At 44.6% G+C, this 144179-nt stretch overlaps 1 long non-coding RNA gene and 1 pseudogene across 1 annotated transcript; both read right to left on the minus strand.

The window, feature by feature from the left end:
• Positions 1-10691: 10691 nt before the first annotated feature.
• Positions 10692-119017, minus strand: LOC144767625 (uncharacterized). The gene is made up of 3 exons (XR_013598285.1): positions 118928-119017; positions 66942-67030; positions 10692-10828 (listed from the first exon to the last, which is right to left on the minus strand). It is a non-coding gene; the product is annotated as an uncharacterized LOC144767625 (long non-coding RNA).
• LOC144771178 (5.8S ribosomal RNA) lies at positions 112943-113098 on the minus strand (annotated as a pseudogene).
• Positions 119018-144179: the final 25162 nt, after the last annotated feature.

The raw sequence follows: 144179 nt of genomic DNA on the forward strand, positions 1-144179 counted from the left end.
ACTCCACTTCAAGTGCAATCTGACAATGCTTCACATTTTAAAGGAAGATTGGTACGAGAATATTGTGCTGAAAACAATATCGACTGGGTATTTCATATACCCTATTACCCACAAGCATCCGGTCTGATTGAGCGAATGAACGGTCTACTGAAAGACCAGTTACGTAAATTGTCAGACGGTACCTTAAAGAATTGGAGAGATCATTTATCTGATGCTTTACTGATCCTAAACAATCGTCCATATTTGTATTCAAATTCTCCTTTAATGCGTTTATTCCCTCCTGCAGCTGATGTTAAACCTAATACTATTAAGAATATAGTGTCCTATTGGGAAATCACACCCGGAGCTTTTGCTCCATGTAGAGCTACCCCTGGATCTGCAGGCTTAGATCTGCATTCTTTAACAAATACTGTACTGAAAATTAATACGATTACTGTAATTGAAACAGGAATTGGTGTCCAAATACCTACTGAACATTTCGGCTTGATTGCCCCAAGATCTGGTTTAGCTTTAAAAGGTATCCAGGTGCTTGGCGGAGTATTTGACAGTGACTACCAAGGAGAAATTAAAGTGATCCTGTTAAACAGTGGCGATTCTGAAGTTACAGTTAACGAAAATGATAGAATTGCCCAATTGGTCATTATGCCTGTATTCAGTGGTGCGATTCAAAAAGGTGCAGCTCCAACTCTGTTAACAATGCGTGGTGCAGGTGGCTTTGGCTCCACCAATAATCCTGGAGCTAGAGTTTGGGTACAGTCGCCAAATAATCCCCCTGAACAAGCCAAAATTATTGCAACAGGATCTGATATTACAGTACTAGTGATGAGGCCAGGGCAAGAAGGCTGGGATGTAGTCCCAGCTAACAAATGTTATTTGCGAGAATAAATGATACTTGTTTTTTTTTAATTGCAGATCATTACATGGATTGCTGCTGCCGGATGTGTCGTCGTTGGACTCCCGTGGGTCTGCTGCGACGAGAGTCAAGAAAGTGTCCGGGACCGTATTGACCATGTGGACAGAAGACGTCGCTCCGTTGCAGCATGGGATGTTAATACTAACTTTTGGGTCAGCTTGGCCCATACCATTATTAATTCATCTCACTTTTGCTTAACTCCTACGTAGTCCATTAATGACCTCCTTACCACATGCCTTGTGGCAGTTCCTATATCCATGGCTTCCCTTCGACATTTCTTTAATGTTTCTGGAGTTCATTCCGAATTCATTTATCCGGATTTCACACCCTACAGTTATTGTGCTTCATGTACTGTCCTGATTGATCCAGAACCCCCACGAACTTTTAAAATTCTAACATTTAATATTACTGAGAGGGATATGTGCTACAGATTTACCTGTGACCCTAGATTGATAGGTAAATGTGCTCAATTAAGATTGGAACATGCGACATCGCTTTCTCCCCATGAGACAATTCTGTGTCGAACTAGAACTGCAAACTCTTGCGTTTCCCTTGACAACGAAATGAACTGTAAACGCATAGTAGTAACTGCAAGTCATTATTATCATGTATCATTACCGACTGGATGGCTCTTTTCCTGTGGCAATGTATCCTGGTCCTATATACCAGCAAATATTTCCGGAGGCCCCTGTGCCCTAACAAGGTTGAGTCTTTTGTTATTCTCCCCTGATGGTGCAATTTCATCCCGCGTGACACGAGATGTCATGTTGTCAAGTGATTGTGATTCATCAACTCCATCTTTATTCTAAATCTGAATACCTTAGTTTAGCTATTTCTATTGTATGTGTTCCTGCTTTAGCTGTGCACAATGCTAAAACTATAGGTAAACTTGCTTGCTGGATGGTGAAATCCCTTAATAGTACTTCTACAATTTTAACTGACCTGTTATTAGATAATCAAGGAGAACGCCGTGCCATTTTATAGAATAGAGCCGCTATTGATTACTTATTGCTAAAACATGATCATGGCTGTTCAGATTTTGAGGGTATGTGACCATTCCCAATCCATTAGATCCCATCTTGATAAGTTACATGAACTGACCCAAGAAGTGAGGGAACATCTGGACGGTGGGTGGTTTGACTGGCTTTTTAGCTGGTTACCTGATTTGCATTCTTTACGCCAAATTTTAGGTGGAATTGTTTCAATAATTTGCATCTTGATTGCCATCTGTTGCTGTATTCAATGTATACCATCATTTTTCCATTTATTCCGACCACATGTAATGGCTAGATCTTTTAGTATTGTTTCATATTATTCATCTAACGACATACATGCAGCTTGAAAATACAAAACGATCCCCTTAATTTAGTTGTTCTACTAATCCTTCAATGCTAGTACATATAGTCAGGAGTGGAGTGTAAGGCCCGAGTAATTTCTAGCCTTTCCCTAGACCAAAAGTGACTATAATCTACTATCATTTCAGTCTTAGCTACCTTTTCGTTTATTAATAAGGCTTAGCTATGCGCTTTGACAGGGTTTAGTGCCTTTTTACCGTTAGTTAGGCCGGTAGGCCCAAAACCAGAGAGCAGCCATTTTGGATGGCTGTCGCATTCATTTTAGATAGCTGCCTCGTCTGTGCGAGGTGCTTCCAGAGTAAGAATAATATTTAGATCTAACCTGTTATTCGCTAGCGGGAAAACCGGCCGGGACCGGCCCTTATCAGAGGAATGTATTTTGTTCACTGGTGGAAGACGCAACACGCAGATGGACACTGCCGACGGCGTGAGAAGCCGGAGACTGGTACAGGAATTTGGTGGGAGTCGGCCTACGGTTGGAAATTTCCATAGCGAGTGACAGAGAGATATTAGCAAAGAGCAAGGCGTAGACAGTGAGAGAGCAATGTGCAGAGAAGACCGACGAAGTTGGTCCGAGAGCTGGTGATTAATTGCTAGCTTTTACTGAAGAGGAGAATCCTGTAATGCCAACATGCAGGAGTGGTAGAAACAGAGCGAGTCCAGAAGAGGGTTCGAGTTTTGGAACCAAGGCAGCGTAGACGAGGCGTAGCGGTGCAGACGTGTATTCATGAGCCATAGTGGGAGAGCAGAGTCCTGAGCGAGTGAAGACCCAAGACAGGGAGAGAGAGAGAGGGACCAGCCCCGCTGCTGAGATGGAAAGACGCACGTTTAAGGTGAGGCGTTCTAAGCTAGTGTAGGTGACTAATAATTAATAATCCATCTTTCCTCCTTTATTAGGTTGTAGATGATGGCTAATTGCAACTATAATTATCTTGCTAATGATGTGTCCAATTGTATAAATAAATGATGTTATATCCGATCTATATGTTTGAGTGTTGTTTCCAAGACAGGACTAACCTTTCTTTTTAACCAGATACTGGCAGGTTAGCAGGTGAGTAGACCCTTCTAGCAGGTAACTGAGAAATGAGAGATTGTGTAGCCTATGGCTGGAAGGAACTCCCAAATGTTCTAATGAGATAGCTCTTCTAAATTGAGACTAGTAAATATCATCGGTGCACCTTAGGCATACCGCCAACCCCTATAGGATACGCCATTGGGGAATAACAGGTTCACCAGTGGGAAGTGTAGATGCTATTGATACCAAGAGTTAGGGAACCGTCTGGCGACGTTAAACCAAAAGTCTGGCGACTCTAAATAGAAAGTCTGGCGACGTTAAATCAAAAGTCTGGCGACTCTAAATCGAAAGTCTGGCGACGTTAAATCAAAAGTCTGGCGACTCTAAATCGAAATAAGCTGCCCTCCGATGCAAGAGGGGGTAGGTTGGTCCAGGTCAGCTTGCCGTGGGGCTATAAAGTAAGAATCATAGGATATAAAACATGGAATTCCCTAGATGTTAGCTATATCTCTAATTGTATAGGCTTGTATATAAGCCTCTTTTCACCTTCTCAGGTGAGTCTTCTAAATATCTTGTGAATAGCGGCCTGAGAAGAGTGTGTTTGTGTGACGACCGGGTTAGCCGCGGCTGGTGGCTGCCTATCCTAAAAATCCGGTTGTTACACTGGGTTTGGGGGATGACCTAAACCAGATGACACTTCCTCCATCCTTGGTGAAAAGGCCATACCAGGTCCTCCTGATGATGGCTACAGCTGTCAAGTGTGAGGGACTCACCTCCTGGATCCATGGCTCCCACACCAAGAAAGGTTCAGAACAGTCACAGGAGTCTCAGACACTGGTCTGGCGACCTACAGCAGCATCAGCAAGACAGCGTTACAATCTTTGCTCTACTATAAGTGCCTAGAGTAAAGGCATTACCGTTTGCCTTCTTCCTGAAGAGCTGCTCATGCTGCACACCATCGGAAGTGAAAATGTGCAAGCGGGCCCTGTTCAGTGCTGGAATCAAACTTGAACTGACTACTTTACTGGTCACTGTGGGCCTGCTCGTGTTGAATAAATCCCGAGGCTCTAAGTGCCTGAGGGCTCAATTGTTGTACTATGGTGACCCACTCTGCCCACAGCAGTGCTGAAAGAACATCTGTCTTCTTTCGGCTTTCCAGAAGTACTGAAGTGGCTCTGAAGTGCTGGTAACCTTTCGAGCCAGACAACAAGGTCCCATTGAATAAATTCAACAGAACTGAAGTTTTTCTTCCCTGAATCCTTTGTTTCTTGCCTGCAAACCACATGTACCAATGCTTGGGGCAATGTTGTGTGGGAGGAAAGAACCAGGCCCGATGTTGTCCAAGTGGATGAATTAGAAAGTGAGAAAAAGACAGCGTGGAGAGAATATAAGGACGCATAGAAGGACAATACATTTATTCAAATGGTAAAAATATATGCAGAAACAGCAAATGTGTCAGGATGCTATGTCTGCAGCCACCCGCCAACACATTCACAAGAGGTAATAAGCTATACAGGAATCCCAGTAGGGTGCCATGTGCTGAGGGAGATTTTACAAACACAGTATAATATGTCTGCAAAATCAAAGGCTGGCCAATTGCAGGGTGGGCTACCATGCACAAATATGAGAGTGAAACAAAGAGATCTGTCATTAAACCCATCCGCGCTAAGCGTTTTCCCGCTGTGCGCTAAAGATTTGCAAATCCCGCGTTACATGACGAGCTCAGCTCGTCATGAGCGTACGACAGGCGTACCTCATGACGAGCTGAGCTCGTCATGAGCGTGGAAGGGGTTAATAAACCATTTTTAAGGACCCACCCGGCAAGGTATAAGTCAGGGAAAAGATCCAGAAGCTTGGCAATCTGCAGCGGATAAGAAAGCAGAAGACATAGGGTTACCACACCTGAAAATGCTCAACCTATTGACTGCACCATGGTGTATACGGTTTGGAAAGGAGCATGGCTCAGATGATACAGACAAGGAGAAGAAGGCCTGCCTTGTGTTGAAAATGATCACCATGGAAGTACCACTGCAATGTGGAGATTTTTCCGAGGGAGGAAACCCTAGCATATTATTAGGTAAAAGCAAGTGCCAGCGCTATGCCAATTTTGACAGACTTAAGAATAGTTCTCTACATCTACCACTAGGATTAGTAGCAACCAAGGATCTATATTTCATATCCGGAAAATCTGCATATTTCTGGCTACTTGCCGGGTGGTATTGTAGTGGTTATCCTTCATTGGTATTGCCTCGAATGATGTGTGTAACCAATATGCCCCGAATGTGTCACCCAGCAAGTCGATGGGCACGTAACAAAAGAACAGTTATCTGGATAGATTGGACCGTCACAGGTTTAAGTATTGTGTCTCTACATCTAGGGATAGTGTACGCCAAATATAGAGTAGGCCATTTAGTGGGCCTGTTTGAGAGACTGACATACACAACTGCAGCAGCCATTGGGAACATATCAGAAGAACTCACTACCATAAGGGCAGTAGTGATACAAAACCATATTTCATTAGATATCCTCCTGGCCAAGGAAGGTGTGGTATGCCAGGTAATAACCAAACATGCTGCTCATATATCCCAGATAATAGGGACAATATTAACAAGGGTATTAGAAAGAGCTGAAAGATTGAGAAAGAGGCTGAAGAAATTCATAGCAGCATGAACATATTGGAAACAACACTAGCCTAGTTTCACAATTGGGGTGCTTGGCTATAGGAAGCGTTGATAATAGGGATAGTTGCATTATTACATTGGGTGTGTTCACTCATGTGTGTCCAACCTGTATGAGTATGCTCCTCACCTGTTGCTGCAACAATACACCATCTCCACATCCAAACATCCCTGAAGCACCATGAGCGACTTCCTAGGTCTCACGAGCCCCCACGGGATTTTCTAGCTATCTGTGAGCTCCTGCAAGATTTTGCTGCTTCTAGTGTGGCTTTAGGCCGTGCCAGCGACTTCCGGTTCTTCTTTTGTGATGTGCGCGATCGACCTGTCTGGAGCAGATTCTCTCCTTGAGAAGTAGCTAAACCTCCTCAAAAAGACAACTTGAAGGTACAAAACTTCTCAAATGGAAATTTTCAATGTTCAATTAATTCACTATGCTGCCTATTCTGCGAAAGGGCCTTCCATCCAATAGGCACAGTAATAGTCACGGGTACATGAAACAACTGTTTCTGAGGTGTCGGTTGAATTGGTCATGGATGGCATTGGCTTGAATTATAACATGTATTTTGGGGGTATTTCACATTGTTTGAAAACAGTGTATAGGTGGGGTAATATATTTGATGCCTTTGGAGGATATGTGTTGTTTTCAAAACTTTTAGCCCAGTTGTTTAGTTTTTGGCATTGGCAAATTAACAATGTTTTCTCCTGTGTTACCATGCCTCCGTTGTCTGCCAAGTCTGTGAGTGTGCGTGCCATAAGACACTATTTGTCTTTGTTCCCCATGCCATGTGGCCAGAGGCCTATTTTGTATAGTCAGTGTCCATAGGCCTGTATGTGTTTTTAAATTTCCTTGTCTCCTGCTTGTTTGGCTGATGGTCATTTTGTGCAGATAGTCAGTGTGCTTTTGCCATAGGCCTGCATGTCTCCTTTGTTGTGGCCATGCCCCTTTGCTTGCTGTTTTACCAGGTGGTGAGTGGCAATTTTGTGTAGCCAGGCAGTGTGCATTTGCCAAATGGCCTGCATATGTTTTTTTTGTGGCTATGCCTCCTGCTTGTTGTTTGTCCATGTGGATGATGGCCATTTTGTGTGTTATGCTTGAAGCCTAGTAGTTTAATGCTCACGTACTGTACAGTAGGAACAGTGTGTTATATATTATTATATACTTTTTTTGGCATTTTTCATCTGCACCACTCCATGCCACCCACACCCCAGTGGTTTACAATTCTCATGGTAGTTTCCTTAACCTAGTGCATCAGCAATTATATTTTTTTAATTTGAATGTTTGTGATACTTTTTCAGAAACATTTTTGTATTTAATGTCAATTTTTTCAAATTTTTAAATTTCTTGTTCATTTTTGTAACTGATTTTTTTCAAATATTTATCTTTTTTCTCTTTTTTAAAGTTTTATTTAAAAACATGTTTCTTCTACTTTCTTAAGTTTTTTTTCTTCAAGAGAGGGGTTATAACTCACAGTACTGCCAGACAGAAGCCCTATGCACGACGTGATGTGTGACCACGCAACACGGACATCTCTTCAGCTTGTGAAGTTAATTACCATTGACAACTGACAGCTTCAAGGGGGCACAAAGAAAAGTGCTGCCAAGAAAGTGGCCAGTAGGAAGGAAAAGAAGCTGATTTCCACCACTGGTGTGCCAACCAGAACCTTTTCAAGCAAACTTGGGGCCTTATTATGACTTTAGTGGTGTGGGAGCGGGGCCATCACGTTTCCGCCCTGCACCCACACCACCAAAGCCAAAACAGACCACACTCTAGATCTCGAGTTTTTAAGTCGCAGGTGGGCAGTTCTTTGGCGTACTGGTGGCAGTGGGAATGCCAAAGCATGTTTCTGCACAGACCGAAATTAACATGGTTGGTACATACAGGCAGGGGGGCACATTGTGTGCCCCCTTGGGTAAACAGCCCTTACAACAAATCCTTCACTGCACATGCAATTACAACGTCCCTGTTACAATGACCGCGTTGTAACAACACTTATATTGATAAGGGGGAGTGGAAACGTGAGAACGAGTGGAGTTTGAACAAGGAGGAAATTGGAAGGTTTTTCATCACAGCAGGTACGGGAGGAATTATGTTGGTTTTTGTAATGGATTGTTAAGACCGGGTGAAGAATAGGGAACGCTGAGGTTAGATAGAATGAAAAGTGAGGAAGGGTAATGGGAAGGAGGGTATTTACATACTTGGGTGAAGAGATTGGCACAGAAGAAGAACGGTTTGAGATTAATACACCGCTAAAGATATTTTTTGAATGTCGGGTAGATAAATGAAGAATAATGCACACTTTACACTGTTTTACCTGAACGCCGACTGTGTGGATTAACTTAATGAATTATGTGAGTTTCTGTTTAAAATAGCAAATGGATAATTGTTGGTTTTTATCATTGTTTATAGTGACCCCTGACGAAGGGTGCTTTGACGCCCGAAATGCATTGGGATTTTGACAAATAAAGCTGTTTGTGATGAACCCTGCATCATTCGTATTTTGCATGAGGTCTGGATGGGCACTGTTTAAATATTAGAAGTTTAAAAAAAGGCATACCATTCCGGTTGTGGATTCGTGTTTAAGAAAAGAAGAACATGATAGCTTAAAGTGGAGAACACGGCTTAAATGGATTACATGGATGAACATGGAAAATATAAATACGCCTAAGGTTGGTATATTGCAGTGCGTTTGGAGGGGGCAAGATGGTGTCCCCAATTTCTCAGTTTCTGTTTATTTCAGTGGCATTTGGGCATGCCACTATACTATTCAGCATGCATCAAGGAGTACCGGGATTGCTTTTGAAAAAATTGGAGTAACAAGGTGTGCATCCCCACCCCCTCGAATGCGTTATAAGAAGGCATATTTGCCCCCTTGCGTGCATCCTATGGCACAGATGCAGAGGGCCCCTTTAGTGTCTGCACTGCCACACTTTTCATGGTGGTCGCACCGCCATGAAAAGTGGGGCGCTGAGAAAACTTCCAATATGCTTGGCGGTGCAACAGCGGAACCACTATCATATTAGGGCCTTCAGACCACTGCGTCAAAACCAGGGATCGTGGATCCCTGGAGGCAGCAATAGGCCATTGGCAGTCCAACCACCACAGTCCAAATGTGATGGGTGGACCATCAGTCTGGTAGCTCCTTGGACTACTACCAAGGGCTCAGCAGTCTATTGGCCCACCAAACTATAGCCTTTGTACCTCCCGCACCAGCCTCTGGGGAGCAAGCTGGGAGCAGTATTCTTGCATCAATGGCGCCCCCCAACCTAGGCCCAAGCCCCTGTCTGGCACAGAGGCAACCACTCTAATTACGGCAAAACCAACAAGCAGTGATGTTGAATTGGACTGATCTTTTTCGCAAAGTAGTACCCAATCGTTGGCTGAAACTTAGCTAAGTGGACAACAACAACCAACAATAGTCGTTCTTCCTAAGTAGGAGCAATTCAGGGGGTTGAGCTTCATGCTCAGAGAGTAGAAGAAGCCCCTCTCTGCAAAGATCCATTGTCTTCCAAATCTCCAGCAAGAAAAAGGATGGGTAGGAGTATGCCACCATCTTCTTCTCCAAGCCCCCACTCTGATGATCAAGACTCCACTGGGATGATGCCTCAGTCTGCTTGAAGAGGCCAGTGAAAAGGAAGGTTCCTATAAGCCTTAGAGTCAGGAATGATGAAGAGGAGGATGACGATGACCTTGTCATCATTGATTTTAGCCCAGCCCCAGTGGAGACCAACAGTACCACAGATCAACCTGCTCAGAGTGATGTGGCACAGATACCACCACCCAAATTTGAAAAGCACCGGCCGTGGCCTAGAGCCATAAACACCTCAGTAGAAGTAGGCAAATGCCCACCTACCTCCACTGCTTCCAAAATTGGCAGAGGTACTAGTGTGAGAAAGTTGACCACCCCAGGTATTGACTTCTTTACAGTTCGCATTAAGGAGCTGAACCATGCTATAAGCTTCCATTTGTGGGGCAAATGATTGTCGGAGTAAGCTTGGTATAAACTATGGTACTGGAGGTCAAAAAACTAATTTGAGAAAACACAACACAATCCACTGGGAGGAGCACCTTAGTGGCCAAAAAACTGCATGTAATGTTGGTGAAGGGGGTGAGAGCGAAGAATCCGATCACTGTAAATGTAAATGTAAATGTACAGGAATTTATATAGCGCAAATCACCGAGCGGTTTCTAAGCGCTTGCTTAGGGAACCCGTCCTGGTATTCCCCTGTGAGATAACCCCGGCAGGGTATCCGCAAGGTGAAAGCCAGGCATCCCACCGCGAGGGGCCGTTGTGGAGATTAAGCAAGCTATTGCCCAGAGTCGCAGAGCGTGAACCCATGAATCGAGTAGGCACCGGAGCGAGAATTGTCGAGTCCATGGACATTTTAGGACTCAAGACCCCGCCGAGCCGGGAATTGAACCCTGGTCCCGGGCTGACCTCTGCTTCCAGGTCTGCCTCCTCTAACCAGTGAGCCACACTTCTCCACTGTGGAAGGTGAAAGTGAAAAAGAGGGTAACATTTTTGTGTGCAAATTGTGATTCTCCTATTAACATGGCCAGAGAATCTGGATTTCATTAAAGACACAGAGGCTAACATTATGCATTATCCTTTTAATTCAGTCACAAGCAGCCACACTACATCATAAATAAAACAATTCTAAAATGGAATGAACATAAGCTATGAAAGGCATGTGCAACAAATTGACTGCCTCTTTTAAATTCTGAAGAATAAGCAGAGTTCCAAAAAGGTTACCAGGTTGTGGATAAAGAAGATCATGAGAATAAATCCATAACGAAAAACACTGAAGTTGTTCTTGAGTGAAGAGTCCCAAAGGGTCGGAAATGGAGGAGTCCATTTAGGCGAATTATCTGAAAGGAATGGAGAAAAAAGGTAAAAATAATGAAACAGTATCAAATAAAATAACAGAACATAGTAGAATAAATAACAATCAGATTGATAAAATCACAATCAATACTATGCAAAGAATAGACCATCCAAGGGAGGGAAGGGAGGGATAAAGTTAGCCTCCGTGTCTTTAATGAAATCCATATTCTCTGGTCATGTTAATGGGAGAATCCCAATTTCAATTCTAGACAGGAGGCTACATTATGCATGTTGGTAGCCGTGAAGGACAACATCAGACATGTGCTCAATAGGTTTGCAATAATGTTGAGCAAATGTGGAAGCGTTGGACCAATCTGCAGCTTTGAGGATATCGTCCAATTTAGCGCCAGACCAGAAGGACTTACTGGCAATAGGGCCTCTAATAGTGTGTGCTTGGAATTTAGATGAAGCGATACAAAAGGGGATGATGGACGGAGCGTTCGAACAAATCAAACACTCACCCCCAGTCAACTGATCTGGGTTTAATCCATCACCATTCCTTAGTTCACTCAGCCACCCCAGTTCAGACATGGCTATATGCAAATCAGTCTGACCCTGTGCCTCGTGGGAACAGTCAAGCCCGAACTGCCAAGCCATGTCTTCCCTGGACCGGAAACAAGCATCCTGGGACCGGTTTCCGATTCATAATCCTCATCAGCCAGGCTATCTTGAATCCAGTGGCCAAGTGAACAAGGGACTCACGTCTGAGCATACCCTGCCACACTTAGGGCGAACAAAGCGATACAAAAGGGGATGATGGACTGAGCATTTGAACAAATCAAACACTCACCCCCAGTCAATTGATCTGGGTTTAATCCATCACCATTCCTTAGTTCACTCAGCCACCCCAGTTCAGACATGGCTATATGCAAATCAGTCTGCCCCTATGCCTCGTGGGAACAGTCCAGCCCGAAATGCCAAGCCATGTCTTCCCTGGACCGGAAACAAGCATCCTGGGACCGGTTTCCGATTCATAATCCTCATCAGCCAGGCTATCTTGAATCCAGTGGCCAAGTGAACAAGGGACTCACGTCTGAGCATACCCTGCCACACTTAGGGCGAACAAAGCGATACAAAAGGGGATGATGGACGGAGCGTTTGAACAAATCAAACACTCACCCCCAGTCAACTGATCTGGGTTTAATCCATCACCATTCCTTAGTTCACTCAGCCACCCCAGTTCAGACATGGCTATATGCAAATCAGTCTGACCCTGTGCCTCGTGGGAACAGTCCAGCCCGAACTGCCAAGCCATGTCTTGTGACAGTGATGGATTAAACCCAGATCAGTTGTCTGGGGGTGAGTGTTTGTATTGTCAACGCTCCGTCCATCATCCCCTTTGGTTTTTCTTTGTTCGCCCTAAGTTGGCAGGGTATGCTCAGACGTGAGTCCCTTGCTCACTTTGCCACTGGATTGAAGCAAGCCCGGCTGAAGACGACTGTAATGCCAGAAACCGGTCCTGGAAAGCTTGATTCCGGTCCAGGGAAGACATGGCTTGGCAGTTCGGGCTGGACTGTTCCCATGAGGCACAGGGTCAGACTGATTTGCATATGGCCATGTCTGAACTGGGGTGGCGGAGTGAGCTAAAGAACAGTGATGGATTAAACCCAGATCAGTTGACTGGGGGTGAGTGTTTGTATTGTCAACGCTCCGTCCATCATCCCCTTTGGTTTTTCTTTGTTCGCCCTAATTTGGCAGGGTATGCTCAGACGTGAGTCCCTTGCTCATTTTGCCACTGGATTGAAGCAAGCCCGGCTGAAGACAGCTGTAATGCCAGAAACCGGTACTGGGAAGCTTGATTCCGGTCCAGGGAAGACATGGCTTGGCAGATCGGGCTGAACTGTTCCCATGAGGCACAGGGTCAGACTGATTTGCATATGGCCATGTCTGAACTGGGGTGGAGGAGTGAGCTAAAGAACAGTGATGGATTAAACCCAGATCAGTTGACTGGGGGTGAGTGTTTGTATTGTCAACGCTCCGTCCATCATCCCCTTTGGTTTTTCTTTGTTCGCCCTAATTTGGCAGGGTATGCTCAGACGTGAGTCCCTTGCTCATTTTGCCACTGGATTGAAGCAAGCCCGGCTGAAGACAGCTGTAATGCCAGAAACCGGTACTGGGAAGCTTGATTCCGGTCCAGGGAAGACATGGCTTGGCAGATCGGGCTGAACTGTTCCCACGAGGCACAGGGTCAGACTGATTTGCATATGGCCATGTCTGAACTGGGGTGGCGGAGTGAGCTAAAGAACGGTGATGGATTAAACCCAGATCAGTTGACTGGGGGTGAGTGTTTGTATTGTCAACGCTCCGTCCATCATCCCCTTTGTTTTTTCTTTGTTCGCCTTAAGTTGGCAGGGTATGCTCAGACGTGAGTCCCTTGCTCACTTTGCCACTGGATTGAAGCAAGCCCGGCTGAAGACGGCTGTAATGCCAGAAACCGGTCCTGGGAAGCTTGATTCCGGTCCATGGAAGACATGGCTTGGCAGTTCGGGCTGGACTGTTCCCATGAGGCACAGGGTCAGACTGATTTGCATATGGCCATGTCTGAACTGGGGTGGCGGAGTGAGCTAAAGAACGGTGATGGATTAAACCCAGATCAGTTGACTGGGGGTGAGTGTTTGTATTGTCAACGCTCCGTCCATCATCCCCTTTGGTTTTTCTTTGTTCGCCCTAAGTTGGCAGGGTATGCTCAGACGTGAGTCCCTTGCTCACTTTGCCACTGGATTGAAGCAAGCCCGGCTGAAGACGGCTGTAATGCCAGAAACCGGTCCTGGGAAGCTTGATTCCGGTCCAGGGAAGACATGGCTTGGCAGTTCGGGCTGGACTGTTCCCATGAGGCACAGGGTCAGACTGATTTGCATATGGCCATGTCTGAACTGGGGTGGCGGAGTGAGCTAAAGAACGGTGATGGATTAAACCCAGATCAGTTGACTGGGGGTGAGTGTTTGTATTCTCAACGCTCTGTCCATCATCCCCTTTGGTTTTTCTTTGTTCGCCCTAAGTTGGCTGGGTATGCTCAGACGTGAGTCCCTTGCTCACTTTGCCACGGGATTGAAGCAAGCCCGGCTGAAGACGGCTGTAATGCCAGAAACCGGTCCTGGGAAGCTTGATTCCGGTCCAGGGAAGACATGCCTTGGCAGTTCGGGCTGGACTGTTCCCATGAGGCACAGGGTCAGACTGATTTGCATATGGCCATGTCTGAACTGGGGTGGCGGAGTGAGCTAAAGAACGGTGATGGATTAAACCCAGATCAGTTGACTGGGGGTGAGTGTTTGTATTGTCAACGCTCCGTCCATCATCCCCTTTGGTTTTTCTTTGTTCGCCCTAAGTTGTCAGGGTATGCTCAGACATGAGTCCCTTGCTCACTTTGCCACTGGATTGAAGCAAGCCCGGCTGAAGACGGCTGTAATGCCAGAAACCGGTCCTGGGAAGCTTGATTCCGGTCCAGAGAGGACATGGCTTGGCAGTTCGGGCTGGACTGTTTACATGAGGCACAGGGTCAGACTGATTTGCATATGGCCATGTCTGAACTGGGGTGGCGGAGTGAGCTAAAGAACGGTGATGGATTAAACCCAGATCAGTTGACTGGGGGTGAGTGTTTGTATTGTCAACGCTCCGTCCATCATCCCCTTTGGTTTTTCTTTGGAATTTAGATAAGTCAATACCAGCTAGGTTCATAGCACACTTAACCCATCTTGCAATAGAAGAAGAAGAGATGGGCTTGAAAGGTTTAACAAAAGAGAAAAACAGTTGATTAGCACCAGGAGGGTGAAGGTCTTTCATTCTATTATCGTATTCCAAAACAAAGAGCTTTTTACACATATCAAAGCGAGGATAGAAAATAAAATCCGACATGGTCTTGGTTCTTATAACAATTTCAAATTTAAGACATTTGATATCAGAAACTCTATGGCAAGAAAAAAGGCATAAGGGAGATGCTGATTTAATAGAAAGACATTTCCTATTAGGAAAGGAGTTATCAGGCCAGGAAATAAAAAGATCAAGAATAGTTTTAACATCCCACATGGACTGGTATTTAGGCCTAAGTGGTCTCTTTAGTCTAATGCTTTTCATGACTCTACAAATAATAGAGTTTGTACCTACTGTCTTACCGTTAACAAGGGAGTGACCGGCAGAGATAGCTGATCTATAGCAATTAATAGATCTTTAAGAAAGGCCATTTTCAAATTGTTCAACGAGAAAATTAACTATATGTACGACAGAAGCCTCCACGGGATCCAAATTCCTCTCTACACACCAACAAAACCATTTTCTCCAAATGTTGTTGAATCTATAATGTGTTCCTGGAGCCCATGATTCTCCGAGGAGAGTTGCAGCTGATGACGAAAGGCCAGACAATACATTGGATCTCCTGACACTTTCTAAACAAAAAGGTTCACATTCCCGGAAAGAATTAGATGGTGATCTTACCCGTCTGCGTTTGTAACCAGACATTGGACCGCAGGAATTAGGAAAGGGATATGGGAGGAGCTACGTTACCAACCAAGATGGCCGCGTGAGTTCCCGGCTCCACCGACCTCCGTCTCCTGCCAGTAGATCCTGTCATATATCCTGACTTTGCGCCCTGCCTTCTTGTGTCTGAACGGGCCTGGATCGAAATGGTGCAATCCTGAGATTTCTGCCATTCCGGTGGAAAATGATACGGCGTGTGGCACTTTGCGGCCTACACCAGCTTGACAGCTGGGGTCTCGAGTACTGGCCCAGCCGGGCTGAAGTTGAACAACATCGGCCGTGGTTGTGTGACAGGGTCCGGTCAGCTGAGGTGGCAATTTTTCTTTTGACCCACTACGGACGGCGATTGATGTGCTTGGTATACATTTAAAGAGGGGTAACTACACATAATTGCAGCAGCGGACCGGGGTTCCTGGCCCGATGGCCCGGTTTTGGGAGCGGCCGGTGCTCGCCGGGTGGGGTTCTCCGCCTGCGGTAGCTGCATCCGGACTATCATTGTCGCCAACGGAGTGTACCCCTCTGCAATTTCCCGTTCCACATCCACTTGTTTTACCCTCCGAGGGACCGGGCTCTCCGGAGCCGACATTATGATTGAGACCGAATAAAGTGTTGTGGAAGGAACCGGTAGTGTCCCGTCACTACTGAACTGTGTTGGCGGCCATAGGGTCATTCCATGAGTGTATTGATGCACACCTACGCACAATGATGACTGGCTTGATTGGAATTGAGCGGACCGGACCGGACCCAGTTCCACTGCAGGAAGCGGAACTACTCGAGATGCCCTTGGTGGCCACTTCGACGGGGGATCCAGACCCTGTGCTGTGGGAGGAGACGGAGCCTTTGAACGGTGATGTGTGTGAACGGAGAGAGCACGAAGTGGTGACTGGATCGTGTGACCTACGACTACTGCTGATTATGGATGTACTACCTGCTGTTCCCCTTCCGGAACCCAACGCTGGGAACTGTTGTCGGCCTGGTCCTGCGTTACTCCCCTATGTGTCTATGCCGCTAAGATGGCGGCCGCACCAACGCTGTGCATCCGTGAGAGTTAGGGGAGTCTCGGACCCTGGTGGAGTTATTGGCATTTTCCACCCTGTGTTACATCCTGGTTTTGACTCAGTTCCTATCTTTTTATGTTTTGACTATCCTGCTGAAGCGGCTATTCGTCCGGAAGGGGTTCGAGTGTCTGCTCGAAGGGGACAAGGTTGAGATTGAGAGACGGAGTTTCGCATCGAGTCTCGCTGGGCACGGGGTTTGCGATGGTACTATCTATGGAAGGCTGGGCGGTATTTGAAGTTTCCCCTTTTAAGCTACGAATTTACAGCTTACTGCATTTTTTATTTACTTCAGGGGATTCTTGGTTCGGGCGGGGGGAGGGGGGCCGGGATATGATAGACGATGCCCTCCTCTGCTTCTTCCTTCTTTTAGGGCTTAGTTAGCTGGGGCGACAGGCACGCTGCTAGTGGGTTGGGCTGTAGCCAACTGCAGGGGTGCAGGGTGGGGGGATGGGGGGGTTTTCTTTTGTCTTTATTTTGTTTCTGCTCTGCTTTCCTTTCTTTCTTCTACGGGATATGGGTGGATTATCCTGAGCTGCTCTGTTTCTCATATTCGGGTGTAAAGGGTTCTGGTTATAATCATCCTGATTTTGCGGGTGGACGGGCCCTGAAGGTTTCAGCCTAGCCGGGTTTTGGATTGTTATGTCCTTACTCCTGTTACGTATTTGCTAGTGTTGACATCTCAGTCATCGTTTAATTGATATGTACCCCTTTAGTCTATTTGCCTGTTCACCTCCGCAATGTACTTCGTTGTATGGTACCCGATATATGTACTCACTCTCTTGTTTTTCTTCAAATAATAAAAATATATATAAAAAAAAAAGAAAGGGATTTTGGCAGGCCAGTTCCACAGTTGTTGGGAACCAGGCTTGGGAAGGCCAAAATGGAGTTATCAGAACCAGGGAGCATTGGTCTTGTCTGACCTTCTGAAGAACTCTCTGGATCATTGCGAAGGGGGGAAAGGCATAACCCCAAGGTCTAACTAGAATTAGAGAAAGGCGTTTACTGCAAGAGAGCCCGGATCTAGCATCCAACTGAAGTATTTCTCTAACTGGTAGGTTAATCTTCTCGCAAAAAGATCCACATCTACGGGACCCAAAGGAAATTTAGGGTGTTGAAAAAAGAAGGATTGAGTTTCCAATCGCTGAAATCTAAAAGGAACCTCGAGTTCCAATCTGGGGAGGCAAAACATCCAAAGTTTCTTGGCTAAGTTGGAGAGGTCTGCTGATTTTATTCCGCCAAGGCGATTGATGTAAGAGACGGCAGAGTTGTTGTCCATCTTCAGGATAACAGATCTCCCTTGAAGAGAGTGTCTGTAGCTCATTAGAGCATAAAGGCCTGCTGTGAGTTCTAAATAGTTTATATGATGCAAGGTATCTGAGATAGACCACACTCCACCAGTGATCTGGTTGAGAAAGCGAGCACCCCAACCATGAAGGCACACATCTGATTCCAGAACAAACTCTGGAGTAGAGCCAAAGATAGCTTTCCCATTCCAGGTGTCCAAATTCTCCAGCCACCAGGATAGTTACGACCTTGCTCCGTGATCCAATGTTAGAAGATCTCTGTACCAAAGGCCAGATCTGAGAGCTTTCCATTTTATCCTCTGAAGAGCTCGGTAATTGAGAGGACCAGGGGAGATGGCTTGAATGGAGGAAGAGAGGAGGCATAAGACTTCTCTGAGGGGCAGGGAATCTTGTTTTAAGACAAATCTTATTTCCTTCTGAATCTTCACAATCTTCGTCCGGGGAAGTAAGAGAAGACACTTTGAGGTATCTATGGTAAAACCGAGGAATTCCGGGGATCTAGATGTGGTAAGGATAGATTTTTACCTATTTAGAATAAAGCCTAGGCTCCCTATGACTCCATTAACATTTTCAGATCTGACAAGATCTGCGAAGGGTGTTGAGACATAATGAGAATATCGTCGCTATATATGATTAAGCAAATACCTCTTACTCTCAGAAGAGAGGCGATAGTTCTCATAATCTTGGTGAAGCACCAAAGGGCAGAGCAAAGTCCAAAAGGAAGGGCCTGAAATTGAAAAAGACGATTGTTCCAAGTGAACTGAAGAAAGAGTTGATGTTCCTTCGCCATCGGAATGGTGAAGTAGGCATCTTTGAGATCCAGTTTGACCAACTAGTCTCCTTCTAGAAGGTCTCTCAGGAGATGGATTCCCTCCATTTTGAAATGTCTGTAGACCAAGTATTTGTTTAATTCTCGTAGATTTATGACTGGTCTCCATCCTTTTTCCTTTTTTTGAACAAGAAAGAGTGTGCTTACAAACCTTTTTAAACTCCAAGGGACTTCTAAGATTGCACCTTTCTGGAGCATGGAGGAAATCTCTTCTTCTACAATTTTTTGTTGATCTCCCGAAAGAGATAAAGCTTTCGAAAGGGACGTTTGTGTTGGAATATTGATAAAATCTATCTTGAAACCACAAATGGTTTCAAAAACCCAAGGGTCTTGTGTTATTGTTTCCCATATGTGGTAAAAGAACTGTAGTCTTCCCCCTACCTTTGGAGGGGAAGAAGAATAAGGGAGAGGAGTACTTACTTTGAGTATTGGTGTTGGTGTAGTTTGAAAATCTGCGGGATCTGGGTCCTCTATAGCGTGAGCCTCTTCCACTTTGTGAGTAAAATTGCTTGGATGTGCAGAATCCTCTTCCAGAACCTCTATATCTTGAAAAGGGCCTTTGATTTCCCCGGCCGGAAGAAAGGCCCATTCTTCCGGCCCGTCCAAAAAGGTTTGGGTTGAAAACTCGCTTCATATTAGATTGGGCTTTATCAAGGGCAGTGAAGGTAGAAACATATTTGCCAATACATTTTATCATGTCTTCTCCAAAAAGCAGGCCTTCGAAAAGCAGAACACTTGAGGTGCTAACACCTCCCAATGCATTTGAGGTGCTATGACCTCCCATAGCGCTCCTCAAAGGCTCAGAATGATTTGATTTTTTTAGCTCTTTTCTCATGTGAAATATTATGGGTAGATTGCCCTGATCAAGGGAAAGGGGTCTTTTAGAGGACATAACCTCTTTGAGTGTATCCATCATAACAGACCTCATTTCTTTCTGAATACATTTTTTAAAAGATTCCATACCGATATTGGGGGAGCTTTGAGCAGCATCATCAGAATCAAAATCTGACATGATTGCTCTGAAAATATGATCATTAGTGATAACAGGCAGAAAATATGATAGTGGTGAAGGGCTGAAAATATGCTAATTAGGCTGGTCAAGATAGCAATTAAACTCTGCCAGGAAGGTTAATTATCAGAAAGCAAATGCTCAAGGGCTAGATATAATGTAAATAATTTTGTATTTTCTCCCCCCTTTATTTCTTTTTAGGCACTTGCGTAAGTATTATAATAAGGAGATCAGTAAAAGTACATGAGATCGGTAAAGGAACAGCATTAATCAGCGCGGAGCAACTGACAAAAGTGCTCGAGCAGCTGGTGCTGTGTTGGATTAGAGAAATGTCACTTGGAAATGCGAGCGCGTGGCATCGTCGTTGCCAAGGGGCATTCCTCTGCTCTGCAGTAAGGGGTGACGGAGTCAGACGCTCAAAGAGTGAGCGATATGGACATAAAATCAAATTAGGGCATCCTCGCCCAAAATATGAGGACGAACAGAAAGCGACTGCAGGGCGCTTTGAAATCCCACTGCAGAGCGCTTTGAAATCCCAACAAGGCAATAACGATTGGAAGATGGAGATGCCTGAGCCAAAATTGGAAATCAGATGGAGGGAGGGGGGGAGGGGAGGTGAAAGAATCCCAGTTAATAAGAAAGTGAGTAAAGGTAATAGATAATGAGAACACTCGATAAGAAGCCAAGTAACAAGGCAACAGGGCATTGCCACAAGAAAGACAAAGATATAAAACATCACATCTCGCCCAAAATAACAATGAATATAAGAGAGGCAAGGAGAACGTATCTGCTTGTGAGCCACATTTAAAAGAGGCAGTCTGTTTGTTGCACATGCCTTTCATAGCTTATGTTCATTCCATTTTAGAATTGTTTTATTTATGATGTAGTGAGGCCGCTTGTGACTGCATTACAAGGATAATGCATAACGTAGCCTCCGGTCTTGTAATGAAATCAGCTCTGTCCTTAGCAGTGCAGTAGTATCACATGAAAATGTCATGCAAAGAGGGAATGCAACTGTGAAATGCATGATCACTGAGCTGGACCAATGGGGTCTCGTGAAATGCCTGACAGAGATGCTGTTTCCATTTGATGTTTTCTCAAGGGAAGTCAGCATGAGGACAGTACCATGGGCCAAGCTATCCCGATGTTGCATATGCTACAGGAACAGCAAAAGGAGGTGTCTGAAATGTACGCAGTAGTGGATGAAAAAGAAGATGCGCATGAGTTGTTGGAGAGCTTAATCCTTAGTTTATCTGTTAATACATGGGTACAAAGAGACTGATTACAATATAGCGGGTCGGAATTGAAACCAGCTAGTCATTCCATCTGGCTTCCAACTGGCTCAATGGAGCCCGTCGGCCAGCTGGAACCGGCCCTTAATCCATATGGATGGCGTTTTACACCGTCTGGATTGTGATACACAGTTTCCATGACTTGCCGACATGGAAAGCCTGTTGGAAAGCGTATTTTGGGGTCCCTAGCAAGGCCCCATTTTCCTTGTGGGCTCCAGGTGGGAGCCGAAGGGGCACCACTGGTGCCCCCCTGTTAATATCTGCACCTTGTGGCAGGCACCTTGAGGTGCCTTCCACGAGGTGCATGGATTAACACAATCTCTCATTTCTCTATGGGAGCTTCTCTTATGGGCGGTTTACAGCTGTAACACATGCTCCCATAGGGAAATGTGGGAATACGACGGCACCATGTGTGGTAGCATCATAATTAGACACTCAGGACCACAGAGCAGAGGTTGGTCGGTCCTCTTTCCGCCACGATGTTGGTCAGAGGAAATTCTGACCTACATCATAATAAGCCCCAGTGTGTTATCCAAACATTACAAATGTGCCACAATTTTTGATTCACGGTTCTAACAATTACTGGCCACTTTCATGCCTTTCTCAGAAGAGGATGTTTCAAACTAAAAGACGTGGATTGCGGAGCAAGACAATGACCTATAAAAAGCATGGCTGAGAATTAGAGTCCCACTCCAGGGCACAAGTTCTGTGGTGCAGACTTTAACTTCAGAGCCTGAAGGCAGTGCTGTTGGCTCACAGCGCCCAAAACCAACAACAAGAACACCAGCAACAATAGGAACAGGAGCATTAGCCCCAAACTCTGTAATTAATTGGTTTCTAAAGGCAGGGCTTAGCTCCCGTGCAGCGGCGAAGGCAACATAGGTCGATCAAGGTGGAGCACCAATGCTATTGAGAGTATGGCCCAGGCCTATATGGATGACCCAACAGAGGTTTATCTGGATCAAAACACATTTGTGTATTTGTAAGGGAAGCGGAGCCAATGGCCAGTGCTCAGCATGCTGGCAAAAAAGTATCTGAATTGCCCTGTAGCCAATGTGTCTGCTGAGTGTGTGTTCAGTGCAGCTGGTACAGTTGTCACAGTTAGAAGGACCAGTCTATCGCCCCAAAATGTGGAGAGATTAAAATATCGAAATCAAAATATTGTCCTTCCGAAATATCGTGTGCAAAATATCATGACATGGATATAACATCTGCAAGAATATCTATTTTAAGGTAAGTAATATAAATTAAAAAAATATATACATTATTAATATTTACAAAATAAAGTGTTAATAATATTTTTTTTTAGTTTTTGTTATATATTTTAGTATATTTTTAAATGTATATGATGTAAATTTGTTGTATCTTTATTCTTTATGCTTTTTAATATATATGATAGTATAAAATTGTTAGTTATTGAAATGTATTTAGTAAAATGTGATTTTTAGTAGCATAACAGGATGTGCGAGTGTGAAGTAATGTATTTATAGTGAATTAATAATTTTTTTCAATTCATATTAATTATTTAATGTATAATTATGTTAATTGTGCTATTAATTTAAATTTTAGGTGAGGGTTGTGGGGTCTATAGGGTACAGGGTGGGCGGTAAATTAATTATAATTAATAATTAGTCTTTAATTAATATTAATTGTTTAATTGGTAATTAATTATGTTAATTGTGCAATTTGTTACATTTTAGGTGTGGGTTGCGGGTTTTGTAGAGTTATAGGGTGTGAAGTAAATTAATTTTAATTAAGTGATAATGCATTTTTAATTGATATTAATTATTAAATGGATACATAATTATGTTAATTATATACTTAATTTTTTGTCAACGGTAAATTTTATACTCGTGTTGTGCGTTTTGTAGGAGTATATTGTGGAAAGTAAGGGCCAGATGTCCGACCCTATTTTGCATGTGCCAAAGGGTTTTCTACCAGTTTGCTCATGCAAAATACAAAAGGGCCATGTACTAACCCTATTTAGTAAGTCGCAATTTATTTGTGACTTGCTGAATAGGATTAGCGACTCGCTATTAGGAAGGGGCGATCCGAGGGCGTCCCTTGCTAATTGCGAGTCTGAGCCCTATGTTGCAGGTTACCACCCTTCTCGGAAGAGTGGTAAAGCACTCGCAAAAGGAAAGGGGTCCCCAGGGGGACCCCTACCCCTTTGTGAATACAGGGGAAAATACTCTTTAGGGACAGGCAGTGGTCCCAGGAACAAACTTGTTTCATTTTTCTTTTTTTAAATGGATTATGTTTTCCTTTAAGGACAACAGGCTCCACTAAAAAAAATAGCTGCTTCATTTAAAAGCAGTCCCAGACATGGAGGTCTGCTGAGACTAGAAGGCCACTATACCTGGGAGGGCCACCCATTCCCAATAGGGGTCGCAAATTGCGAGTGCCTCATTAATATTCATGAGGCATGCAATTTGCGACCCCATTGAGAATAGTCAATAGTGTATCAGACACAGTTGTACTTAGCATTTTTAGCAAATTGCGAATCACAGTTAAGGGCAATTTGCGAGTCGCAAAATGCCATGGTCGTACATCTGGCCCTAAATTAATTATAATTTAGTAATAAATAATTTTTAAATAACAATATTTGGTGAAACCGTTTGGGAACGGGACTGCAAGGACCAGCAGTCTGTGCGGCTCTCCATTTGCCGCACCTGGGGCCTCTTCCCGCCCCTCATCTCCTCCTATTTAGCCACACTCATACCCGTGAATCGCGGGACGTGCGCGGGCGAAGCCCGGGCCAAGTGCGGGCCCGGTGTAGCCCGTCCGAGCCTGAGAGAGACTGGACTGGGCTGGGCTTACCCTCTTTAGTTTCCTGTGTAAGTAACTACAGGTAAGTTCATATATAATATGCCTGTACGTGGGGGAAAGAGCAAAAGTGCTATAGGGGGACCCCTTTTAACTGGTACCTTAGACAACTATATTACAAGGGCAAACTCAGTAATGGATCAAGGTATCACGCTGCTGGAACGTCGGGTGTCACAAGACCCGGCCATGGCGAAAATGTCGTCCATGGGCCACTTTGCGAATGCTCGAACTCCTGATAATTCTACAAGAAGTAATTCCATCGAAATACAAGCACTTGTACATAGTTCACCCACCTTGCAAGAACAGTCCCACAATCAGTCTGTGATCGATTTAAGTCTATCTCAAACAGTAGAGGATAATGTAGAAGTAACCGGGGGCAACAATATAGAGAAATTAAATATGATGCAACTACGTGAGAGAAAAGAGGGGGCAAAACCAAAGAGAAAAAGGGCTAATACTGCCGTAGGGGGGGGGGAATCAAAACTAACGAAATGTCTGAGTAACACTGATATATCCCAAAAGCACAAAGAGGCTGGTGAGAGGATTGTTCCTCTACTATCGGATATGCAGGGGGATAATTTAGCTCCTGGTGTGAAGGTAGATACTGTGGTAACAGGTGAGGAAGATGAAGACCTCCTATTAGAGAAATTTAGGGTGCTGCTTAAATCCTCTCTTAGCCCCTGGAAATCAGACTTTCACAGATTGAAAAAAAACTGTCGCACTTGGAATCTAACACTAGAGGATGGATAGATATAATGAAAACAAATAAGGCACAATCATGTTCAACAATAAAAACTACTAAACCGGCAGTACAAGAAACTAACAACTCACTGGCTACCATCCAAACATCGAACCTAAATCATTCACACTCAGCAGCGAGGAATTCCCAGGATGAACCATCTAACACTGATAAACACACAGAGGGAGGTGATAATGCTTTGAATAATCCAGCTAGTGCACCGAGAGGGGATTTGACACTGGGAGTTCTGCCAAGAAGGCACACTATAAATTTACCCCCAGAAGCCAGCCCATATACGGTTGTTCTAACGGGAGTCCCAGAATTAAGGACCCCCACGGAGGAATCATTTGTGATCTTGAAGAACAAAGTCGTTCACTGGCTAAATATAAATCGACCATTTCCCCCCATATGACTAGTAAAATATTGATGGTCCGCAGAACGGCGTGGGTGGGGCCTAGTACAAAATTAATTCCAGGTGACTGCGTGTTAGTCAGTTTCAACGATCCATGCACGGTTAAGTATATTTGTAGCTGGAGTAACCATATTACACACTCATCCATAGAACCCCGACATCTCTCATTTTTCTACCCATCAACTGTTCCACCCGGTCATGACAGCAACTGGGCGCGGGTTACGCATTTTACCCGGGGTAAGATGACAAACCAGGGGTATGAGCAAACAAACAACTGGATAGGTGCCCCTGTAGAAAATAGGTGTAGTTGCCTAGAAATGGTGGACTGACGTCAGAGGCCAAAAATGAAATTTGCTATGAGTAAACAGATTAATGTAAAAGAATGTTTCCAAATCCCATTAAATACAATAGCTCTAACAAAGAAGGACGAAGTGACGGGTTATTCCGGGGAGGATTTATTAGATTTAGATGGAGCTGTAGTTGCAAGGGACAGTAGAAATTCAAGTATTGCTAATTGTATAATGGGGAAATTGAATAATTTGCCGGCTATCCCAATAGCCACTGCCCAGGAACAAGGGAGACAAGAACATCACATGGGAAGGGAGTCATACCCAGTAACAACACACCCAGTAACAACTTCTTTAGGCATTAGCATGGTGGCATCAAATAACATGAGGGCCACTAATAAAATCATGGGTAATAAAGACTCAATTACATTTTTAACACGGAATATAGCAGGGTTATCAAATAAACTAAAGGAACCAGCTTTTTTTCCCTATATAGAACAAATCCCAATTATCTGTTTACAAGAATGTTGGGAGAGGGATGAAACTCAAATTCATATAAATGGTTTCCGAATGTTTTTAACACCTGCTAAATTATCAAAGAGGGGCAGGAATTCTGGGGGATTATGTACATACATATCTAATACTGCAAATATCATGGTCAAAAAGTGTCTTGTAGGATCAGATTATTATCAAATTCTGACGCTATCAACGGGGGGAAATCAAGTTGTTGTCTTGATTAACCTGTATAACAATATTCAGAGGGTTGATTTAAATAAGATACTAGATGAACTTGTCCAAAGTTTACAGCAGTTAGTGGGAAACACCCAGGGGAATGGCTGTGTCATCCTACTGGGTGACTTAAACTGCCACTTATGTACTAATAGCCATTTAGGCATTTGCGGGCTGCTAAATCTAAAAGGTGACCCCTGCACCCATTTTGAGAACACAAATGTTGGGAGCCCTTTTAATTCTTTGATATAGATCTAGGATTTGCAAATTAACTGTGCTACCCACAGACCCCCTTCTTACCTACTTTGTTTGGAAGGGGATGTAGTTCGGTGATTGATTTTGCCCTGGTTTCTAACAGTCACTCTTGCTATGTCCTCAGTTGTTCTACAGGAGATATCGCACTAAGCGATCATTTTCCTATTTGTCTTTCCATAGCTCTTATCCCAAAAAATAATAAGTACAGTGAGCTAGCTGGGAATCTTTATAATTACGGGCTAACATTAGCAAAACTGAATGGTTATAGTTTAAAATGGAATAGAGTAGACACCACAGCGTTTATGGCAACTCTGCTAAAGGAACAATACAATGATTTTATGATCTGCCTTTCAGAAAGTACTGATTGTGCTTCGATAGTTGCAGCTTTTCAGAAGATCTCTAGCGAAATCCACAAAGCATTAACTAGGACACCCAAGAAGGGCTTGAAAAAAGAGGGGGAAGGGTGGTTTGATTCAGCGTGCAGTAAAGCGCACAGAAGTTTAAAAGCGACCCTTAAGAAAGAGCAACAAAATTCTATTGAAATTAGACAGGCCACAGCTATCTATTATTCCGCAATCAAAAAACGGAAAAGTGAACTGAAGAAGGAAGCATGGCGAGTATTACATCAAGCATGCATCCTGAGGGATAATGTGGGCTTTTGCAAGGCGGTTAACGCCCCCTTCTTTGTAGAAAGAAAAATAGACTCTATGGAGATAGCTATAGACGAAGTAACATGGGTAGACTACTTTAACGAGCTATATAAAAAAGATGAGAGGTTGGTTCCTATATATATAATGATAGTACGGGGATGGAACTTGTTTCCAGTAGATATTGAATTTACTCTATCTGAAATTGAACTAGCCATAGCAGAAAGTGCAGCAGGCAAAGCGGCAGGCCCGATGGGGTGCCCGTAGATGTTTATAAATTTAATACTAACTTATGGGCACCTCTCTTAACCAATGTGCTTAATAGTAGTAATAGAATAGGTTTTATTAGCACCTGGCAAGAGGCGGTCGTGGTCCCAATATTTAAAAAGGGGGATCATAACGACCCAAGGTGCTATAGACCAATCTCCTTGCTAGATGCCCTAATGAAAGTGGCAGGACGAGCCATATTGAATAGACTCCAATTATGGCCAGATGAAACAGGCGTTCTATCTAGATTTCAATTCGGCTTTAAGTCGGGTTTAGGCACCGTGGAGCAAGGATTAAATCTGGCGATTATAGTAGGGAAATATTTGGTGGCAAAAAAAGGTAACTTATTTTTAACATTTGTCGACCTTAGCTCGGCATTTGATTGCCTGAGTCATGATATTTTATGGGAAACGTTGTCACAACTTGGCATTGAATTTTATTAAAGAATTATATCAGGGGGCCGGGGCCAAAGTGCGTTTTGGTAGCAAGGGTGAATGCACACCTGTCTTCCCTATAAGGAAAGGAGTCCGACAGGGCTGCATTCTTGCGCCCCTTTTATTTAACCTTTACATAAATAGTGTGGCTAATCACTTACAAAAGGTTCAAACGGATTTTCCTCAAATTAAAGGTAGCCCAGCCCCTATTTTATTATATGCCGATGACGCTGTAATTATGTCTAGAACTCAGTTGGGCCTACAGAATGCACTCACCACTTTTTCAGACTACATGGGAGCCAGAGGACTGAAAATTAATATTGGTAAAACTTTTAATATGTGCTGTTCATTAAAGAAAAACGTGTACTGCAACACTTTTTTAGAGAAGTCAAAGATAGAAACAACGGTAAATTTCTCCTATTTGGGGATCATTTTTAATAAAAAGGGAACATGGACGTCGGCAGCTGATGTGAGGAAACTGGCTTTCTCTTGCGCCATCGGAGCCGTTAGAAAATTTGCAAATAAACTGGGGGGACGTCCGGTACACATTTTGGTAGACATCTACAAGTCGAAATGTCTGTCTACCGTAATATTTGGTGCGGGGATATGGGGTATTGTCGATACTAGAGATATTCAACTCTGTGAAAACTCCTTTCTTCGTTTTCTATTAGCACTTCCAACTTGACCATCAACCTACGTGTGTCACAGAGAACTAGGTTTGCCCTATGTGTCTGACCTTATTAACGTAAGCCCAGTGCTATTATGGCACAAGGTTTGGACATCTGAAAAAACTGGACTTAATAGGGAGATCATACAGGACTGTTGTGTGCTTCAGGGGGCGCATAACATTAGGTGGTTCTCCTATGTGAAGGCATTTTTATTTGAAATCGGACACCCTGAATATTTCGATTCCCCTAACACCTTAACCTCTATTACTAGATGAAAGTTGAAAGAAATGTGTCTTGAACTGCTAGAAACAAAGCTATGGCAGATAGAGGGAAAAAAGGGGTCTGTAATACAAAATCAACTAATCGTGCAGGGATACGTTCTACAACAAAATTTAATTCTTATACAGAGCAGCTTCTCTAGGATGCTCCTAACACGTTTCAGAGGGGACAGTTTTTTTAGACTGGTAACCTCCTCAGAAACAAATATATGGTTCGAAGATTTGCCCCCATGCCCCTGTGACGCGGTTTCACAACAGTCTACAATTCACTGTGTTTTGTTTTGTAAATTTTACTCATTTGCCAGGAAGAAATATTTAATGTTCCTACTGAAGAAATGGGGATTGAGACAGTACAGACACGCTTATTTGAAACTTCAGATGTTGGAAGATGAATTGACTATGCACCTAATGTCAAATTTTTTGAAAAATGTGATCAAGTGTAGAAAATCAATGAATTGGCACCTTAATAGATTAGTATTGTGTACTATCCTGTATTAATTAGATTTGTAATTTATTATAATGTAATTTTATTGTGTATTGTGCTCGCTTTTATGATTTTAACACTGAAATCGAATAAAGCTAACTTTGAATCTTTGAAAATAACAATATTTAGTTAATTTATAAATATTTATGTTAATAGTGGTAAAAGTTAAGTTTTTGGTGTGGGTTGTGAGTTTTGTAGGCGTATAGTGTGGGAAGTAATTAAATGAGAATCATTTGATGAATATTTTTTTCCTAATAAAAAATGTTTATATAATAGTATTTCTTGAAACAAAAAATAATGATGTAAATTGAGCTATATTAACGGGCCTATTGCGATGTCAGGCGGTCATTAGACCGACTGACACCTGGTCAGCGGTCCTGACTGACTAATTAGGATGTGACCAAACACTGCTCAGTTGCATTCCAATATTTTACAATGGGAGCATGTATTTTGGCCACAAAACAGCCGGAATTCATGCTCCCATTGTAAAATAGGAGGTGCAGTTCATCCTTGCACCCCGTGGCAGGCACCTCAAGGCGCCTACCACGGGGTGCAGGTATCAAAGGGGACGCACCATAGGAGCCCCCTCAGCTTCCAATAAGAGGCCATGCACCCAAGGGTGTCCTGTTGGGGGGCCCTCAAAATTGAGTTACAACAACTTTTCTGTGTCGGAAAGGCTGGCACGGAAAGACTAACGAAACCAAACATCGTAATCCCTAAGGTGGAAAGAGCTGCCCTAGCAAATACTGGCCATGTTCCGACAGGCAGACGGGTTCTCTGAGCCCATCGGAAGCCAGTCAGAATGATTTTTTGGATTCCTTTCTGACTGCCTCCATCATAATGAGGCAGTCGGAACGGAATCAGACTGTCATATTACTGTGCGGGCGGGAAAGGCTCCGACCAAAGGTTTTCTGACCACATCGTAATTGGCCCCTAAATGTTTTTGGGGTATATGCTATAGTTTTTGTATGTGTAAAGGGTGTATAAAAAGTTTATTATATTAAATGATAAATAAAATGTATTAATACAAATTATAGAAATGAAAAAAATGATGCTGAATATGTACGTAAAATATTTTCTCTATTTGGTGGGAGTTGTTGACGTTGTAGGAGTAAGTGGTGGGAAGTTAATTTAATATGATTTCGTTATTACATAATTGTTAATAATAAATGTTTAATGGATATTTAATATGCAAATGTTTAAAATAATCTTATTTTAATTTATATGTTTGGTGTGAGTTGTTTGACCAGTAATGGTGGGGTGGTAATTAACTATTTTATTTTAGGAATATATTTGTATTAATATTTTAACATATTTGTATTATGTTACGTATGTAAGTAATAATATTTCAAATACAATTTTCAGATATGTGTTGTGTACTTTGTTAAAGTATAGGGTAGAATGAAACTTAAGTTCTAACAACTGTAACAAACAATCACAGACAAGTGGCCGCATGTATCGGCTGATCAAACTTGCAACTTTCTTGATCATCATCATAATATGTAGCGTAGCGATTGCATAATGTGATGATCACCAGAAGTCAGTCTCCAATTACCTACAACAACAGGTCCCCCACCCAACCACCACATAGTTTCAAATTTGAGCCAGCCAGCACACACAATCAGCAGCAATGCATTACCTAAATAAAGTAATCAACGCATCTCACACCTGTCCACTTTTTTTATTTATTTAGAAAGTTTTATATAGCGCTGGCAGGAGCGCTTTACAACATGTACACAGACAGTAAAAAAACAGACAGACAGACAGAAACAAACAAGCAGCCATACATAAGACAGATAACTGAGTTCAGAGTTACTGCTAAAAACAGCTATGACATATTGTCCTGAGAGCTAGGAGGAGAAACTTCAGTTTTCTCTTAAAGGTCATGAAGGACGGGTTGGTTCTGAGATCTTCTGGTTGGGAGTACCAGATTTTGAGGGCATTGCTGAGAAGGAGCGAGCCAGGGCTTTTTGTTTATGTCTCTTTAGGGGTATGAGAAGTAGGTTGTTGGTGCATCTCAGGTTTCTTTCCTGGCCTGCCTTGGTGAGTTTGGCTGCTAGGTAGACTGGTTTACAAGTGTGAAGGACTTTGTGGGTTAGACAGGCAGTTTTGAAGTGGCAGCCAGCTTCAATTGGGAGCAACTTGAGATTATTCAGGGAGGGGAAGATGTGATTGTGCCTTTAGGTTCTGGTGACCATCAGTGCTGCTGCATTTAGAGTTGTTCTCAGGAGGGCTAAGTGGGATTTTGATGTGCCTGTGAGGGTAGGGTTCCCGTAGTCCAGTCTGGACAGAACCAAGGCTTGCATTGCCGTTTTGAGATCATTAGGAGGAAGGAAGGAAGAGGCCTACTCAACTCCACAAAGGTGAGTAGGCTTCTTAGAGTCATCACCATGTTGGTTTCCGTGAAGTAGATATTTATTCCTTCTTCTTGCAGTTGTTGAAGTACGCACACCCGAGTCCTTCCATCATTCTCCTGACTCCAAGTAACAAATATGTCCAACTCCATACTGACTACATTCCTGACTCAACTGAGAGGGACCTGTAGTGTAATGCTGTTCATGAACATCAAAGGAAACATTGTGTCATTTTTGTGTATACACTAGATGTGTGTTTGTTTGCTAAAGGGAGTGGTTGGGTCTTTGAGGAGGGTGAACCAGAAAACAAAGCAGGGTGGACCCAGTAAACAAATCTTGCTAAGTGTCAAAAGGAAAGGAAAAAATCAGTTTCAGGAAAAAAAAAATATCAGATCACCCATTAGGCTGTAGTGTGTTTATATAGGGACCTATATCGATACTCCTATTTCTGACCCTTGTCCGGTTAATAATCACTAATATCCATACAAAGGCACAGAAACCCGCTTTCAGATTAAGTCATAGCGCATGCTATCAAATTAAGCAAGCACTATTCCTCCAGCCCCCTAGAAAGCACACCGAGTTCTCAAAACAAACCAAACCACCAGCAGACCTGGGAAATCCCCCGCAGCTATTGTTTTGATTTCGTTCAAGAACTCCTGTAAAGAATGTAAGAACGACCAGTTCTTATGACATCCTTACTGACGTTTTATGTCCATCCTTAAGTCAAACTCGGCACCTTTCAGGTATAAATATACAGACGCTGCCCTAAGCAAAGACACAGTGGTGATGAGCTTGGAGCAGCGCTACTTGCCGGAGAGCCCATCTGATGCAGGAAGCCCACGGACGCTGCCCCTCCCTTTTGACGCGCTGAGAGAGACGCTGTCTTTTCTCCTGCCGAGAAATCCAGCCTCCGGCGTTTCCGGCTTGCCCTCGCGGGTAACTGGGATACCAAGTCCTGAGAGAGAGATACCAGCCCTCCTGCCTTCTAAATCCCAGGTACTGAACTGACTAACCCCTTACAGAGAATTCTTGAGTCAGACTCTTGGCAAAGCAAACTTAACTTAAACTGCTACTTATTTACTCCCTCCCACGTATTAGGCTTAGGTCAGGTACACCGGGGTAGGCGTAGTTAGAAGCACCAGTTGAGTACGATTAGTCAATGTATATATGTATGTATAACTTTTATCCATTTTAAAGTATCATATGGCTAAGAAACCATATCAATGCTTTTACAGTATTATTTTATAATCCTGCTTTTACTGTATGCACTTTACTTAACTATAAGTATTGCAATCATAGCGATTCATTTCTCTTGTATGAGAAAAGAGACTGATCAATAAATAACACCTTTTTTATTGAACACGCCCGTCTCTTCCTTTTCTCTACAATCTGGTGAAACTAAGTATGCACGTACTGACTGAGTAAAATAATTGTCTTTTGTTTTCACACAACTCTAGAGATATACTCTTGATTAGGGAGAGCAAAGTTGTCATGTTCTATGGTTGTCAGAAACTAAATCCCTTCTTGTCTATCCAGGGAGGTTAAACTCCTCCTTGCCTATTCGAGAAAGTTTCTAGTAAACTCTGAGCTAGCTGGCACACAAAACTTTAAGTCTAATATCGTCAGTAGAAGACCTAGTTAACCTCTGTCCTACGTCTATACTATTGAAGATATTATTCCAATGCGCAGAGCCTATTGGGATAATAGGAACTACACTAGATGGCGCCCAACGGTTTGGATAGGCGATAAATCTAACGCAAGGCATTAGAGTAACTCAGTCGTGCTTTTTCACACAGACCCTTTTCTCCCATAAATACTCCAAAGACGTCTTGAGTGGGTCAAAGGTTAAATCCGCCAAACTTAGTAGGAGGAGACTCCTATGTATAGTTTTCGGTTTTTTCAACGTTGAAGGATACACTGTTCCAAAATATTGTGCACCTAATCTTTGTTTCCTTGGAAACCTGATCTGCAACAAAAACCCTTCTGTCAGAGAAAAAAAAAAAATGTCAGAAACTGAAGAAGAGAGGGAGACAGCTAGAATAGCAGCTCGTCTCATAGAGGATGACAATAGTCTCCTGCAGACTGACCCGGACGCAATACTCATCCCGGTCAGCATAAGAAAAACTATAACACTTAAACTTATAGAGAATGGACTAACACCAAGAGGTGGTACAGTTATATTCGTAATTGAGGCACATGAATATCGGCAGACAGAGGTATTCTATTCATGGATAAACTTTCCAGCAGCAAACGCTGTAACAAAGGAATTCCACTATTACAAGATAGAGGAACCTCCGGATGAGTACACTCCTTTCAAGGAGGTGGAAATACCACTAAAATACCAAGAGCACCTGCTCTGGTTTAAAGGCGCCCTAAAACATAATAATCACATCACCAGGCTCGGTCCACTAGGTAGACCAGGAGCAACGTGGCCGGTTCTAGCCGGATACACACCACATCCAGACATTGAAAAAATGTCAATACCAGAAATTTTAGCACAGCTAAAACAACTGATTAAAATACACAGACAATTAGTCCAATATGTAATGCGGACTTCAACAGTCCAAACAGCTATTAAAATTCCACAGCTGACCCCTCATCAGGGGAACACAAATAAAATCACACCACAGAACATACAGTTCTGTCTAGGTAAAGTACCCATTAAAAGGGAACAAATTCCATTCTGGTTAGCACAAAAAATCACTCAAATAGAGGCGGTATTTCCAGATACCACCCCTGTTGAGAAACACAGAATTCTGACTATCTGTCTTCCAATGGGGATCGCACCACATGTGGAAGACTGTGACACTTGGGCACAGTTTTTGCTTCCATTTATACAAAAACACATGGTGTTCCGTCCATAGCGGTAATACCAGAGGTGCTAAAACAGATTCAAAGTGAATACGGTCCAGAACCTGCTTTAACTCTGGGTATGAAATTACTGAAAGACTTCAAGCAGGTCTCGGCAATATTACTAGCCAACATAAAGGGGGAAGCAGCAACTGTGGTGATCCGCCAAAGGTTGGAAGAAACAGATATAGCAGACCAACCATTTGAACTTGCCAGAATCGTAGAAAAATCCTATGAAGAACTAGGAAGAGATAGTTTGGGTGGGAAACCAGTGAAACCCCAACTAACTGAAAATCCTGAAAAGGTATTTATTAAAAATAATCTAAACACTCCAAAAAAGAGCTGGGATGGAAATAAACAATCCACTCCCAAAGAAAAAAGATTCCAGTCCAGAGGAAGGTCTCCTCGGCGGAGAGAAAGATCTCCGAACCAAGGACACAAGTCTCCCCAGAAGGAGCCCTCTGAGAAAAAATACAACCTTAGAAATAGGGATAATTTGAAGAAACCTGATAGATATCAAGATATTGATACACGTCCCTCTCGATCTTTTCAGACTTCCTCGCAGAAATCGGAAAGAAGAGGACGGTCAGAACACAGGGAAGAGCACGTCAAGTCCAAAGACAAAGAACCTGCTCATCAAAGTAAAAAATGACAATTTCCAAAGAAGAAGGTAGCCAGTATTAAAATAATCAAACATGCCGAGGATACTGAGGACACAACTGAAAAACGGAGAGTGGGCTCAGACAATGCTAGACAGCGCAGCAGAAGTGAGCATAGCTCGCAAGATCCTGATGAATCATCTGGAGACAGTGGACACGAATGAATATATTCAAGTGGAAACTGCAGATACCAGAGTTACTAAACCTCATAAAATATATGAAATAACATTACGTATAGAGGGAGATAAGACTAGGAAAATAAGGGGTCTATTTTGGGATAATCTCTCCAAAGGTTATGACATCCTTCTAGCTGAAAAAGACTGGCCACCAGAGTTTGTCAGGGAGTGCCCTCATGGCGAAGAAATGATTATGCCTGCCTTCTCAAATCATATTCCAATTCATAAAAAATATACACTTCCAAGAAAGTGGGCAGTAGCCCAGGCTCCTGCACTATATAAAATCATGTGGGATGGGATGAGGACTCTCCTCCTCACAAAATCCAGTTAAAATCACAACCTACTGCACAGAGGCAGTACCCAATTAAGCAAGAAGCTAAAAAACGGGTAAAAGAGATCCTAGATCAACTTGAATACCAGGGGGTGATTGAAACTTGCACCTCACAAATGAACAATCCTTTGTTTCCTGTCTCCAAACCAGATGATTCATATCGTCTAGTTTTGGACTACAGACACCTAAACTCATGTTGCAAGACCTTTGCAGTACAAAACTCACACAGTGCAGCACTAATGAATAGCATAGTGCGCAAAAAATTCAAAACAACATTAGACATCTCTAATGGATTCTTTTGTCAAAATATAGCACCAGAAAGCAGATATTTGACCGCGTTCTCAATAAACGGCTCGCAGGAAAATTTCTGTCGTTTGCCACAGGGGTTCAAGAACAGCCCAGGATTATTCTCAGCGAGAGTAACAGAGTTACTACAAATATATGATGATGAGGCATTATCTTATGTCGATGACATCTATCTAACAGATGATGACTTGGATACTCACTTGAAATGAGTGAACACCATAATACTTGGGGTCGCAGCAGAAGGTTACAAATTCAACTTCAAGAAGTCAAGAATTGCCCATCTAACTGTCCTGTTTTTAGGATATGAATTATCAAGTGAAGGCAAAAGCCTGGCTGACAATTTCTTAGAGAAATGTGCTGTAATCCAAGCACCAAGAACGCTGAAAAACTTACAATCAATTCTAGGTTTCCTGAATTTCGGAAGAACTTACATTATAAATTACGCAGAGAGGGTTAAACCTCTCTATGACCTAATGAAACCAGATTTTAAAAGAATCAATTGGACTCAAAAACACACAGAAATTTTGAGATCTTTACAAACGGACATGTTAGTTAAAACAAAACTACAAACACGCGATAACACACGCAACCTTGTGATTCGAGTCATCCCAGGAAGATGCGGATTCACATACCTAACCTCTAATGAGGGAGAAACTGTACCAATAGCATACAAATCCCATTTGTACACAGAAGCTGAAAAAACATTCAGTATGAAGGAAAACATTGTACATGCGGTCCAAACAGCTATAGCAAAGGAAAGAGCCCAGGCCCAAGGCAGAAGGATTACTGTTATAACAGCAGAATCAGATTTTGAGGCATTAACAAGCCCATGTAATTTACCTACTATGGCATTAAATCCAAAATGGATACAATGGGAAAATTCCCTTGCTACAGACAAAATAAAATACTACTTTGGCCCGAATATGAAAAAATTTAAAAATCTAGAATATGAAAGAGAATATCCTCTGCCAATTGACATTCTTCCCATACGACAGTACGCCTGTGTAATATATACAGACGGACATGCTCAACCCTCAGTTTGGGGAAAGCAAGCATATAACGCCACATGCGAGATTGTAAAAGACGTGTGGCGCAGAGGTAAATTGAGACCTCTATTTACGAAAACACACTCAGTGGAAAATAATTCAGAACAACAAACTGAACTAATAGCGTTAAAAATGGCGCTAGATAATGCCGATCGCGAATTCCCGACACTAATAGTGTGCGATTGGTATTACTGCGTCAAGTCATACAATAACGATTTACAGAAATGGGTTAAAAACGGTTACAAAGATGACACAGGTGCCACAATCAAGCAAAAATCGCTTTGGGAACAATTAGTTCTTTTACAGAAAGAACTACCAAAGACTCACGTGATACACTCACTGAGTCATCAGCGTGATGGCCTTCACGTTGCAGGGAATTCATTGGCTGAGACAGCCACAGCGGAAGCAACTAAATCGGTTTCCGTAGCTACAAAAAAGCATTCAGGAAAATACATTGACGGGGAAACAATGCTGGCGGTGAAAACGTCATCAAAAGGCTACTACTCAGCGCTACCCATCAACTATCCACTCAATTATACATACATAATCGATGCAAACTCCGTTCCTTTTGCTGAAATCCCTGGAGTGGGGGATAGAGTAATTCCAAACACGAACAGGAGAGTCTTGTTAATATCAGACGCACATATGGGTGAGGGTCTTAGACACCTTAAGCTTAAGGATTACCTGGAAGAATATCAATCAATATACTGGAATGAGCCTGGAACATCACATATTTGTAAAAAACTGTCCAGACTGCAACAGAGATCGCAGTGGCGACCGAGACGGTATATTACCATGGCGTTTCGCTCCAGATTGGATTAAACAATAAAACCCATTATGAATAATGCGTCATATTAACATATAGAGACTATTTTTCACTTATAATGTAGACCCCAGCTCTCGGCTGACGTCTGACCTGTTATATAAAGATTTGCGAGTCTAAAATGGCATCTACGCATGGAGCATGTTACATTCTGACCAATGTCCTGCCTTTAGCTCTCGAGCTAGTAGGGGGGGCATAGCCAGCATGGGCATTGCATTGTGGGACTCTTACCACTTCCTTCCTGAGGGAAACGGGAGGGTGTAAAGAAAAAACCAAGGCATAGAGCAATCTATAATGGCAAAGGCATTAGGTTCGGGAGCGGGGTGGGTCAAACATTTAATAAGTGTCCAACGTAGTCTTAATAATCTGCCAAGAAATTCTCTGAGAGGTCTCAGTCCGTACGAATTATTGTTTGGGACTAGAATGTTAATCCAGGACCTCGATAGTCAAACTTCAGTGGTGAAAGAAAAATGCTTTGATATCAAAGATCGTTTGGCTATTTTACAGGACTTACATGAAAAATGAAAAGACCTGAGCAACATAAAATTGAAACAACAGCCAACAACCACTGAAAAGAAACCATCTGTCCCAGCAAGGCCTGTCTGGATTCCAAAAATCGGGGATCTGGTCAGAGAGAAGATCGAGGTAAAGAAGGAATTTGGGCCTTCTTACAGAAAAGCAGTACCTGTCTTGTCTGTCAACGGGACAAGATCAGTAGTATTACCGCCCCTTGCTGGTAAAAAGGAGAACCGAGTTGTATCCATCGACCTGGTTAAACCACAATCATGTGGCCGATAACAAGTAGTAGGCCAAGTGGACTCCCAAGAAGTAGCAGAACACCAAAGTTTGCTAGAAACACAGAGGTTCAAACTGAGAGACTAATCACCTTTGATAAACCTACAGTGAATCAACAAGGACTATGCAACAAAGCCATGGAACTAAAACCTCTTGAAACCCAAATCAAATTCTTACATCAAGAAACACCAATCTACAAAGATGTAACCACTGACTATGCTAATGAAATAAAGCAAATTAAAAAAGCAAAAATGAATCCAGAATCAATTGAAACAATTGAAAGAACAGCATCAGGCTACTTCATCAACTTCGATGATTTTTCTGAGGATCCAAGTGAACCTGGGGAACAGCCAACAACAAAAACTTTTAAAGACAAAGCAAAGGAACTTTTTCATCAACTAAAAGAAAACTATCTGATGTCTCCATGGATTGAAATTTGGGTGGCACTAGGTGTATTCATCCTCATACTTTGGCTCATCATGGTACTATGCTTGGGACATTTTATTGAGGGAAAATATGTTACAATGGACACAGCAAGTCAGAACATCAACTTGGTCCTAAAACCACACAAGTCTTCACACATCGAGAAAAGAGAACTTTCTTCAGTAAACTTCACAGCCAATCCTATACCCGGTGGGGTAGCATGGGACAAAACTGATTACGAAATCTATGGTCCGGTCGAGCTCCTGAAGTATCCTCATCAATTCAAGATTTCATTGAGTGACTTTGTAAAACCAAGCACATTCGCTGATGATTGGGACTTTGAAAGTATTAATGATATGATGTCAGATCTAGTGATGTCAGCTAAATTTACAGAACATGATTATTTACAGGGTTCATCTAATTATGACCAGATGTATTGTTACAACCACTATGGTCACCATTATCTGCATAAATCTGCTCAACCTAGAAATGTTTTTAATTATAACCAATGGGAACATTGTGGTACTCCGCCAAAAGGCAGTTCAAAAACATTTTATGAAAAATTATCTTATTTCTCAGGGTTCAACACAAGTGATGCAGAAACATTTTATTTCAAATTGTTAAATAGGACAGGAATGAAAACCATGCTTACAAACACAAAATTAATCTATTCAGAGACATTTTTTGAAAAAATTAAATCATTCGGTTTTGATTTCTGGAACAATAATATTGAAACAAAAACGATCTGGGGTACTAAAGATTGGCAAGTGCAAGGTATAAAATCATTATTTAGAGCCTGCATGATCCCAGAACAAATTATATTCTTGAATGATACAATTCAACAGACAACCTGTCTTGGCCTTGCCAAAATTAAAGACTTGAACAAACCGTCTATTCCAAAACCAACACCTGACAGTAATAGCACTACAGATGTTGAGATAGACGTATCCCATATTTTAAACCAAAACAGAACGAATCCTGATTGGAAAAATGGTTGATCTGGCCCACAGACACAAATAACTGTCAAGATAGATTCCTGAACAAATTACAGGGGTTCACATTGACCAGGCCAGACCCTAGATACTCCCAGAGACAACATCCAGGAATTGTAACTACTTACAGTGTAGGGAAACTCTGCCTCGAATGGCTACATACATCCACACTGGTTGAAATTAAGCAACACTTGACTTACTTAAAGAAGGTGCTGACTTGCGTGATTTCATTATGGGACCACACAAACAGCGTCAAAAACGTTTCATAGCGGCCTCTATATATGCAGCTTACAACGAAGCTTGGAAAGAAACTCAAATTGAGACAGCAGAGAGAATACGGGAAATTGACCGTGTTCATTTGGAAAAATCACTTTCTGTTGTAGACAATGGGTTAATGACTCTGTCTTCCAGAATATATTCACTGGACAGTATTGTATCATCTGCAATCGATATAATAGAGCAAGACTTACTGATGTTGCAACACGGTCAGTCCCAATTATGTTCTATTGTACAGCTTGGCTGGACGTTACAAAATCTGCGTTCAGGCTACGTGCCTTGGCGTTTAATCAACACAACGTCATTATTCAGTATCTTTAACCTTACTGATACACAAATCAGCTTGGCACAAAAGGGTGCTGATTATACAATTCTGAGCATTGAAAAACTTGAGAGATTGCCATTGACAATGTCAGAACGACCTGTCATTGAATGGATAATACACGGAATCATAACTATTCCAATAACGACTTTCCAGTTTTGATACTGCCAAAAATATATACAGGCAGGCCAGTATGAAAGGTTGGGTAAAGGATACATTAAGTCAACATGGAACTTACCTTATACACACATATGTTACAGTAATAAAGGACAGAGTGTATTTCTTAGTGGTAATAATTGTCAAAAATCACTAAGTGGTATACTTCTGTGTCAGGGTATAAGTTTACTTGGGGCCTGTGAGGGGACTTCAAATAACCTTTCATGTCACCAGCTCGGCACACCTGCAACGCAAATAGAACCATTCTTTAGAAGACTTTCTAACGGGAGTTACATTCTAATTGTGGATCACAGATGTTGTGGCTTGCTGCCAGGAAAACCTTATCTCGTAAGCGTGAGCTCCATGGTCACTTGTTGTGAGAGAGTATTGTTTCCGAATGACACTCCAGACAGGGAGGGAAAAATCTGGCCCAGTTTGAATATCTCTTCTATTCAAATTGATACTTTAAGCAGAATGAAGACTGTGCTCCTACAGACGCCAACTCATTTGACGTCATCAAAAGAAACGTATGATCTCCAAGTTGCAAGGACAACGGGTGAGATACATGCATTGTTATCAACAAATTGCCCCCTACACTTCGCAGAAATGCTAAATGAAATCTTAACAATTTCTGATACAAGTGGTATCGCAAGTGTATTTAAGACCGATTTTTCGGGACTGTTGACACCATTCAAAGCAGTCCTGGGTATTTTTCCTAATTTCGTCCATTCCATCTTTGGCGGACTTCCACTCCTGTTAGGACTAGTAGCAGGCATTTTATTTTTGCTACTCTTGCTTCGTTATGGCAAGCCATGTCACAGACAAGACTCCAGCAACAATGGAAGAAACGATCCTAGCTATACGCTACCGGGACCGCATAACTAAAGTCCTTGGATTAGCCCGGCTACGAGATCTGAATATGACCTGGTTTCTTTCGTTCAGACCCATATGGCAGAATTGTGTTATGCCTGTATTGAGGTGCATGCTATGCGGCGAAGAATGCGTGTTGGACACCTGTCTTACACTGCAATCAGAGGTACCATTGGATGCAGATACTTTGTTGGGTCCAGTAAAGGCTCATGCATTGTGCTGTCCCCAGCGGCTACCTATCCTGATGACGGCATTCGTGGAGACTTCACCACTAGGATTGAAGGGTAGTGAAGTACAAGATGAAAGCAGCATCAACCAGGTACGACCATCTGTAAGCAATTCTGATCAAACCATCACTGAAAGCGAACATGCTCATGACTGCATGATAGCGACATTTTCCAACTTGGTCGAACTTTCACCAGAAGCGGTAGACTGTTTTTTCGAGAGTCTGTCTGAAATGATTTTTTCACCAGAACAGAGAGAGTGACTTTAAACGAAATTGCACACAGCGTTCCCTGAACTCTGAATTTGGCCTTCAGCTTTGTGAAAACAAAGCGACTGTGAACTATTTTTTCTCTTCTCCCCTGACAAACTGGAACTTTTTCAAATCCAAAAATATTTCCCTTTTTGCACTTATCTTCTGCTTAAAGTAAAACTATTCTTAGAGAACAGAGCTTCTATTTTTAGGAACTCTAGAAACATTACATTACCTCAAGCTCTAGCTTATTTACAAGTGATTGTATTTATATGTGATGAAGTGGTCTCGCACTTTTTCTTCTGTATTAAGAGCCATTTCATGTGTAATTTTCGCAAATCATTCATGCTGATATAAAATGTGCATCTCTTTTTTGAATGATTATACTGCTTGAATGCATACAGTATCTATACTCATTTCGTGTATTTCGCATAAGCCATTTTTCAAATGCAAAAAAAAAAATGTATTTTGGGGTGGTTCGGTATACACATGCACTGTTAGTTATGTTTACTACTGCTTAGGTTAGTAAATATGTACATAAATGCGTGGAGTGGGTGTAGTGTGTTTATATAGGGACCTATATCGATACTCCTATTTCTGACCCTTGTCCGGTTAATAAATCACTAATATCTATACAAAGGCACAGAAACCCGCTTTCTGATTAAGTCATAGCGCATGCTATCACATTAAGCAAGCACTATTCCTCCAGCCCCCTAGAAAGCACACCGAGTTCTCAAAACAAACCAAACCACCAGCAGACCTGGGAAATCCCCCGCAGCTATTGTTTTGATTTCGTTCGAGAACTCCTGTAAAGAATGTAAGAACGACCAGTTCTTATGACACCCTTACTGACGTTTTATGTCCATCCTTACGTCAAACTCTGCACCTTTCAGGTATAAATATACCGACGCTGCCCTAAGCAAAGACACGGTGGTGATGAGCTTGGAGCAGCGCTACTTGCCGGAGAGCCCAGCTGATGCAGGAAGCCCACGGACGCTGCCCCTCCCTTTTGACGCGCTGAGAGAGACGCTGTCTTTTCTCCTGCCGAGAAATCCAGCCTCCGGCGTTTCCGGCTTGCCCTCGCGGGTAACTGGGATACCGAGTCCTGAGAGAGAAATACCAGCCCTCCTGCCTTCTAAATCCCAGGTACTGAACTGACTAACCCCTTACAGAGAATGCTTGAGTCAGACCCTTGTAAAGCAAACTTAACTTAAACTGCTACTGAGAGAGCGCCATTTATAAGTGAAAATTGTAGGGGTGTACCATATGTACAAGTAGCCAGCACCCGTATATATAAAGGACTTTAATCATGTTGTAACGCAATGAAGAATAAGAGAATTAGTTGGATTGCAAGTATACCCTGCTGCTTAAACAGCGACGCTGTTGAAATGAAACCTTTTCTGATGCAATGTGTGTTTAAACAAACATAATCGAGCCTTTTTAAAGATGTTTTATCTGAAATGTAACGGTCTTCACATATATATTTGATGATTCGCTTAAAGTAGAAAATGCATTTGCTGTTTAAGGTTGGAGGCCTAGTGAACTAAGAAGAAGTGCTAATGTAAAGCGTTGGGCCTATAATTCGAGCAGAGGCCTAGTTCATAGAATTGGTGCAGGCCTGGTTGGAAATTGTCTTGCTTAACATTTAACTATAGAAATGTTTTATAAAAGAAGCTTTTAGAAGATGTTGCAACATTTGTAGACTGTGACCTATTTGCGTGTATTCCTTTGCAGGCGCCTCATCAAGCAGATAGTAGAGTAGAAGGGCCCATTGTGTATGAGCGTTAGGATGCTAGACTCAGACATGGAGGAGTAGACCAGGAATTCAACGAAGCAACTTGAAAGGATGAAAAGCCTGGGACCCAAGGACGTTTGAACGGACAAGGATGGACCAGCGCCATGCTGGAAATTTCCAGAACCCAACACCTCCTGGAGGGGCGTACCTGAAGCCGTGCCATCCACATTGTGGGGTTTGGTATTAGGGACAGTACCCCGAGGGTGGAGGCAGAGCAGACGAGCTGAGGAGCTAGAGAGAGCGGTCGTTTGGGCAAAGAGCGTAGTTGCAAGTTGAGAACTATATTCTTCAAGAGAATGTGGGCGAACTTCTTTTGGAAGTCACCACGGCTGACACCTTTTGGTTAGGTTGGGCTATTGTTGAGTAGGGATGTCACCTAGCATAGTGTAGGGTCAGACTGATCTGAATTTATGTCTATTATCCTGATGAGTACCAGAACTCAAGTAATAGCAATCCTGTTTAGTCTGATGATCCTGGAATTGATTCTAGTCCTATTCATTAGCCGCTTAAGACTTTTCCGCAGGATTATGTTTGTATTAGTACCGGTTTATCTTCTGAACCTCTTGCTGAGGTGCCTGTATCTCCAGCTATTTTTGGTTATGTAATAAACCTTTTAAATTCAGTTTTTAGTCAGTGGTTCTTTGGGGAAGCCATTGGGTATTTGGATAAAAGTAATTGTTTAGTTGTGACTAGGTTGCCTAATACACTCTATGACAAGAAAAAAGGTCCAGTCGACCTGCGACGGGATTCTGGAGAATGGTAAGCAGACTCTGGAGGTAAAATCCCGCCTTTCCAGTTGGTAGCAGAGTAGGATGGTTTATCTCCTGGAGTAAGGGTAATCTAGAAGTAGGTTGAGATTTCCCCGAGGCCCATAGAGAAGAAGATGGAGAGCGTCCAGAGAATCGCGGACGGAGGATGCCGTTCCATGGAAACTGACGGAGAGTAACAGTGCGGCAGAAAGCAGTAGGTCGGAGGAGAGTGAGTATGAAAAGGGTCATGCATTGTTAGATTGCGGTGTTATGTTGTGTCGTTGTGTTGAAATGTCTTGCGGAGTTGAATGCCTGTAGTGTGAAAGGAGATCAGGTTGTGAGCGCGCGTAACCGGTAAAAATCTTAAGCTCACGGGGAGCTTAAGTGGTTCGGGTGTATCGAACACCCAAAGTAATTGTCGACCATTATGAAAGGGGGTCATGAGGTACCATTGATCGCCCGAAGGACTGAGATAGGGGGAACGAGTGTGTGAGTGCGTGGGTAACGGACGCTGGTCGGAAGTTACCGTGAGCTTGTAACCTATCAGAGTGGCGATTGTCCGGTCGTTCGCGGACAGACATTTGCCAGTTGATGACAATTACAGTTAGACTGTGGCCGTACAGTCAGGGAAGTGGTTGCTTGGTCGGAAGTAATCATTTCCAGTGTATGATTGGGACGCATGCGAGACCACGAGAAGAACGGAGAGAGGAGGGGAACTGCTGCGAAACGGAGGCGAGTGACGTCAGAAGGAGCCACGCTGGGATAGGGCGGTCGGTGTGAAGCCGCGCTGGGATAGGGCGGTTAGCGTGAAGCCGCGCTGAGATTGGTGGATTGTCATCAGGAAGTAAACGAGTGTTGTAAACAAGGAAACGTTGTGGGTTTCATCATGAAATGTTTTAAAGTGTTGCGAAAATGTTTCAAAGGAGAAAACAGGATAGAACCTCGGGGTGGGGAGGAAGCTCCACCCGAGGATACTCCAGCTTATTACATGGCAACGAATGTTGGGTTGCATACCATATTGTGGCTTGATAATTGGTGTAAGATGACAGACGGAAACGAGGAATTGACCTTTCCTAAATATGGGATGTTTAGATTAGAAGTGTTACACCAGTTGAAGGCGATTATGGCTGCATTGCGACCTTTGCCCAGACCAACACAGTTTGAAGCGCTAAATGCATGGATCAGGGCAGCCCACGACAGGAACAGAGATAGGAGACAAGAAAGAGTGAAACGATCGGTAAGGGCGGTCCAGGAAGCGAGATGGGATGCCATGGAAAAGAGATGGAGGGTACAGACCATTGTAGGGGATAGGTTGTATCCGCTGCTGGAAAGTGCAGGGGATGGGCAGAAACTGCCAGATGCCCTTACAGTACCTGTTACCATAGGTCCCATAGTATCAGTGTATAACCCAGAACAGACACAAGCTGAGAGTCCACCACGGAAGGGGAGCGAGAGGAGTGCCTGCGAAGACAGAACTAATGTGGCGGATGGGTGGAAGACATTACCCAGACCGGTAGAACAGAGCACCCCTTTGGTGGCATCAGCAGACTCCTCGGAAGAGAGAGGGGGTTGGAGGGGATCGATGGATCTGAGAGGACCAAGGCCGAGGTCGATGAGGGAATTAAGGCCAGATTTGAGAACTTGGGAGACGATAATAGACACTCAGAGTGACAGATCGAAAAATGTGTTTGGGTCTGGGAACGAAGAGAATAGGATGGGTTCTCACTGTGCAGCCAGCGAAAGCAGGCAGGAATGGGAACATGAAGGAGTGGGAAGCAGGGGGGCGTCTAATCACTCCTCCGGAGACAGGTGACAGGATTGGGACTGCGAGGGTTGCGAAGGTAGAAGGGTTCCTCCTAACACACCTGAAGAGAACAGAAGAGAGAGTCAGGACGGTGGCGGGAGGGACTCTAAGGACACTTCTAACCAAGGCACCTTGAGAGCGGCAATAAAGGCAAGAAGGTTAGATGTGCTGAGACTAAAATCAGAAGTAGAGGAGATAGTGGAAGGTACACTGCCACTAGAAAGGATTGAACTTTACAAACCAGATGAGCTGTTGTTTGTGGCAAAGGATGTCACTCGAAAGGCTAGGACAGCTCATGAGAAACTCTCTGAATTGGCGAACAAGTATATGGTAGACTTGACAAAAACTAAAGCCCTACAGGGGGGCCACAGGTTACAGTACTCAGATCAAGACCTAGAAGAGAAGAGGGTGATCGGATTAAAAACCCACATTAGGGAGCTGATTATGGGAATCCGAACATGGTCCCAGTTGGAGAAATGGGAGGAAAGGTGGTCAAGGAAAAAGACTGTTAGGCGGAGTGTTATTGAGACATCCCCGGGAGGAGGGTTGATGCACGCCGAAGCGTACCCCTTGCGGGAGGTGGCTCATGGGGGATATGTACATGTACCCTGGAGCAGGGGAGATCTGGCTGCCTTTACGAACACATTTCCAAAGTTGGGAGAGAGTCCAGTGGAATGGTACAAGCAGGTAGAGAGGTTCGTTAAAATCTCTAAGGTGCTGTGGGTTGATTTGAACACTCTGTTTGATATTGTGGTTCCAAGTGATTTGTGGATAGCATGCAAGGTTAGTGTTGAATGGCCCACGGCAGAACCAGAACGTGACTCTGCCACGAATGGACCGTCACCTAGGGTGATGGCAAAGTATGAGCAGGCGATCACGTGGCTGAAGACTAAAGTACTACCACAAGATATTGATTGGGTGAAGATAGATCGAACCAGACAGGAACCAAAAGAGACAGTGCATGAATACTATGAGAGGCTATTGCTGATTCTCAAGCAGTACAGCGGATTAGATGTGATGGATCCGAAGGATATGGGACAGTTTGTATCCAAGTTTGTGTTGGGATTGAGGCCTGATATCTGCCTCATGATACATCAGCATTTGATCTGTTGGCAAAACAAGCCCCTAGATGAGATTCTGAGGTATGCGAGGTACTGCAGTGATGAAATAGACTCAAAGACAAAGAAGCTTAAGGATAAACTGATGTTAGTCCAGATGCAAGCAGGAGGACAGGGTCAGTCAGGAAATGGCACCTTGGGGAGGAAGTCAGGGGGACAGAAGAGGGACAACGAGGAAGATCCGAGACCTAGGATAGATATAGCGACCCTGAAAAAGACGACCAAGTGCCATCAGTGTCATGAGGTCGGGCATTGGAGACGCGAGTGCCCCCATAATCCTGACAATCAGGTACGGGAGGAGGAAGTCCAAGCCCTTCCGGTACGGAAGGTGGCAGTGACCAAGTTGCAGGGGACGAAAGGGGGGACTTCAGCCCCTAGGGCTCCGGTTCCCCAACCACCGAAGATTTCAACAGGGAACAAGGTTTACCAGCAGATGCCCTTCATAGTTGAGGGGGACGAGCACTATTACTTTGATCCAGTGTCAGGACGGTGCCTGAATGGGGAGGAGGACTGTACCCTTGGAGCAGTACTGGAGATAGATCAGAGGGGACCCTTTGTAGAGGCTGATGTAGACGGACACCCCACCACCTTCTTGGTTGATACTGGTGCTTCCAGGTCTACTGTGCGGTCCGCAGTAGTCCCCAATTTGCCCCTTTCAGGACAAACTATTCAAGTGGTAGGAGTAGCGAACAGAAGAATGACAAACCCCCTGACTGAGCCAGTTCCGGTAAAGATCGGAAGTTTCAGAGATAGACACCAGTTTGTAGTGTGCGATTCCAGTCCCGTATGCTTGCTAGGAAGAGACCTTTTGTGTAAACTCAATTACACCATTTACTGTACCCCCAAGGGAGTAGAATTGCAGACTAATGATGACGATGCTGATTTTAAGGTTGCAAACACGCATGAGTGCATTGAATTGTACCCTGCTATAACTGTGGATGAGCTCCCATGGGATTTGAGAGATTCAGTCTAACAGGAGGTGTGGGACTTTACGGGGGAAGAGATCGGACTGATCAAGGGGGTAGAGCCTGTCAGAATCCAAGTTAGACCAAATGCTGAATTCCCGAGAACACCCCAGTACAAGTTGACCCCGGAAACAATTGCAGGTATAAAACCCGTGATTGAGTCCATGATCAGACAGGGAATTCTGAAGGAGGTTATGGGCAGTCCCTGTAACTCTCCGATAATGGGGCTACAGAAGCCAAGTGGCAAGTTCAGGATAGTGCAGGATCTGCGAAAAATTAACAACATAGTTGTTCCATGTTGTCCAGTGGTACCGAATCCATCAGTAATACTGTTTCAGATACCGTTCCAAGCCGAATGCTTTTCTGTGATTGATTTGTGTCAAGCTTTCTTTTCTATCCCACTGCACGAGGAAAGCCAATATCTTTTTGCGTTCAAAATAGCGAGTCGCGTTTTAACATGGTGCCGTATCCCCCAAGAGTATACAGAGAGCCCATCGATCTTTAATCAGTTGCTGAAAAGGAATCTCGAGAGTCTGGTACTGCCGCAGAACTCTGTTCTCGTGCAGTACATAGACGACCTCCTTGTTGCGTCAGACACCGAAGATGCTTGTAGAATTGACACCACTGCCTTGCTGAACCATTTGGGAGAGAATGGACACAAGGTGTCCCCCAGCAAGTTACAGTACTGCCTGCAAGAAGTTCAGTATCTGGGTCACAGAATAGAGCAGGGAAAGAGGAAAGTGTCGCCTGACAGGATTGAAACAATCATGAGAATGACTGTGCCCTCGACCCAAAGAGAGGTTAGGATGTTCCTGGGCATGGTTAGCTACTGCCGACAATGGATTGCTAACTTTTCCCTGAAGGCGAAACCATTGTAGAAGCTGACGCACAAGGACGTGAGTGATCCGGTACCATGGGACCCAGACTGTATGATGGCTTTTCTTGAGTTGAGAGAGGACTTGTGTCGTGCTCCGGCTCTGGAAATGCCCGATTACAACAAACCATTTGCATTGTTCTGCTGTGAGAGAGAGGGATGTGCTTTGGCAGTTTTAGTGCAGGATCATGGAGGAGTCCGTAGACCAGTTGCTTACTTTTCGGCTACTTTAGACCCAGTAGCCGCAGCGTTGCCCGGATGTCTCAAATCTGTTGCTGCAACAGGTGTCAGCATTGAGAGATGTGAAAGTATTGTGATGGGATATCCACTGACAGTGCATGTACCTCATTCTGTGGAATTGTTGATGACCAGGACCAAGACGCAGCACTTGACCAACAATAGGCTCACACGCTACGAGCAGGTTATACTTGCTGCGGAGAATGTGACTCTAAGGAGGTGCTCTGTCTTGAATCCTGCTACCTTGTTGCCATTACCAAATGATATAGAAGATGATTGGGAAGACCATGATTGTCTTGATGTAACTGAACTATGCACCAAACCTAGGCCGGATATTGTTGATGTGCCATTGACAGACCCCGATGAAATTTTCTTTGTGGATGGCTCATGCATAAGAGACAATACTGGTCAGTTGAGAGCAGCATTTGCTGTCTGTACTATTTTTGAAATAATTGAAGCAGCCTGCCTGGAAGGAATACACTCCGCGCAGGTGGCTGAGATAATTGTGTTGACGCGTGCCTGTTTGGCAGCCAACGGGATTCGGATCACCATCTTCACTGACAGCCAATACGGATTTGGGGTGGTTCATGACTTCGGCCAGTTGTGGTCTCAGAGGGGTTACATGACGTCATCGGGCTCCCCAATCAGGAATGGCGAGTTCGTCAGGTTATTGCTGGAGGCTTTGCAAGGTCCTGCAGCAATAGCAGTGGTAAAATGTACAGCTCATACCAGAGGCACAGATTTCGTATCAATGGGGAATCATTATGCTGATGAAGTTGCACGTTATTGTGCGGAGCAGGGATACTCCTTTACAGAACAATACATTGAGGGACCAAGGGAAAGAACTGAGCTAAGCATGATGCTTGAGGTGGCAGATACATGGGAAGAGTTGAGAGACATGCAAGGACAGACGTCAGATTATGAGAAAAAGGTGTGGGAATCGGTTGGTTGTGTCAAGGGTGATTTGGACATGTGGGTTTCGGCTGATGGAAGAGCTATGTTGCCGAATGAGCTGGTGAGTGCGATGGCCCGACAGATACATGGTCCTGTGCATCTGGGAAGAGATGCGATGTTGTGTGTGTTCAGGCAGACATGGTACAATCCCAAGTTTAGACAGGCTGCGGAAGCAGTATGTCAGAGATGTGTGATGTGCCAACAGATAAACGTTGGGAAAAGAACACCAGTTACACTGAGTCACATTGGAAGGTCCGGTGGACCTTTTTACAGGATGCAAATAGATTTCATTGAAATGCCAAGGTGTAATAGCCTCAGTTATGTCTTGGTGATTGTGTGTGTGCTCTCTAGATGGGTTGAGGCATATCCCACTCGTAGGTGCGATACACTCACGGTAGCCAAACTATTGTTGAGGGAATTGGTGCCACGATTCGGGGTTCCGACCTCTTTGGAATCGGACAGAGTAAAACACTTTAATAGCGAAGTTGTGAAGATGCTCTGCTCTGCCCTGAACATTGATCAAAGACTGCGTTGTAGCTACCGTCCAGAGGCTTCTGGCATAGTAGAGCAGATAAACGGAACCCTAAAAGCCCGAATGGCAAAAGTGTGCTCATCCACGTCCCTGAAATGGCCCGATGCACTGCCGTTGGTACTAATGAGTATGCGTAGTACCCCAGATAGGAGGACAGGGCTCTCGTCACATGAAATTCTGATGGGGAGGGCTATGAGACTGCCATCTATTCCTACAACTGCTTTGCTGAATATCACAGATGACCTGATTCTTGATTACTGCAGGGGACTATCTGATGTCATCCGTTCTGTGTCCCTTCAGGTGCAGGCTGCTGAAGTTCCGGCTGCTAGCGACCTTTGTCACGACCTATGCCCGGGTGACTGGGTCCTAGTAAGAAAACACGTGAGGAAGAGCTTCCTGGATGTACGTTGGAGAGGACCTTTCCAAGTGATTCTAATCACCACTACTGCCTTGAAGTGTGGCGGATTGCCAAATTGGGTCCATGCTTCTCACACCCGACGAGTTCCAGCACCCGCAGAAGGAACAGCTCCTCTCGTAGATGAAAACTATAACGAAGAAGAGGATCCGAGAGAGGGGACAAGTCAAGCTGTGGGGGTGCCAGTGGAAGTTGGGGACTCCCCTGATCAGGCTGTACATGACCACGACGACAGTGACACTGAATCCGCCCCAGAATAAGGAAGTGGCGGAGAAGGCGATCAGAGCGCAGAAGAGGCTGACAGTGGGGACGAACAGGGTAGCAAACAGGAGGCCGACGAGCAAGAGGTATAGAGGCTCATTGGCCCGAGAGATGGAGGCGAATGAATGTGAGATTGGCTTCCGAAAGAGAATTTGCCCCTGTGTCCGAAGAATCTGATCTGGAAGGGGGAGAACAAGGAGCTGAGCAGAGGGGTCCGAGAAGATCAAGGAGGGTGCGAGTACCTTGCCAAAGATACGCCACTCCAGAGTGGACCTACCCTTTCACAAATGCCAGGGGTACTGAGGTCCGGGAGGGTGAGGTCAGTGGTGGTGACCAGCACAATCCCCTATGTTAAGCTGGAAGTGATGCTGTTGGTACCTGGACTTGAAATCGAAGGCGTACTGACACTCACAATTCCAAATCCCCCTCTCCTGAGCAAGATACGTGATTTACTCCTGGATAGACTGATATTTCCCACCTTTGTTCCGGACATGCCAGCCTATGATGAAGTTGTGCTCCGCATGGAACTTTTAGATTATGTGTTGCAGGCAATCGGATCAAGTATAATCATAGACTAATAAGAACTTTGAACCTTAAAGTTGCTTGAACTTTGAATTTGCTTTTAAAGACTTTTCAAGACTGTTGTAAATAGCTGTTGAACTTAACCTAGAGCCAAGTGGAAGAAGAACAAATTTAGGGACTTTCCACAGAGGACGGAGAAGGGTTAGGGCTGTCTGTTGATTGAAGCAAAAGAAGAACTGAAACGGGACTTCAGGCTACCAGACGTAGTTCGAGAGACTCGAATAACAGAGAAAGAGACTTTGGGTGCTTTCCGAGAACGAACTACTTTGTGCTGAGACCATGGCGCCTGGAAACCCGAATCGTAGAGCCAAGTGCATAGTAGGCACCCTTTCAGCAGGAGTGATCCTCCTTATAGTCATAGTTGTTTCAGTTTCCTATTTTGCACAACACGAACAAGTAGAGAAGGCTGAGGGGATACAGGCACCTGACGCCCCTAGTCAGAAGGAGGAAAGAGAAAGAAGAGAAAAGGCCTTGCTGGCTGCAGAGAGTCGTAGGTTGCATACCGATCTGTCTAAAGGAAATTTTGGGCAGAACGCATATGCAAAGCTGCTGTTTGAATACATTGATGCGATGGATGCGAAGGACTGTTACGTGTGTATGCAATTGCCAGCTTCAGTGGATGAGGGTATTAGATACCATCACCTTCCATTGACCTATGGAATTTCATGTAGTTTGCTGATTAGCATGTTATATGGACGGAATCATTTTGAATATTATTTTTCCAATTGTGATGCTGTGTTACCAGAAGTCCCTAATTACAAGCACTTGAATAAGTGGGACTATTATAAATAAGAAGACAGACTGGGATATTTCTTCATCCCCACACAAGAGCTAGACACCCCGTATGCACACCGACACAATTTGACTTGTTCATTGTCAGAGGTAGAAAAGAAGTTCATTGAGCAGGTGGAAGATAGGTACACGAAGCAAAAACAGTTGCGAGATTCAGGACAAGGAAAGGTAGATTGGACAGGAGAAGAAAAGAAGCACAAATCAAGAGGGAGTTATGGTCCAATAGCTCTAGATGAAGTACAGAAGGGGAAGTTGTGCCTTCATAGACCACAGACGTACTATGAGAATGTGTATGTGGGTCATACCACGTGCGAACACACTTTCACATTAGAGTACTACACAAAGGATTTCTTGAAGAGCGTGGTGCAGGTGATCCCTACTGTATATTTTGTCTGTGGAAAGAATGCGTATGTGAGATTGCCAGAGAAGTGGTATGGAACGTGTTACCTAGCAATTATCTTTCCCAAAATTTACCATACTGAGGATTTTGCTCTCTTGGAGGGAGGGTCCCAGAGGAGGGTAAAGCGAGGGGAGTGCTGGAGCGATAATTGGAGATGTGTTTGGAGCAGCGATACCTATGTTAGGGGTCATTTTGAATGACATCAAGATAAGGTGGTTAGCAACTGTGGTGGATGAACTGTCAATGAATACAGCCAAGTCATTAGTGTTAGTTGAGGGTGAGATGTTGTCGATAAGGACAATGGTCTTACAGAACCGTCTTGCCCTAGACGTCATTATAGCAAAAGAGGGCGGAGTCTGTAAACGTTTGAAGATTCAGGAATGTTGCACTTATATACCAGACAACTCTAAGGATCTGGAGACATATATAAGCAACATTACCGCAATCCTTTATGAGATTGAGGACTTGACCCAAGAGAATGCCTGGGAGACAGTGGGCAAGGGATTTGGAAAGGTTGGAAACTGGTTTGCCAACCTAGGGAAGGGTTTCCTTGGATTTGTACTGAAACCCCTCATTATAGCAGTGGCATGTGTGATTGCCTTATGGGGTTTAGTGAGGATGTACAAGTGGTATAAGTCGAATAAGTTGGCGAGATCAATGAGAGCGCAAGAGATGAGAATGGAAAGGCTGCAAGACAATCAATATTGCAGCTTGAGAGCATTGGAGATGCTCAAGAGAGGGAAGATGGCCACAAGCTCTGTTTAGTTTAGTTCTTACCCTGAGGATGATGTGAGGGTGGTGATGACACGGGTCATCAAAGGGGGAACTGAGAGAGCGCCATTTATAAGTGAAAATTGTAGGGGTGCACCATATGTACAAGTAGCCAGCACCCGTATATATAAAGGACTTTAATCATGTTGTAACGCAATGAAGAATAAGAGAATTAGTTGGATTGCAAGTATACCCTGCTGCTTAAACAGCGACGCTGTTGAAATGAAACCTTTTCTGATGCAATGTGTGTTTAAACAAACATAATCGAGCCTTTAGAGTTGTTTTATCTGAAATGTAACGGTCTTCACAGATATATTTGATGATTCGCTTAAAGTAGAAAATGCATTTGCTGTTTAAGGTTGGAGGCCTAGTGAACTAAGAAGAAGTGCTAATGTAAAGCGTTGGGCCTATAATTCGAGCAGAGGCCTAGTTCATAGAATTGGTGCAGGCCTGGTTGGAAATTGTCTTGCTTAACATTTAACTATAGAAATGTTTTATCAAAGAAGCTTTTAGAAGATGTTGCAACATTTGTAGACTGTGAGCTATTTGCGTGTATTCCTTTGCAGGCGCCTCATCAAGCAGATAGTAGAGTAGAAGGGCCCAGTGTATGAGCGTTAGGATGCTAGACTCAGACATGGAGGAGAAGACCAGGAATTCAACGAAGCAACTTGAAAGGATGAAAAGCCTGGGACCCAAGGACGTTTGAACGGACAAGGATGGACCAGCGCCATGCTGGAAATTTCCAGAACCCAACACCTCCTGGAAGGGCGTACCTGAAGGCGTGCCATCCACATTGTGGGGTTTGGTATTAGGGACAGTACCCCGAGGGTGGAGGCAGAGCAGACGAGCTGAGGAGCTAGAGAGAGCGGTCGTTTGGGCAAAGAGCGTAGTTACAAGTTGAGAACTATAGTCTTCAAGAGAATGTGGGCGAACTTCTTTTGGAAGTCACCACGGCTGACACCTTTTGGTTAGGTTGGGCTATTGTTGAGTAGGGATGTCACCTAGCATAGTGTAGGGTCAGACTGATCTGAATTTATGTTTATTATCCTGATGAGTACCAGAACTCAAGTAATAGCAATCCTGTTTAGTCTGATGATCCTGGAATTGATTCTAGTCCTATTCATTAGCCGCTTAAGACTTTTCCGTAGGATTACGTTTGTATTAGTACCGGTTTATCTTCTGAACCTCTTGCTGAGGTGCCTGTATCTCCAGCTATTTTTGGTTATGTAATAAACCTTTTAAATTCAGTTTTTAGTCAGTGGTTCTTTGGGGAAGCAATTGGGTATTTGGATAAAAGTAATTGTTTAGTTGTGACTAGGTTGCCTAATACACTCTATGACAGGTAAAAAGGTCCAGCCGACCTGCGACGGGATTCTGGAAAATGGTAAGCAGACTGTAGAGGTAAAATCCCGCCTTTCCACTACTTATTTACTCCCTCCCACATATTAGGCTTAGGTCAGGTACACCGAGGTAGGCGTAGTTAGAAGCACCAGTTGAGTACGATTAGTCAATGTATATATGTATGTATTAGTTTTATCCATTTTAAAGTATCATATGGCTAAGAAACCATAACAATGCTTTTACGCTATTATTTTATAATCCTGCTTTTACTGTATGCACTTTATTTAACTATAAGTATTGCAATCATAGCGATTCATTTCTCTTGTATGAGAAAAGAGACTGATCAATAAATAACACCTTTTTTATTGAACACGCCCGTCTCTTCCTTTTCTCCACAATCTGGTGAAACTAAGTATGCACGTACTGACTGAGTAAAATATTTGTCTTTTGTTTTCACACGACTCTAGAGATATACTCTTGATTAGGGAGAGCAAAGTTGTCATGTTCTATGGTTGTCAGAAACTAAATCCCTTCTTGTCTATCCAGGGAGGTTAAACTCCTCCTTGCCTATTCGAGAAAGTTTCTAGTGAACTCTGAGCTAGCTGGCAGTGGCACACAAAACTTTAAGTCTAATATCGTCAGTAGAAGACCTAGTTAACCTCTGTCCTACATCTATACTATTGAAGATATTATTCCAATACGCAGAGCCTATTGGGATAATAGGAACTACACTACAAGGCTACCAACATTGTAAATCATCACAAACACAATCAAGCTTAATAATTATTGTTAACACCCACTCTCACTGTCTGCCATAAACTGGAATTGTAGGCCTACCTTTGTTTGTCCTCCAACACGGTTTCAATGGAAGAGGAAATGCCATAAAAAAAGTGGCAGAAAGGAAACTTGTAATATGCTTGGAGGGACTGTGGCAGTCCCGCCCAGCAAATTGCTGCTTCTTCACTGCCGCGCCAATGCCAAGGAATGGCGGGTCTCTAACGGCATCTGCGCTGCAATGGCAGACAAGCACCCTACTCGTAATGGGGCAGTCGGAGCGCTGGTGCGGCGGTGGCTGGACGGGCACTGCTGCACCTCCGCAATTCTGGCAGTCCTCAGACCACCAGGCTCATAGTCAGGGCCTTGGTGGTGTGGATGTTGTGAAAGCAACACCAACCCAGTGCAGGATCATCAGTTTTACTTCTATTAATAAAACAATAGCCCACACTGGCTCCATTTACCCACCCATGCATAAAAAATGATCGATATTTTAGATGTAGAAGAACATAATTTATCATCATCATTAACATTCATACATTGTGTTTTGCGTTACGTAAACGCTTAACCATGACAACTCCAGACTTTGAGTCCTCTTCATGATTCAAGTGTAACTTTTGTTTTTATTAAAATACTACCTCATCATTGCACTGTATAATTTAGTATTGCTTTTTATATTTTCACTATCAGGTATTGTTTGTTGTGTAGTCTGGTCAAAATTCTTTGTAAAGCTATGATATATTAATGTATAACCCACTAACTCAGTTTTTATTTCAATTTATTTAGCTGCAATGAATAATCCTTCCAGTTAAAATCCTACAGTTGGAGTTCACCTAGGTGGGAGTGGGACCTCACTTCTGATTCCTTCACGGTTAGTGCACTAGCCTGCTACTACTACCCCCACCATGGCACCTTGGGAAACCTCATTTATTCTGTAAGAGAACTATGGAGCATTTTTCTACTAGGTTTCAGGCAATATAGACCATGGCAACCTCCCCTTTGCGGGTAATATAGTTGCAGACTGCAGAGACAAGTAGAGTAGTAAACAAGAGTACCACATACCTAATTGTTAAGCACCATGGGATAATTTTAAAAACAGGTTGCGCTCCAACTAAAAGGCGGTACAAAAGGGGGTGGTGATGGACGGAGCATCTGAACCAATCAAACACTCAGACCCAGTCAAAAGATCTGGATTTGATCCATCACCGTTCTTTAGCCCACTCTGCCACCCCAGTTCAGACATGGCTATAGGCAAATCAGTCTGACCCTGTGCCTCATGGGAACAGTCCAGCCCGAACTGCCAAGCCATGCCTTCCCTGGACCGGAAACAAGCTTCCGAGGACCGGTTTCTGGCATTACAGCCGTCTTCAGCCCGGCTTGCTTGAATCCAGTGGCAAAGTGAGCAAGGGACTCACGTCTGAGCATACCCTGCCACACTTATGGCGGCCAAAGCGGTACAAAAGGGGGTGGTGATGGACGGAGCATCTGAACCAATCAAACACTCACACCCAGTCAAAAGATCTGGGTTTGATCCATCACCGTTCTTTAGCCCACTCTGCCACCCCAGTTCAGACATGGCTATATGCAAATCAGTCTGACCCGGTGCCTCATGGGAACAGTCCAGCCCTAACTGCCAAGCCATGCCTTCCCTGGACCGGAACCAAGCTTCCGAGGACCGGTTTCTGGCATTACAGCCGTCTCCAGCCCGGCTTGCTTGAATCCAGTGGCAAAGTGAGCAAGGGACTCACGTCTGAGCATACCCTGCCACACTTATGGCGGCCAAAGCGGTACAAAAGGGGGTGGTGATGGACGGAGCATCTGAACCAATCAAACACTCACACCCAGTCAAAAGATCTGGGTTTGATCCATCACCGTTCTTTAGCGCACTCTGCCACCCCAGTTCAGACATGGCTATATGCAAATCAGTCTGACCCTGTGCCTCATGGGAACAGTCCAGCCCGAACTGCCAAGCCATGCCTTCCCTGGACCAGAAACAAACTTCCGAGAACCGGTTTCTGGCATTACAACCGTCTTCAGCCTGGCTTGCTTGAATCCAGTGGCAAAGTGAGCAAGGGACTCACGTCTGAGCATACCCTGCCACACTTATGGCGGCCAAAGCGGTACAAAAGGGGGTGGTGATGGACGGAGCATCTGAACCAATCAAACACTCGCACCCAGTCAAAAGATCTGGGTTTGATCCATCACCGTTCTTTAGCCCACTCTGCCACCCCAGTTCAGACATGGCTATATGCAAATCAGTCTGACCTTATGCCTCATGGGAACAGTTCAGCCCGAACTGCCAAGCCATGCCTTCCCTGGACCGGAAACAAGCTTCCGAGGACCGGTTTCTGGCATTACAGCCGTCTTCAGCCCGGCTTGCTTGAATCCAGTGGCAAAGTGAGCAAGGGACTCACGTCTGAGCATACCCTGCCACACTTATGGCGGCCAAAGCGGTACAAAAGGGGGTGGTGATGGACGGAGCATCTGAACCAATCAAACACTCGCACCCAGTCAAAAGATCTGGGTTTGATCCATCACCGTTCTTTAGCCCACTCTGCCACCCCAGTTCAGACATGGCTATAAGCAAATCAGTCTGACCTTATGCCTCATGGGAACAGTTCAGCCCGAACTGCCAAGCCATGCCTTCCCTGGACCGGAAACAAGCTTCCGAGGACCGGTTTCTGGCATAACAGCCGTCTTCAGCCCGGCTTGCTTGAATCCAGTGGCAAAGTGAGCAAGGGACTCACGTCTGAGCATACCCTGCCACACTTATGGCGGCCAAAGCGGTACAAAAGGGGGTGGTGATGGACGGAGCATCTGAACCAATCAAACACTCACACCCAGTCAAAAGATCTGGGTTTGATCCATCACCGTTCTTTAGCCCACTCTGCCACCCCAGTTCAGACATGGCTATATTCAAATCAGTCTGACCCTGTGCCTCATGGGAACAGTCCAGCCAGAACTGCCAAGCCATGCCTTCCCTGGATCGGAAACAAGCTTCCAAGGAAACTAAAAGGCAGCACTGAAAAGTATAACTCCCCAAAAAAGGATTTGCGGCATAAATAACATCACATAAATATTTATTACCCAAACAAAACTCCCCCTTCAACCCACACAACTGGCCCACCCCTCTCCCCAAATAAAGCTTTCGTCCCCAACCATTGTCCCAGCCAAATATATATCATTGTCCAATAAAGAAAATCCAAACTATTCCAATCCCAACTCCAAAGTTCCCACCCTTCACCCACAACAAATCCTACCAACCAAAACAAAAGATAAAAAAGAGGCAGCTGAGCACTACACCAGGCAGGCAAGGCTCCATGAGCTCTTTTAGGTGCCTGTTTATCTGGCTCTGCCAGGCTTCTGCGGGAAGAGATACATCAACAACAAAAAAAAGACCCCTGTAACTAAAAAAGTATTTGTGTGACAGCTCACAGAATGCAATTTGCTAAAACCATTAAGCGTCATTGGCCTACGCTGAATACTATGAAGATATTTGCAGACCTGACAATTGTTCATATAGAAAAAGACTGAATATCAAAGATCACCAAGTATACTCTGATGCTAACAGTCCCAAACAAGGGTTCACCATTGCAAAACTGTGGTCATTACCACTCATTAAAGGCCATTTCAAATGTGGAAGGTGAATAGCTTGCCAATACACCACTGTCACAACTCGCTCCCTGAATTCTCGTGTCCACGACAAGGGGGCTGAATTGTGGGGCTATCCACTGTTCTAAAAAGCTTACAGACCCCCCCCCCTCTTCATGCATACACAGACTTCCGGTCATTTGGATGTTACTTGCAAATTGCTATCCATTCCCAATCTATGCCGGGTTTTGTGGAAGCCAGCCTGCTCATACCTGAAACTCCATTACCTAGAATTCCCCGCTCACTGCTTCATCTCCACACCTGCAGGCCAAGGATGGGTAGAGGAATTCAGCTCACCTGTGGCTGGCTGCTGCTAGCCTGCTCACACCTGATGCATGTGATTACTGTGAGCTCTTAAGCCCCAGCGTCCTTCAGGCCAAGGTCGGTCATTGTAGCTGTATACCGGTGAGACCGATCCTTGTTTCCAGTGTTTCCTGAGCCTTTGATATCCTTGTTTCCAGTGTTTCCTAAGATTTAGTTATTCTGTGTTCCTGAGCTCCTGCTGTTTTCCTTATTCCTGAATTAGCACTGCCTTCAGTGCTGCCTTGACTTCTTTGTTCCTATTTGAGCTGCAGCTATTTCTTATTCCTGATGTGCAGTGCTCTCTTGACTAGCACTGCCTGCAGTGCTGCCTTTGCTTTTGAGCTTTTGCTAAATTCTTGTTCTTGCTCCAGCACTGCCTGCAGTGCTACTTTGTTTTCTTGACTCCTGATCCAGCACTATTCGAGTGTACTCTTGTAGCCTCCCCAAATGTATATCCTTTTCCAGTCCCTACTGTTCTTCCCATTTCCTTTGTTCCAGTTCCTAGCTTTCTGTCTTCCTGTTCTACTGTCTTGCTTCTAGTTTCCTTGCATGTTTGTTACTTGCGTCTGCCTATTGTGTCCTTGTTTTCCTTCCTTTCCTTCCTTTCCTATTAAGCGCTCCTCCTTGCTAGCTCCTTGTCTATTTTGTTTGTGTTTTGTTCTACCCCCTTGCTGTTACTGCCTTGCGTGTTCCTGTTTGATTGTCAGCATCCATGGGCACATCTGATAACTTAGGTGGTGTTTCTTGTTCACTTTGAGTATTGTCTTGGAGTTACATTTAGAACATCACCGTAGGTATCAGTTCCACAGACCGTGCCTTTGCATACATATCCTATCTGTGGGTATTTGCAGTCAAGATCTGTAACAGCAATTGTGGGTGAGGAACTTACTGAGCTTCAGTCTTACCGTGTGGAGTTCCTGAGTGCTTGACCCCACACTCCCCTTTATTGTTAATGTTGTTTCATATATATGTTTTGTATATTCCTCCTGGGTGTAGTTATTCTGAATGCCTCATTAGTGCCTGTCCTTTCTGAGTCTTAGCCATCTTGTTCCTTCGTGCAGGCTTTTCCTTTGGATCTCCTTTCTCCTCTGACTTCCTGTATGATCCTGGGCAGCGCAGTATTCTTCTTTCGATGTACGTTTTCTACCTACTTCCCAGTCTTTGACCAAGTCACTGACTGTGTCCCAGACAGTCCTGGACAGTCCCTGACAACCACAAACACCAAGGAATTCGTACATGGAGGGATAAAATGACTCTACACAACCACAGAAATTGCTCCACCTCACATGTAATTTATTTCGTTTGGTGTCCTTGCAAATTAATATACATAGGCCAGACATCACAACCAGTGATGCTAATATACTGGACGACTCTCAGAATGGGTTTCGTGCGGGCCACAGTACCGAGACTGCCCTCTTGGTTGTGGTAGAGCACATTAGGAATATGCTGGATCTGGGTCAGACGGCGGCACTGATCCTACTGGATCTCAGTGCCGCCTTCGATACGGTTTCCCACCAGATCCTTCTGCAGCGTCTTGAGGAGGCTGGAGTTGGAGAGTTAGCACTCGAGTGGTTTCGATCTTTTCTCGCAGACCGAACCTTCAAAGTTTCCACACCTCCTTTTGTCTCTGCTCCCCGCTCCATTCCTCAGGGTGTCCCTCAGGGATCGGCCCTTAGCCCTACCTTATTTAATTTGTATGTCCAGCCGCTGGCGGAGGTTGCCCATAGTTTTGGTCTCACCATGGTGTCATACGCCGATGACACGCAGCTGGCGGTGGCACTTAATGGTGACTCCAACATGGACGCTCCCACCTTTCAGTCCGCTCTCAAGGCTGTGGCGGGATGGATGGCGAACAATCGACTCCAGCTTAATGCCTCAAAGACCGAGGTCATTATTTTTGGTAGGGATAGTGGGCTCTGGGGTGATCAATGGTGGCCATCTGAACTGGGCCATGTTCCCACCCCGGTGGCCGAAGTTAGAAACCTCGGGGTCTGGCTTGATGACAAACTCTCTTTCACATCCCACACTAAATGTGTAGCTGGCACTTGTTTTGGTGCTCTGAAGTGCCTTCGACCCATCTTCAAGTTTTTTGATGCGGACACTAGACAGATCATTGTCCAAGCGCTGGTTCTTACCAGATTGGACTATGCTAGCTCTTTGCTCTTGGGCGTGAATCAGGCAGAACTTGCTCGCCTTCAGAGGGTGCAAAATGCGGGGGCCAGGATGCTGGTCGGCCTTCCGAAGTTTGTTTCCGCCCGCCGAACGATTCAAGATCTTCATTGGCTGCCGGTGGGGCAAAGAATTAAATTTAAAGCTCTTTGTTTAGCTTTTAAAATTCTTAAGTTAGCCTCCCCCCTATCCTTTTGAAGACAATCCTGCACTATGTCCCTTCTAGAGCCCTTCGATCTTCAGGGCTTCATCTTGCTATTGTGCCACGCTTTAAGAGAGCTAGAATGGGTGGACGTTCCTTTTCAGTGTTGGCAGCAACTCTCTGGAACTCTCTGCCTGCTCCTCTTCGCTCCATCTCTGAGCTGCTTCCTTTTAGGAAGGCACTAAAAACCCACCTATTTTCCACAGTCTAGTTCCAGTTCCTTCGGGTCGTTTTTTGCTGTGTTGTGTTTTACCATCTCCTACAGGGCCGGGACGCCACTTGGCTGCGGCATCTGTGCGCTATATAAAATAAAATAACATAACATAACTTAACAGTGAAGACACATATAGGCCAGCACAGACGTAGAATCCGATGCCTCGTAGACAATGCACCCCTGGTTGAACATTACAAAGAAAAACTCTATTCAGCCGATGAACTGCGTTGGCAAATCATTGAAAAAGCTAAAATTCCTCCCAGGGGTGGGGATTATATCAGTGATCCTGCAGACTCTAGAATACACATGGATTGATAAATGTAATTTAATCCGTTTAGGGCTTAATAGCCTGGAGGAATGGTGCAAATTCATCAGTGTGAACTGATTACACAGTAACATACATGAGACAACTATCAGTAGCCTGTCCCCTCAGGCGCAGCTGTCAAACTGTAGCTTCATTGTCCATACATGACCACGCTATAGGATCAATGTGACCATGGTTCTTTGTATCCCTCTGTTAACTTTTTCATCTGTCCTGTTATATTTCAATGTGCATTTTGTATAATTAAATTATACAATGGAGTTTAATTAATGCTCAAAAGAGTCACTGCAACAATTCAACCAGTGTTGAGAAAGCCAATATTTACAAATGCAAACCTGTATACACAGCGTAATTATGGTTGCTTGAATTGTACCACTAAACAACAAATCATCAGCATACGCTCTCCATTGGGCAGTTGTGCCAATAGATCATTATCAGCTCTCCTGTATCTCAATCATTTTGATGTAAATTTGTGAAACAAATCTTAAAGAAATGCGTACGAATAGTTGGGTTGATGGATCCAAGTATATATTTGCCCGCTTATATGGTACAATGCGTATATTATATATTCAGAAATTACCTATAATACAAAGGAATTAATCAATCAATCAAAACATTTATAGAGCACCCTACTCACCCGTGAGGGTCTCAAGGCGTTGGGGGGGGGGGGGGGTGAAGCAGCTTCTGATCGAACAGCCAGGTCTTAAGAAGTCGCCTGAAGGTCAGCAGGTCCTGGGTCGCAGTTGGATGGGGAGGGTGTTCCATGTCTTGGCGGCGAGGTGGGAGAATGATCTTCCGTCCAGTGGTTGTTTGTCGGATGCGTGGGATGGTGGAGAGGGTTCGGTCAGCGGAGCGGAGCTGGCAGTTCGGGGTGTAAGATGTTAGTCGTTCGTTGAGGTATGCTGGTCTGGTGCTGTTGAGTGCTTTGTGGGCGTGGGTGAGGCGCTTGAAGATGATCCTCTTGTTGGCTGGGAGCCAGTTCAGGTTTCTCAGGTTGGCGGTGATGTGGCTGTGGTGAGGGATTCCGAGGATGAGTTGTGTGGATGCATTTTGAATGCGTTGGAGTCTTTTCCGGAGCTTGGCCGTGGTTCCCCCATAGATGGCATTGCTGTAGTCCAGACTGCTGCTGACGAGGGCTTGGGTGACGGTCCTTCTGGTTTTGGTGGCGATCCATCTGTAGATCTTGCGGAGCCCACGTTGACTTGCTGGGTCATGGAGAGCGTTGAGTCCAGGATGAACCCCAGGTTGCATGCGTGGTTGGTGGGTGTCGGGCATCTCTCAGTGTGGCCAGCCACCCGGAGTCGTCCCATGCTGAAGGGGTGGAGCCGATGATGAGACCTCCATCTTGCCCGAGTTCAGTCTCAGATGGTTGGTCCACTCTGCAACGGCCTTCATTCCCTTGTGGAGGTTGGATTTGGCGGTGGCCGGGTCCGTGGTGAGGGAGAGGATCAGCTGGGTGTCGTCAGCGTACGAGATGATGTTGAGGTGGTGTGCTTGGAAGATGTTGGGATGTGGGGCCATGTAGATGAAAGTGATGGCAGGTGAAAGTGATGGCTTCAGATCTGAAAGGGAGGAGACTGACTCTCTGGTTTCTGCCGGTGTGGAAGGAGGTGAACCAGTTCAGGGTTTTATCGTGGATCCCTGTGTCGTGGAGTAGGGTGTGATGGCAGAAGGTGTTGAAGGTGGCCGAGAGGTCCAGGAGGATGAGGGCCACGGTTTCGCCATTGTCAAGCATGGTCCTGATGTCGTTGCTGGCGGCGAGGAGGGCCGTTTCAGTGCTGTGATTGCTGTGGGAGTCAGATTGGGAGGGATCCAGTATGTTGTTCTCCTCCAGGATGTGTGTTAGTTGTCTGTTAGTGTCATTCTCAATGACTTTCGCTGGGAACGGGAGCATGGAGATGGGTCAGAAGTTCTTGAGGTCCTTTGGGTCCACCTTAGGTTTCATGAGAAAGGCATTGATCTCTGCGTGTTTCCAGCTCTCCGGGAAGGTAGCTGTCTTGAAGGAGCTGTTGATGATCTTTTGGAGTTGGGGTGCAATGATGGAGCTTGTTTTGTTAAAGATGGGGTGGGGGCAGGGGTCGAAGGGAGAGCCGGAGTGGATGGTGTTCATAATTTTGATGGTGTCTTCATTGTTGACGTGGTTCCAGGAGAACTGTCTGGACAGTTTCCCTACAGAAGTACTGCCTTAGTGTATAATTCCAGACCAGACCGTTGACGTGGTTCCAGGAGAGCAGGAGGTTGGAGTGTTTGGTGGGTGTTGGGTCGGGGGTGTCGGCATCTGTCGTCAGTGTATGGGTGTCGAAGCTGTTATGGATGTCTGCGATCATGCTATGGAAGAAGGTGGCCAGGGAGTCACAGAGTTCTTGTGATGGCGGGATGTCATTCATGCTGAAGCTGGGGGTGGCGAGTTCTTTCACAATGCTGAAGAGCTCTTTGCTGTTGTATGCGTTGTTGTCGATGCGTTCCTTTAAGGAGGTCCTTTGGGCGGACCGACTGAGTTTGTGTTGCTTGCGTCTGGCGTTCTTGAGGGCTGCGTGATTGTCTGGTCTGTGTTGAACCAGACAGTTGTGATGTCAGAGGGCTCGGATGGAGGGTCTTGGACGAGGGTGGTGAGGAGCTGGTCTCCCAAAATCTCCAAATTTTTATGGGAGGGGTTTACAGCCGCAGCACAAGCTCCCATGGAGAAATGGGAGCATGCAACCACACCAAGTGTGTTCGCGTTGTCACACTGGGGTCCGGACCGCCAACCTGAGGTCGGTCAGTCCCAAATCCACGATGACGAGGAGGGTCGGAGGCAACTCTGACCAACATCATAATCAGGGCCTTTGTGTGGAAAAATAAAAATAAATTACCTCTCATTAATTAGAAAGGCATTATGCACTATGGAGTACACGTATTATCTCTCTCATTGTGCTAATTTAATAGAGGTATGCTAGCTCAGCTGGTGCCCTACGTGTACTTGTTAGTTGTACTTACCTAGTGTCTGCAGTCTGCAGCTGGAGCATCTGTAATAGAAAAGTATCTTATTCCAATGTCTATGCTCTTCTCCAAAATGCCTTTTTAATGTTACCCGACTACAAGGCAGATGAATATTATGAATGATACAAGTCACGTATAAACTAAATCAATCATGCTGACATCCTGTCTGCCGTAAGCAGACAGTGAGAATAGTGATGTGCAGCGGTACAGGGAAAGGATTAAGGAACAGGATATAGCTTTGGCACGTTTGTCACAGACTATGCCATCCACTAAAGTCAAGCCATTATACATTTATCACTGCATTAGTCTTCTACTATAGTTAATCTTTATCCTTGGCTTTGATACAAACCATTTAAGCTGTACATTCTCTCATCTAGTCTTTCACCATAGAAAACCATCCATCCATATATATCCAATCCATCAATCCAAACATGGCTCCCAACTAACCTTTCACCAATATCCATTTACCCACCCATGTATCCTTTCACGCATTCACCCATCCTGCTTTGCCTTAACCCACCTGAGCATACCTTTCACCTCCCCAGCTAGTAATCATTTTACTCATACCCTTTCACCCACCCAGACAGGCATTCTTTCAACTATCTACACTTTCATCTGTCCTTCACTCACCCATCCACCCTTGCAACCATTAACCCCTTCGACGCTCATGACGAGCTGGGCTCGTCATGAGGTAGCCTCCTCGCACGCTCATGATGAGCCCAGCTCGTCATGTAAAGTGCGATTTTAAAAACCTGAGCACAGGAGCGGAATTTCGCTAGCGCGCATGCGGTTAACCACTTATATGCATCCTTTCACCCAGGCATCCTTCAACTCATATAACATACATCCTTTCTCCTTCCATCGTTCTTTCCCTTTCCCATCAACCAATCATTGTTAAAGTTAATTTATGAACCATTGTCTGCGGAGTTGCAGATAGTAGAGGCCATAACTACTCAACTCTTGCTGTATCTGCTAGAGTGTGTTGTTCACAAGTCCACGCCTGTGCAGTGAGTATATTGCTAATTGTCAATAAGTAAGCAATGTGAATTACCACTGCTTATCCCATCTGCTGCTTGGACTCCCCCTTCGTGGACTGCTGCTGCATTCCCTCCGCTGGTGCTCTCACTGCTGGTTCCAACACTGTGTGGGTAGAGGAAACATTACACATTTTAGATGCCAGATATGCCTCCTCTAGTATTTCTGTTTAAAGCAAAATACAACCACAAAACATCACTATAGTTTGATTACAGTATTTTCTATCAAAATATCACATTCTGCATTTTGTTGGTTTGCAGATTTTGAGAAGCCAGGTAGTCATGCCAACCAAAATCACTTTGTAATAGAGGGGCAGAGCCATCATGAATACGAGTTATTGAAGAGCAATGAAGGGGTGCAATAATTGGTCAATGAAAGACATATGGTCTAGGTTGGCAAATGCAATGAGGATGTCTTCCTCTTCCAACCATGCTGCACTGTCATCACCTGCTGGTATACTATGATAATAATGTATACACAACTTTAAATCCCATAGTTGGACAGTACCAAGAGGTTAGTACCACCCTATCTATGGGGCGGACTATGGGCCACCATCATGCACAGAGATTGAGGGTTACATTAAAGGGGCAAGATATTCCAGCTCAATGGGCCCAGATGACGTACCAGTAGCTATAATGAAACAGGATTGTGAAGAATGGGCAAAATTATTGCACCCGTTATTTACCCATTGGTTTACCTACGGTGATATTCCACTATCCTGGAAGGGAAGTATACTGATCCAGCTATATAAAAAGGGTCCAAAAAATTTCCCGGCCAGTTTTAGACAGATTTTGCTCCTGGGTGCAACGGGTAAACTGTTTGCACAGAATATTCTCACTTATCTCCAAGAGTGGGCATTTGGAAATAATGATATCCCTTTGTAACAAACAAGATTCCGTAAGAATAGTGACAGACTGGATAATATCTCCATTTTGTAAACGTTAACTGGAAAATATCCAGTAAGTCGGGGTATGCCAATATATTCTGCTTTTATAGATTTCTCCACAGCATTTGATAGGGTAGATCGGGGGAAGCTGTGGAGGAAATTGGTCACCATGGGGATACCAGAGAATCTGTTAAGATTAATAATTGCTCTCCATCCTGCTACCTGGGCTCAAGTATTAGTAGGGGGAACACAAGGCCTCTCGAAGAAAATTGTAACCAACAATGGATTGAAGCAGGGGTGCCTGCTGGCCCCTTTACTCTTTTCCATCTATATTAATGATTTGCTAAGAAGAATGGGGCTTAGTAAAGGGGATCCCCTAAATTAGGAAACTTATAATTGAGTTGTCTGCTATATGCAGATGATGCCATAATAATGGATTTAACCCCAGTAGACAGAGATCTGACTAAGGCATGCTCAGTGCAGAATGTTGTGCATGTTTATTTTAAATCCTATGTTGCCCTACAAATGTACACACATGTAAGATGATGATGGCTGTGTGCATACAATTTACCTGAGATAAAGGTGAATAAAACACAGTAGCAAATAAGTCATGAAGTGCATTGTCTCATCATTACTGGCTTAAAAAAAGTTCTGTTATTTTGTCATGTCTCTGTCTGCCATCTGCTGCCCTTGCACCATCTGCTGCTCTGCAGGGTTGACTTGGTTCATCCTCTTCATCAGACTCTGTCAGCTCCAATGATATGCCATTGGTTGTTGCAAGGTTGTGCCACATGGAACAAGTGGCCAAAGTTTTGCAACATTTCTTCTGCCTATATTGCAGTGCCCCTCCACTTTTATGTAGACAGTTATACCTACTCTTCAGTATGCTGAAGGTCCGCTCTATCACATTGCGTGTCGACTTATGTGCAGTGTTGTATTTCCTTTCACTTTGAGTTTCAAAATTCAGGTATGGGATGAGTATGAAGGAGCACACAGCATATGCGTTGTCACCTACACTGTAAAAGGCAATAGGTAAGTTACTGTACTGTTTCACTATATCCAGAGAGTCTACCAGACTGTGTTTCATGCATTTACCTACCAGGTCTCCTTTGCCAAATTCCCCCTTAGGAGAAGTGTGTATATGGAACTGTGTCTGAATATGAATGAACTGGGCGTACAGCCAGGGAATTTTGCCACAATGTCAGTTATGTGTGAGACATTACATATGACTTGGATGCTCATTGAATGAAAGGATTTCCTGTTCCTGAGTGCGTACTCATTACCTGAGGGGGGACAAATGGCACGATGTGTACCATCAATGTTCTCAAGTTCTCGATTTTTGCGATTCGCACCGTTTACGAATGCAAAATGGTTTCATACATCTGGTCCTTTGTAAATTAAAGAGCTGATTTGGCCTAACCCTCAAAAGTTTATGATTACCTGCAAGAAGGGTATTAAAAGGCAGGTCTGAGAGTGTCAGGCCAGAAAACTGCTTCAGATAGAGCATTTGAAATGTCTTTATTTTTTGCACACATACAACATTAAACATGTTGAAACTACATTATACTATCCCAAGGCAATCACTTGGTTGAACATTTTAACAGGAATCTGAAGAAAAGTATACAATTAGCCAATACTATTAAGATGCTTTTTATTACGGTGACACGTGCAAGAGTGTATCTATCCCCTATTCTTACTATTGAAGAGAAGAAAACCTACTTCTTTCCTTTGTCTGTGGTGGCTCAAAACAAAGTATGGTGATGTCAACCACTTCTTTGCTGAGGTTGAACATGAGAAAGACATGTCTATTGTCAGGGCTATGGAGAGCATTTCAAAGGGTAAATATGATTTGTAGTATCATGCTGTCAAAGATCTATGTGGATGATCTGGTCATAATATGATTAACGTAGGTGAGTTGAGAAAGGAATACGTTGTTTCTATAAACCCATAAGGGCGGACAAGATCAATAAAACAGTGTAAATACCCAAGATGGCAGATGTTTAAGGAGATTGTCTAAGTGTACATGTAATGATCAAGGCAATATTTTCCAACAAGGTGCCAAGGATAATGTTTCTGGTAGTGAGAATGAGGGTAATGAGTCATTCTGTTGTGTTCCTTATGAGCTCCAGGGTGACATTCTGTGTTACCAATACAAGCTAGATTCTGACTCATGTTTCAAGATGCCTATACCAGTGGCCACTTGTAACTAGAGAGGAATATGTGGCAGATAGAGTAAAGAATATCCCAAGATCTAACATTCCGTTGATTCAAATTTTGTTTTATTCTTTTGCCACTTATCAGGAAAAGAAATATGTATTAAGGGAAAGGTGTTGTATTTTATCACATATGCTTTAACCCATGTTCCTTGTTTACCATTATCCCCCCCGATTTGCTGTGAATGATCTATAGAAAAATGTTGGGGCATTAGATGTGAGGGGTGACAGAATTGAGACATATAATAATGCAGGCTTATCCCCAAATGTTTTGGACCCGATTCACAAAGGTAAAGTGAGATGAAAGTCTAACTTTACAACTTTCGGTATTCACAAAGAACATTTACTACTCGTAAATGCCCTTCGTGAATACAGAAAGTCATAAAGTTAGACTTTCGTCTCACTTCAACCTTTGTTAATTGTAAATGCTCTTTGTGAATACTGAAAGTCATAAACTTAGAATTTTATCTCACTTTACCTTTGTGAATCGGGCCCTTTGCCTTTTGCCTCCTATTTTTCTGGCCCTCTTTTTCTTGGCTTTAGGACTCCGGGCACTTTATCAATGCTAATCAGTGCTAACGTTCATATGCTCTCTGTCTAAATTGTGATCCTGGTTGATTATCAATGATTGGCATATTTGATTTATCGGTAAGGCCCTAGTAAACTGCATGTGCCCAGGGCCAGTAAATCAAATGCTATTAGTGGGCCTGCGGCTCTGGTTCAGCCACTTACAGGAGTAGCCCTGTAAACTTCTCAGGTCTGCCATTGTAGTGTCTGTGAGTGCAGTTTTAAACATCCATGTCGACCTGGTAAATACACCCACTTGCTAGACTATAACCTTCCCTTTTACTACATTTAAGGCACCCATAAGGTAGGCCCACGATACCCCCATGGGTGGGGTGCATTTTATGTGAAAGGTATGACTTGTACTGGTGTGTTTTACATGTACTGATAGTAAAATACTACCAATTTCGTTTTTCAATTGGGAACAGCTAGAGATGGAGGGGCTTATTTACAAGCTCCTTGCGCTGCCAGTGCATCAACTTTTGTGACGTACCGGCGAATCATTTTGCTGCCCCTTATTTACAAGGATAGGAAAAACCACCCTGTCAGGCATTTCCTGTCCATGTAAATACAGCCCCTTTACACGCAGCACTTTCCTTGAAAGGGGCATACCATGGGTGTTGCTGTGGGTGTTCCTACGCAACACCCATGGAACCTGACACATTTCCAAATTTACGAGAAATCCCAAGCTGGAAATGAGTCTGAATGTTACGCCTACCCAGGGTAGGAGCAACAAGGAAAAATGTATTAATTTCTTCTCGTTTTTTCCCCTCTTTCTATACTTGAAGCATCTGCAGCACACATAGAATGGGGAAATCATCTCTTATGATTGTTTATGTGCAGGCTTCCTGCACATAAATAATCATCCCTGTGACACAGGCACCTTTGCACCATGATGCATGGGTGCCTGCGTCGGCACATGGCAGCTAAGTGTGCACCAGGTCAGGGTAGAGCAAAGGGATCCGTCATTTCCTTGTAGATATGATTACTCTCTGTGCTTTGAAAGTGGTGCCACTTGGTGCAGCCAAAGGGCTTGCGGTGCCCCGTTGCTGCATTTTATTTCATAAATGAGCCGCTTGGAGTTAGGGCGCTCTGAGTTCAGAATTTTAAAAACATATCTTTTAGTGGAGGTGTTTTTTTAAATTGTGTGTTTGAAAATGCCATTTAAAAAGTGGACATCTTTTTGTTTAACCATCTTGTGCCTCTGCCTGCCTGTTGGATCAACGTCTGGTTTAAATTGGCAGTGACCTGATTGTGCATTCACTCGAGACAGGCACACAAAGAGAGTTGAGGTGTGCCATGCAGATCCTGATGGCTCTGCCTGACCTCTCACAGTGCTGTCTCCACCCCCCTTAGAGTGTGTTCAGATGTAAGACCAGGTAGGTTCAAGAACTTGTGCACTACAAATACAATCCTTTGTAGAATGCCTACTTCAAATGTCAAAAGGGGGTATACGTATTGGACCTAAAACCCCAGACTTTTAGAACACTTCTGGATAAAGGAGAAGAGCTGAAGAACTTTGGGGAGGAGTACTGCCCCATTGCTGTGTGTTCCTGTGCTGGGGTGGCCTGCAGTTGCTGCTTCTGCTTTGGAGAGGAAAATGAGTGGACTGGACCTTTGCTGTGTATCCTCCTTGTGAAGTTTCTCCAAGGGCTGGTGTGTGCTTGCATCCTATTAAGAAGTCTCAGTGACAGCAAATACTTCACCTGCAGCAACCCTGAACTCCACTTCTGACCTGCCAAGTGGTGCCAATTCTAGTTCTGTGCCCTTGGAGGTTGTTGCTGCTACGAAGATGTACTGAAAACCATCAAAATCGATGTATTGCCCTTCCAGCACCTGTTTTTCCGATGCAGGAGAATTTTCCACTCACCTCTGCCGTGAGGGTGAAGAAATCGATGCAGCACCTGCTTGCGGACAAAGATAACTGCCGCAGCCTGAGTTCAGCACACCGGTCTCCAAAGTCCAGGACCACCAAACTGATTCCAAAGCAGGCCCTGCTGTGCAGCTAACGAGATCAACGCATCATGGGACCTCAGCTGAAAAAAATTATGCACTGCCTGTTGACTACCATTGCATCGATCTCCAGCACGTCTGGATTTCCATGCAATGCACCTTATTTCAGGGGTGCAACAGGGTGTTCTTTGGACACCCCTGCACCCTTGAAATTATTCTCAATTTGCGATTCGAGAAAAAATTCCCATTCCTTCCTATGGGCCTCCTGGCCCATAGAAATGAATGGGAAAGTATTCCTTAATTGCGAATTCGCAATTTGCAAATTCGCAATTAAGGAATATCAAGAAATCGCTAAAACAATGCGTTTTTCTCGATACATACCATTTTGCGATTCTGAAATAGCGATTTCTTGAAAATCGCTATTACAGAATGGCAATTTGGTTCCTTGATACATATGGCCCATAGTGTGGAATTTGCGTACGTGCGGCCAATAATCATTGCATCATTTACCATTGTGGGTTTATTCAAATGTTACAAACATATATCCTTCCTGCTTAAATGTATATACAATGCATTCTATCTTCTAGGATGACACTCTTACATCTACTTTCACAAATTTGAAGGAGCAAGACAAAATACATCCAACTTTTACATTTCACATTGTGCTCTGTAATGCATGGGAAGTATGCACCTATAGGCAAATAAAGGATTTGTGATTCATGTTTGCTTCATGAGAACTTTTATTAGTCATCTGTGATGTTCCAAATGTATTGGAAATATTTTGGAAGTCCTGTAAAGAGGCAGATCTTTAAGAATATATATATATATATATATATATATATATATATATATATATATATATATATATATATATATATACTTCCACCGTACACCCAAGTACGCGATGCACTCCAAACACGATACCACGCAATGTTAGAAGCTTGGAAAAATGTAATCCATCATTTTAGCCAAGACAAACCGCCTTGGTCACAGGTGAGTATGTTGGTCAAAATCAAATCATTTAAACTTTCCGTGAACAAAGTGAAAATAGAAAATGGACTACACAAATTATTTCTGTCGGCCATCTTAAGCTAGTCAATTCGGAAGTGCCCCAAGCAACACTGCTCTCTATTATATACTTCGTCAAACAGCGGTAATATTTTGCCAATTACATTCATATAAGCTAATGATGTTGAATCAACCATATCATATTAGCACATTCCCAAGGCAAAAAATAATAATAATTCCCATGCCCGCATGCGTACATAAGCAGAAACTTAATGCGAGTGGCAGTTTTATTCCTCTAATCACAAGTAACAAAGTGTTTGTTCAAGCCCCTCTTGAACAAGATTAACCCACTTGGGTACAACTAAGAAAATATGATCACATTTTTAACAGAATTTGCATCTATTCGATATATTCAAAAGTGACAGTACTGCAATAATTTATAACATGATTGGGGATGTAACATTGCCTACGAAATATTCTGAATTATTTTTTTTTTAGGCTTGAACAAACACTTGCCCAGTTTTCTTGCCTAAACTTGTTTTTCCTTCCTGTGCCCAGTTTTTCCCACGGCCCTGTCCGTTTTTCCCGCTGCTGCGTCCCAGCAGCCCCGCCCCCCTGCAATCCCATTTGCCGCCCCGCTCTCGTCTCCCGGCTTCTCCTCCCTCCCACATCCCCTCATATGGAGGCCGCTAAGCGGGTGCAGCGCTGGCACGCCAAAGGCAAGCCTGTCTATGCCTGTCCGCGCCTGGACCGCGCCCAGCACCAGGACCGTGGACCCCGCGAACGCCACAACGCCAGACAACGCTACGATGCCAGAACCCTCCATGCACTCAACACCGGACGATCACACACCTGCTTCCTGGCCGCCCAAAGCGCACCCACGGAGCTTTCACCTACCGGAACTGCAGCTTCACAAGCATCCGCCCCACCATGCTGCTGACCAGAAAAGAACCCAACCACCTCAGATGCAACCTTCTCAACACTCGCTCCGCCCGCAAACACGCAAATACTCTACTCAACCTCGCCAGACGACGCCTTCCTGATGGAGACCTGGCTGAACCCTGCCTCGGCACCCGACATAACCATAGACGTCCCGGAAGGCTACAAGATCACCCACAGGGACCGCACCAACGGAGCAAGAGGAGGAATCGCCATCGTCCACAGGAACACTCTCAGAGTCTCGACCAACATCAACGACACCCTCAGCACCGCTGAACACCTGCACCTGCAGATCCACACCGACCCCAACACCACCCTCAGAGGAACCCTCATCTACAGACCCCACCGGACCCCGACTATAGTTCAGCAACTCCATCGCCGACTTCATCAGCACACATGCCCTCGCCTCCAAAGATTACATCCTCCTGGGGGACCTGAACTTCCACCTTGAGAACAACAACGACACCAACTCCACCACCCTGATTGACAACCTAGCCAACCTCGGACTCATACAACTCGTCACAACACCCACCCACTCCACCGGTCACACGCCTGACCCAATCTTCTCTGCAAGCCCCCACGTCTCCTTCAACCACACCACCGAACTTCACTGGACCGACAATCGCTGCATCCACTTCACATTCAAGAAACCCACTACGCACCACCGCACCCAACAGATGCCTCGCTGCTGCTGGGGCAAAGTCACCGAAGACCAGCTAACCACCACCCTCGCCCAGAGCCCACCCGCCGACCCCAACACTGCCGCCCGCAACCTCAGATAGTGGATCAACGATTGCGCCAACACCCTCGCCCCGATCAAGAAACCCTCCAACAGTCACACCAACAAGAAAGCCAGCTGGTTCACTGAAGACCTCCGGGCCTCCAAGCAAACCTGTTGTAAGCTGGAGAAGGTCTGGCTCCGTGAACGAACACCGGACAGCCAAGCAGCCCACAAGAACGCCACCCGCAGACACCATCACCTCATCAGATCTGCCAACAAGGCCTCCTTCAAAGACCGCCTAGACAACAATGCGCACAACAGCAAAGAGCTCTTCAACATCGTGAAGGAACTCTCCAACCCCAGTTCCAACACCAAAGACGTCCCACCCTCACAAGACCTGTACGACTCGCTGGCCACCTTCTTCCACCGCAAGATCATTGACATTCACGACAGCTTCAACGCCGGCATTGCCCTGACAACCACTGAGACCTCCGAGCCCATGACCACCATCCGCACCAACCGCCTGCTCTCCTGGACCAACATCAACGACAACGACACCATCAAGATCATGAACACCATCCACTCCGGATCTCTGTCAGACCCATGCACACACCACATCTTCAACAAAGCCAGCACAGCCACCGCACCCCATCTCCAGAAAGTCTTCAACACCTCCTTCGAGACAGCAACCTTCCCGGAGAGTTGGAAGCACCCAGAGATCAACGCCTTACTCAAGAAACCCAAGGCGGACCCCAAGGACCTCAAGAACTTTCGGCCCATCTCCCTGCTCCTGTTCCCGGCAAAGGTCATCGAGAAGACCGTCAATGAACAACTGACCCGCTACCTCGAGGAGAACAACATCCTGGACCCTTCCCAGTCAGAGTTCCGCAGCAACCACAGCACAGAGACTGCCCTCATCGCCACCACCAATGACATCAAGTCCCTGCTGGACAATGGAGAAACTGCGACCTTCATCCTCCTGGACCTGTCAGCCGCCTTCGACATGGTCTGCCACCACACACTATGAACACGCCTCCACAATGCCGGGATCCAAGAGAAGGCCCTGGACTGGACCACCTCCTTTCTCTCTGGCAGAACACAGAGCGTCCGCCTTCCCCCCTTCCGCTTCGAAGCCACTGAGATCATCTGCGGCATACCCCATGGCTCATCCGAACTCTGTTTAACATCTACATAGCACCGCTGGCCCCCGTCCCCCATCGGCAAGACCTCAACATTCATCTCCTACGCCGACACCACCCAGCTGATCCTCTCCCTCACCAAGGAACCCCACACCGCTAAAACCAACCTTCATGAAGGAATGAAGGCGTTGCTAAATGGATGAGGAACAACCAACTGAAGCTGAACTCAGACAAGACAGAGGTCCTCCTCCTCGGATCTTCCCCTTCGGCCTGGGATGACTCTTGGTGGTCGACCACACTGGGAACCGCCTCACTACCTCCCGACCACGCACGCAACCCAGGGGTCATCCTCGACTCCACCCTCTCCATGACTAAACGCCATCTCCTCGTCCTGCTGCAATACCCCCTGTAGGATCTACAAGTGAATCCCCAATGAAATGAGAAGAACGCTCACCCAGGCCCTCGTCAGCAGCAGGTTGCACTACGGAAACGCCCTCTACGCAGGAGCCTCGGCCAAACTCCTGAGACGGCTCCAACGCATCCAGAACATCTCTGTACGCCTGATCCTCGACATCCTTCACCGCAGCTATGTCACACCCCACCTGAGAGACCTGCACTGGCTCCGGGTCAACAAGAGGATAACTTTCAAGCTCCTCACCCATGCACACAAGGCACTCCACAACACCGGAACAACGTACCTCAACAGACGACTCAGCTTCTACATCCCCACACGCCAGCTCCGCTCAGCCGCCCTCGCCCTTGCCACAGTCCCCCGCTTCTGAAGATCGACCTTCGGCGGCAGATCGCTCTACCACCTCGCCGCCAAGACCTGGAACACCCTCCCCATCCACCTACAGCAGACCCAAAACCTGCTGACCTTCAGAAAACTCCTCAAGACCTGGCTTTTCAAGCAGTAGCAGCATTCCCCACCACAGCGCCTTGAGACCCTCACGGGTGTGTAGTGCGCTTTAAATATATTATTGAATGATTGATATGAAAGAAATATAAGTAGAAAATGTATATAATAAGGGTGTGTTCCTATGTTTAAATTTCTGATACTATAAGTTTCCAATGAACAAAACACGTTTATCTGCTTTAATGACGACTTTTCACTCTAGAACTGGTGCTGGGATAACTATTTCAACAAGGTACACTGATTGGTTCTTAACAAGTAAAATCAATAAGCAAGCTCCTGCTCTATGGGGACTATTCGAAGGTAACTATGTCTGAGCCTTGAACTTCTTTTCCCAGTGTTGGATGAATTCATCATCAGCTTCGGAAGATTTCATAGTACAAGAATAACTGGCCATGGGTCTGAAGAACATTTTTACCCTGAATCTGAAAGCTCTGGTGGGACAATATAGCCTTAACTTTCATAAATAGGAAACTTATATCTTGGGTTTGAACAGGTTCCATCAAAATAAAGGGTCTTCAATTAATCTTTTATGCATTTTTTACAAATTAGATGAGGATTTGGCTGTTGAGCTATAGATAAAATGTAAATGTAAATGTATTTGAGCTTGTAAAGCGCACTGCTACCCGTCCGTAGGTTTCCTGGCGCTGTATAACTCTGGGGAACCCAACCTGGCTTTCCCTGTGGGATGGTCCCTGCTGGGAGTCCCCGAAGGTGGAGCCAGGCATCCCCGGAATTGATGGGGCTGAGGAAAATGATATTTTGCCTGACCAAAAATGTCCACTACATATACCCTATGTTACATATATGTGCATGTCACCCATGCATATTTCCCGTAGTGGCCTGAATCACTAGGCCCCTGCAATCATGTCCTGCATTGGAAATGCCAGTCATCAAAGTCTCCCAAACGTTAAGGTAGCATAAGGCCCATGTATTTGCAGTTCATGACTCCTGACACACTGAAGCTGCAGTTACGTCCCTCTGACCTCGCATACTTCTAGCTCAGCGGAGAGAAGCCCAGCAAGAGGCCTGCCAAGACTGTATTATGTATAACTGTTACCCGAGGGAGATAGGGCCTAGCCATTCTGTCTCCATTTAAGTGAATTACAGTGCTTGCATCCATAGAAAGCTCATGCAATGAACGAATAAATATGCTTTTTCTATATTTCTAGTGATGAACAACCTTTGCTTCAGATAATACCTCCCCTGACTCCAGATATCAGCTGTACCAGATGTACTGGTCGCCTTGACACTAAAGATTCCTCTGCTAGACTGAGTCAGCTCCCCTCCCAGTTACGACGTCAATTGCACGTCATGCTCGAAGTTGCACAATTAGGGCAGAGTTCCAGCTGGTCATGCAAACTCCTCCTCTAAGTACCCACCCACCTATGACACCTACCTATCACCTACCTATGACTCATCAAAGTGTACACCCACATGTTCTTATCTCTTTCTTTCTTGCTCTGCCTGGAGCGCTCCTCCCTATGTACAAGGAGTAAAATGTATATATTCTGTTCATTGTTATTAAATGTTAGATTACTCTTCCTGAACCTCAGAGGTGATGGAACTTATTCTCCCTTTGACTCGAGTTATTGGAATAAAGCTCATTCTAACTCAGATACCACGGACTCTGCCTCTCACTTGATGCATGCTAATTGTTAATGACTAGAAATTATGCCAGGGTAATATTTTATTTACCACATTAATTTGGCGCCCTTACAGGGACATATCCCTTTCCCCACTCGCCAGAGTTGTCGGTCTAGTCTTTGCCCCCTTCTACAGCCGTGACGGACTTCAAAGCGCGCCAGCAGGACTTCCTGCTTACTCCCTCAGGCCCAGGAGGAGGACGGACTGCGACCAGGCATCCATGCGAGGCGGTGAGGAACGCGGATCGTCTCAACCAGAGCCCAGCCGTGAGAGAGCAAGGTCCGAGGTCTCCAGAGGTCCACCTGTTCCAAGGCACAAGCGTAGTGAAGTCAAGTTTCCGAGGCCTTCAAGTTTCAAGTTCTGCTTTCCCGGTGAGTACCACTATGGGGAATGTGTCGAGTTTCAAGACGGGCTCATTTTAAATGAGAACGGTCAAGACGGGTCCACAGTAAAACGTGGGAACGGTCAAGACGGGTCCACGGTTAAACGTGGGCCCGGTAAAGACGTGTCTCAATTTTTTGGGACCGGTATGGTTGTACTGTATTTTCAGTGCACAAAACTGTTTTTCAAGTACATGTTTTATTCCATGTATCAGGTTAGACTGTGTCTGTTTTAGTGTTATAATGTGTCTTGTATGAATGATTGTTGAATGTTTCAGTCTATTCTTGTGTATTGTGTTTCCATTGTGTTGGTTTCAACATACCACTGTATGTCAGATAGGGACCAGAAAAGGTATACTAGAAGAATCAGTTAACATACCGCCTAGAGACACACCTGGTCATTTTATGTATAATAAGCATGGGCTAGACGCCATTTGGAAAAAGAAGTCAAGACCCTCTCAGAAAGGTGCCATTGAGTTATGGTGCAAAGAGTCACATAGGAGAACAGAGAAAGAATTCAATAAAGTAGAGAGAACTAAACAAGCAGAGAAAAAAAAAAAAAGCCAAAGAAAAAGAACTACGGGATAAGGGGGAACGGGTCAAAACAGAACAATCTGATAGAGAATGAAATTCCGTCATTACTGGTATTTATCCCGTCCGGTCAGAAGAACTAGCTAAAGTGACCACCTCAGTAAGACCCAGTAGGTAGAGAACGCCACCACCTGTACCCTTTAGAGTATGTAGAATTAAAGCCGACAGCATCTGAAGCGTTCATTTCCTTGTATCTAGACAAGTCCCTTCTGGACTGCGCAAGTGCCTTGTGAGTAACTAGTTGGTTTATTTGTGAATTGCGCTTTGTGATTAAGACTTGTGAGTAGTTTGTTGAATTTTCTTAAGTATAGCTCCTTGTAAATATGCCTTGTGAATAGCGTGTCATTTTTGTGACTTGTTGAGTTTCTTGTAAATATGCCTTGTGAATAGCGTGTCATTTTTGTGACTTGTTGAGTTTCTTGTAAATATGCCTTGTGAATAGCGCCATGTAGTTATGGCTTGTGCAGAGCATGTTATCATCAGGTCCCTAGCCATTACGTTAGGCAGGAGAGAGCTGGATCTCTTTCAAGTGCTTAGAGAAAATGTTTTGAAGATGTGCGTATGTGTTATGTGATAACGTGGAGAGATGAGTTCATGACTTTCCCATGTACTGCAGTCATTGGGGAAAGATTGTGCTTCAGCTGCCAAAGAGTTAATTTCTTGTATTAAGAAGGTCAGTATTTGTTATAAAATGCTGATTAACGAGGTGTTGAGGGATTTTGGCGTTTTTTGGTGTTTGCGGGGGGCGTGTTTTTGAGCGGAAATACGTACCCGTTCCAGTGGAGGGATTTGGTTGTTTTTTGGTGAGGATTTAGGGAATCGCTTGGACTACTGTGATGCCAAATTTGAAAAGGATCCGAGCTGTGGAAGTGGTGGAAAAAGCATGTTTTGTGCGGAGGTGCGATTTGCCATGTTATCCAATGGGCGTTTTTATCTGAAAATGGAGAAGTTATTTTAGGGGTGTTCCAGGTGCGGTAGAGGCCTGGGGGTTGGATCAGCGGTAGAGGAGGTGGATGGCCAGGTGTGCTGAATTTTGGGGATTTATGGCTTGGGCGGAAGGATGTGTTTGGCTAATGTGTATTTTTGGAAAATGGAGATGTTTTGATTTATGCGTGCTTTTAGGCCGAGATTTCGTGGTGTGCTGAATAGTTCTTAACTGAGTCTGCGGGATCGGCTGAAACTTGGGAGTGTCTAGTTTTGCGGCAAAGTAGTTTGGAAGTGCGTTTTGGCACGATTGCATGGCTGTATAGCTCACATGCATGGTGCATTTCATCGGTTGCTGGATCGGCCTATGTGCTTTGTCAGCTTGCAGATTGAAAAGGTAACTTCTAGCATGGAGAGTAAAGAAGTGTATTTGTAAGGGTTTGCCTTGGAACACTTGATTTAATGTGTTTGGCTCGGAGGTCGGTAGTTGTAAATAAACCAGTCGGATTGAGAAGAAATTATAAAATAGACCCATCATAGGATGTGCTTGTAATTAGTGTAATGCAACAGTGTTTTTTTTAAATAGGAATGTTTCTACAGAATATTTTTCCCAATGCAAGCTGCCCTTTAGAATAGCGTGTGACAGTTAATCCACTTACTTAGGAAAAATGGCTATTTAAAAATTAATGAACGTGGCCCTTTTGATAGCTATAATACACTACCATCTTAATGCATTGCTAAGTGTCCCCTACATTAGTTTAATTTGCATTTAGTTTCAAGGTTCACCTAACCTATGTACTTTGACAGGCGCTGATAGAAAGGTATAATCTTGCACGGTAAAAGCAGTGTTCATTAAACATGTTGCCTGTTATATGTCCACCAGCCTTTGTAAATAGGATTTATTATGTCTGAAAAGCTTACACAGATGGTTTCAGATAAACATTTAGTGGAGAAGCTTCAATTGATATATGCAGAGAAGAGTCCCAACGCAACAGTCCATGATAATTCGTTTTTTTTCTCAAATGCAAAATACATGGGCCTTCATGCATAGCCTTGTGTGCAGAAGCAAACTGTCCTTTTTTGTGTATTACTTTGCATGCTAAACAAATGCCCATGTTTCAAATGTCTTGCCTTCTAGCTGTATTAGTTAAACAAAAGTGTTTTTTAGAAAGTGGAGCTTTTAAGTAGCAGTACAGAATTATTTTAAAATGCTAGCATGTCACTTAGTTACAAAAATATGTCCTTATTAATTAATGATTTTAGAATTCTTTTTACCACGTTTTAAATTTGCTTAAGTTAGTTAGAGAATAATGGTTCTGGCCTGGGAAGAGATATGTTATGACGCACAGAGAATGTGTTTTTCGACCTTGAGACAGTCCGTCCGAGACCGAGATGGCCTGGTTCCCAGAAAATATTGTTTTGTAAAGGGAGGGCTTTTCGCTCTTGGAGAGAGCAGTGCCTGTCTTGTTGATATTGGCCATAACCCAATTCTTTCCGCGATCCCTTTGTTTTTGTAAAGGGGGGGCTACTACTCCGACTAAGACTAGCATCCTTCGCCTGTAGAGGGTGGAAGCTTGCATTCCTACCAAGCCCACTCTTTAAGAAACTTGGCAGACGCTTGACTCTTTCCATGAGCTCAGCGTTGGCAACGACCCAATTTTAGAGAAGCAGAGACGAGTGAGAGGCTTGTCACCTATTTGTTATGTTTGACACTGAGCCAGCTCCTGGCTCTGAGGGGAGGGGTGGGTGAGCAAGGAGTAAGTTCGTAGCGGAGTTACCTCCCCAGCCCCTCTGACTTGTGTACAAAAGAGTTGCTCTTCCTTACAGATTAATCACGCTTGCAATTGAATAGTTTAAAGTAGTGTAAACAGAATAATTGGCAGGAGTCTTGCTCTTGCGATGGGTTCAGCATCTGGCAGTCATTCAATTTTAGATCACAGTGTAGCCCGGCTTGTAATTGATTCAAAGCTCCGAGCGCGAACATAATTCTAGAGGGAGGGGCTGCTTCTCAAAGGAGTGAGGAGTAGGAGGCTCTAGGCCTTCTGTTTATGACAAGATTAATGTGGATTTTGTTCAGATTCATTTAGAGAACATATTGTAGGTAGTATGATCATACTATTCCCAAGATTTAGAGTAGGATTTCTATAAACTGTAGAGCTTTTGTATTGAAAATTCATTTTTATTTATTTATTTATTTCTATGTAATTTATTTTTGCTAGATTGATGACAGTGAGTCCTAGCATTTACAGTCAGGCATTGAAAAGGCAGCTAGACAGTATTCACATGCCTATCAACACAGCACTGATACAGTCCATAAACGACATTCTAATTACAGCAAAAGCAGACCCAGACTGTGACATTGCATCTCTGACAGTCTTACACTTTCTGTGAAAAGCAAGTGGTGTACAACACTTGCTTTCCAAGGAGGGTACACCAGGTATACAGCTAACATAACCATTTATTGGCCTTACTTCTTATTGTAGGCAATGGATTCCCCAGTATGCATATCTAGCCAAACCGCTCATACAGTTAACTACACAGAAGGCAGCCATTTTGACTGTTCTCCCTTGGACACAAGAACACTTGACTGTAGCAAGACTGACAGGATATGAACTGACATTATTTCAGCCACACATAGAGATCAGACGTTGTAATATTCTTAATCCTGCGACATTTTTTTTCCTCAAGTACAGTAAATGCACCGCCACATGACTGTGTGGAAGTTGTGAATATAGTGACAAAACCAAGACAAGACCTGATAAGTCATAGAGACACAGAAAATAGACACTCTGTCAGCACAAGCAGCAGAGCTCATCGCTCTGACACAAGCCTGCATAAGAGCCAAGCACTTGAAAGTAAACATTTATACAGATTCACAATATGCCTTTGGCGTTGTTCATGACCTCCCATGGGACCAAGATTCAGCACGGCCAGCTTATTCAAGCCCTGTTAGAAGCCATACATTTACCTACAGCCATTTCTATCCTGAAATATAAAGCTCACACCAAAGTTACAGACACCATTACCCAGGGTAATGACCTGGCAGACCGAACAGCTCATCTTACTGCCCAGATACCAACAGACAGACACGACAAGGACAGAGGTAGCGTTACTGACAACAAGTATGACAGTCAGGGATCCCACACAAGATGTACTTGACATACAGACACATGCCACCACAGATGAGATAAAGAAGTGGACTGAACAAGGAGGGGTCCAGACTAACCAACACATAGTCCCGCACACTTAGGAGAGAAGGCAATGATAGACTGCTTACAGAATATTTGGTTTAACAAGCACCTACGTGCATCAGCGAAACAGAAAGTGCGAACATGTATGATCTGTTGCCAGTTCAATCCAGGTAAAGGCATCCCGGTGGAACAAGGCGGATTTCATCCTCCTGACCACCCTTTTGAAGTTCTCCAGACGGATTATATCCAAATGGACAGATGTAGAGGTTACAAGTATGTCTTAGTAATTATGTGTGCACTACCTAGATGGACAGAAGCATATCCAGTTCCAGATTATACTGCTGTGACAACAGCCAGACAATTAGTGTGCAGTACTTCTCCAGATATGAATTCCCTCATGTGATCTATTCAGATAACGATCAGCCATTCTCCTCTGAACTAATGAAACAAGTGTCCCTTCTGTTAGGTTATACATGGAAATTCCACTGTGTCAGACACCCAGAAGCAGCAGGCCTTGTAGAAAGACATAATCAGACAATTAAGACAAAAGTTGCTGAGATCTGTACAGACAAAGGTGTGGATTGGATGGCGGCCTTGCCGGTTGCCCTCTTTTACATGCATATGGTAGCTCATTCCAGAACAGGCCTATCTCCATATGAGTAGTTTTTGTTAGACCGCCAGATATGTAGAGGTACGCCTATGCCCAAAAAAAAAAAAAAAAACTAACTGATGTTGACAGTAATATGCTGACAGATCACCTGGCTTCCTTGATGTCTGCACTACTCTCTTTTCATTCACAGGTTGCTGCCGCCTTCCCTGACAACACCCAGGTCAAGGAACACGCCATTGTCCCCGAGACTTTTGTATGCATCCGGAATTTTGATCGTTCAAGTCACCTTGAGCCACGTTGGAAGACGCCGAAGTTGGTGGAAGGACGTAAAGGCCGAACTCACCTTCATCACTACAAAAGACACTTTGGACTATTTGGAGTTTGGACCTTTTATAACATTGACTTTAATGACAATACAGACTTTTGCGCCGCCTTTGCTAGAAAAGACTCCACAGAAGGAGTATAGGTCCTAATTAAGATCTAGTAAGTCAGACGTAGTTTAATTGTTTAAGCCCACCCGGTGGTGAATCGGTTAGACTAAGATTTCTGACATGGTATAAGATCACAAACAAGAATAGTAAAAATGAGAATAGCAAGAAGAGAGATAAGAAGGAAAAATACTGCAAGATATTACGCAGTAGATGTATAGTTACCTTGATCATTCTTTTTATTCTGTGCATTGTTATAATTTGTGTCAGTTCATTGCTACATGTTTTCTTTCCCATTTCCTCACATATACACTCTTCCAGTAACAGTACCGCAGAGCATACATTTAGTGACCTGCCACCCCATGAACTGTCATATCGACTTACACTACGTAACAATACATTCATTCGAATGTTACACCATTCTCACCAGACCAGCAATGCGACAGATTGCTGGGTATGTGGCCAACTGCCCCCTTATCAGAAAACGGAGGGAGTTCTGCCATTCTACCCTTTACCGTTCTCACACAATGGTTCGTGTGGAGCATGGTTTGCTCTAATGACCTCAATAGATAGAAGGTACATAGCTTATCCAGGTGGCTGGATATATGGAAACCTGAATAAAGTGATGAATGAAGCATGTTTTCCAGACAAAGACGGATTCCCCCAAAGAAAGGGAACCGATCTAGAAAATGAAGAGTACGAGCAGGGAAATGCGTCCGTTAATTTTATAATGTTAAATGTTCAGCCCAAGCAAAACACAGGTCCACCGTTTATTTCAGTCCTGCCAGCAAAAGGTGATTTATGTGTTAAAAAGAAAGGCTCAGTACATATGGGACACAGCGAGTGTAAAGCTGTAGTAGAGTTTAGTGGTAAAGGACTTTCTTCCTTCAAAACATCACGCCATACCCATTTCATTTGTGGTCAGACAGCCTATGTACATCTGCCCTTAGACTGGGGTGGGACTTGTTATATAGCATTCTTATTGCCACCCGTTTTTCTAGCCCCATCAAATTATCACAGAGATTCACAACTAGAACATGTTAGACAAAAGAGGGAGACAGATTCTGCAGGGATCGATCAGACTGAAACAGCTTGGGAGCAATATACAGATTTCAACAAAGGATTCTTTTTCTTCATAGGTCCCGTCCAAAACAGTAAACTGATACGCAGGTTAACAAGGACTCTTGAAACAGTTGTAAATATAACTGCATCTCCCCTGGCGAACTTAACCCAGGAGCAATCTGCTATGAGACTTGTCGTTCTTCAAAATCGCCTCGTTCTTGACGTCATCCTGGCGGATAGAGGCGGAGCTTGTAGAGTGATCCGATCTAGTTGTTGCATTTTTATCCCAGATAATGCACCATCTGTGTACGAAGCAATAACAAGACTCCACAAGATTGCTAATGCCATACATCAAGACCCAGGCACATGGACCTGGTCCGGTTGGCTCTGGGGTATAATATCTGCTTGGGGATGGAAAGTGTTGACCTTCCTAGGAATAATTCTACTTATGATATTTGGTTGCTGTCTCTGTCTGCAGTGTAGCCCGGCGATTTGCGGCCTGTGTGCCACTGCCTGTATTCCACATCCACGTAAACAAAGGATAAAAGATGAACAAATGATTCTGTATGATGAACTATACGGTCTCATGAATATAGATGTATCCTAAAGGGTTATGTAGGGGACAAGGAGGGAATGAGGAAAATGAGATATTGCCTGACCAAAAATGTCCACTACATATACCCTATGTTACATATATGTGCATGTCACCCATGCATATTTCCCGTAGTGGCCTGAATCACTAGGCCCCTGCAATCATGTCCTGCATTGGAAATGCCAGTCATCAAAGTCTCCCAAACGTTAAGGTAGCATAAGGCCCATGTATTTGCAGTTCATGACTCCTGACACACTGAAGCTGCAGTTACGTCCCTCTGACCTTGCATACTTCTAGCTCAGCCGAGAGAAGCCCAGCAAGAGGCCTGCCAAGACTGTATTATGTATAACTGTTACCCGAGGGAGATAGGGCCTAGCCATTCTGTCTCCATTTAAGTGAATTACAGTGCTTGCATCCATAGAAAGCTCATGCAATGAACGAATAAATATGCTTTTTCTATATTTCTAGTGATGAACAACCTTTGCTTCAGATAATACCTCCCCTGACTCCAGATATCAGCTGTACCAGATGTACTGGTCGCCTTGACACTAAAGATTCCTCTGCTAGACTGAGTCAGCTCCCCTCCCAGTTACGACGTCAATTGCACGTCATGCTCGAAGTTGCACAATTAGGGCAGAGTTCCAGCTGGTCATGCAAACTCCTCCTCTAAGTACCCACCCACCTATGACACCTACCTATCACCTACCTATGACTCATCAAAGTGTACACCCACATGTTCTTATCTCTTTCTTTCTTGCTCTGCCTGGAGCGCTCCTCCCTATGTACAAGGAGTAAAATGTATATAATCTGTTCATTGTTATTAAATGTTAGATTACTCTTCCTGAACCTCAGAGGTGATGAAACTTATTCTCCCTTTGACTCGAGTTATTGGAATAAAGCCCATTCTAACTCAGATACCACGGACTCTGCCTCTCACTTGATGCATGCTAATTGTTAATGACTAGAAATTATGCCAGGGTAATATTTTATTTACCACAGAGCCGTTGTGGAGATTAGGCAAGCTAATGCCCAGAGTTACCGAGTGGAAACCCTGAATAGAGGAAGCACCGAAGCGAGAATTATCGAGTCCGCTGACCCAAGTCCACGACCCTGCCGCGTCGGGAATTGAACCCTGGTCCCGGGCCGACTTCTGCTTCCGGGTCTGCCGCCTCTAACCAGTGAGCCACACTACTCCACATAAGTAATGCTAAACTTGAATTTGACTTTTATTTCAAATCAACTTTCAAATCTTCAGGACCCAGAAAGGGTCTGGTGGGTTTACATGGAAAATCCTGCAATAAAAGGCCCAAAAAATAAATATATTATCTACGCAAGATCCTTTGTAAGTTAGTGTACATCAATTTGATGATTGAGGCTCTTTATTTTTGCATTAGTTGACTGACACTAACTATGAAAGTGCTGAAATGGATAACAAGGTTTGTGATAGGAATACCCAATTTTAAACAAGTGTATTGTATTGTGTTGAAGTTGCATTTGCATAGCTCTCCTTAGGCTTGATGAAGCCTAGAAGCTCATTTCAGAAGAATAGTAGAATAATGCTATGTTGGTAGCACGAGGTTGGAAGATTGAAGGGCTTTGGTGTGGTTTAGGTGGCAAGTGTTTGTGTCATTCACAATGACCAGAAGGATGCTCTTATTCTGTTATGTGAAGAAGTGAGAGGTGGAGATAATTTGCCTGCATATACCATTGTACTTTATGGTTGGTACAGCGTGGGTTTATAATGTGGAAATTGTTTTGGTGCCATGAATGATGACAAGATTAATTTTCATAAATTGTGGCACTCTTCTAGCTGTACTAAGGCATGGGGTGGAGTTAAAAGGAGTGAGGGATATATTTGATGCTGGCACCTTCATCTTTATGTGACTGATTCTACTTCTTGTGGTAGATACAATCAGGTCATGCTTTGCAGTGTGAAGAGTTCTACAAATCAAGAAACACAATTCCATAAAACGGGAAGATGCTACTAATACAGGAAGAATATGGTTTTACAGATTTCTTCCCTTTGACAAAAGATATGATCACCTTTGATTGGCAAAGGTGGGACACACTTTCACCTACTGATGCCTGCCAGTGCAGATGTCTCTAAATGGTGAGCCAGTTGGCGGTCTTCCTTTTGAATAGTACTAATTCCTCCTTTGAGTAGGGGATTGTTTTATTGATATGAAAAAGGACATGTCTGCTCCTTTTTAAAATACTATGTGGGACTCTTAGAATCTGCCAAATTTTATGCTGATATTGACATTGTGGCCACTTCCCAGTTATTTGAATCGGATATCCTACTCAATTCTTTTAGCTGGATTCAACCCGTTTTCAATGATATATTCCAATCAGAACATCTGCTTCCCTCTACATCTATGCAGTAGCCTGAATTGATTGATTGATGTATATATTTATTGAAAATTCTATCATGGGAAAATATCTAAAAGGTGTCCTACAGCTAAACACAGCTGACCACTATGGACAGGCAAATGAGTGAGGTGAAACACATAAAAAGTGATCAGAGGAATGTTTTAAATTTGTCTAACCACTGGCAATTGCTGGAGATAGCATCCTAACCCATCATTCTTTTGCTCACCATGCCATCTCAGTTTGGACCCAGCCATTTGCAAATCAATCTTGACCCGGCTTCTCATGGGAACAGTCCAGCCCAAACTGCCAGGCAAGATCCTTCTTGAAATGGGACACAGCAACTAAGGACAGCTTTTGCCATGGTTATGGAGTCAGCAGCCGGGTACAGCTTGGCTCCAGTGACACAGTGAGCAAGGGACCCACATCTGGGCATACCAGTTAGCCAGTTAGCCTGGGGCATGAAACACACAAAAAGTGATGGGAGAAATGCTGGCAATTTGCCTAACCACTGACAATTTCTCGGAGTGGCATCCACACCCATCATTCTTTTGCCCACCATGCCACTTCAGTGTGGACCCAGCTTCTCATGGGAAGAGTCCCGCCCAAAACTGCCATGCTAGGTCCTTCCTATATCAGAACACAAGCAACGAGGACTGGTCTCTCCCTAGTTATGGTCTCATCAGCTGGGTACAGCAGTGACACAGTGTGCACAGGACCTATGTCTGGGCAGACCCTTGCCACTTAGAGCAGTACATGAAACACACAAAAGATGATGGATAGAATTCTTGCAATTTGTCTAACCAATGGCAATCACTCAGGGTAGCATCCCAACCCACTGTTCTTTTGCTCACCATGCCACCTCGGTTTGGAAAGTGTGTGTCCCCCGAGTGATTTCCCTGAAATGTGTACCTCAATTGCTGCCCAAAGGGCTAAGTCGCCTGCCAGCGATTCATCCCTGCAGGATTATTTAATGTGCTTTTCTTCAGCCAGTGCCCAGTCAGGTGTGTTTTTACCCCAAAGAGATATTGCGGGGTTCTTGGACTCCAACCAGCCCATTGCTGTCTTTTTGCTAATGAAATTCCTAATTGTAGGAACCTGAACTGCATTTTCCTTTTTTGGGGATTATTCGTTAATCCTAGCAAGCATGACAGAGGTGACAAATCTACCCCCAGGCCCATTGCTCTCTGCACTTGTGCTACCACCTCCCTTTAATATGCCAACACTCCGGGGAAAAGTCACTCTAGGGGCCGAAAAAATTGGCACGTCCCACTCTGAACGGTGGCAGGTCCACCCAAATAGATTCTGCTCAGTTTAAGAAGGGTGAGGTATGTGCTGTTGTAGTGTGTTTATATAGGGACCTATATCGATACTCCTATTTCTGACCCTTGTCCGGTTAATAAATCACTAATATCCATACAAAGGCACAGAAACCCGCTTTCAGATTAAGTCATAGCGCATGCTATCACATTAAGCAAGCACTATTCCTCCAGCCCCCTAGAAAGCACACCGAGATCTCAAAACAAACCAAACCACCAGCAGACCTGGGAAATCCCCCGCAGCTATTGTTTTGATTTCGTTCGAGAACTCCTGTAAAGAATGTAAGAATGACCAGTTCTTATGACATCCTTACTGACGTTTTAGGTCCATCCTTACGTCAAACTCGGCACCTTCCAGGTATAAATATACCGACGCTGCCCTAAGCAAACACACGGTGGTAATGAGCTTGGAGCAGCGCTACTTGCCGGAGAGCCCAGCTGATGCAGGAAGCCCACGGACGCTGCCCCTCCCTTTTGATGCACTGAGAGAGACGCTGTTCTTTCTCCTGCCAAGAAATCCAGCCTCCGGCGTTCCAGAAACTGAAGAAGAGAGGGAGACAGCTAGAATAGCAGCTCGTCTCATAGAGGATGACAATAGTCTCCTGCAGACTGACCCAGACGCAATACTCATCCCGGTCAGCATAAGAAAAACTATAACACTTAAACTTATAGAGAATGGACTAACACCAAGAGGTGGTACAGTCATATTCGTAATTGAGGCACATGAATATCGGCAGACAGAGGTATTCTATTCTATTCTGCTACTGCTTGAAAAGCCAGGTCTTGAGGAGTTTTCTGAATGTCAGCAGGTTTTGGGTCTGCTGTAGGTGGATGGGGAGGGTGTTCCAGGTCTTGGCGGCAAGGTGGTAGAGCGATCTGCCCCCGAAGGTCGATCTTCAGAAGCGGGGGACTGTGGCGAGGGCGAGGTCGGCTGAGCGGAGCTGGCGTGTGGGGATGTAGAAGCTGAGTCATCTGTTGAGGTACGTTGGTCCGGTGTTGTGGAGTGCCTTGTGTGCATGGGTGAGGAGCTTGAAGGTTATCCTCTTGTTGACCCGGAGCCAGTGCAGGTCTCTCAGGTGGGGTGTGACATAGCTGCGGTGAAGGATGTCGAGGATCAGTACACTCCTTTCGAGGAGGTGGAAATACCACTAAAATACCAAGAGCACCTGCTCTGGTTTAAAGGCGCCCTAAAACATAATAATCACATCACCAGGCTTGGTCCACTAGGTAGACCAGGAGCAACGTGGCCGGTTCTAGCCAGCTACACACCACATCCACACATTGAGAAAATGTCTATACCAGAACTTTTAACACAGCTTAAAATACTGTTTAAAATACATAGACAACTAGTCCAATATGTAATGCGGACTTCAACAGTCCAACCAACTATTAATGTTCCACAGCTGACCCCTCATCAGGGGAACACAAATAAAATCACACCACAGAACATACAGTCCTGTCTAGGTAAAGTACCCATTAAAAGGGAACAAATTCCATTCTGGTTAGCACAAAAATCACTCAAATAGAGGCGGTATTTCCGGATACCAGCCCTGTTGAGAAACACAGAATTCTGACTATCTGTCTTCCAATGGGGATCGCACCACATGTGGAAGACTGTGACACTTGGGGCACAGTTTTTGCTTCCATTTATACAAAAACACATGGTGTTCCGTCCATAGAGGTAATACCAGAGGTGCTAAAACAGATTCAAAGTGAATACGGTCCAGAACCTGCTTTAACTCTGGGTATGAAATTACTGAAAGACTTCAAGCAGGTCTCGGCAATATTACTAGCCAACATAAAGGGGGAAGCAGCAACTGTGGCGATCCGCCAGAAGTTGAAAGAAACAGATATAGCAAAACAACCATTTGAACTTGCCAGAATCATAGAAAAATCTTATGAAGAACTAGGAAGAGATAGTTTGGGTGGGAAACCAGTAAAACCCCAACTAACTGAAAATCCTGAAAAGGTATTTATTAAAAATAATCTGAACACTCTAAAAAAGAGCTGGGATGGAAATAAACAATCCACTCCCAAAGAAAAAAGATTCCAGTCCAGAGGAAGGTCTCCTCGGCGGAGAGAAAGATCTCCGAACCAAGGACACAAGTCTCCCCAGAGGGAGCCCTCTGAGAAAAAATACAACCTTAGAAATAGGGATAATTTGAAGAAACCTGATAGATATCAAGATATTGATACACGTCCCTCTCGATCTTTTCAGACTTCCTCGCAGAAATCGGAAAGAAGAGGACGGTCAGAACACAGGGAAGAGCACGTCAAGTCCAAAGACAAAGAACCTGCTCATCAAAGTAAAAAGTTACACTTTCCAAAGAAGTAGGTAGCCAGTATTAAAATATTCAAACATGCCGAGGATACTGAGGACACAACTGAAAAACGGAGAGTGGGCTCAGACAATGCCTGACAGTGCAGCAGAAGTGAGCATAGCTCGCAAGATCCTGATGAATCATCTGGAGACAGTGGACACGAATGAATACATTCAAGTGGAAACTGCAGATACCAGAGTTAGCAAACCTCATAAAATATATGAAATAACATTACGTATAGAGGTAGATAAGACTAGGAAAATAAGGGGTCTATTTTGGGATAATCTCTCCAAAGGTTATGACATCCTTCTAGCTGAAAAAGACTGGCCACCAGAGTTTGTCAGGGAGTGCCCTCATGGCGAAAAAAAGGTTATGCCTGCCTTCTCAAATCATATTCCAATTCATAAAAAATATACACTTGCAAGAAAGTGGGCAGTAGCCCAGGCTCCTGCACTATATAAAAATCATGTGGGATGGGATGAGGACTCTCCTCCTCACAAAATCCAGGTAAAATCTCATCCAACTGCACAGAGGCAGTACCCAATTAAGCAAGAAGCTAAAAAACAGGTCAGGGAGATCTTAGATCAACTTGAATACCAAGGGGTGATTGAAACTTGCACCTCACAAATGAACAATCCTTTGTTTCCTGTCTCCAAACCAGATGATTCATATCGTCTAGTTTTGGACTACAGACACCTAAACTCATGTTGCAAGACCTTTGGAGTACAAAACTCACACAGTGCAGCACTAATGAATAGCATAGTGCGCAAAAAATACAAAACAATATTAGACATCTCTAATGGATTCTTTTATCAAAATATAGCACCAGAAAGCAGATATTTGACCGCATTCTCAATAAACGGCTCGCAGGAAATTTCTGTCGTTTGCCACAGGGGTTCAAGAACAGCCCAGGATTATTCTCAGCGAGAGTAACAGAGTTACTACAAATATATGATGATGAGGCATTATCTTATGTCGATGACATCTATCTAACAGATGATGACTTGGATACTCACTTGAAAAGAGTTAACACCATAATACTTGGGTTCGCAGCAGAGGGTTACAAATTCAACTTCAAGAAGTCAAGAATTGCCTATCTAACTGTCCTGTTTTTAGGATATGAATTATCAAGTGAAGGCAAAAGCCTGGCTGACAATTTCTTAGAGAAATGTGCTGTAATCCAAGCACCAAGAACGCTGAAAAACTTACAATCAATTCTAGGTTTCCTGAATTTCGGAAGAACTTACATTATAAATTATGCAGAGAGGGTTAAACCTCTCTATGACCTAATGAAACCAGATTTTAAAAGAATCAATTGGACTCAAAAACACACAGAAATTTTGAGATCTTTTCAAACGGACATGTTAGTTAAAACAAAACTACAAACACGCGATAACACACGCAACCTTGTGATTCGAGTCATCCCAGGCAGATGCGGAATCACATACCTACCCTCTAATGAGGGAGAAACGGTACCAAAAGCATACAAATCCCATTTGTACAAAGAAGCTGAAAAAACATTCAGTATAAAGGAAAACATTGTACATGCGGTCCAAACAGCTATAGCAAAGGAAAGAGCCCAGGCCCAAGGCAGAAGGATTACTGTTATAACAGCAGAATCAGCTTTTGAGGCATTAACAAGCCCATGTAATTTACCTACTATGGCATTAAATCAAAAATGGATACAATGGGAAAATTCCCTTGCTACAGACAAAATAAAATACTCCTTTTGCCCGAACATGAAAAAATTAAAAAATCTAGAATATGAAAGAGAATATCCTCTGCCAATTGACATTCTTCCCATACGACAGTACGCCTGTGTAATATATACAGACGGACATGCTCAACCCTCAGTTTGGGGAAAGCAAGCATATAACGCCACATGCGAGATTGTAAAAGATGTGTGGCGCGGAGGTAAATTGAGACCTCTATTTACGAAAACACACTCAGTGGAAAATAATTCAGAACAACAAACTGAAATAATAGCGTTAAAAATGGCGCTAGATAATGCAGGTCGCGAATTCCCGACACTAATAGTGTGCGATTCGTATTACTGCGTCAAATCATACAATAACGATTTACAGAAATGGGTTAAAAACGGTTACAAAGATGACACAGGTGCCACAATCAAGCAAAAATCGCTTTGGGAACAAGTAGTTCTTTTACAGAAAGAACTACCAAAGACTCACGTGATACACTCACTGAGTCATCAGCGTGATGGCGTTCACGTTGCAGGGAATTCATTGGCTGAGACAGCTACAGCGGAAGCAACTAAATCGGCTTCCGTAGCTACAAAAAAGCATTCAGGAAAATACATTGACGGGGAAACAATGCTGGCGGTGAAAACGTCATCAAAAGGCGACTACTCAGCGCTACCCATCAACTATCCACTCAATTATACACGTGGGAGAGGTGTGGCGCCGCGGCCAGGGTGACTGATGCCGGAATCTGGGGACCACGGTTCGATCCCCGGCTCCGGCGGCAGGTTAGCCCAGCACCATGTGACTCTGGGCAATAGCTCGCTTAATCTTCCCGACGGCCCCCAGCGCCTAGAGACCCTTACGGGTGATTGTGCGCTTTACAAATGTGGACTTTTATACATACATAATCGATGCAAACTCCGTTCCTTTTGCTGAAATCCCTGGAGTGGGGGATAGAGTAATTCCAAACACGAACAATATCAGACGCACATATGGGTGAGGGTCTTAGACACCTTAAGCTTAAGGATTCTGTGGAAGAATTACAATCAATATACTGGTGGCCAGGAATGAGCCTGGAACATCACATATTTGTAAAAAACTGTCCAGACTGCAACAGAGATCGCAGTGGCGACCGAGACGGTATATTACTATGGCGTTTCGCTCCAGATTGGATTAAACAATAAAACCCATTATGAATAAAGCGTCATATTAACATATAGAGACTATTTTTCACTTATAATGTAGACCCCAGCTCTCGGCTGACATCTGACTTGTTATATAAAGATTTGCGAGTCTAAAATGGCATATACGCATGGAGCATGTTACATTCTGACCAATGTCCTGCCTTTAGCTCTCGAGCTAGTGGGGGGGGCATAGCCAGCATGGGCATTGCATTGTGGGACTCTTCTCACTTCCTTCCTGAGGGAAACGGGATGGTGTAAAGGAAAAACCAAGGCATAGAGCAATCTATAATGGCAAAGGTATTAGGTTCGGGAGCGGGGTGGGTCAAACATTTAATAAGTGTCCACCGTAGTCTTAATAATCTGCCAAGAAATTCTCTGAGAGGTCTCAGTCCGTACGAATTATTGTTTGGGACTAGAATGTTAATCCAGGACCTCGATAGTCAAACTTCAGTGGTGAAAGAAAAATGCTTTGATATCAAAGATCGTTTGGCTATTTTACAGGACTTAAATGAAAAAAGAAAAGACCTGAGCAACATAAAATTGAAACAACAGCCAACAACCACTGAAGAGAAACCACCTGTCCCAGCAAGGCCTGTCTGGATTCCAAAAATCGGGGATCTGGTCAGAGAGAAGATCGCGGTAAAGAAAGAATTTGGGCCTTCTTACACAAAAGCAGTACCGGTCTTGTCTGTCAACGGGACAAGATCAGTAGTATTACCGCCCCTTGCTGGTAAAAAGGAGAACCGAGTTGTATCCATCGACCTGGTAAAACCACAATCATGTGGCCGATAACAAGTAGTAGGCCAAGTGGACTCCCAAGAAGTAGCAGAACACCAAAGTTTGCTACAAATACAGAGGTTCAAACTGAGAAACTAATCACCTTTGATAAACCTACAGTGAATCAACAAGGACTATGCAACAAAGCCATGGAACTAAAACGTCTTGAAACCCAAATCAAATTCTTACATCAAGAAACACCAATCTACAATGATGTAACCACTGACTATGCTAATGAAACAAAGCAAATTAAAAAAGCAAAAATTAATCCAAAATCAATTGAAACAATTGAAAGAACAGCATCAGGCTACTTCATCAACTTCGATGATTTTTCTGAGGATCCAAGTGAACCTGGGGAACAGCCAACAACAAAAACTTTTAAAGACAAAGCAAAGGAACTTTTTCATCAACTAAAAGAAACCTATCTGATATCTCCATGGATTGAAATTTGGGTGGCACTAGGTGTATTCATCCTCATACTTTGGCTCATCATGGTACTATGCTTGGGACATTTTATTGAGGGAAAATATGTTACAATGGACGCAGCAAGTCAGAAAATCAACTTGGTCCTAAAACCACACAAGTCTTCCCACATCGAGAAAAGAGAACTTTCTTCAGTAAACTTCACAGCCAATCCTATACCCGGTTGGGTAGCATGGGACAAAACTAATTACGAAATCTATGGTCCGGTCGAGCTCCTGAAGTATCCTCATCAATTCAAGATTTCATTGAGTGACTTTGTAAAACCAAGCACATTCGCTGATGATTGGGACTTTGAAAGTATTAATGATATGATGTCAGATCTAGTGATGTCAGCTAAATTTACAGAACATGATTATTTACAGGGTTCATCTAATTATGACCAGATGTATTGTTACAACCACTATGGTCACCATTATCTGCATAAATCTGCTCAACCTAGAAATGTTTTTAATTATAACCAATGGGAACATTGTGCTACTCCGCCAAAAGGCAGTTCAAAAACATTTTATGAAAAAATTTCTTATTTCTCAGGGTTCAAAACAAGTGATGCAGAAACATTTTATTTCAAATTGTTAAATAGGACAAGAATGAAAACCATGCTTACAAACACAAAATTAATCTATTCAGAGACATTTTTTGAACAAATGAAAACATTCGGTTTTGATTTCTGGAACAATAATATTGAAACAAAAACGATCTGTGGTACAAAAGATTGGCAAGTGCAAGGTATAGAATCATTATTTAGAGCCTGCAGGATCCCAGAACAAATTATATTCTTGAATGATACAATTCAACAGACAACCTGTCTTGGCCTAGCCAAAATTAAAGACTTGAACAAACCGTCTATTCCAAAACCAACACCTGACAGTAATAGCACTACAGATGTTGAGATAGACGTATCCCATATTTTAAACCAAAACAGAACGAATCCTGATTGGAAAAAATGGTTGATCTGGCCCACAGACACAAATAACTGTCAAGATAGATTCCTGAACACAATACAGGGGTTCACATTGACCAGGCCAGACCCTAGATACTCCCAGAGACAACATCCAGGGATTGTAACTACTTACAGTGTAGGGAAACTCTGCCTCGAATGGCTACATACATCCACACTGGTTGAAATTAAGCAACACTTGACTTTACTTAAAGAAGGTGCTGACTTGCGTGATTTCATTATGGGACCACGCAAACAGCGTCAAAAACGTTTCATAGCGGCCTCTATATATGCAGCTTACAACGAAGCTTGGAAAGAAACTCAAATTGAGACAGCAGAGAGAATACGGGAAATTGACCGTGTTAATTTGGAAAAATCACTTTCTGTTGTAGACAATGGGTTAATGACTCTGTCTTCCAGAATATATTCACTGGACAGTATTGTATCATCTGCAATCGATATAATAGAGCAAGACTTACTGATGTTGCAACACGGTCAGTCCCAATTACGTTCTATTGTACAGCTTGGCTGGACGTTACAAAATCTGCGTTCAGGCTATGTGCCTTGGCGTTTAATCAACACAACGTCATTATTCAGTATCTTTAACCTTACTGATACACAAATCAGCTTGGCACAAAAGGGTGCTGATTATACAATTCTGAGCATTGAAAAACTTGAGAGATTGCCATTGACAATGTCAGAACGACCTGTCATTGAATGGATAATACACGGAATCATAACTATTCCAATAACGACTTTCCAGTTTCGATACTGCCAAAAATATATACAGGCAGGCCAGTATGAAAGGTTGGGTAAAGGATACATTAAGTCAACATGGAACTTACCTTATACACACACATGTTACAGTAATAAAGGACAGAGTGTATTTCTTAGTGGTAATAATTGTGAAAAATCACTAAGTGGTATACTTCTGTGTCAGGGTATAAGTTTACATGGGGCCTGTGAGGGGACTTCAAATAACCTTTCATGTCACCAGCTCGGCACACCTGCAACGCAAATAGAACCATTCTTTAGGAGACTTTCTAACGGGAGTTACATTCTAATTGTGGATCACAGATGTTGTGGCTTGCTGCCAGGAAAACCTTATCTAGTAAGCGTGAGCTCCATGGTCACTTGTTGTGAGAGAGTATTGTTTCCGAATGACACTCCAGACAGGGAGGGAAAAAATGTTCTGGCCCAGTTTGAATATCTCTTCTATTCGAATTGATACTTTAAGCAGAATGAAGACTGTGCTCCTACAGACGCCAACTCATTTGACGTCATCAAAAGAAACGTATGATCTCCAAGTTGCAAGGACAACGGGTAAGATACATGCATTGTTATCAACAAATTGCCCCCTACACTTCGCAGAAATGCTAAACGAAATCTTAAACATTTCTGATGCAAGTGGTATCGCGAGTGTATTTAAGACCGTTTTTTCGGGACTGTTGACACCATTCAAAGCAGTCCTGGGTATTTTTCCTAATTTCGTCCATTCCATCTTTGGAGGACTTCCACTCCTGTTGGGACTAGTAGCAGGCATTTTATTTTTGCTACTCTTGCTTCGTTATGGCAAGCCATGTCACAGACAAGACTCCAGCAACAATGGAAGAAACGATCCTAGCTATACGCTACCGGGACCGCATAACTAAAGTCCTTGGATTAGCCCGGCTACGAGATCTGAATATGACCTGGTTTCTTTAGTTCAGACCCATATGGCAGAATTGTGGTATGCCTGTATTGAGGTGCATGCTATGCGGCGAAGAATGCGTGTTGGACACCTGTCTTACACTACAATCAGAAGTACCATTGGATGCAGATACTTTGTTGGGTCCAGTAAAGGCTCATGCATTGTGCTGTCCCCAGCGGCTACCTATCCTGATGATGGCATTCGTGGAGACTTCACCACTACGATTGAAGGGTAGTGAAGTACAAGATGAAAGCAGCATCAACCAGGTACGACCATCTGTAAGCAGTTCTGATCAAACCATCACTAAAAACGAACATGCTCATGACTGCATGATAGCGACATTTTCCAACTTGGTCGAACTTTCACCAGAAGCGGTAGACTGTTTTTTTGAGAGTCTGTCTGAAATGATGTTTTCACCAGAACAGAGAGAGTGACTTTAAACGAAATTGCACACAGCGTTCCCTGAACTCTGAATTTGGCCTTCAACTTTGTGAAAACAAAGCGACTGTGAACTATTTTTTCTCTTCTCCCCTGACAAACTGGAACTTTTTCAAATCCCAAAATATTTCCCTTTTTGCACTTATCTTCTGCTTAAAGTAAAACTATTCTTAGAGAACAGAGCTTCTATTTTTAGGAACTCTAGAAACATTACATTACCTCAACCTCTAGCTTATTTACAAGTGATAGTATTTATATGTGATGAAGTGGTGTCGCACTTTTTCTTCTGTATTAACAGCCATTTCATGTGTAATTTTCGCAAATCATTCATGCTGATATAAAATGTGCATCTCTTTTTTGAATGATTATACTGCTTGAATGCATACAGTACCTATACTCATTTCGTGTATTTCGCATAAGCCATTTTTCAAATACAAAGAAAAAAAAATGTATTTTGGGGTGGTTCGGTATACACATGCACTGTTAGTTATGTTTACTACTGCTTAGGTTAGTGAATATGTACATAAATGCGTGGAGTGGGTGTAGTGTGTTTATATAGGGACCTATATCGATACTCCTATTTCTGACCCTTGTCCGGTTAATAAATCACTAATATCCATACAAAGGCACAGAAACCCGCTTTCAGATTAAGTCATAGCGCATGCTATCACATTAAGCAAGCACTATTCCTCCAGCCCCCTAGAAAGCACACCGAGTTCTCAAAACAAACCAAACCACCAGCAGACCTGGAAAATCCCCCGCAGCTATTGTTTTGATTTCGTTCGAGAACTCCTGTAAAGAATGTAAGAACAACCAGTTCTTATGACATCCTTATTGACGTTTTATGTCCATCCTTACGTCAAACTCGGCACCTTCCAGGTATAAATATACCGACGCTGCCCTAAGCAAACACACGGTGGTGATGAGCTTGGAGCAGTGCTACTTGCCGGAGAGCCCAGCTGATGCAGGAAGCCCACGGACGCTGCCCCTCCCTTTTGACGCGCTGAGAGAGACGCTGTCTTTTCTCCTGTCGAGAAATCCAGCCTCCGGCGTTTCCGGCTTGCCAGCCCTCCTGCCTTCTAAATCCCAGGTACTGAACTGACTAACCCCTTACAGAGAATTCTTGAGTCAGACTCTTGGCAAAGCAAACTTAACTTAAACTGCTACTTATTTACTCCCTCCCACGTATTAGGCTTAGGTCAGGTACACCGGGGTAGGCGTAGTTAGAAGCACCAGTTGAGTACGATTTGTCAATGTATATATGTATGTATAACTTTTATCCATTTTAAAGTATCATATGGCTAAGAAACCATATCAATGTTTTTACAGTATTATTTTATAATCCTGCTTTTACTGTATGCACTTTACTTAACTATAAGTATTGCAATCATAGCGATTCATTTCTCTTGTATGAGAAAAGAGACTGATCAATAAATAACACCTTTTTTATTGAACACGCCCGTCTCTTCCTTTTCTCTACAATCTGGTGAAACTAAGTATGCACGTACTGACTGAGTAAAATAATTGTCTTTTGTTTTCACACGACTCTAGAGATATACTCTTGATTAGGGAGAGCAAAGTTGTCATGTTTTATGGTTGTCAGAAACGAAATCCCTTTTTGTCTATCCAGGGAGGTTAAACTCCTCCTTACCTATTCGAGAAAGTTTCTAGTGAACTCTGAGCTAGCTGGCACACAAAACTTTAAGTCTAATATCGTCAGTAGAAGACCTAGTTAACCTCGGTCATACGTCTATACTATTGAAGTTATTATTCCAATGCGCAGAGCCTATTGGGATAATAGGAACTACACTACACTGTGAATCAATTTGAACCTGATGTTCCCAGATGTTTTGTTATGTTAAAAGTTTTCTAAAGTGCACAGCTGCCCCAGCGAAGGGGCGTCCCGGCGCTACCAGATCTAATAGCACATACAGTCCAGAACGAAAGAAGCAAGTAATTCAACCCATAGTCTATACTGAAGGTAAAAGGAAGGTTTTGATGGCTTTTCAGAAGACGAACAAGTCACCCATGCCCCGGATATGTAGCGGCAGAGAATTCCATAGCTTAGCAGCCAAATAACGAAACGAGCGGCCTCCTGCCCGGCAGAGTTTGAACCGCGGGACAGTCACCAAGTGCTGTCCCAGCGAGCGCAACTGTCGGTGGGGAACATACGGGCTCAAAAGATCGCCCAGAAGCGCCGGGCTGCCAAATTTTAGAATCTTAAAAGAAAGGCAAAGGGCTTTATCCTTGATCCGCTTGTCAATTGGAAGCCAATGCAGCCCTTGACTGGTGGTCCTAACCGGGCAATAGCGAGGGAGACCTACCAGAGTTCTGGCTGCAGAATTTTGAACTCGTTGTAGTCGCCGTATCTCTGCTTTATTAGCCCCCAAAAGCAGAGAGCTAGCATAATCTAGATGGGAAAGTATAGTAGACTGCCGTACTGCTGGGTCAAAAAAATTCAAAAGAGGTTTAAGGCCCCATAGCAAGCCTGTGCAGGTGGCGGCAACTCTCTTTGTATGGGTCTGGAAGCTAAGCGTGGAATCCATCCAGACCCCAAGATTCTTTACAACTGTCTTAGGCATGGGCATAGCAATTAGATGCCCCCTTTACCAGGGTGTTGGCCTTCCCTCAATTCCCATCCATGAAAGATTCCACCAATTTGTCTCTCAAGGCTGCTCTGGCCTTGCAATTGATGTGTTAGACCTCTCAGCCTTAGGGTGTTCTTACCCCAAACATTTTGCTTGCTTACCTCCTCTTTTTGCGGAATCTTTTTCTTGGCCAAAGGACCCTGAGGACTTAACCTTTACTAACCAGTGCCAAAGTGCATGTGCTTCTCCATAAACATGGCAACATTGGTGTATACACAATTGGCACATCTAATTTGCTTGTAAGTCCCTTGTAAAATGGTATCCCAGATACCCGTGGCCGGAAATTTAAATGTTACTAGTGGGCCTGCAGTTGTGATTGTGCCACCAACACAAGTAGTCCTTCAAACATGCCTTGGGCCTGCCACTGCAGATCCTGTGTGTACAGTTTCACTGCCACTTCAACTTGTCATTTAAAACCCTTTGCCAAGTCCTAAACTCCCCTTTCTTTTCATTCACCTAAGTCACCCATAGGGTAGGCCTCAGGGTGCTGTGAGGCCTCCTCCTCTTATTGATTAACATGTGAATTCCTTAATACACTTGTAAGGTGCAATTTGTGATTAGAAAGGAGTAGCTATGTCATGTTTTACATCGTTGGGATGGTAATGACAAATCCTATTTACTGGTACAATTGGATTTGTCATTACTGTTTTAGAAATGCCACATTTGGAAAGTTATTTCAGATAGTCAATATATATGGCCCTAATAATGATGACATCTTCTGGAATAAAATATCAGACAAGATAGGGTGTATACCCTCCAATGAACTTATCATGGTAGGTAAAGGTTTCTACCTGCCACTTGACACGACCCCCGCTCGCCAAGCCACCTGTATCTATCATCCACATGAAGCTCACAAAATTCGACAAAATATGTTCGAATTACAAACCCAAAGATACCTGGTGATTACAACATCCTGAGTTCAGGGATTATACTTCTACTCTGCATCACATAACTCCTACACAAGAATCGATTATATTCTTATTTCTGGATTTTAAACACATTTAATAAATCAAACAAATATATCACTGAGATTGTTGAGATTGCTCTCTGACCACTCATGTCATGTATTAACACGCTCTTGGACGGTACTAATCATAAAGACACCACTAAGATTTGGTGCTTAAATAATGATGTTTTAAACAGGCTGGACAATATAAAGAAAATTTAAGAAGTTATATCAAATAACATCCTTAACAATACTTCACCGACACAAACATACAGAAATTCCAGGATGCTATCAAGGCAACACTGAGAGGAGCCCTTATTGACATGAAAGCAAGAATCAACACAACAAATGTTTCCTTACGACTGAAACTCGAAGAAGAAATAGGCAACTTGAGTTAACACACATTAGAAAACACCTGTATAAAAACACTCTCTCCCTACTAACAAGCAAAAAATATGAATACAAGTGAAAAAGCTGGTGTATGGATTGACAAATCTAAAGGCCTCAAACTTTGCAAAGCCAACAAAGCTGGTAAAATGTTGGCCTCATATCTAAAATACAAACAGAACAAAAAAAAGATAACCGTAATTAAAGATAGCAATAAAGAAACCCATATTAAACCGCAGAAAATCTTGGACACTTTTAGGCAATTTTACAAGACTTTATATTCTGACAATCAAAAGATTACTCAGGTACAGATGCCTAAACAAATTACACATACCTTGTTTGTCAGAGGAAAACAAAGCGCCCATATCAAAACCAATTTCCTTAATGGAAATTACTGATGCAACAGGTACTCCTAAAGAAAACAATGCTCCTGGCCCAGGCAGCCTTACAGCCAAATTTTGCTAAATATTCACCCAGTCACTCCAACCAACCATGTTAGATTTATGTAAACACTTCGTAACTTCTGACATTATTAGGGGGGTGCCATAGCAGAAGCCAACATTGTAGTGTTCCCCAAGGAAGGGAAGGACCTATTACTCCCCAAAAATACAGATAAAGTAAAGTAAAGTCCACATTTGTAAAGCGCACAATCATCCGTAAGGGTCTCTAGGCGCTGGGGGCCGTCGGGAAGATTAAGCGAGCTATTGCCCAGAGTCACATGGTGCTGGGCTAACCTGCCGCCGGAGCCGGGGATCGAACCGTGGTCCCCAGATTCCAGCGTCAGTCGCCCTGGCCGCGGCGCCACACCTCTCCCTTAATGAGATCCATCTCATTAATAAACTTGGATTATAAAATATATGCAAAAATACTAGCCAAATACCTAAATCTTTTCTTACCACAATTAATAAGTAATACACAAGTCGGATTCTTAGAAAACCTAATGACCAACGATTATACCCATCTCCTATGCCATCTTAGATAAAGTAAAATCTCTTACATTGGCTTCTGTAGTGATAGCACTTGACGCTGAGAAATCTTTCAATAGGGTATCATGGACCTTTCTCGTACAATCCCTTTAAAACTTTAACTTGGGCTATGGATTTAAAAAAATTGATAAAGGCCTTATATAGTAATCCAAGCGCCTGTATCTCTACTAATACTTCCCTGTCCCAACAACTTTAACTAGAAAATGATACTAGACAGGGCTATTCACTTTCACCCTCCCTCTTTCTGTTGGCTGTTCAATCTCTCCTCCTAGACATAAAAAACAAGCCCACCATTTCAGGAATCAACTTTCACGGAAAAGCATTGAAACTGTCTGCCTATGCAGATAATATATTAATCTTTAAGGATAAACCAAGCTCTTCCTTCCACGCTCATGTAAACTATTGAATATTATTTGAAAGTCTCTGTATACAAACTGAACAGGGCCATCTTGGAAGTTAAATACCTCAATTCCCATGGTATGAAGAACTTATTAGGAGACTCAGACCCAACTTGGCAACCCCAATATATTGAGTATTTGGGCATCGAATTTGGTTCCAACCTAATTGACACTATGAAACACAATGTAAAACTCACTATTCTGAAAACAACAACAGACTTATTAGAAAGTTGGTTACCCAAATTCATCACCTGGTGGGGCCTGATTGAAACTATAAGTGATGATTACCCCACAAATTAACTATTTAATCAGTATGCTACCGCTATTACTCTCAGACGACTTCATCATAAATTAGATAAACTAATCACACATTTTATCTTGCAAGGTAAAAAAAGCTGGAATAGCACTGAAAAAACTCAGCCTGTCCAATAAACTAGGAGTCTTCAATCTCACCAATTTTAGTGAGACAGACAGCCTTCTTAGTCAAACAAGGGACTCATTGACTCCAGACATTTGATTTCTACACACCCACTTGGCTGGAGGTTGAAAGAGCATTCTTGGACAACTTAGATCCTGCAATTCTACTGACCATCAACCGTAAATATCTCGTCACTTCCAAATACATATTCAAAAACACCAGAAATGCCCTTATGATACCCTTGATAAACATCACCTTCACAGATGAAACTTTCCACTCTAGCTTCTCTCTGGGAAAACTCAAACATCACATATGAAGGTCGGACCCTCTATTGGGACTCATGGATCACCAAAGGTATCTTTTTCTCTCAACAACTCCAGAACCTCTCCCCTAACCTTCTCAAACTATCAAACACAATACCAGTTAGAATATCAGGAATTCTACAATTTCTTCAAACTTAAGACGGCCATTGCCAAATCTAAACACCATTACAGAGATCCGTCCCTTCCATTACTCATTTATGAACTGAACAAACTAGGCACCCCATTTCCAAATGCTATCACTTATTACAACATAAAACATTAAGTGCAACCATTGAAACGTAAAACTGGTATACTAACTCTTCTAATCCCACATATGTGACCAATTGGAATGCCATATAGAAATCAGTCACCACACAAAATTTCACCAGCACTCTCCCAAGCCAAATGTTAGCTAATATACAAAGCCTACTGGACACATTACCGTCTACACCCCCTGGAAATCTTGGGAAGCACTATTTGCTGGTACTGCAATGAGGAAAATGGAGACTTCGCTCATCATATTTTCCACTGCAAATCAGTAGCCCCTTCTGGGACAATGTCTTCTCCTTTATCTCAAAACATTTGACTATATGTCCCAAGGAGGAATTTTCATTTCTCATCAAAGGTTTCCTTGACCCTAACATCAGGTGCCCCGCTGATCATCTTCTACTCTATCTTCTGTTGTCATCTGCAGTTCAAACGATCACCACCAACTTGAAGACCACACACATGGCTTCTTTTCAAGCCTGGTTAAACAGGGTATCACAAATCAGAGGTGCGGATAACACTGCTCTACGCACTCGATCCGGAAACCACAACACAGCTCTATATAGAAATCCTTAGATAACTATTTAGCTACCACCAAACATCCATAGTTGTTCCTTGGTACCTATACCTTAACATTTGGTGTGGCTGATTCTTATTCACAGTTTTATGAGTAATACGGATACTCCGAGATACATAATTGACCTTTCTATTTCCTCTTTGTACCTATCCTTTTTGCTGATTCTCTTCTAGGTAGTAATTTCAACAACTCATTTATTCAGAAGTTATGCATCGATTAATGTTTACATTGCATTTATTAACACAACTTGTCTTCTTAAGTGACATAGTGACCCACAAACAATCGTTATACCCTTAGTCATTTTCTTCTCTTTATTCATTTGAGTCTTATTACGTTCCTGTTGTGTATTCAAAAATTAATAAACATTATTTTGAAATAAAAAAATAGCATTTTAAATGACATTTCTTTTGAAAGTAAATATTACTTCCTCCCAGTTCCCAATCAAAAGTCATCTCCTACTAAATGTAATAAGGTAATCCAATGTTATTCTATGGGAGAAGGAGGCCCCACAGTAGTGGATAACGAATTTGGGAGCTTTTCACTACCAAGACAAGTAAAACTCAAAGGTGCATGTCCAACTTTGTAAATACTCTGCACCTTGACCTGTGGGGTGTTTAGGGCCAACTTTGGAGCGACTTACATATATTAAAAAGGGAGGTTTATGCCTGGCAAAAGGTTTATTTGCCAGTTTATATTGGCAATTTAAAAGTGCACACAAGCTGAAATGGTAGGGCTGAGACATGTTTTAAAAAGCTACTTAAGTTAGTGGCGCAAATGGTGCTGCAGGCCCACTAATAGCATTTTATGTACATGCCTTGGGTACATGTTGTACCATTTGACCAGGAGACAGCACACGCAATTTATCACTGGTTAGTAGGGGTAAAGTGCACCGAGCCCTAAAGCGAAAAAAACAAGAGGTGAGTAGGCAGAAAATTTGGAGAAGACCACCCCAAACCTGTCATTTCTAGCCAGTGCCCTATGAACATGGGATCACTAGCGGCAATAAAGATGGCCCCCTTTAGTTTGACTATTCCAGGAAAACTGAAGGTCCATGACACAGTAGTATCAAAATGGTTTGAGCGAATTCCGACACTCACAGATGGCAGCTTTGCACATTGACTCCGCAGCCAAACCTACAGCAAATGTCTGAATTTGTCTCATACTGAGGAGGATTACTTATGCAACAATACATCATCAGTAGGGAAAAACTAACCTTTCCCATGACGGTCTAAACCTAGCTCACACCCCCAATTAGTGAGTGGATAATCCAGTGCTTGGTGGATTCTGCTTCACAAGGATAGGAAGAGCTGACAATGAAGGATCAAAAAGTGGCTTCACTATGAATGCTTGGCCACCACAAGCCTGTAATCCCTCTGGATACTTTTCCGATATCTCCTGCTTCGAAACTCAAAAAGTCAGAAGACGCTGTCTGCTTAAATTCAGTGGTTTGCCAAATCAGACCAGAGACGTAGTCATAAACCAAATCTTAGAGAGCTGTGCTGACCCCTGGATATGGGTGGCGGGTGCATCCCACAGCAGGAAGTCCCTCGTTCACACAGGTGCTGTGAGGAAATGAGGAGTATTATATGGTGCGTTTGTGCATCCATACCATGTAATACACTTACCAAACCCTTTAGGTCCAATAGTTTTTTTCTGTAAAACACTCGGGTCAACCCTCAGCAGCTATGGCACTGAACAGCAAGGTTTACACAGAAAAAAAGTGTAAAGCATTTAAACTGCACCAAAACAATTGAAAAAGAAATTGACATGACACAAAACGAATCCAACTCTAATATAGAAAAATAGACTATATTTTTATAAGAATTTAGGAATAGATATACAAGCATTCAGAATACCGATTTCCAAATTGTGATTCTCTCTGAATCACAGTTAGGAAATGGGTATTCATAATGTATGAAACTCATTGAGTTTAATGTCAGGATTCCTTGTAGGTTGCAAATTGAACTACCTCATGAATATTAATGAGGTAGGTTGCAGTGTGCAACCCATTCGAAATCACAGCCATCACAGGAATGGCGGCCTGCAATCATTTCTTTTTAAAATGCGGCCCGAAACCAGGATACGTTTAAATAGAAAAAAGAAAACTTTGCAGTTTCATCTTTTAAGAATAGACAGTGGTCTAATTCTCCAAGGGAAAAGGGTCTTAGAGGGACCCCTTCCCCTTTACGAATTTATTACCACCAGTTTTAAACTAGTGGTAAGGTATTACTGTTTGGCGACTGGAATTTGGTCGCTGAATATTAATAGATACCATTCCGATTTGGTTTTTGGAAGGGGCTCAAATTGCTATTTGTGAACAAGTTACCAAGTTACCAAATTGTAATTTTCCTTTTGTGCATGGTAAAAACTTTCTTATGGTTCCAAACAGCCCGTTTTTACCGCAAAAAAAGCTTTGTACATCTTGCTCCAAGACCCTAGAATGAAAAAGATCCACGGAGGGTTTTGGAGATTTCGATTTTACAAGCAATAATAAATCAAAGCAATTTCACTCAATCTCGAACAAGCCTTGGCAACAAATTGGACACACAAACTTTTTCAAATAATACGTAGGTAAGATTCAGTGTGGTCGGTTAGAAGTACTTAGGGCAACCAACTCCACCAAGGAGCTAGTCAGGTGGACTGGCAAGATCCTCAAAAACAGATACCTTCTCAGAAGAAGCAGTCCTTCAGGAGTTCCCGGCACTGTATCCTCATTGCAATAGATTTCTATTGAGTGGTCCTGATGAAGGATGCAAAATATGCTCTAAGGATGCTAAAGATGAGACACGGTCCATGGGGGTCTTCCTGCAGGGATTCCTCAGTCTACGAAGATCGTGAGGGGTCCTGATTACATGGTGGACATCCCACGAAGTCCGCTTCTGTCTGGCTGAAGTACAGTTATCACTGGGCAACCAGTTGCCGTTTTCACGGACACAGGTCAATCCTTCCTACGTCGATAACTTTCCTTCTGAGGGAGCGAGCAACTCTCCAACAGCACTCCCAGGTTCAGCAAACTCAGGTGCAACTTGGTGCCGCATGGTGGCAGTGGTAGTGGTTGAAAGACTTTGGGCTACCCAATTGCCCCAACAGGCTTCTCCAGCCGGGGTGTGTCTCTGTGCAGCAAACATGAGCACAGTCTTGGCTTGACTAGGCTCTGGATACAGTTTCTCCTTGAGCAGAACACAACAGGCACAGTCCCTCTCTTCGCTAGCCACGAGGTACAGCAGGTAAAGTCCTCATTAGTGCATCCTCTCTGTGATGGTCCATCTGTGCAGCAGAGCAGTCCTCCTTTGGTCCTTCTTCTAAGTCAGTCGATATTGATGTCTGGGAGCCAGGGGTACCCTCTTTTTTGGTCGTAAAGGGCCCTCAAGGCAGGATGTGGCTCCCTCCCAACTGGTGACCTCTTCCTATGGAGTGTGGCATTTGACTATCTCATGATAAAAAATACTGCCCATTGCGAAGATGTCAAAACTCCTTTCTTGTTGTTCAGAACTCCTTAGCCCACCCCAGGGTGTTGCTAGCTCAGGGCTACCCATCCCTGGGGAAAACAGTTTTGAAAAGATGCTAGATGCAGGTAATACTTTGAGTGAAGTATTTATTCAGGAGCATCTTGTAGTGCGGACTGACAGGGATGAAGGCTCATATAAACGGTCTTTCCCTATTCAAGCGTGAACATTCCTATCTCAGTCACAATAATCACTGCACGTTCTACTTTCCACCAACCCAAAAAGAAACAGATCCCAACACATCTTCCCCTCACACAATAATAATAATAACTATGCACATTATAACTACACAATACGTAGCATGCTGATAAAGGACACAAACAAATTACTTATATATTTGAACTAAGCTACTGCAATTTATGATCACTACTTCATATGATATTTCTTTTATAAAACTATATATTACGAAGGGATAAGAAAACAAGGAAATTAATTACTTATCATGGCTTCAAGACATGTACACACTAATTCATGCAATGTGTCTTTCCTTAGCATAAAGATTAACCCTGGAACTTGGAAGGTAGGTTGGGACTCCTGCTTGATCTTCTTAAGACAACATTCAGGCTCATCTCTTGCTTCTGCTTCAAAGCTCCAGGCTAACACTCTCTGCGAACCACAGATAACTTGCCCTTGTTCCAAAGACTTTATATCCTCCAACATTGCTGAATACTTACTGACCTGAACCACCCTCTTTAGTGGCGAAAATCATGTATTCCTCTTCTCTCCCTTAAATGGACTTTAGACCTGTGCATAATGTCCTTCAACAACATCAAGTACCTTGCTTTCAGAAGTGGTGTACTTGCTTGGAGCGTTCTCTTCGCCTCTCCTTCACCCCATGAAAAACATCAGCGGATCCCATCGTTTTTTTCCATGCACAATCTATTCAATTGTGACCCATGTAACCTCCTTTGAGCAACAGAAAGGGAGAAACCTAGGTTTCTGCACTGGCTGTAGAATGAAGAGCCCAGATCAAATTCTTTGCTTCTTGCATCTAGTTCATACCACTCGTAACAGACAATAGTATTATCTCTTTAAATATTTTGCTGCAGCACTCGACCAAACCATTGCTTCTTGGATGATACATGGAGGTTGTAATGTGTTTGTCACCAAAACTAGACAGAAAAACTTGAAAAACTGGTTTCCCCTCTCTGCTTCCTGTGTCAGCCCATCTACCACAACAATGTGGCAGCCCTCCCTCCTAAAGTTACACATCTGCCCTTCAAAGGCTGCTTCACTTTTGAAGACTGTCTTTTTAGGGTAAACACCCAGTGGCGCCCTGCAGGAGGGATGTGACTGATTCCAGGCTTACAATCTCAAAATGTTCTCCTTCATGAGTCAGTAACATTTCTTTTTTTAGGAGGGCAGAATGCTGTCTCGCGGAAAAGGCTCAAAATGTGCCCGAGAATGCTTAGGAGTTTTAAAGGTAACAAAGTGGCAGCTTTGCTAAAGCTTCACACTGCAACAAGTTACATTAACCCCTTGCATGCTTGTGACGGAACCGTTCTGTCACAAGCCTCGGATGTGCTGTGCTTGTGACGGAACGGTTCCGTCACGGCCCGCTCGCCGCGCATGCGCGGCGCGAATTCCGCGCCTGCGCTGAGCGTTCTATTGGGCGGGCGGGTCCATGACGGAACCGTTCCGTCACAAGCACAACGCGCCCGAGGCTCGTGACGGAGCGGTTCCGTCACGAGCACGGGAGCGCCGCGCGGCCGCCACGCCCCCTTAGCACTGCGGCGGAATAGCCGCCGCAGTGAAGGAGTTAATTTCAACTTTAGACACAAGTTGGACTTAATGTATCGAGTTGCTTGATAACTTGGGGTGCCCACTTTGGTTGCACCATTTAGGATTTAGCACGACTTCAGGTGTCAGCGTAACCCTGTACTCGCTAAATGGGCAACCAAGTCCTTCTACAGTAAAAACAGTAGTTTTGTAGGATTTACGGTCAGGACATGTACAGTACATGTCCTGTCTATGTCTCATATCACACCCTGCCTATAGGACTCAATAGGCCTACCAAAGGGGCGACTTACACACATGTACTGGGGAAGTGGTGGCTTTGCCAGTGATTTTAATGACAAAGTTGGGCTAGCAGTGTGGGACTGCTATCGAAGTCTGCAGTGGGAGACTGGGGGACTCATTTTACTAGGGTGACCTCGAGGGTGGCACAACCAGTGCCACAAGCCCTGGGGTGCCCCTCAAACTTACATGCCCTGTGGACCAGGGTATCATTAACAAGGGCATTAATTGTAAGTTAGCCATTGGGTACAGCCTATTTGACATACACTTTAGGGTCAGAGCACTGGCACTTAGGTCTGGTAAGCAGGCCCAGTACAATCTCATAGTTGAAAAACCGGCTGCATCAGTCGAAAAATTTGGGGGTGACCATACAAAAAGAGGTAGCACGTCCTTTTCTAGGACAAGCATCTGTGAAATCAGGGCATCTCCACCGAAGGTGAGGTAGGCAGGCTGGCAGCACTCTTCCTTTTTGGGTTGGGGTCCTGGGAAGGGTGATTAGGGTCCTACCTTGGGGAGATGAAATGAGTAGAGACCACTGTGACAGCTCCATCCACATCTTGGGAGAGCCCCAGGGTGATTGAAGATCAAACAACCCTCCTACAGATACAGCCCCAGGAGGAGCCCAGGGAGCCACCAGCTTCATTCAAAGAGTCAAGGAGAACTGTCTCCTACAGTTCTCATCATTTTTTGCATCTAGCTGCATTCTTCACCTATGTGTGAGCCAAGTGATCCATTACCAAGGGTCCTAGACATATTCAATCAATCAATCATTGTATTTATAGAGCGCACTACTTACCCGTGAGGGCCTCTATGCACCGAGGGGAGGGGGTGTTGCTACTGCTTGAAGAGCCAGGTCTCGAGGAGTCTTCTGAAGGTGAGCAGGTCTTAGGTCTGCCGTAGGTGGGTGGGGAGATTGTTCCAGGTTTTGGTGGCAAAGAAGGAGAAGGATCTGCTGCCCGTGGTTGTTCGTTGGATGCGGGGGACAGCGGCGAGGGCGAGGCCAGTGGACCGGAGCTGGCGGGTGAGGGTGTAGAAGCTGAGTCGGCGGTTGAGGTAGGCTAGTACGGTGTTGTGGAGGGCTTTGTGTGCGTGGGTGAGTAGCGCGAAGGTGATTCTCTGTTTGACAGGGAGCCAGTGTAGGTCTCTCAGGTGAGAGGTGATGTAGCTACGGCGTGGGATGTCAAGCGAAGGTGTTTTGGATGCGTTGCAGTCGTCGCAGGTGTTTGGCCGGAATACCTGCGTAGAGTGTGTTGCCTTAGTCTAGCCTGCTGCTGACGAGGGCCTGGGTCACAGTTCTTCTTGTTTCGGTGGGGATCCACTTGTAGATCCTGCGGAGGGTGTTGTAGCAGGAGGAGGACACGGAGTTGACCTGCTTTGACATGGAGAGGGAGGAGTTGAGGATGATTCCCAGGTTGTGTGTGTGGTCGGTGGGTGTCGAAGCTGTTCCTAGCGTGGTTGGCCACCAGGAGTCGTCCCAGTCTGAGGGGGTGGATCAGAGGATGAGGACCTCCATCTTGTCTGAGTTCAGCATCGGTCGGCTGCTTCTCATCCATTCTGCGACGGCCTTCATTCCCTCGTGGAGGTTGGTTTTGGCGGTGTGCGGGTCCTTGGTGTGGGAGACGATCAGCTGGGTGTCGTCTGCGTAGGAGATTATGTTGAGATCGTGTTGGCTGGCGACGTGGGCGAGGGGGGCCCTGTAGAAGTTGAACAGCGTCGGGCTGAGGGATGAGCCCTGGGGCACGCCTTAGATGATGTCGGTGGCTTCAGAGCAAAAGGGGGGGGAGGTGGACGCTCTGGGTTCTCTCAGAGAGGAAGGATGTGGTCCATTCCAGGGCCTTCTCTTGGATTCCGGCATCTTGGAGGCGTGTCTTTAGTGTGCGGTGGCAGACCGTGTCAAATGCGGCTGACAGGTCTAGGAGGATGAGGGCTGATGTCTCGCCGTTGTCTAGTTGAATCCTAATGTCGATTGTGGCGGCGATGAGGGCTGTTTCGGTGCTGTGGTTTCTTCGGAACCCGGACTGGAATAGGTCTAGGATAATGTTGTCCTCGAGGTAGCGGGTCAGTTGCGTGTTGATGACTTTCTCGATGACCTTCACCGGGAACGGGAGCAGGGAGATGGGCCGAAAGTTCTTAAGGTCTTTGGGGTCTGCCTTGGGCTTTTTGAGAAGGGCGTTGATCTCAGTGTGCTTCCAGTTTTCCGGAAATGTGGCTGTCTCGAGGGAGATGTTGATTACTCTCCGAAGTTGGGGTGCGATGGCTGCGTCTGCTTTCTTGAATATGTGGTGTGCGCAGGGGTCTGACGGTGATCCTGAGTGGATGGAGTTCATGATCTTGCGTGTTTCGTCATCGTCGACGTTGGTCCAGGAGGTCAGGTGGTTGATGCGGGTGGTGTTCACCGGGGGGATGGGGTCTGGTGCTGTCGGGACGGTTGTGGTGTTGAAGCTGTCATGGATGTAAGCGATCTTGCGGTGGAAAAAGGTGGCCAGTGAGTCGCACAGTTCTTGTGAGGGCGGAATGTTGTTGGCGTTTGCGCTGGGGTTGGAGAATTCCTTGACGATGCTGAAGAGTTCTTTGTTGTCGTGTGCGTTGTTGTCCAGGCGGGCTTTGAAGGACGATCTCTAGGCTGATGTGATGAGGTGGTGATGTCTGCGGGTGCCATCCTTGTGGGCTGCGTAGCTGTCCTATGTTAGTTCGTGGAGCCATTTCTTCTCCAGTTTCCGTCATGTTTGTTTGGAGGTCTGGAGCTTTTTGGTGAACCAGGCGGCTTTCTTGCTGGTGCGGCTGTTGGATGGTTTCTTGAGCGGGGCGAGGGTATTGGCGCACTCGCTGATTCATTGTTTGAAGTTGTGGGCGGCGGTGTCTGGGCCGGTAGGGTCGATGGGTAGGTTCTGGATGAGGGGGCTGGCCAGCTGGTCCTCGGTGACTTTGCTTTAGCAGCCGCGGGGCAGCTGTTGGGTATGATGGTGCATGGTGGGCTTCTTGTATGTGAAATGGATGCAGCTGTGATCGGTCCAATGTAGTTCAGTGGTGTGGTCGCAGGAGATGTGGGTGCTTGTGGAGAAGATGGGGTCGAGCGTGTGGCCGGCAGCATGGGTGGGTGCGGTGACCAGTTGTCTGAGGCAGAGGTTGTCGAGTATGTTGATCAGGGTGGCAGAGTTGGCGTAGTTGTTGTTCTCGAGGTGGAAGTTCAGGTCCCCGAGGAGGATGTAGTCCGTGGAAGTGAGTGCGTGGGTGCTGACGAGGTCAGCGATGGAGTTGCTGAACTGTGGCCGGGGTCCGGGGGTGTCTGTAGATGAGGGTTCCTCGGAGGGTGGTGTTGGGGTTGGTGTGGATCCGGATGTGCAGATGTTCGGCGGTGTGGAGGGTGTCCTCTGAGAGTGTGGAGACCTTGAGGGAGGACTTGTGGACGGTGTCAGAGATTTTGTAGCCGCCCGGAACGGCTATGGCGATGTCGGGTGCTGAGGAGTCGTTCCACTAGGTCTCGGTCAAGAAGGCGATGTCTGGGGCGGAGGTGTGGAGCACGTCCCAGAGCTCGACGGCGTGTTTGCGTGCGGAGCGGGTGTTCAAGAGTATGCAGCGGAGGTGAACGAGTACAGTCTTTGGTGGTTTGGTGGCTCTGTTGCAGGTAAATCTCAGTTGCGGCAGGAGAAGGGTCCCTGGGTGCGTTTCGGGGCAGACTGGATCCAGGTGTGGTGTCGCCTGGCGTTGAGTGCGTGGGGAGTGCGGGCGTCGTACCGAAGTCTGGCGTCGTGGCTGTCGTGGGGTCCAGGGTTCTTGCGCTGGGCACAGTCCAGGCGTGGACGGGCGCAGAGGGGCTGGTCTCTGGCGCGCCTCCGCAAGATCTTTCAGCACCCTGAAAGGCTTCCCTTCTGGGAGTTGACCTTGATTAAAAAAAAATGGAAGTTACCTGTTGGTCGGCCCGAGAGCCCCACCCCACACCATCTGGCAGGTGAGCACTCCCATGGTACTGGAGGCAGGCAGCTCTGCCATCAGTAGATCTCTTCCACCACTCGAAGCTACAACTGCATGTGACATTTGGGGTTTATGCTGAGAGGAGCTTTGAGCAGCACCACATCTCTGCTGTGAAAAGCTGCGAGTTTCCCTTGTGACTCCTACTCATCTCAACTTATATATCCTGAAGCCCAAACTGGGTGGGCTCAGGCGCAGAAGGGATCTGGAGGCAGGGGGCTGTTGGACGTCTGACCTGTGGCTCAATCAGAGCTTTCCACTCTGCCAGAAGCAGAGACTGGCTTTTGATTGCTTCTACAGGGTGCCTGGGAAATTTACATTGTCTGGGAAGACCTACCAGAGGAAAAGCAGATTACCCATTCCATCTCCCTACTAGAACATGCAACCTGGGTGACAGAGGGTAATGTGGGAGGAAATATATCCAACCTCCTAAAGCCTGGCTGCACTTCAAGCTTCAAATGAGCTGTCATCGGGGCATCTAGAGCAGCTTGGAATGGTGAATACTGAATCATGCCCAAGAACTATGGGTCTTGCTTATTTATTTTTATTCATGACATATTTCACCACTTAGCATGATAAATGTTGTACAGGAGTAATTTCACACACCCATAGTCATAATGTTTCATAATAAACAGATCAGACCTATGTTAGTGAGAGCCTCATTCAGGCTAATGTTTCCCAATGAACCAAACTGATCGTTGGAATGTTACTATAGCTAACTAACACCTAATGTACTAAACATAAGGCAACAACTGTACTAAACATAAGGCAACAGTTGTACATTAATAAAATGACAAACATTTGGCAAAACAATATACAACCCTCCAAAAAAGGGTTTAACAAGGATAATACAAATGCACATTTTCTACCTCCTGGGCTTATCAGTGATAAGCAATACCAAAATCATTTCCTACACCAGTAATATATGAATGTTAATGTAACATACTGTCATAACAATTCACCCTTAAAGGCATAGTGGCATTAACACATGCTCTTCACATTATTTGTCAAGCCTACTGGTCTTGTCATTATTTTCATAATAAACAGAACATCGGTTTGTCACTGTAACTAACCCAGTCTTGCTGTTTTGAGACACTTTGGCAAAAGGCAAAAAATGAAATACAAAAACTCTTTTTTCAGCTTAAGTAAAAAGCTTCTGTCCAATCACACGCTGTACTCAAGGCAACAACCACGTGGTTGAAGCTAAAGTCCGTCTTTCAGTAATGCTTCTTAAATCCCTTTTTCTATTAATTACATAGGGTAGAGTGACAAGTGTTTGGACAGACCTATAAATATTGATGTTCTGCTAGATTAGAAATGCGTCTTGAACTCCGAGTAACATTTCTAGTAATATATGTTCTGCCATCGGAATTTGTTGAGTGGGTGCTTCTGTTCCATAGGCCTATGAACCAGCATGGTTCAGCCTATTATTAACTTTCCATTGTGCTATTACAACGATATTTACCTACCTCTCCAAGTTAAAACATGCAGTACTTTACAGCGAGTTCACAGAAGTGCCACCGTGCTGATGGATGTAATGAGAAATGTGCTCACATGACGTGGGCTAGGCAAGCAATCTGTTCAGCAAGTCATTAATTTTAGTGTTTTATAAAGTATCAGAAAAGTTGAGTGAGCAAGAAACTCTGTTAGGAAGACTTAGATCAGCAACTGCACTCTGTCTGCGTCCTTCTCCGATTAAATAATTTGATTTGGCACAAGGCATCCTTCAGCGGAGCACACTTCTGTGAAACAAACTATTGCTTTGTATTTGATTGTTGTGAAATTTTGACAGATAGAAACCGGCAAATACAATTGCTAAATAAACAAAGGGAATAATTAAAACCAGTGGCTGAAGTGCCTAAAAAGTGTGGGAACTTTAATCCCGAGTACAAATCGGTTGGGGTCAGTGAGTGTGGGGTCGGGGTCAAATATGTGATTAAAAAGAAGAAAATATTCTGTAACTAGCTAGTCTTTCACCTTCAGATAGCTGCTTATTACATAACACAGACTGTCTGAAAAGGGGGGCTTGGTCCACTGCAGTCATAAAGGACCTGCTAACAATGAACAAAAGAGTGACCTGGCCTGCTGTTTGATTAGAGCTGTTTTAGAAAATAAAACAGTCTAAGACCTTTATTTTATTCGAATAATCTGATGCAATTTAATTACTTTATACAGAACAACCATTCTGATAACACATTGTATAACCATGTCTTGTCAAAAGATACGATGTTTCACCAATAACATATTACATTTTTGAAACATAAAACAAACATTGTTGACATTAGACAAACTAATAACTACATTATAACCAGTCAAAAACAATTCAAAACATAACAACCAATTGTATCCATAAATTCATAATCTTTTGACTCTTAACTACAAAGGCTGTAGGCCTACTGGGAATACATTAAAACGTCTAGGTGGCATGGAAACATTTGAAACAACATGCTCATCATAGACATATGTCACTTAAAGAACCCAGTAGGGGTTAAACGCTGACGCGTTTCAAGTCCCTAGCTGGTGTACGGTGACTATTGGACAACGTAATACTCCTTTGCTTAAGAAAGTGTCTCCTTCTGTACGTGCTTAACCTGAACGCACTTACTTGTTACAGAGTTGGAATTTTTCAACTGTGTGAATGAGTCAGATATTGTGGCATTTGCTTTGCTTAAACCAAGTTGCTGTTTGTCGTATGCGAAGAGTATTCTCAGATGCGCTGCAGATAGAGACAGAGGCTTAATTAGTGAGAAAATAAAGTTGGTTTTGTCATTCTGTTGTGCGCGCTTGTAAGATATTTATACCTGGTGAATAGCCGCTTCAGTGTTACGATTCAAGCTGCTCATCCATCACAAAAGGTTTCAACGTTTGAAGTTGAAAACCGGAAATCCGGGTATATTAATGACCCGGCTCAGATGTCAGTTGTGTCCTGGGATTTGTAGTCCCTTGGACAATTACGGCCAGGATGAGATGCTGTGTACATTTGGCAGAGTGATCAGATTCTTCCAATTTCAGAGAGTTCATTAAGTCCATAGAGGATGCTGTTGAATTTAGATATTAAATAGGCTTCCTTCCATGACAGTGTCATTTCACTATCGCCACCTCTGGTATTCTGCTTAATAACACTTAGAACTGTCCATTTGAAATCGTGTTCAGTATGATTCATTTCGATGCAGTGGCTGACTATGGTGGCAGTGACCACTTTTGTCTTTATTCTGGATCTATGTTGCGCCAATCTTTGTCTGACTTTCTGGGTGGTTTTGCCGATGTATAGTTTTTGGCAGGGGCATATGATAGCGTAAATAACGTTTTTGGTTTTACAGTTAGAAAATTCCTTTTGAATCCATTTTGTATTCCTATGTGAGAATTCTGCGCCTTCAATTGTGGTGTCACATGCGGTACAATTTCTGTATTTCTGGTGCCCTGTGGTTGGTTTTATGTTCAATTGGGACAGTAGAACTCCCTTTTTAGGTCTCGCCTCCGCAACGCGCATGCATTGCATCGGAAAAAGACCTCTTGAGATGGATGCAGCTTTTCAGGCAAAAACATGCACGTGTTCCATTGCTTTCAATGCAGCGTGTGCACGTTTGGGCGATTTCCTTGCGAGAGAGCGCAGCGCCATTTGGTCGCAGACTCCCATAAGGGAAACGTTGCCTGCTCTCAGCCGCACGCCCCTCGCGCGCGCCTGCACGCAATGCTTGTTTTTGTGTGCATTGGCCGAGGGTGCACACAACTCCCGCTTCTCCCCATCCCCACCTTTCACGAGACCAATGCTTATTTATGTGGTTCCAGTTTCCAACAAAAGGCATGGACTGCGTCTCAGTGGGTCTTGTAATTGATTAGCTCCCTGCGCCCGTCGCCTCGCCTAACGGGGGCCTACGTGCCTCCTGCACAGGCCTCTGCACACCCTCAGAGGTTTGCCATGGCTTCAAACAGGCACTGACTTGCGGGCGTGAACCTAATCCTTTGTCCACCTTCCCGTGAGATGAGCCCCCACCTCTTATGTCTCGCCCCGGATACAATAAATCAAGTCCTTGGAAGCATTGGCACCGTCTGCCTGCATTCAGGGGGAAGGGAGGCGCATAATATAGCTTGTGTATGGGGGTGGGGGTTTGACAGTCAAGGCATGCCCAAGGCATCAATCAGAACATGGGTCAAGCCGCGCGTCACCCGGAGGGAAGTTGGGAGGAATACTTGCTGCAATACTTTCCTTCTGCACAGATTGGCAGCTGCTGGAAGCTTCTCTTGCCCTCTTTACAGACTGATTTTTCTCTTGTTTTTGATTCGTTCACTGTTTGTGTTCTGTTGAGTGCATTTTAAGAGTGTCGCCTCGACGGTGATGGTAAATTTGCCTACTACAAGCAGAATAAAGCTAGCTCTGTGGGGCACACAGCAGCAGTGCAGGCGCCCTCCTCTGTAGCAGCCAATGGTAAAGAGGTCTGTAGAGTGAAGCCTGGTGCAGCACTAGGACAGGGGAGTAGCAGATTTGGGCATTCTCAGGTGTAGCTCACAAACCCAGTTTCATTTTTATCATTTCTGGAGGTAGTCTGCTGTCGAAGCACAGTTGTGTGTGATGGGACTAGTTTAAGGAGAGGCTGAGGCTTTTAAAAGCTGCCTTGCTTCTTCCAGCATGGGTGGTGGGCTTGGCAGGCACATGCGGGGCATGGTCTTGGACTGCCGGCCACCTCCCCCCTTGAACACCGACTGAATTACCCAATTCAACCAGTCAACACATGGGGGTCTTTGGAAGTCAAGGGGGGGTACGGGCCCCCCCCCCTGGCCGTATTTATTAAAATATAAAAACAAATCAAAAATTTTAATCAAAATAAACATTTCTGACAATTATTAAAATGCACACTTTTCAGAATATTAGATTGACATCCGTTTCGACATGGTATGATGGGCTAACCTTAACAAATAGCTAATACAGCGTGTCTCCTAACGTAATCTAATCATCCTGAAAATTAAACGGCATTCTAATATTTCCAATACTTTTTTAATAACTTTTTAATAACTTTAATAAAGGCCTACGGCAAGGTCGCCAACCGGTGTCAGATCCTTTTACAGCTGCGCTCTCACGTTGAAGATGCGCATGCGCAACCCAGGGCACGTTTCACCCACGTGCGCTCCCGGAACTCCATTTAACCATAACAGGAGGGCCCAGACACTCGCGCACCTTAGTGACGTCATAGTGTTGTGAGGGGTGGCTACCAGCCTGAGGAAAGCGTAGACTCCCTCCCCCGCACCCTTTACAACGGGATATCATATCCTGCCCCTGAAGTTCTGAGAGAGACCAATGGCCTCTCCCGCGGGCGGCCCCTTTCGTGAATGGGTCCGCCCCCCCGTAAGGACCTTAAAATGCTGCTCACCGATTAATGACCTTACCGCCAGACACACATAATAAATACGACATTGCTATTCTAACAGGAAAAAAGGCCTAAGGAGAAAATTGTTAATACACAGCAAAGCACCAAACATATACATATACAGATACTCCTGTAAGCGGGAAAAAGGCCTAAGGAGAGAATTAGTTAAATATCATGGCACTGCACAAAATATTTACTTCTGTTCTACCTTCCAGTGGACGGGAACTTCAAGGCCTACTGGATCAAACCCCCTAAACCTATAGTCTGGCACATTGACCAACCTGATTCTCACCATTTGCCCGGCCCCAAGGTCTGCTAACAAGGGATGGAGGGTGGGGAAAATTACACGGCCCCACGGCGGGGCGAGGAGCGAGCCTGGGAGCGCGGGCACAAAGAGGCCGCTTCCCGCGCTCCCCAGGCTCTTAACCCCTTCGCCGCCGCGACCCCGCCCCCTCGCCCCGGAAGCACACCAGTACCTCCGGGGCGAGGGGGCGGGGAATGCGGCCCCGAAGGGGACGGGTTGTGGGAGGGACCGGGCCCCGCCATGCTTGCGTGGGGGCCTATTGGCCCCCCCTTGTATCATGGTCTTGGACTGCCGGCCACCTCCCCCCTTGAACACCGACTGAATTACCCAATTCAACCAGTCAACACATGGGGGTCTTTGGAAGTCAAGGGGGGGTACGGGGCCCCCCCCCTGGCCGTATTTATTAAAATATAAAAACAAATCAAAAATTTTAATCAAAATAAACATTTCTGACAATTATTAAAATGCACACTTTTCAGAATATTAGATTGACATCCGTTTCGACATGGTATGATGGGCTAACCTTAACAAATAGCTAATACAGCGTGTCTCCTAACGTAATCTAATCATCCTGAAAATTAAACGGCATTCTAATATTTCCAATACTTTTTTAATAACTTTTTAATAACTTTAATAAAGGCCTACGGCAAGGTCGCCAACCGGTGTCAGATCCTTTTACAGCTGCGCTCTCACGTTGAAGATGCGCATGCGCAACCCAGGGCACGTTTCACCCACGTGCGCTCCCGGAACTCCATTTAACCATAACAGGAGGGCCCAGACACTCGCGCACCTTAGTGACGTCATAGTGTTGTGAGGGGTGGCTACCAGCCTGAGGAAAGCGTAGACTCCCTCCCCCGCACCCTTTACAACGGGATATCATATCCTGCCCCTGAAGTTCTGAGAGAGACCAATGGCCTCTCCCGCGGGCGGCCCCTTTCGTGAATGGGTCCGCCCCCCCGTAAGGACCTTAAAATGCTGCTCACCGATTAATGACCTTACCGCCACAGGCCAGGTAGTTTACCGACTATCTGGCCCCCCCCCAACCGCCTACACTGAAAGGTCATAACTTCCTAATCCAGAACCCTCTACCCCTGCTATTTTGTTCCCTACCCCTATGGCATCCCTGACTCTGTCCACTGGACCCCCCACCCTGTGAGTAGAGCCTCTAATAAACGTCAACTCCTCATTATCAGCCGACTGTTAGTCTACTTGGTCCTGAGATGACCCCTTGTGGGATATTCTGTCAGTAATGTGTAGGAAATAGTTTCTCCAACCAAGTGTAGATCCTCTTTATCGAGTGATTCTTCACCGAGTGACTCCGTGCACTCGCCTAATTCCCCCCCCCCCCTTTTACGTGCAGCCGGGGGAAAACGCAGCCCCCCCATGGTGCAATCTGGGTCCTATCATCGTTACCCCATGTCCTAAAATGAACGATGGTGTGGGGGCACGCCTCTCGAGGGTCCCTGCAGATGCTGTGACCGGGGGTATCCTGGTACTCCCATTCTACTCTTCCCACTGGCCTACTGTACAGTCTGCTAACCATCCACACCCAGCTCTACGCTCTGGAAGTGTTTACGTGTATGGTACTACTTGTACCCCACTTCCTGAACCGGGGAAATGAGGCGTTGCATAGGCCTATCATTCCTGGGGTTGCCGAAGCTAGGAATGTACACCCTTGTGTACTGTCCCATCTCTACCGTTGTCACTTACCATTTGGTGATCTATCCATATCATGCTGACACTGGTGGCCCTGCGTGCAACAGGCGCCGTTACTGTAGGTATACATTTGCCTGTTACGGCAAATACTGCCATTTTTGTGAAATCACATCCTGCTACATTACTGCCGCCAGCCCAATATAAGGGCTTACACACCGAAACAATCAACTCTGTGTTGGCACCTCTTGCGTCTTTTGATCGCTCGCCCATCACACTTGCGTTGTTGTTTGCCATCCTGTACCTGACGTCAGCATCCCTTGGGCTGTCCACCTGTAGCAGCTGTTGTGATGCGGAGCACTCCAGATATCCACCATGGACCCGGCCATACATAAATGGAAAAGATAAACACAAACCATTAGTGTTTCTGGCGATAACTGCTGTATACGTGCTAGTCTTACATTGCCATCCCTTGCTACGTTTGAGATACCATTGGCGTCCGATGCATACTCCTAAACACTTCCGACTAAGTGTTGCGCATCGCCTCAGTTTGTGTCCCCTGTAGCCTGACTGTACTAGTGTTACGAAGAGTGCCCTGTAAAATGGCCTTCAATAACGAATACTACCCAGTGTGTAGTGCAGTGACAAAAGGATGGAGTCCCCAGTGCACCCCATAACGCCCTCATGACTCCTTAAGGATGATTAGGATATCAGTTTAAAAGGAACAGTCAGTTTGTATTAACACCCACCCAATCACAACTTGATGAAATATACGTAATCTAAGTATCGAACCCCTCGCGCCTGACTGTTGGCTTCGACCGTGGCTGACAGTGGTAACGCGTAATAACTAAGGGGCAACCATGACCTATATATATTATTCTCATGATCCCAGACTGAGCATCATTTCCTTAACAAGTTGCAAGTAACAGGTGGCCCTCCCGCTGCCACACCTGATTGTCCCATCAATTCATATTATACCGCCACCTATTGTAAATCATGATGCCACATTAGTTTCAACAGATCAGGGTTTAATGTGTTACCGTTCATCAACCCATTCTGCCTCCCCCAGTTCGGCCCTGTTCATCTGCAAATCTGTCTGACCCTCCTGCCCATATAAGAGCACCAGCAGTATCAGAGATGGGATTTTAGGCATGGGCACGACCTTCCTCTTTAGATCCACTCTACTATCGTGAGTTTTTTGCGTGCTCTATGTCCTCTGGGGAAAGTACCTGAAACTAACAGGCCTACTATGGAATGGCAATTTTCCTGGCTGACCTTTGGTATGGCTGACTTACTTAGGCAAAAAACAGGTGGGGAAGAATTAAGTGCCAAATGCTGTTAAGTCGACACGCAAGTGCATATAGGCCTAGGCAAGCACGTACGCAAGTGTAACTTGAATCAGCAAGCCCCCCGGTCACCCCGAACTATTATTGTCGATTACGTAGACCACTCTGCCATGTTATCGTTGTGAGTAGCGGGCAGATACCCAGGCGAAGTGGAAACACCCAAAAATTCCCGCACCCAGAAAAAATTATTATGGGGTTGCGGGGTCAGTGCAAGGACGGTGTCAAGCAGGGATCAGATTGCAGTGCCCGCCCAGCCATCATGGTCACATTGTCTAACTACCACATAAGTAGCTACCACGACTGTCTTGTCGCTGAGTCATAAAGGAACAGCGAGGGCACAGCAACTGTTATCCTAATGTCACAGTATTTAAACCCATGTGGGCAGCTTTTCATGCTCCTTGCACTCAACCATTCTGACAAATGATCGTTTGACGTGTTCTTGCCCCACTGTAGGTGTACAATGGGCGGCATCCCTGAGCTTAGAATTAACATATTAAATGCATTTAGATACAGTGCCTCTACATATAACATTTTTTAAAGCGTGTTGGTTTTCCTGCAAATCTGTCATGGGTGCAGCCCTCCTGTGCCTACATTGGACATTCCTGATTTAACGAAAAAGATAAAATTCTTCCCATTTCAGCAGGCAATTATGGCCCTGACCCATCCTTTTGAATAACTTGTGAGCTAACATGGCCCATTGCCATATTGCTATCACCAGTAGCCGGTGGTCACCCTGGCCAACTATGTCCTGAACCCACTCGTTTGTAAACAGGTGTGATAGGATGTGGGATAGTACCTAACCTACCCACACAATTCTACTTAAAATTCCCACTGCCTTAATGCAATCCCCAGTAGCAGGTGGTCCCCCGGTCAACAATTCCCTGGACCAACTTGTTTGTAAACAGGTGTGATAGGATCTGGGATAGTACTTATCCTACCCCACCATTGTACTTAAATGAAAATTCGTGAACATCAGAGGCTGGCAGTTGCTGGTACTTGAGCCCAAAAACCCGCCAAGACGGGGGATTGACCCCTGGTCCCGGGCTAGACCTCTGCATCAGGGTCTGCCACTCTAACCATCGCGCAACCCTTCACCACCAAACTGGAGCAAAACAGTACTTGATATAAACGTGTAAACAGTAATACATCCACTCAGGGCATTTGAAACTGAACTGGACTACTAACGTCACTTCTAGCATGAAATATTATTCCACTGTGGCTCTTTATACAGAAAGGAGTTGAGCCTATCCTGTTTCCACCTTAATCCCAAGATATGTGTTTTAATGGCAATTTAATCCTAATTGACGTAAAAGGTAGGGACAGGCTAGAATTTAGTGTACAGAAACCTCTGTCGCCCACGTGCAGTAATACTCTATCCACCCACCCTCAGTTCTATAGAGATAAATGTCTGACAAAGGGAGACACCCAGTAGCCGCTAACTGATGACCCAGGTCCCGGGGCATGATCGGTAATCATCATTACCCACTAATGTATGAAAAGAAACTTCTCTGGGGAGCAATTATGAAACAAGAACTGGATAATCCTCTGCTGGGCAGAAAAGTTCGTGCTTTGTTTCAAGCACTCCCGTGCTGTGGCTAGCCAAGTTTACCATTAGTGTTCATTAGAGAAATGAGACACTATTATGTAATATTTAATGTACCTTTGCCTAAAGCGAACACCAGTACTGTGCACCACTCATCTCTAAATGTTTAGGAGTCAATATCCCAGGCCCATGCCAGGGACTAACATCACGCATATGAAAGATGTGCTTTACAAAGACAGTCTATTCTCGCGGCATTGTGCAAGTGGTGACGTTATTGGCGCACTAGATGGCAGCATAGACCGTTTAACCAATCTATTTATCACGAACGAATCTCACCACCCGTTAATATTGCCTCCGTGCATCTTCATGCCAGCCAGTGCAGCGTCTAAAATTGCACCTACGAAGCCTTCCTCAAAATGAGCAATGGAAGGGGAAACCTATTGACGTGGTGGTACCCTCCATCTTACTTATCTGCTTTCTATGGCAGCTGTATGCCCTAAAGTGCTCCTACCCTGGGTCTTTATTTATGTATTTATGCTTTTACATATAGCGCGGACTTTACCCAACGGCGACATAGCGCTTCGCGATAAGAACAACAATGCAACATGATGAGAACAGTCCCCGAGAACAGACTACCAAAGCAGACGTTAAGTTACTTGAGGTAATAGCGACAAATGCGAGCAAACAAAATTCATAGGTAGCCAAAACTGCACAGGCAGGAAGTGACCCGTGTGCAGACCACAAGAGGAAAACAAAGTACAATCTGAGGTATGTTACTCTAAAGTGTGCTAAACACAGCAGGCACAAGGACAAACGCCCCACCGGCCTTGGTGGCATAAATTCTCCCCTCTGACAATGTTTGCGCCCTATTATGGTCGGCCCTTTCAATGCAACCGAGACGTGAGTGATTCAGCACTCGCCACTGTTCGTCCACATCAGAGTTCAGGAGAAGGGGGGAGTAGCGCTATCCTGGTAATTCATCCCACCCATATAATAAATCTGGGAGCGCAGGCCTGCTCTGCCCCGTCGTCCTGCAGGACCGGCTTACATCGCCATACTCTATGACCCAATTTCTTACACTCCTGAATGCCGGCTGCGGCAAAGAACCTGTGTGCCTCTTATGCCCCTTTTTGTGCTGCAGGACATAGTATACCACAAGTGCTGAAAGGATTAATATCCCAGCTGTATCATCCGTAATAACAAAACTTATTAGGACAAGCATGGTAATGCCGCAGCACAAACACAGCAGTACTAACCTTTTGAGTGCCACAAGTGAAGTAGATAAACAGCGATATTCTAGCCCCAAGAAAATTCTTGCACAGAAATTAAACGTTCCTTTATCATGTAGTGGTCTTTTGTTAACTGAGAATCGATAAACATTAACATTGCCCTGCAAAACATACAACTGGCAGAACAAGTCCCGTTGTTCGTCAAGTGCAATTCCTCTAGCTGAATCCCCTCACTGGTAATGTCCAGTTAGAATATGATGTGAGACACAACTAAGGTTCGTCAACTGCCTCACCTTTCAGAGACAAACTAGTAAGCTCCTTTCCGACGCACCCCCCATGTCCACACTGCCCCAAGTATTCAAACCCCCATGGCACATGGCACGGACAGGCCTAATCACCCCCCTGGCACATACCGGCATAATCGGACCCCCGTCTCCCCGTCAGCATAGCCCGGAGGCAACATTTATTACTGAGCAAAAATGGGTTTAGATCATTTTGTCATGGCTGCGTGAGACATGTTATAGGATTCAGTAGCAGAAGACACTCCTTCAATGTATGATGCTGTTCGAACTTAGCATAGCAAGGTACACACTTGGATGGCCCCTCATTATAATTTAAAACACTCAGTAAGGTAAGCCTCATGGTTTGATTGCATTTGAGCAGGTGAAAAACTGACATCCAGTCCTTAGAGCCCCGCATAACGAAAAAACACAGCACCCGTGGCTCACCTAACGCCCAACTGTCCTGCCCACTCTCGGCCTTCCTTCTGATTGATGGTGAATCCGCTCCGCGACGACACCGCAGTCCTCCCGCAGTCCTTCCGCAGTACGTCGGCAGAAAAACCAGGCGATCACCGCAGCCCCTCGCAATCCTCAGGCACCTGAAATGAAGAACGAGAGAAAAATAACCGGAGTCCTCCCGCTGTTCTTTCCGCCGTACGTCGGCTGGAACCAGGCGATCCCGAAGCCCCTAGAATCCGCCGGCACCTGAAATAAAAACCAGAGAAAATTACACGGCCCCACGGCGGGGCGAGGAGCGAGCCTGGGAGCGCGGGCACAAAGAGGCCGCTTCCCGCGCTCCCCAGGCTCTTAACCCCTTCGCCGCCGCGACCCCGCCCCCTCGCCCCGGAAGCACACCAGTACCTCCGGGGCGAGGGGGCGGGGAATGCGGCCCCGAAGGGGACGGGTTGTGGGAGGGACCGGGCCCCGCCATGCTTGCGTGGGGGCCTATTGGCCCCCCCTTGTATGGGGGGGGCTTGAATCCTACTGTAAAGCCAGAACCGAGGTTAAGTAGTGTTCAGTGCACTGTAGTAGGAAGTGAGCGAGCGAGTAACCTAGAGGCACTTAGTGGGCCTCTGTTGCCCTCGATTATACAGACCCCCCCCCCCAGACACTGCCCTTACGCGGAGAGCACACTACCAACACCACTGTTCTCCGGTATTCTGAATTGCACCTTGGTGACAGGTTGCGCTAGCTGTCAAATTGATGCTGTACCTACTTTAGCAGCTAGTTGGCATTCCACACATCTTGGGGTGTTTATCCTTTATTTGTGTGGGTGTTTATAGAGCACAGCATGCTAGGGTGAAGCCAGAGTCCTTTGCAGGAAGAGACCAGACGTAAAATGAAAGACATAGTACCATTTCTGGCACATACGTGTTGTAAATGTACAATATGTGCGGCAGAGAATAAGTACATCTTATCAAAAGGTTCTTGAATCGTGTTCACGTGGTAGTAGTTTTGCTTTGCCGAGTCCTTTTAAGCCTTAGTTTTACCTAGAATACGAGGAGCGCTTGCTGTGCTCCAATCAACTAATATGGAAATATTCTAGTTTATAGTATGAGAACTGGAGTCCGAGTATCTTATTTGACGCTTTTAATTGTGATGAGGCGGAGTTCCGTGCTTGTTTGACAATAGCGATCGCGACGCGATCGCTTTCAGTGCCGCTTGTTTAGATTATCTTGTTGTCACACAATACACGTTGTGAGAATACCCTGTCATCTTTTCAGGTTTCCGTGATAACAGTAAATTGCCATACATGTATTTCTGCGTTTATTCACAACGTTATTTTTGTCAAGTTGTCTAGGCAGTTAATATCAGCGAATTCCCAAACATTTTCTCGGTAGTTAAGACAGATGCCCTTTAGCGAATAACATGGGCTGCACATAGTAACAGAGGAAAATGACTGAATTGCACTGCACGGGTCACTCCTGTGCAGTGAGACAATACAGCGCATCAGGGCGGTTAGTGCCGGTTACCGTGTGTGCAGTACTTCTGTGTACAGACCTGCATGAGGTGCTGAAGTACCGAGAGCTGCAGCTCACCCCTCCTGACCCTAGAACTGCACAGTAGAGAAGCCTGTGCCCTGGACAGTGGGGAGGGTTAATGTCCGGTCCAGGAGTCGGTCAGCAGATAATTTGGCACTGGACGGACGGGCCGGCCCTGAGCATCCATGAAGCTGAAACTACTGCCCTAGTGTCACGTGGTATTGTTAGCGCACACTGGGTACAGCAGACATCAGTGACCCTGGTGATTTGACCCCAGAGGCACTAATGTTGCAGGTTGCAACTTTCCTTTCAGTTGCTGTTCTGCCACCACCCGGTCTCGAGACAGCAGGTCAATATATGGGATAATTATTTGTGTCTGTTTATGGGCCTCTCGGTCTAGGTGGGTGTGCTAGGTTAAACAGATGTTTTTCCGATAAAAAAATCATTCCTGCAGCAAGCTTAATTCGACAGAGTGTGACATATTCAAATATGTCTTCTTCAGCGCTGTGGTGCGGTTTTCACAGCACGTCTATACTAGCTGATGTAGCCGAGTTACTTACTGTTTTAATCGAGATGAAGAGTGGAGCCTCGACTGTTTTATATAATGGTCATCTTAGAAAGCGGTTTTGAGGAGTTTTGCATTAGTTTCCTGTAATTTTTAACCCTTCTCACTGCTCAATAGTTTGAAGTTTCTTCTTAATTTAGCTTTTTCAATGTCCCTCTCAGTTTCACTCATTTGCAGTTGAATGCCACTCAGAAGTGCATTGAAACAATGGAAATGTCATACATAACCAATCTGAAAACGTGTCGGCGATGGTTTTAGTCAAGATCTCGTACTGTTCCACTGACTCTTATGCTATGTTGGGATTTTTCTGGCGCAGTCACGTCGCACGAATGGATGTCATTTGTGATAATTTTGTATATGTTTCCCTCATCTTCATTGCTTGATTTCCTCGGAAGAAAGTGTCACTCATAGGTGCTGAAATGCCACTCATAAGTACACTTAAATGATGCAAATATCACTCATTACAATCTCAAACCTTGGCAGCTATGCATGATATATAGTACTTTTCCTGCGCCCTCAAACCGTATCCTACTATAAATACAAGATTAGACTGAGATAAGTAGGCAAACAATGAGCGCCCTTTCCGGGGCGAAGGGACACCCCATCCCGGGCCCTTTAATTTGGATGTAGAAATCATCGTCGAATTTGAAATAGTTCTTCTTAAGTGAAATAGCAGCCAGCCTTAGGATAAATTCAGAAGGTACCTGATGTGGGCGGATCCTAGTATACAGGAAGTATTCCGAAGCTTCAAGAATCTCATCTTGTGGAATTTGGGTGTAAAGAGAAACAACCTCAAAAGAAACCGACAGTTGTTTTTCAGGATCAAAATCTGTGCCTTCAATCTTATTGATGTCCCTCAGAAGGGAAAGAACTAGTGCCAGAAAAGGTTTGAGAAAGAAATCCACGTATTTGGATATGGGTTACAATAGAGAATCGCAGCCGGAGAAAAAAGGAGATCTACTGTCCCAATTAAACATAAAACCGATCACAGAGCACTAGAAATGCGGAAATTGTACCGCATGTGACACCACAATTGAAGTCACAGAATTCTCACGTTGGAATACAAAACAGATTAAAAAGGAATTTTCTAACTGTAAAACCAAAAACGTTATTTAGCCATCATATGCCCCTGCCAAAAATTATGCATTGGCAAAACCCCCCAGGAAGTCAGACAAAGATTGGAGCAACATAGATCCAGAATAAAGGCAAAAGTGGTCATTGCCCCCATGTTAAGCCACTTCATGTTATGTTATGTATGTTATGTATAAAAACTTATAAAGCGCACTTTCACCATGCGGTTTCTTGGCGCTGGTAAGCATCCAGAGAGCAGAACGGTTTAAGAAACAAAAGGTGAAGACGGCCAAAAGGAAAAGCGAATCATGGGCCTTGCGAAACAAAAGTGTTTTCAAAGAAGATCTAAACTGAGTATAGGAAGATATGAGCCTGAACTCAGGTGGAAGTGCATTCCAAAATGAAGGTGCAAGGAAAGAAAATCGTAGCCCCCCATGTTTCTTGCGTTTGAAGGAAGGGATAGTGAGCAGGGCCAGGCGGGAAGACCTGAGGTTGCGGGAGGGGACATAGCTGCACAAGAGAGAAGAAATAAAAGCAGGGCCGAGGCCAGCCAGCGCCTTGAAGACAATGCAGCCCAATTTGAAATAACAGCGCCCGTCACCGGAAGCCAGTGTAAGGATTTTAGCAAGGGACGGACGTGCTGATGTCTGGGCTGGTGAAAGATCAGCCTGGTTCTGGACCCTCTGGAGCCGGTTCAGTTGGTAGGCCGGGATCCCGACATATAGGGAGTTTGCGTAGTCGACTCTGAACATGACCAGGGCCAGGAGGGCCAGGGTAAGTGCCTCGGTCGTGAGAAAGCGGGCAATCTTCCGAATAGTTGGAAGATGGAAAAAACTGGAAGACACCACAGAATTAATCTGCGCCTTCATTGACAGGTCTTTAGAAATAATCACTCCGAGGCTTTTGGCAGAGTCGACAGGGCAAGGGGGACTGCCGAGGTCAGAGGGCCAGAAATTGGAATTCCAAGGATTGGAGGCCCCCCGATAAGAACCAGCTCGGTCTTATCGGGGTTCAGTTTCAGGTGGTTTGCTCCCATCCAATCGCTGATGTGGCGCAGAGTCGACTGAAAATTATCAACTGATTGGTCCGAGTGGTCGATGTTAAAAATGAGCTGGATGTCATCTGCATTATTAAAAGCAGTGACATGGCTTCCTCGCAGGGACCGAATCAGAGGGGTAAGGTAAAGGTTAAAGAGGAGGGGGGAGAGGGAAGAGCCCTGAGGGACGCCACATGATAGCCCAACCTGGTCCGCGGTAAATTGAGAGAGGCGGACGGCCTGGTGACGATTGCTCAGAAATGAGCGGACCCAGTTGAGGGCTATCCCCTGGATACCGGCCTCCCCGACACGGCCGACCAAAATATCGTGGCCGCCGATAAATCCAGGAGCACCAGAGCCTGACTGATGTTGAAGTCCACTCCTCTCCGCAGCTCCTTCATCACCGAGAGAATGACCGACTCGGTGGAACGGGCGGGTCTAAAACCGGCTTGTTGGGGGTCGAGGTACTGCGAGTGCTCGATGAAAGGGCTCAGGACAGAGGTGACGTGAGCCTCTAGGACCTTGCTCAGGTAGGGGAGCAAGGAGATAGGGCAGAAGTTACTCATTAGCGAGGGTTCAGCGTTAGGCTTTTTAAAGATGGGGACTACTTCCGCGTTTTTAAAGGAATTTGGGACCAGGCCTTCTCTAAGAGAGTTATTGAGAAGGGTCAGAGGGGGGGCAGGACAAGCAGAGAACACCTCTCGAAGGACGTGAGGAGGGCAGCAGTCAGTGGGGGAGCCAGAGGCGACTTTATTTAATAAGGCTAAGAACTCCACCTCAGAAATTGGGGGTATCTGAGTGATGCTTTGAGGATTAGATTTAGCAGATGTGGTAATGGGGATGGTAGAAACCGGGGGGGGGAGGTGCAAGAGATACTATTTTTAATTTTTATTATTTTGTCAATAAAAAAAGAATTCAAGGAGACACAGAGGGATTGGGTGGGGAGAGGCTTAAGAGTGACCCTGTCTGGGTTAGAAAGTTCAGTGACAATGGAAAATATATCTTTAGCCTTGGAGGCAGAGGCTAAGATTTTTTTAGAAAAGTAAAGTGTTTTGGCCTGTAGGATGGCTGATTTGTAGTCCTTGAGCAGGGAGGTGAATGTCAGCTTTTTGTCAGCGGTGTAATCACACCGCCAACACCCCTCTGCCTGTCTAAGTTTGAGCTTCCGATCTTTGAGCTCCCCCGAAAACCACCTCTGCGCGTCGTGGAGGCGTTTAAGCCTAACTCGTTAAGAGGAGCCACGATGTCACTGGCGGATTCGAGCCAACACCGCAGGTTGGATGCCTGAGTGTCCAGGGAATCACACCCTATAGGGGGGGGAGAGGCTTTGAGAAGGGAGACAAGTTCTCCAAGGTCAGCCCTATTCCAATTTCTGGCAGGAAGGTCACCCTCTAAAGTGCGGTGAACATGGGAAGGAATAGAGAAGGAGCAGGAAATAATAAAGTGGTCTGACCAAGTGCACGGAACAATGCACGGTGTGGTGATGTCCAGGTTGGACGTCCAGACCTGGTCAAGAGTGTGGCCCTTAATGTGCGTGGCTGAGTTGATATGTTGGGCACAGTTCATGCCAGTCAGAAGATCAGAGATCTATCCTACTGAAAGCGATTTCAAATGAACATTTCTAAGTGTTATTAGGCAGAATACCAGAGGTGGCGATATTGAAATGACACTGTCATGGAAGGAAGCCTATTTAATATCTATATTCAACAGGATCCCCCAGGAACTTAATTGAACTCTCTGACATTGGCAGAATCGGAACACGCCGCCAAATGTAAACAGCATCTCATCCTGGCCGTAATTGTCAAAGGGACTACATATCCCAGAACGCAACTGACATCTGAGCCCGGTCATTAATATACCTGGATGTCTGGTTTTCAACTTCAAACGTTGAAACCTTTCATGAGGGACGAGCAGCTTGAATCGTAACACTGAAGCGGCTAATCACCAGGTATAAATATCTTACAAGCGCGCACAAAAGAATAACAAATTCGGCTTTATTTTCTCACTAATGAAGCCTCTGTCTCTATCTGCAGCGTGTCTGAGAATCCTCTTTGCATACGACAAACAGCAACTTGGTTTAAGCAAAGCAAATTGCCACAATATCGGAATCATTCACACAGTTGAAAAATTCCAACTCTGTAACAAGTAAGCGTGTTCAGATTAAGCACGTACGGGACAGACTCTCTCTTAAGCAAATAGGAGTATTACGTTTTTTAATAGTCACCGTACACCTTATTTTTCAGAATGGGACAATTATTGAAATAACGAGGCACCCAGTAAACAAGCATTTACAATGCAACGGTTTCGCCTTTGCCAAAGTTAGAGCTGTTGGCATTGTAAATGAAATATCCTCCCTCTGCCCGTGCTCTGTGTGTACACCAGTAAGAGGAGCTGTGAGGGGACGGTCCGGGCAGCCCTGCTAGCTCACACAGCGGGAGCCCAGGAGAGCTGCCCTGGGCAGAGCAAGGAAGAAGCACCAGGCGGGGGGAGACGGAGGGGCCACCCAGACAAGGGACTTCCACATAACAATTATTCATACATCTTGATTTCTAAGCAGCTACACTTGGTCGACTGACCAAGCAATAGACCAATATGGTCACTTTACTATCTACATCTGTTTGACTTGCTAAACCTAACAAAGAGCATTTAGACTTTGCCTACTCTAGATACGCCAATCTCTTGCCGTCTACACTTCTCAGGGATTCCTTTCATATACCCATGTTACCAAATGCAGTTGTTTGCATTAATAAGCTATGGTCTAATGTACGCTACCTGATTGTCTGTTCACTGCTACTTTGGAACCACAAAAGATTTTGTCAGCCTGCTTCCCAACTTCCTATTTAGGAAAATGACCCACTAAGGTGTAAAGTTACCTCAGCAATACACCTACAGATCAACACCATGGACCTTGTGTCATAACAAATTGGTTGCTAATCCATTCTGACACCCCACTGTCCCGGCGCAGCCCTCAAGTTCCTATAGGCCACACATCTCAATCCTATGTACACCAATTATACATTTTCCTCCTGTCCTTTTGCACACCAATCCACTCGTTCTGGACATCTTTCGCTAAAACAATCAGGATAATCCATCCTCACTCATGTCATTTTGGATCTTTTATTTGCCCGCCCAGTAGATTTTTGGGGACAAATGCCATGGACGAAGACTGGGTGAGTACCATTGATAAGAAAAATAAGAGGTAAAGTGTAGTAGAAATAGAGGTAAAACCTTTCCACTCTTGGCACTCCCTCTCATGTAATTTTGTACACCGCAATAAGGTCGATCATCAAACCCGACCTCTGGCATCTTCTACAACACCCACTTCTGTATTCTTGACAACCTTAACTGCACCCACCACTATCTCTGGCATATTGATGGCGTTCACCACTAGGATCAGCGAGTCTCTTCTTCCTATAGCTCCTATTCACCAAACCCTCTGACCTCTTACACACCCACCCATCCCATAAACGTTACCTGAACCCTCCCAAGGTCTGCAAATGTGTCACCCACTAGACATTCCTAAACCTACTTCTGCCAACTACAGGCGTGAGTTTCATGACTCCTAGTCAGGTAGGGGGTACTTAAGGGAGTTACAGGGGCAACAAAGGCAGGGGCAAAGGTGGCTCAAGGATAGGAGCCTCCACTCCCAAATGCTGGCTTCCTCCCCATCTTACAACACCTGCAGGGGATGCCTAAGCAGGGAAAAGACGTTTACTCAGTGTACTTCCTTATCTCAAAGGAGGACGGTACCTTCCAGCCCATCTTGGATCTTAGACAGCAGACTTGATAAATCCTGTCGGAGCACTTCCAAATTACAACCTTGCAGGACATCATCTGTTGCTCCAACATGGGGACTTCATGACAGCATTATACCTTGAGTCTGCTTACTTCCTCTTAACCATCCACCCTTCCCATTATAAGTACCTTTAGTTTGTGGTAGGTGAACAGCTCTACCAATTCACAATACTTCCCTTTGTAGTCACCACAGCTCCATGGTTCTTTACCAAGACTCTGGCAGTGATTGCTGCTCATCTACGGAGAATGGGCATCCATGCCTTACCATATCTCTACGACTAGTTGATCTAGAGCAGCAGACAGCAGTATCCAGCATACACTCAGTGCTAGCCATGCTTCACAGCTTAGGGGTCAAAGTAAAGTCCCACCTCCTACCTCAACAGATCCAATCGTTCCTAGCCTTATTCTTTAAAGCTAGAACTGGGAAAGCACACCCCAACCAGCAGAAGATAGTGGCATTGAACAGTTTTTTTGTCTTTTTCAATCTTTTTGTTCATTAACTTTAAGAACTGTAATGAAGCTTTTGGGTATAATGGAATCTTGAGTAGCAATTGTCCTGCACGCCAGATTATACAAGTGCCCACTCCAACAGTACTTTGCGAGCCATGATTGCAGGAAGAGGGTCGGTGGTAAGATCTAGTATGGATAAAGCCCAGCACCCGACTCTTTCGGAGGTGGAACAGCAACAACCTGTTGCTAGGCAGGCCTTTCTTGGAAACACTTTCGTAGGTGATCTTTTCCACTGATGCATAGAACATTGGATGGGGCGCACATGACTGTCCAAGGCCCATGGTCTCCTCTTCACCAAGGCAGGCACATCAACTACGTAGAGCTCATGGCTATTCACCTAGCCATCAAAGCCGCCTACTGGCTTGTCTGCGACAAGGTAGTCCATTCCTTCTTAGGATGGACAACATGCCAACCATGTGCCTCATAATAAACTAGGGGCACCTGCTCCCTACAGCTGTCTGCCCTAGCACAACAAATCTGGCAGTGACCGGGGCCTTGCGTGATCACACTGGACTATCATAACCTCATTAGAATGCACATCTCTTCGTTACTTGCAACCTGTGGTCACAGCCTGCCGCAGCAGCCATTTTGGGCTGCAGATCACACGCAGGCAGCAGCAGAATTGTGCACTGTCGGCGGACAAAGTCTCTCATATTGCAAGTGAGGTGAGATAGCAGGGCCACACACAGTGGCATGTGTCCAAAGGAATAATTCTTAGCAGGGGGCTCTTGGGGACATCGCCTGAGCCCACTGCATTCACAAGGATTGCATACTGCATACATTCTTCACTCTGCCATAGCAGATAGGTACAAGCCGTGAGCGGCCATAAGAGGCGAGTGACTGGTGGGCGCTTTGATGATTTCACCACCAGGCTGATGGGTCTTGGGTAGACCCCGTTGAAAATGACAGGCATCCTGGAAACCCAGGGAATTGTTTTAAAGGATTTTAGCACGAGGCTCATGGTACGCCCCTCTCCCCTTGCAGGCACTCACCGGGTCCGGCGGCTGCTGGAGGAGAGCTCCCGCTCCTCGGGACTCTCCGGGGCCGCGGAGGGACGTTCTCTTTCCCCGGGGCTCCTCCTGTGCTCGGGAGCCTCGGGACGGTCGATGCAGGCTGCTTCCTCCTTCCGGCTCTCTCCTCCTCCTCCTGCGATGACGCGGAAGGGGGCTCGACCGGCTGGGCCAATCCCAGCGCGGCCCGGGCTTGAAGGCGGGCGCTGCTTCCTCCTCTCACTCGGGGCCGCGGCGGTGAATACACGGAGCAATGCCGGGTGGGCACCGGCCTTAAATCTAAATATTAAGCGAGGTGGGCACTCGCTCGGGGTACCACAACAGCGGCAAGGTCCCTGGCAGGGTGGGCACCTGCCAGCGGACAAAATACTCGAAAATCAGGTGCCGGCAATGCCGGACCAGATTCGGGGGCGTTCCCGGCTTTCGGCTGACGTCGCGTGACGTCGGCAAAAGCCAAAGAATCTCGGGAACGCCCCCGAATCTGGTCCGGCATTGACGGACAGGCCCCTCGTCCAATGGCTATGCTCCATTTATGGAGCCAGCCAATGAATGACGAGGGCCGACCCAAACCCACACTACAGTTCTCATTAGATTTCTCCTGCGCAAAAGCTGCTTGCGCAGCTTTTTGCAGTCGAAACCTAAAAACCACGGATAACTATCACCCTCTCCTTGAAAGCAATGAAATTTAAATCCTACATCCTCTGATGCTTATCACAAAATGATATTCTTAGTACCAAACAGCTCATAAAAGCACTTCCTCATCATGTCTAATTCCATCCTTAGAAACATTCTTGGCTGGAAGGAAAACGTGCACACAAAACTCAGGTACTTTCACTCTCTAGAACTATGCATGGCACTGAAATATTTCTGGTACTTATTTCTTTTAGATTTCCCAGTCACAATATTCCAGTCACAAGCCCTGAAGAGAGTCCTCAAATTGAGATAGGGACTTGAAACGCGTCTGCGTTTAACCCTTACTGGGTTATTTAAGTTACACATGTCTATGTTGAGCATGTTGCTTCAAATGTTTCCATGCCAGCTAGACGTTTAAATGTATTCTCAGTAGGTTTACAGCCTTTGTAGTTAATTATCAAACAATGATGAATTTATGGACACAATTGGCTGTTATGTTTTAAATTGTTTTTGACTGGTTATAATGTAGTTATTAGTTTGTCTGATGTCAACAATGTTTGTCTGATGTCAACAATGTTTGTTTTATGTTTATGTATTTTGTAATTGGTAAAACATCGTATCTTTTGACTAGACATGGTTACACAATGTGTTATTATCAGAATGGTTGTTCTGTATAAAGTAATGAAATTGCATCAGACCATTCGAAAAATTTAAAGGTCTTAGACTGTTTTATTTTCTAAAACAGCCCTTATCAGCCAGCAGGCAGGTCACTTTTTTGTTCATTTATAATATAACACATAAATCGTGAATGAAAATTTAATGCAAGCTAAACTAATCAGTGGGAAACGTATTCTTTTACATTATGAAACCTCATTTGGACCAGTTGCAAGCCCCCTGCTTTGTTAGCTGGAGAAGGGGAAGATGGCTGTTACTAAGCTGATATATGCCAGCAAATTGGGCCTCTAAACAAACTACTTCATGCTGACAAAGAGCACCAGAATTGTGTCACTGTTACTCAGGGCACCGCTAGATGATGAGGGCTGTAGTTATTTATGGGTGGGAAATAAATTCAGCTCCACCAGCTGAGTTTGCGGAGTTTTGCCCACTCACATTACGCTTGTAATGCAGAGTTTCAGAAAAACTGCACCAACTGTTGCATGTACAACAACTTGGTGAATACAAATAAAGAATTGGCATCCCCTTTCGTCATTTTCAGGTGCTAGATGACACCCAGTTAGACTTTTTCAATGTGGGCGGTCACGTTTGTGCTGAAAAGTTGCCGCTCGAGTAGAAAATCTACTTGAGCGACAGTGAAGAAACAGCACTCTCTGGCACGCCGTGTGGGGCCGTTCAAGCTGATTTTGCAGTGCGGAACAAGCCCCCAGTACAAGAATCAGCGTGACATGCCGATTCCGTGCACTCACAGAACTTAAAGAATCATGCGCAGTTTTTATGTAACTCTGTGGAATTAGGCGACGCTCCATGAGTTCTGCCCACTTCTACTTGTAGTTCTGAGACCTATACATCTTGGTGGGGAGTGGTGGTCTCTTTAGAACTACAAAACACTAAGGGCTTGCCCAAGGATCTTTTCATAAACATGTGATGCTGGGTGCAGATATGTCCGTCCTATTGGCTGCAGCAACTGCTCGTAATGTATGAATATGTCCTGATAACTTACCGATAATCTTCATTACTCCTAGTCCTACTCTGTCATTACAACTAGAGGTGGTTTCACGTCAGAGACTTAAAAACAGCACAGGAGATCTCTAAGTAATTCCTACCCACCCTCCTGGGGGCTATATAAGGGTAGCTTACCCAAATTCCTCCAGTTATTTCAAAGCATTATCAAAGACAAAGAGGGAGGATGGGTGATTTTTGTAATAACTGTGGTGAGGACGAGTAGTATACAAGTAATGAAGAGTAAGGTAAGTAATCAGGACATTACCTCTAAATCCCTAGTCCAAGTCATTGCAAATTCAGCTATACCAAATCACATGGCCTTCGATCCATAAAAACACCTGTACACTTGGGGCCTGATTATGACTTTGGCGGTGTTATGTTATGTTAGTAGCCATTTGTAGAGCACACGTACGCCCGTAGGTTTCATGGCGCTGATGCAGAGAGACGTAACCAAATCCCTGGGCGTATGCATGCTCGAACAGCCATGTCTTCAGGTACTTCCTGAAGACCAAGAGATTGTCACAGTTCCTAAGTGACAAGGGGAGGGAGTTACAGAAAGTGGCGGCTAAGTAGGGTGACAGGTCTACCCTGCCGCTGCACCACCAAAGACATGGTTGGGCTACCTGCCAGATTAAGAGTTTCCTCCTGTGTGGCGGGCTTTTTTGGGCATTCCCATGGCAGTGCCTCAAAAAATGGGCACCGTAATAGGAACGCCAAAAACAGTTCCTGAACAACATGGACTGAAAAGTCCATGCCATGCAGTAACTGCGGTGCATGCACGCCCTTCGCTGCACCTCCACAAGTCTGATGGTCCGTGGACTGCCAGACCTGTAATTGAGCCCATAGTATGCACCCCCAATCATTTATTGCACACTAATTTGAAAACAAACCACATCAAAATTTGCATCATAGCCCACCACATTATTCAGTCAATAATATCTGACAAAGGTAGAGTTTGAGGTCCAAGTAGAAGCCCTACAAATCTCTTGGATATAGAGCCCCTGGAACTCAGCCCAAGAAATGTTCATGCCTCTGGCAGATCTACCCTGAACTGAGACATTCTAAGAGAAATCTTGACCAGCCTGTAAAATAGTAGCCTTCAACCATTTACTTAAAGTCATCTTTGCTGCCTTCCTTTCTCTTCCTGCTTGTCCAAAAGTTTCAAAGAAATTGTCTTATTTCTTATAAGGATGTGACCTGTTAAGATAAATGGAAAGAGCCCATTAAACATCCTGCATGTGAAGAGAAAGTTCTTCCTGAGAGGAAGGAGAAAGAAAAAGGAAGGATAAGCACCTCCTGTGGCTTGTGAATAGAAGAATTGACTTTAGGTAAAATGGAAGGATCTGCCCTCAAAACCATCCTATTATCAAAAAACCTTAGGAAAGGTGGTCAACAAAGTAAGGCTGGAAGCTCACCAATCCTATGTGTCGAAGTTATGGCAACCAGAAAATACACTTCTCCTTCAGGATAACTTTACCCAAGAGTTGATTCGTGCAAGGCATTGTATGTAGTGTATTGCATGAGAGAATATGCTTCTCAAATGAGTGAGTTTCCAGCTGATGGTGCTGACCAATTTTTTATTTCATTACTGATTTCATTTCTAAACATTTGAAGCAGTTACCACAGTTTCTATCGCAAGATGGGTGAAATGTTCCATGCAGCAGACAGGTCTTAATTTGCAAAAGGTTCACGCTCATTCTCTTTGGTTACTCAAACATTCTGAAGATGTGGACGTCTGGAAGATAGTACGAGAAAAGATTGGTCTTATGGCAGTTGAATGCATGTATGATGTGGTATTAGAGGGCTACCAACATGCATACTAGTAGCCTCCAGTCTTGTAATGAAATAGCAATTCTCCAAATAAAATGCCAAGAAAATCTGAATTTCATTAACCTCTTCCGTGCGGCCCCGATTCCCCCCGGTGCTGAGCCCTAATGAAAACGGGCGTGGTCATGACGCAACGGTTCCGTCATAAGCACAGCTCGACCGATGCTCATGACGGAACCGTTCCGTCATGAGCATCGAAGGGGTTAAAGACACGGAGGTAAACATTATCCCACCCTCCCATCCCAATCTGGTGGGATCTCTTTTATTGATTCTATTAAAAAAAAGAAGAAAAAACATAAATTGGTAAACAAAGTATTTAGTAATTGATATATTTATTTGCATGTGTAAGTGATTATATTTGCATTTGAAAGTTTTTATTGAAAGCTTCGTTAAGATTGAGACATTAACAATTCCTAATCTTTTCCAATAATACTCAATGGCACAGTTCCTGTAAGAAGTTACCCCAATGCTGTAAGGAGTTACACCATTGCTGGTTACTCAGTCGTCGTTTAACAAGTTTAGCATTTTAAAGAGAAAGATTGTTAAGTGCATGGACTACTCAAACTGTGTGAATGTTATATTCTAGATTGCTTTTGTTTTATGATGTTATATAATTTCAAGTGCTGCGTGGAGTGGATTAAATGATTAATGCATTATGTTAGTCTCTGTGTCTTTAATGAAATTCAGATTCTCTTGGCATTTTATTTGGAGAATCGCTATTCTCCTACGGTGTATGGAAGACCGAGGAGAGGAACAGGAGAGCAAGACCGGCACTGACACCCACCACGGTAAGTCTTGTAGGAGGGGATGTGACCAGGATTCAATCCTTCATTGCTGGGGAGGAGGACTCCACAAGCACAGCAGAGGAGCAGTCCTGCCCCAGCCTTACCTCTGCGTCCCACATTGGCGTCATCCCAGAGACAGACAAAACGGACACGAGGATTCTGGGTAAGTTAACCTTATATAGTACCCAGAAAGGTGGGTAGGGAGTCCTTAAAATTTTCCTGTGCTGTCTTTTTTGTCTCAGCGGTGGAGCCACTCCAAGTTGTAAAAACTTGGATGAGGAGGTGGGACATAGATGTAATGGACACAGTCACACGACCATCTGTCACAATTACTGTCTTGATTCTAAGGTAGGGAGACTAAGCCTGTAATGTATTGTTGTTGGCATTTAATGCCAGGTGAATCGTCATGCAGTATGTATTATCTGCACTCTGGAGGAGCAATGTTTAGTTCTGCATTGCTACTGGTCTTGCCAACTTTCCCCAAAAAGTATATTGGCTATGTATTCACAGTTTTATGATTTTTCAAAGGCATTTGTACTTAAATAGAATATTACATAAAATCGACTTTATACAGTTTCAACATAGCCTTTCTGTCTTTGTTCTACTTTTATTATCAGTCAGGGACCATTAATGCAGTCATTTTACAAATTTTAAAATGCTATATTAATAAATTTCCTGTTTAAAGTATTTACAGAAAAAGGGAAAAATGGCTTATTGTGATTTTGCTAATTGTTATATCAATTGGTACATTACAATTCGGGTCATGAACGTAAAAAATGGCTACGTTGTAACAGGGTGTAACCAGTTGTTAGCAAAGGGTGCCATAAAATATCCTCCTCTCTTTTTCTATAGTCTATCCTTTGCTCTCTCTCCCCCCTTTCCTGGTTTTTGTCCTAGCTTTCTGGCACTTATAGTCCTGGTTGATAGTAGGATAAACAAGACTACAAATCCTAGAATGCAGAGAATAATTGGATTATATGCATGCTCAGCCATGGAAGTGGAGTATTTGATGCAACTTTTTTTACTTTTAAACCGTCACGGCCTTTCTTTAACAAACCTGCTTCAAGGCAGATTTCATTGCCATGGGAACAGGGAGAACAAAGACTGGTCGAGGATCTTAGCTAATCCTGCCGGTGTTCTATCAGTTAGAACACCGGCACAGCAGACAGCACGTCTTAACACGGACAGCCCTGGCCAGAACCTTCCGCTCTTTCAGCAATTTGATGCTTGCCACGGATGGCCTT

The sequence above is a fragment of the Lissotriton helveticus genome, chromosome 7, assembly GCF_964261635.1.
Source record: "Lissotriton helveticus chromosome 7, aLisHel1.1, whole genome shotgun sequence".
NCBI lineage: Eukaryota > Metazoa > Chordata > Amphibia > Caudata > Salamandridae > Lissotriton > Lissotriton helveticus.